The 142,555-nt window shown below is 37.1% G+C and overlaps 11 protein-coding genes, 3 long non-coding RNA genes, 1 other non-coding gene and 4 pseudogenes across 32 annotated transcripts in view; 12 read left to right on the top strand and 7 right to left on the bottom strand.

The window, feature by feature from the left end:
• The window catches only part of LOC148931071 (uncharacterized), a 1,209-nt gene extending 446 nt beyond the window's left edge, over positions 1-763 (top strand). Inside the window, exon 2 of the long non-coding RNA XR_016137428.1 lies at positions 424-763. This is a non-coding gene — a long non-coding RNA (uncharacterized LOC148931071). The remainder of the gene's footprint in view (positions 1-423) is intronic.
• Positions 764-10,373: 9,610 nt separating this feature from the next.
• LOC125220373 (protein FAR1-RELATED SEQUENCE 5-like) lies at positions 10,374-13,341 on the bottom strand. Its single transcript, XM_089066701.1, has 3 exons — positions 13,332-13,341; positions 11,917-12,682; positions 10,374-11,829 (listed from the first exon to the last, which is right to left on the bottom strand). Exons 1-3 carry the CDS (start codon positions 13,339-13,341, stop codon positions 10,374-10,376), a joined length of 2,232 nt encoding a protein of 743 aa, XP_088922827.1.
• A 13,580-nt stretch (positions 13,342-26,921) lies between these two features.
• LOC148931070 (zinc finger BED domain-containing protein RICESLEEPER 2-like) lies at positions 26,922-28,209 on the top strand (annotated as a pseudogene).
• Positions 28,210-36,724: 8,515 nt separating this feature from the next.
• LOC148931069 (protein FAR1-RELATED SEQUENCE 5-like) lies at positions 36,725-38,944 on the top strand (annotated as a pseudogene).
• Positions 38,945-48,816: 9,872 nt separating this feature from the next.
• Positions 48,817-52,712, bottom strand: LOC125215785 (inactive leucine-rich repeat receptor-like serine/threonine-protein kinase At1g60630). The gene is made up of 2 exons (XM_048117329.2): positions 50,317-52,712; positions 48,817-49,593 (listed from the first exon to the last, which is right to left on the bottom strand). Exons 1-2 carry the CDS (start codon positions 51,650-51,652, stop codon positions 48,935-48,937), a joined length of 1,995 nt encoding a protein of 664 aa, XP_047973286.1. The 5' UTR covers positions 51,653-52,712; the 3' UTR covers positions 48,817-48,934.
• Positions 52,713-54,159: 1,447 nt separating this feature from the next.
• On the bottom strand, positions 54,160-59,513 carry LOC125216675 (tobamovirus multiplication protein 3-like). The gene is made up of 11 exons (XM_048118433.2): positions 59,123-59,513; positions 58,660-58,750; positions 58,472-58,524; positions 58,306-58,398; positions 58,146-58,217; positions 57,164-57,236; positions 57,025-57,070; positions 56,088-56,151; positions 55,900-55,953; positions 55,221-55,298; positions 54,160-54,686 (listed from the first exon to the last, which is right to left on the bottom strand). The coding sequence occupies exons 1-11, from the start codon at positions 59,285-59,287 to the stop codon at positions 54,594-54,596; spliced, it is 882 nt and encodes a 293-aa protein (XP_047974390.1). The 5' UTR covers positions 59,288-59,513; the 3' UTR covers positions 54,160-54,593.
• A 123-nt stretch (positions 59,514-59,636) lies between these two features.
• LOC148931068 (uncharacterized) lies at positions 59,637-61,899 on the top strand (annotated as a pseudogene). The gene is made up of 5 exons (XR_016136388.1): positions 59,637-59,844; positions 59,943-59,995; positions 60,289-60,402; positions 61,290-61,542; positions 61,639-61,899. The product of XR_016136388.1 is annotated as an uncharacterized LOC148931068 (transcript).
• A 224-nt stretch (positions 61,900-62,123) lies between these two features.
• LOC125216674 (lipoyl synthase, chloroplastic-like) lies at positions 62,124-66,116 on the bottom strand. 2 transcript variants are annotated; one of them, XM_048118431.2, is made up of 7 exons: positions 65,913-66,116; positions 64,668-65,229; positions 64,159-64,249; positions 63,796-63,953; positions 62,927-63,098; positions 62,560-62,670; positions 62,124-62,348 (listed from the first exon to the last, which is right to left on the bottom strand). In XM_048118431.2, the coding sequence occupies exons 2-7, from the start codon at positions 65,102-65,104 to the stop codon at positions 62,271-62,273; spliced, it is 1,047 nt and encodes a 348-aa protein (XP_047974388.2). In that variant the 5' UTR covers positions 65,105-65,229; positions 65,913-66,116; the 3' UTR covers positions 62,124-62,270. The 2 variants fall into 2 exon arrangements, with proteins under 2 accessions (XP_047974388.2, XP_047974389.2); XM_048118432.2 differs by lacking the exon at positions 65,913-66,116 and having other exon boundaries at positions 64,159-64,244; positions 64,668-65,038.
• A 13,038-nt stretch (positions 66,117-79,154) lies between these two features.
• Positions 79,155-81,965, top strand: LOC125216023 (uncharacterized). Of its 2 annotated transcripts, none has more exons than XM_089067365.1 (12): positions 79,155-79,246; positions 79,376-79,426; positions 79,501-79,674; positions 79,768-79,899; positions 79,967-80,106; positions 80,384-80,470; positions 80,614-80,730; positions 80,950-81,102; positions 81,199-81,300; positions 81,480-81,569; positions 81,650-81,717; positions 81,803-81,965. In XM_089067365.1, exons 1-12 carry the CDS (start codon positions 79,225-79,227, stop codon positions 81,876-81,878), a joined length of 1,212 nt encoding a protein of 403 aa, XP_088923491.1. In that variant the 5' UTR covers positions 79,155-79,224; the 3' UTR covers positions 81,879-81,965. The 2 variants fall into 2 exon arrangements, with proteins under 2 accessions (XP_088923491.1, XP_047973581.2); XM_048117624.2 differs by having other exon boundaries at positions 79,160-79,246; positions 81,369-81,569.
• Positions 81,966-82,413: 448 nt separating this feature from the next.
• Positions 82,414-85,298, top strand: LOC125216024 (uncharacterized). Of its 2 annotated transcripts, none has more exons than XM_089067520.1 (12): positions 82,414-82,612; positions 82,710-82,760; positions 82,833-83,006; positions 83,099-83,230; positions 83,311-83,450; positions 83,660-83,746; positions 83,881-84,006; positions 84,222-84,374; positions 84,467-84,568; positions 84,639-84,818; positions 84,909-84,960; positions 85,053-85,298. In XM_089067520.1, the coding sequence occupies exons 1-12, from the start codon at positions 82,591-82,593 to the stop codon at positions 85,091-85,093; spliced, it is 1,260 nt and encodes a 419-aa protein (XP_088923646.1). In that variant the 5' UTR covers positions 82,414-82,590; the 3' UTR covers positions 85,094-85,298. The 2 variants fall into 2 exon arrangements, with proteins under 2 accessions (XP_088923646.1, XP_047973582.2); XM_048117625.2 differs by having other exon boundaries at positions 82,415-82,612; positions 84,893-84,960.
• Positions 85,299-85,875: 577 nt separating this feature from the next.
• Positions 85,876-88,920, top strand: LOC125211713 (uncharacterized). Of its 6 annotated transcripts, none has more exons than XM_089067130.1 (12): positions 85,878-86,070; positions 86,143-86,193; positions 86,285-86,458; positions 86,556-86,687; positions 86,920-87,059; positions 87,159-87,245; positions 87,542-87,667; positions 87,856-88,008; positions 88,099-88,200; positions 88,280-88,474; positions 88,558-88,609; positions 88,700-88,920. In XM_089067130.1, exons 1-12 carry the CDS (start codon positions 86,049-86,051, stop codon positions 88,897-88,899), a joined length of 1,434 nt encoding a protein of 477 aa, XP_088923256.1. In that variant the 5' UTR covers positions 85,878-86,048; the 3' UTR covers positions 88,900-88,920. The 6 variants fall into 6 exon arrangements, with proteins under 6 accessions (XP_088923254.1, XP_088923255.1, XP_088923253.1 ...); XM_048111617.2 differs by having other exon boundaries at positions 85,880-86,070; positions 88,542-88,609; positions 88,700-88,886; XM_089067128.1 differs by having other exon boundaries at positions 85,876-86,070; positions 86,149-86,193; positions 86,920-87,245.
• Positions 88,921-91,632: 2,712 nt separating this feature from the next.
• LOC125211428 (uncharacterized) lies at positions 91,633-94,730 on the top strand. Of its 5 annotated transcripts, XM_089067061.1 has the most exons (13): positions 91,633-91,730; positions 91,815-91,865; positions 91,957-92,130; positions 92,271-92,402; positions 92,482-92,621; positions 92,852-92,938; positions 93,059-93,184; positions 93,291-93,443; positions 93,512-93,613; positions 93,686-93,865; positions 93,937-94,004; positions 94,096-94,250; positions 94,352-94,730. In XM_089067061.1, exons 1-12 carry the CDS (start codon positions 91,709-91,711, stop codon positions 94,175-94,177), a joined length of 1,317 nt encoding a protein of 438 aa, XP_088923187.1. In that variant the 5' UTR covers positions 91,633-91,708; the 3' UTR covers positions 94,178-94,250; positions 94,352-94,730. The 5 variants fall into 5 exon arrangements, with proteins under 5 accessions (XP_088923187.1, XP_047967167.2, XP_047967166.2 ...); XM_048111210.2 differs by having other exon boundaries at positions 91,726-91,865; positions 94,356-94,730; XM_048111209.2 differs by having other exon boundaries at positions 91,726-91,865.
• Positions 94,731-95,188: 458 nt separating this feature from the next.
• LOC125210358 (katanin p80 WD40 repeat-containing subunit B1 homolog KTN80.4-like) lies at positions 95,189-98,103 on the bottom strand. 5 transcript variants are annotated; one of them, XM_089066310.1, is made up of 8 exons: positions 97,891-98,103; positions 97,699-97,796; positions 96,987-97,112; positions 96,371-96,445; positions 96,217-96,266; positions 96,013-96,105; positions 95,829-95,897; positions 95,189-95,750 (listed from the first exon to the last, which is right to left on the bottom strand). In XM_089066310.1, exons 1-8 carry the CDS (start codon positions 97,943-97,945, stop codon positions 95,690-95,692), a joined length of 627 nt encoding a protein of 208 aa, XP_088922436.1. In that variant the 5' UTR covers positions 97,946-98,103; the 3' UTR covers positions 95,189-95,689. The 5 variants fall into 5 exon arrangements, with proteins under 5 accessions (XP_088922436.1, XP_088922439.1, XP_088922437.1 ...); XM_089066313.1 differs by having other exon boundaries at positions 96,069-96,105; XM_089066311.1 differs by having other exon boundaries at positions 96,223-96,266.
• A 1,139-nt stretch (positions 98,104-99,242) lies between these two features.
• LOC125210356 (aluminum-activated malate transporter 2-like) lies at positions 99,243-100,197 on the top strand. The gene is made up of 3 exons (XM_048109915.2): positions 99,243-99,459; positions 99,535-99,635; positions 99,700-100,197. Exons 1-3 carry the CDS (start codon positions 99,258-99,260, stop codon positions 100,195-100,197), a joined length of 801 nt encoding a protein of 266 aa, XP_047965872.2. The 5' UTR covers positions 99,243-99,257.
• A 412-nt stretch (positions 100,198-100,609) lies between these two features.
• On the bottom strand, positions 100,610-102,866 carry LOC148931067 (uncharacterized). Its single transcript, XR_016136818.1, has 4 exons — positions 102,653-102,866; positions 102,438-102,558; positions 101,233-102,360; positions 100,610-100,815 (listed from the first exon to the last, which is right to left on the bottom strand). It is a non-coding gene; the product is annotated as an uncharacterized LOC148931067 (long non-coding RNA).
• Positions 102,867-102,938: 72 nt separating this feature from the next.
• LOC125210355 (subtilisin-like serine-protease S pseudogene) lies at positions 102,939-103,594 on the top strand (annotated as a pseudogene).
• Positions 103,595-106,892: 3,298 nt separating this feature from the next.
• Positions 106,893-108,974, top strand: LOC125210353 (uncharacterized). The gene has a single exon (XM_048109914.2). It carries the CDS (start codon positions 106,893-106,895, stop codon positions 108,972-108,974), a length of 2,082 nt encoding a protein of 693 aa, XP_047965871.2.
• A 13,002-nt stretch (positions 108,975-121,976) lies between these two features.
• LOC148931066 (small nucleolar RNA R71) lies at positions 121,977-122,083 on the bottom strand. Its single transcript, XR_016137463.1, has one exon. It is a non-coding gene; the product is annotated as a small nucleolar RNA R71 (small nucleolar RNA).
• Positions 122,084-138,429: 16,346 nt separating this feature from the next.
• LOC148931065 (uncharacterized) lies at positions 138,430-139,332 on the top strand. Its single transcript, XR_016136772.1, has 2 exons — positions 138,430-138,683; positions 138,774-139,332. It is a non-coding gene; the product is annotated as an uncharacterized LOC148931065 (long non-coding RNA).
• Positions 139,333-142,555: the final 3,223 nt, after the last annotated feature.

The raw sequence follows: 142,555 nt of genomic DNA, 5'->3' as shown, positions 1-142,555 counted from the left end.
TGCCAGTGTGCATGCCGGAAATCCGGGCAGCAGCTCCCCCACAAAAGAAGCCTCTAACCAAGTAGTTATTTAATTCCATAGGCCCTCGCTTATTACTCTCATGTTTTTAGGCGACTTAGAGTATATTTATTGAGTATTTGTTGAACAAATCATAAGTTTGGTGCACTTAATCTTGGTTTAGAAGTTGTATGTAAATTATGTATTAATTTAGGTTTTAGGCAGATTCTCTGTTTTCTTCATATGCTGCTATATGATGCATAATCATACAAAAAGAACTCTACCAATTATTTACTTAAACTTATGGAAATTCCTCCTCCCTGTTTCTCTCGGTGGTTATGATGTGTATAGTGGCTGAAAATTTGGAAGACTAAGGTTTTTATATCTCAAAGATAATTTGACAAGTGTCCCTATTTTCTTGACAAGTGTCAAGTATTCTGGCATGTGGCGTTTAGGAGAACTTATAAGCTCATGGTCTTACGGTAATCCCTTTTTAAATATTCACTCTATCAATTTCTTCATAAATCCATTCACTTGAAAAAATTCATTGACTAACTTATATATATACACTTATTTTTATTTCTTTTTGTGGGTGCAAAAATTGAAAGAAGATCTTGTAGTTACTCGAAGATGCATTGGGCGAACTTTTCATTTGCATCTCTCTTAATTTACTTGTAATAGATTAGTATCTAATTATTTAAAAAATTATTTTCTATCGGACTCTCATTTGTATGCACTTGGATATTTCAATTCTCGGATTGAGATTTATGATTTCTTATTATTTTACTTAGGTCAAAGTTTGGCACAACACTTTTATTTCTTATGAATCACACTAAAGAACTCCAAGAAAACTTATTATTTATCAACTCAATTTTTTTCTAACAACTAATATATGAAATTTCTTTATGTCGTTTTTCAAGAGTTATAAATAATAATAATAATAATAATAATAATAATAATAATAATAATAATAATAATAATAATTTTTTGTAACCTAAGATTCATAGTTTAAGGAGTCAGTGCAAAACCTTGGGTTATTACAACTTCTCCTTCCCCTGGATAAAAGAATTAAATTTATAAAAGCAACTTCTCCTAGATTTTAAGCATAATAATTCTAATATGGCCACGTATATGATATCATCATAGCCTATCCAATTTGGTTATTACAACTTCTCCTTCCCCTGGATAAAAGAATTAAATTTATAAAAGCAACTTTTCCTAGATTTTAAGCATAATAATTCTAATATGGCCACGTATATGATATCATCAAAGCCTATCCAATTTGTTTAACTATTATTATAAGTTGCATGACTCGTATAAGTGTTGTGCATGCAATCTTATAATTTGACACGTAGAAATTAAATTGATACAGCATTATCCTTCTCCTTATTTCTTTTATATTATTGAATAGTGTTTATTAGTGTGTGAGATACAATTATGAGATTAACTACATGTGTATACTTCTTCAAAAAATAAAAAAAAAACTACATATATGTATATATTTCATGCACATGTACTCTACACACACGTACACTTATATGTATGTACACAACTATATATATTACTTTCACAAAGTTTAATAACATATAATTTTGATACTTATTTATTATTTTTATAATTTAAATAATAATACTTCATACTAATATTTAATGATAATAAAAGCATGCTATTATGTAAAATAATATGTGATACGGGTCAGGAATGTCACAAAATTCGTGCCTTTTAAGCACCGCTTATTAACTACTACTACTCCATAATTCTTGTATTTAAATTCATTAGTAATTAAAATCAACATGTATAGGGTTTAGGGCGCTCCTTTATTCATGTATTTAAATTCCTCTCTTGGTTGGGCGCTCCTTTCCGCAAGTTTAACAGAAAGTTGTGGGTCTTCTTGTTCTACGTGATTCATGGTCGATTTGGTTTATTGGGAATAAAATGATTTTTCAAGGTTTTAAACCAAATTGGGACTTCGAGAAGAAATTGTTAATTATGCGTCTTCACTCATGGATTAAAAGTTGGTGCCCAAGGTTTGCACTCTCACTCGATTCATCAACAGAAGATTTGAGAAATATCAGAGGTTGGATAGGAGATTAAAGGTCGCAAGTATGTAGCTTGGTAAAGCTCGAGGTTGGACTTTTCTTTTGCTTCTCCTGTGGTTGGCTGCGTCTAGGGAATGTAGATGCTTGGTTGCTCGATGTTTCTTTGTGATTTGTAGGCTTTGTTAGTTGTTTTCTATTATTTTTGTTAGCTTTTATTTTCTCTTTTCTTATTGGACCTTTGATCACCTGCTATGGTTTGGGTATTTCTTAAATAAATAAAAAAAAAAAGAGTCAACATGTATGATAAAATACTCTTATATGCAAACGCCTTTGTAAGTTTTTTCGCTATTTAAAAGAATAAAAAATTGTTTAAAACAAACATGAAAAGAGTTGGCAGAAATGCTGCGTTTAGTTTGTAAACTAAGTGCTTCGTCCGTCCCACAAAAAATATCACATTGTGGGACGGCATGAGACTTTAGAATGTTTTGTTTTGTGTGTTAAATAAAGAGAGAAAATATAATTTTTATATTCATGTAAGAGAGAACTTTTTCCAAAAAAGGAAAATGTAGCATCTTTTGTGGGACAAATTAAAAAGAAAAATGTGACATATTATGTGGGACGGAGGGAGTACGTTTTAAGCATCGTACGCCCCGTTTTATTATTAACCATAGCAGGGGATCCTTCCCCCTTGAAATATTTATCCACTTTTCTATTTTTCTTACTTTTGATTCATTTTATTTATAACTTTTGATCAAATTGATTTATACTTATATAAAAATTAACATTTTATTAAAACAACAACAATTATATAATTAGATCCAAAAAAATGAGAAATGTGTGTCTTTACAAATAAAAAATGAGAATAATAATGTAATATAATTTTATTTTCATTATTTTTAATTATTACAAATTATATAACGAAATAAGTTATATATTAACATAGTTAAACCATGTTACTTCAAAATTAAAATTGAAAAATGAGTATTTATAGATGAAAAAACCAATAATTAAAAATTACTCCATCTGTCCTTGAGAAGTACGAACTATTTTCTTATTAGTTAATCATTGAAAAATATTATGAAATTTCTAAATTTTGAATAATTAAATAATACATTACTCATATACATAATTTTATTTACAACTTATACCAGTAAGCTACACTACTAATGATGTGGGGCTCACTCTATTTATACTACCATTTATCTCTCTCTTATTTTACCAAGTATATATTAAAACTCTTGTCGAATCAAATGTTCATATTTTTTTTTAGGAACGGTGGATATAATTTTTTTGGATTACTAAAAAAATTCAAATCAACGTCATCTAGTGCTTGTGGTTTGGTCCGAACCAGCATGATCAAAGCATGCACATGTGTATAACCTTCGCTTGATACTCACTTAATGTAACTGCAATTCGTGGACAGTAATCAAATGGTCTCTTATGTTAATTGTATTCTTGAGGTGTATTTGTGATCTTAACTACCAAAGTATAAGTGTGTTCTATAGTAACTTATGATTTGAGCAGTGATTTAGAGACGTAATGTCTCTATGTCAAAATACCTCTATGTCACTTTGCTATAAATATAATTTTAATATGGACTAATATACCCTTATTTTACATAAAACAAAAATTTAATAAATATAGAATAATGATAAATTAACAAAAATTGTATATACAATGGACATTTTAGGTATTTTACATTCACAATAACTTATACATTTCATATTTAATATTTAGGAAGATTGCACATTTAGGAAAGATATTCATTCAATCATAAAGCTAGGTAATTATAGCTAAATCAAAACTAACAACATGAATTTATCACATTCTTCGCCATACGTTTTTATAAATATTGGGTAAGTATTTGAAGAATATTAAATTTCTTTATTTTCTCAACACTCAAATACCTTATGCAATAAAATCTAAAGAATGCATTAACATATAAAATGTTACTAGTTACTAAAAAAAGTCTCATAATGTATTTAAAGTTTTAGTATTGTCATCCACCTAATTGAAAATTATTATTACAATTAATTAGTAGTAAAAAATAAACTAAAATAATAATTGTTATTCAAAACAAACTATTTCATGTGTAATAAAAATTACATAAATTATAAAAATAACTATTTGTAAATATACTTAATTACTTAGTATTATCATCCAACTAATTTTATATCATTACGTTGATTTCTTTGAGTATTGTATATCTTTACTCGAAAATTATGAAATGAATAGTAAAATAGTATTAAAAAGTAAATATTAAGTAATAAATAACAGTCATTCGTATCCAACTATTTTAATACTCTTATTAGTAAATTGTAAAATTGTAATTTATAAAACAACCACATGTATGTTTACCTAATTTCCTATTATTTCCATCAAACTAATTGATCATCATTAAATCGATTTTTCTGTATATTCAATATCTTGACTCAAAACTATATAAAAAAAAAACAATAAAAGTTACATTAAAATAATAACATAAATAATAATTGAAGTTACTGTTTTAAGATTTTACTGCGTGCTCGATATGGTAAAGCAAGCTTCCTGGTCCAGAGAATCCTCTAGATAACAAGATCTAGGAACTCGCGGAACGCTGAAAGACCTCGGTCGTTGGACACACAGTATATCTCTTCAAAAACCCTCAACCCGCATATACTAAAATTAGTATAGGGAAGTAGGGATCGATCCCACGAGGACAGATGCGAAATTATGCATTTAAAGGGCCTTTGGGTGGTATGACTGCTGCCACGCAAATTTGGGTCGAGGAACTTATACTAGACAGAGGAAAAGAAATATAACTACCGCTAGATCTAAGAACAGTGAAACAACCACATAACACAGATTACCTTCATAGTTTTACTAACTTCAAACAAACTCCCTAGATCTAGTAATGTCACTACCTAATTTAGCTAGACAGACTCGATGCATGCAGTGGGGACCATTTTCCCAGAAATAGAAACGTACGACCAAAAGCTGCAAAATAACCACTTCTAATTCTAACTACCTACAAAACGCAAAGCATCATCAGAATTTAACTGAAACATGATAAAAACAGAGCAATGCTATAAAATTGACGGTAGCCAACAGATCGGTCGTCAGAAAACGCCGAGAAACCAAACAGAAACTCAGATCTCTATTTCCTAGACGAAGTAGAACAAAAATGAAGACATAAATTTAAAATCCATGCACAAATCAATTTCCTCTGTTCAGATCCACACTTCGGATGCTAAATCCACTCCGGATCCAAACATCCGACACAAACTCCGGTCGAAATCATCTCCACAACTACAGATTCACCAAAATTCTCCACAAATCAACAACCACAAACTCAGATCAACTCATATTTCCCAGATCAAGTAAAGCAAGCATCCAATAAGAAAATAACGATCAAACTTCGGAACTCAACTCCTCAAAACATAGATTCAGCATAAATCAACACCATCATAACACGAAATAGAATTCATAGATAAACGATAAGTAGCAACGGACAAATCGACTTCGAAAACGATGAAGTTCGACGGAAATCAAAAATGAAAGCTAGAAAGTAACGATTGTATCTTCGTCCTCCTTTAGGACGGTGTTGCACCAATTTCTGACGATAAAACCACTAAACTACCCCAGAATTCCCATAACCCAAGTGTGTGTGTGTGTGTGAGCTGAGAGCTATTGTGTATTTCTCCGTGTCCGTAGTGTGTTGCATGCTCCTCTTATATAGGCGCGGAAGTGGGTCCAACAGGGCTTTTTGTGATGAATTGTCTTCTCTGCCCTTAGCTTCAGACTCCTCCGTTTAGCCATTTTCTTCCTTGATTCTGCTCACTTTTCGCCTTCTTCCCTCACTGGTCCTCTTCCTTCAATTCTTCCTGGACCTGGCGAATTTCCTTCACACACCTGGCTTAAAAAATGTGTTAGACCCAGTAAATGATGCCTTTTTTCTCTTATAACCGATGCATGAAATTAGCCTTATCAAACTGCTCACACTTAAACCATACTTGTCCTCAAGTATAAAGATAAGAAAAAAGAAATAAGGCGAATTTCAATGCATGGTTATCCCCTGACCGACTCTCTAGACTCTAACTTAACACAGACTCCTAGACCTAGACAAAAACTGACACAAAATAATAAAACACTTACAGAAAAACATATAAACACGTATGCATGAACTTGCTTCAACTTTTAGGCAACTGTCCCCACAAGATCAAGGTCAATCCAACAAGCTGCACTTCTCCAAATTGTCCCCTTCCCTTCTTCCACCTAATTAATCTATCAGTTCGTCAAGATAGCTATCACTTTCCCAGTTGTTGGATTCACTCGATCACTCGTTCCTCACAGGGATGTTAGGACCGAATCTCTCGTAAGTTATTGCCACACCACTGAAGCGTCGGGTTATGAGAGTTTTCTCCTTTCTACACTTCGTTCCCCCTTTTTCCTGGGTCAGGTTAATATTGTTTTCTGCCCTTAGACATATTTCCCCTGGACTTCGTCCAGCTTATATCTCCATAACCCAATTTCCCCTTATTTTTTCTCCTTCGAGACTCTTTTCCCTAAGCATTCAGTGGCGGCCCCATTTCACATGTGTTAGCTCAAGATTGTTTTAGGCTTATAACTCGTTCTTTTAGTGGGGCTTCACAACTAAGTCAGCTAAGGCATTCTCTATCGTTCTCACTTCATCCAGACTAACCTCGGCTTATTAAGGAAAAAGGCTTCAAAGTCGAAATACATCCTATCTTCAATTGCTCTCACTAAGGAAATCATGCCGTATTATATTCACCAGCTCATGCGACACAACAAAACCTAGACTTAAAGACTCTTAACAATCTAAACACATACAAGCACTGACTCCCCTCCCCCTCCCACTTCACTGAAGCTTGTCCCCAAGCCATCTTCGTGGAGGGGGGAAACAGGGTAGTCAATCTATCACATAACAAACAAAAACCAAATAAACTTCTCACACTTAGACCGAGCATCGGGCTAAGTGGGAGAAGACAACATTAAAATAGAAAAAAAAAAAAACTTCTCACACTTAGACCAAGTATTGGGCTACGTGAGAGAAGGTAGACACATATAGCAATAATAACAGAAACACAGATAAAAACAAAGACATAAAAAAAAACAAAAATTAAACTAAAACTGAAAAAATATAAGTTACTTGGTCATGAAGGCAATTCACTTTTGGGTCTGGCTCCCTCAAGAGCCAGACTGGGGTGGGATTCCTGGTCGGTTTATCTTCGCTTTCTTCTTCGCCGGCAGCTCCGGCTCTTCTTCCTCCTTCTCTTGCTGACTGGACACTGGTTTTCTTAACATCATTGATTTTGATTTGGACGAGATTAACACTGGCTTAGATGCATGAAATTAGCCTTATCAATAATCATTTGCATTAAACTATAATAATTATAATAATTGTAAATTATAAAAATGACTACATGTATATAGTTTGTTTTAGTACTGTCATCCAACTAATTGACGATCAATACGTCGATTTCTTTGCATACTCTACATCTTGACTAAAAATCATGAAATAGAGATAATTTTGATATGTAATAGTAACAAATAAATTAAAATGATAAAACAATTCAAATCAAAGGACTCTTAAATTGTAAATTATAAAAATAACTACAGTATATATACTTAATTTCTTAGTGCTATCGCCCAACCAATTAATGATAATAAAGTCAGTTTACTTATGTACTCTTCTTGACTAAAAAATCATGAAATAAAATTAATTTTTATATGTAAAATTTATAAAAATTAAATTGAAACAATAATAGTCAGCTACATTCAACTAATTTTTTATTGAATAATTCTAAAAAGTGACTACATGTATGTATATTTAATTTTTTATTGTCATCCATCTAACCGATAATCATTAAATTACATGTATATTTATTTTTTTTTATTGTCATCCATCTAACCGATAATCATTAAATCTATTTTCTCGTGACTCAACATTATTTAAAACCATAAGACATAAATAAATTCAATATGTACTACTAAAAAATACATTAAAGCTATATTAGACTTAGTCATTCGAATCGAAAATTTGTAAATTGTAAAATGACCACGATAAAATCAGTAAACTATAAAAATTATAGTATAAGAATATGTACCTAATTTATGAGTACCGTCATTCAACAAATTAATCAGCATTAAGTTGATTTCATTTTATTCTCTACATCCAGAATAAAAATCGTGCAATGAAATTAAAATTGATATGATATTAAAAAATAAGTTAAAAAAATTTATATGCATCAAACTATTTCATGATTGAATAATTCTAAAAATTATAAAATATAAATGCAACTACTTGTATATGTACTTAATTTCTACTATAAACACCTTCATGTTAATTAAGAAAGAAATAATAATTAATATTTCCTTAATATAAAAATACTCAAAACTAAAAGTAAATTAAAATAAAAAGTATTCATATATCTGCTTTTGGATATATAATGAAAAAAGGGAACAAGCTAAGGAAAAATAGTATTAAAGGCAAATAACACAAAAATTAAAAGATATTGCAAAAAATGTTAAATCAGTATCGGTATAATATTTTCTTATGTTGTCCACATATCAAATATGGAAATGCTTTCTTATTTTAATTTTTTTTTCGTATATTAAATTATTTTATTATCACAACATTGGTGATTTATATTGTACGATAATTTGAAATAAAAAAATTAACAAAAAATAATCAAACAAGTTATCAAAAAATAATACAAAAAATGACAATAATACCTAGATACTAAAGTATAAAATGATCAAATATATTTTAAAAAAAATAATATATCGTACTTTAATAAATTATATAGTACTAGTAATTATTTTACAATTAAATATAGTACTTTAATTATGTTGTGTGTTAATTAGTATTATCATAAATAATTCATAATCTAAATCAATGATACTTTACTAAATTGATAGAGTTAAAAATATCCAACATTAAATAAGGATAAATTAGTCATAAAATTATATCCTAAAAACTAGAACTAAATTAAAGGGTATTTTGTATGTACAATTATTGTTAATTTATCTTTTCTCATAAATATATATGTATCAATTTGTTATAAGAGGAAAGTCAACTCATAACAAATTACTACTCTTTTATCAATACATACATCAATCAAAATTACTAGTCCTCTTTAGCAAATTCATCTCGCAACATTAACATTTGAATTCAATCATCAAAGTATTCACATCTATTATTTTATACTTATTAAAACAATTCTTACATATTTTAATTTATAAAAACAACTGCATGCATGTTTACTTAGTTTTTTAATGTTATCATCCAAAAAAAAAATAATAGGTATTCGTATCAAAATATTTTATTAGTATTAAACAATTAATAAATTTATAATTATAATAACGACTACATGTATGAAAAATTTCTAAGTGTTATCATCGTTAAAGTTCTAAATTGATAAAAACTATAGTATATATAGGCACGTAAATATATATTTAATGTTTAATTGTTATCATCCAACGAAATAGTAATAGTCATTCACGTCAAATTATATTTGAATACTTATTAAAATCCCTAGTCAAATATTTGTATTAAATAATTATTAGAATTCCTAGTCATAAAAATTTATCCTCTAATGAAAGGATAATAGTCATCGCAAATTGTTTTATTCGTATTAAAATCTAAAGTCATAAAAACGACTACATGAAAGGATAATAGTTATCGCAAATTGTTTTTATGGAAGGATGTTTGGACTTTGTAGTAATATTATCCGACTGTTTTTGATGAACATATTTTTGTTCATGTCGTGAATTACGGATGTATGCTTTTCGCAGTTAAATATTGGGATTCATATTAATGTAGCAAAGGAATGAAATAATCTATAATGTACAAAATGCTTGTTATAATGCAATTTTGGTCATAATGTACATAACAGTAGCCAAAATGCGTGATATGTATAAGATTCAAATGATTTACAAAATTGATCAAACAATGCATCATTAAATGCAGCAAGTGTTTATTGGTGACGAATCCATTGGGAATGACATAATGCACGAAATGTCCAAGATGATGAGTAATATAAATTTGTATGATATAATGCTCGAAATGCTCAAAAAAATGAGTAATGTAAATAAGCATGACATAATGCACGAAGTGCTCAGGATAATAAGTAATGTAAATAAAACTCCAAGAAACTGTAAAATAAATGAGATTGAGAAACAATGTACAAAATACATAAAAAAATAAAACACCAACTAAAATATCTGAAAACAATGTACGAAATACATAAAATGATGCAACACTGTACTCCTAATTGAAATTTGTAAGCAAATGATTAAAACTCAAAGTCTGGACAAAAACAAATTGAACTATACTTAACACTTCCTCTTTCCTTTACGCTTCTCATTGTCTTTGGCGGCATCTATGCCTGTTGGACAGGTTCTTGTATCATGATGGCACAACTCATCGCATGCCCTACATCTTCGAAGTGGTCTGGTCGCCTCCTTGATAGCCTTTTCCCTTTGAGAAATCATTCGGCTAGGCTTGTCACTACACGACCCCTTAGTTCTCACCACATCTGGAGGATGAACATCAACAGATTCTGGTCTTTCAATTCCATAATATTCTTCACACAATCTAGTCTTTTCTGATGAAGTCGACATTGGTGCTCCGGATTTGAGAGATTCTCCAACTTCTTTCATCCCATCTATAAAAGAACTCAATACCCCTGAATCTTTCTCGAACCTCCGCAGAAAACCATAAAACAATCCAATCGCTTCATTAGAAAGAGTGACACGGTCATCCACAATGGACCTCGTAGGTAAGGTGTCATCGATCACCCCATGGACTGCCTTAGCTAATGGAGTTTTCATCCATTTGCCCTCACAATATTGCGCTGGTATACATTGCAGCCCATTGTTCTTGAAGACCATAAAAAGATGGCTGCATGGATATCCTAGCCTACCAAGCAACTTACATTCACATGTGTAAGAATCCTCTTCCTTGTCGTGCCTCACACGATATGTGTTGCTGTACCGGTCCCTAACTTTGTATGAATCAAGCATTTCTGTAGAAGACAAGGACGCAATCCGACAGTGGAAATGGCCATCAACAATCTCTTCCTGTACCACTCTGAACATACTGTCTGTGTACAATTTTGCCACATGTCTCTCTATTGGCAAATCAGCCGCCCATATTGGAGTGTTAGTTGAATCCTCGTAGTCCAGTTTAGCTCTACCATTGCATTGAAATTCCAACGCATTGTTGAAATTCAAATAGAATTCGGCAATATTGGCAGTCGGCTTCAAGAAGTTTTTGTAGAAACTGTTCTCTGATTCTGATATTGATGTCATTCGTATCATCGAGCCAAGAGGGAAATATCTGAAATATGCAGGTATCCAAAGCTGACGGTACTCAAACAGTGTAGAGAACCAATCCACCTCTTCCAAGCAATACTGGTCCATGATTGTATTCCGCTTTTCTTCGAATTCTTCGGGTTCCAGAAGGTCAGACCACACACAGGCATTGAAGTCTTTCTTGAAATTTTCATCCTTCAGCAGCCTATTAGGCACCTTTACAGCCAATTTGTACATGATGTGCCACATGCACCACCTATGTCTAGTGCCTACAAGGATCTCCTCAATGGCTGATCGCATGCCCAAATCCTGGTCTGTTACTATCATCTTCGGTGCGACCCCCATGCACTCAATAAACTTTTGGAACAACCACGCAAAAGCGCCCGTCTTCTCATTGCAAACCAATCCAGCTGCAAAAGTTACTGGTTTGCCGTGGTTATCCTTGCCAGTAAATGGTGTAAAAATCATCCGGTACCTGTTACAAATTAGTAGAGTACATTATTATGAAATCAGCCGTATACTACGAAAAAAAAATAGATTACAAAAAGTTAGGGATCAATACATGTTGGTATTGTAGGTTGAGTCGAACGCCACAATATCACCAAACATCTGGTAGTTCCTCTTTGACAAACCATCGCACCAAAATAAAGCGACCAATTGATTACTCTCGTTGACTTCGTAATGATATGTGAAAGAGTCAGATAATTCCTTCTTCCTAGCCATATCATTCAACACCATTTGCACATCAAACCCATGCGCGTAGGCTTTCAAGTCTCGAGATGCATTACGGATATCACCAACAGTGCATCTAACATGTCCAAATCCACCAAGAACTTCTTTCAAAACCTTGAATGTCATAGTCGGCCCAATATTAGCCCTAGAACAGTCAAGTATGAATTTATGATGAACCTCATCCAATTTCCAATTGATTGACATGAAATGCTGATGATGAACCTCGACCATTGAATGGTTATGAACCTCATGAAACTGGTGGACGACGTAACCTGGATTGCCTCCTTCGGAGAAATACTTGAAAGATACCCCAGCTTTACACCCACATCTCTTCGATAATTTTCTGCGTTTCAAAGAGAACCCACTTCGTGCGTTAAGCTGATCTGATAGGTCATCGCAGTTCTTAAACCCTGCCCTGCTGCATACTACGTAATGCCATGTAGCAACATTGTCCACCTTCTTCAATCCTTGCTTTCGGGTGTCAAAACCAACAGCACGAGCATACACATTATAAAAAGCAACAGCAAAATCAAGTGATTTAAACCTTTGTCCAGCAAATGGCTTCAACTCTTGAGAGCATTCGGGTACAACCACAACTGTTAATAAAAAAAAGGAATAGGTCAGTTAAAACACAACACATTATATATACACAAGCGTACAAAATTGCATAACCTACTGCACAGCCGCACTACATTATGAACTCACTGCTTTTACATAACAGTTACAAAATGATGCATTACTGTTGTACATGAACTGCTATATGAAGCAAAATAAATATTACTACACAATGCATACATTAACGACTTCGTGGCGTACATCATTACTCTGTATTAGAACATTAACGAAAAGCAGTTGACGAAAACATAGATTACGCATAAAGTTCTTATACTACAACCTAGCCCAATGGATTGGAAAACCCTAGGGGAATGGATTCATCTCTGTGGTGAAGTTAGATTTATTAAATAAGAGGTTACTTTACCCTAGCCCCATAGCAATCTAAACCCTAGGAGAATGGATTCATCTCCCTGACCGGGGTGAAAGTTTTCTGTAATTAGTTTCAAATTCTACATCAACGTGATGCAAAGATGAAACAAACACGAAAAAAAAACCAAATGTGATCAAACACAAACCAATTACCCCAATCTATGAATATGAAGTTACGTTTTATGAAACAAGGGAAAAAAACCAACCAAAATTTAAAAAAAAATCGCCATATAAGATATCATGCTTCCCAAAAAAAAATACCTTCTTCCATCTTAGATAAAACCAGATGCTACTAACGATGGAGACGAAGATTTTCCTTGTTCGAATCAGAAATAATAGAGTAGTTCTTCTAAGAGACGCATACAATATTTTTCACGGTAGGAGTTTGATAAACATTGGAAAAAAATCTCATCAGAATAAATTAACGTGAATCATGGAATGAAAATAACTGAACATTTTTGTGTGTTCCAACCATACCCTTTTCGATATTTTAATGAATAAAATTAATTCCAAGTGGCTCATGTATCATCCATCAGATTACACCAAATCAAAGGGTGTAATTAGTTTTAAATTTTAACAGCTTTATATACATTAATCTGAATACATCCCTATATAGGGATGTGATCAAATGAAAACTATATATAATGAAAACTCAAAACTATTATCCCAGCCGCTAATTTTATCAGATCTGTGGTTAATATATCGTTCAATTCCTATGTCAACAAGAGTATATATTTTATCAATAGAGGGTAATTTTGTAACTTAATTTGATCAGCGGTTTATGCTTTCCTAATTAATCTCCCAATTTACAAACCGCAATTATTCACATCGCTGCTAATCTCCCACTTTCTAATCTGCAAATATTTACATCTTCGTCTGTTCAACATCGGAGTAATAACCGGCTGAATCTCATATTGCATAATACTCCGATCTGGCAGAATCACATATTGCATACAATCATTTTGCAAAATCTGTGTCAAAATAGTTTTCTATTATATGGAGGGTTCTGACGTTGATAAAGGTAATTTTATTTAGCGTAATCTGTGTTCAATTGAATTTTGATTTTTCATTTCCGGATGTTTGCTTTTAGTAAGTCGTAGCTTGAATCATTCGTGATTCATAATTTCTGCTTGTTGAAGTGTTTTTCATGTGTTGAAGATTTTTCATTTCCAGAATTTTGGTTTTCATTCGTGTTTGCTATTATATTGATCATGCGTTGACATGATATTTGTTGATCATGTGTTGATATTCGTTGTCTGTTGAACCTGTGTTGAAATGTTATGTTATTTTAGTTGATATGCCGTTGCAAGAGGTTGATTCTACGTTGATCCTATGTTGATCATACGTTGACATTTTCGTTGATTCTATATTGATGTTCATTGAGTTCATTTTTTTTTAATCTCTGTTGACATTAGGCTGCTTTGTGTAACAGTCTCAATCATTCCAGAATGTAGATCTGACTTGAAGCCTTATGTCGGCAAGCTTTTTGAATCAGTAGAAGATGGCATTTCCTTTTATGAAGAATATGCTAATGTTTGTAGGTTTGATACCCGTAAATTTGGTTTCAAATTGTCAAATGGTGTCAAAACATGGCAGACCCTTGTATGTAGCAGACAAGGTGAATTATTATCTGACAACGAAAATGAGGTTACTGTGTTGAAATTTTGTTGAACATGTACTGATATTCGTTTGCTATTACGTTGATCATGCGTTGACATGAAATTTGTTGATCCTGTGTTGATATTCGTTTTCCGTTGAACCTGTGTTGAATTGTGCTTTTTTTGTTGATATGTTGTTGCACGTGGTTGATGCTACGTTGATCCTACGTTCACATTTTCGTTGATTCTATATTGATGTTCATTGAGTTGGTTTTCTCATATTTGTTCCACCTTCTTCAACAGATTTACCCTTTCCTGCAAAAAGAACCATTTTCACAAATTCAACACAAAATCAGCAGAACGGAAATAAGCAACATAAATAAGTTGTTTTAACAAAATCAGAACAAAATTCGGGAATCAACTAAAAATATGGGTAGACAATGGACACAAATAAAAAAAAAATAAACAAAGAATCTCTATAAAATCAACAACGATTTTAGAATCAGCATAGAATCAACACGATTTCAATACAACAACGATTTTAGAACCAGTATAGCATCAATAAGTTTTCAACACAAAATTCAACAGCTGCGGAACAAAATAGTCAACACAATTTCATGGAAAAAAAACAACAGCAGAACAAAAGAGTCGACCATTTAGCACGAAATTCAATATCCACAAAGCTTCAATGTCATTTCAACACAAAATTCGACATCAACAAAGTGTCAAGGATTCAGCTGAAATTCAATAGCCACAAAGATTCAACGCCATTTCAACACAAATTTCAACAGGATTCAACTGCGTTGTGTCAACACAAAATTCAAGAAATTTTCTGGGGAATCAGAAAATCTAGGGTTTTTGCCTCCAAGAACAGAAAATCGTGTTGAGAACGCAGGGGAAAAGAGAAAATCTAGGCTTTCAACACAAAATTTAACATCAACACAGATTCAACGAGGCAGAAAATCTCACTTTTCGAGGACTCCGCCGGATGCTGCACTGGTATTTGCCTCCGAGAACTCATTGCGATTGTCGCCGCTGCTTCGATGCTGCTTCACAAATCACGTGAATAGTGGAAGAGAAAGAGGGTTGGAATGAGGGAGAAGAATTGAAGTGGTTTTAATTACGTGAATAGTGGAAGGAGAGAGAACGACGAAAAATGGGATTACATATGATTCAACGTATCATGAAAATGTCTTTTATATCCTCTATTGACAAATTTATAGAATTTATTGATATTTTCAAGTGAAATCATTATAATCGTTGATTACCAATATTTAGCGGCTAGGATTAAAGTTTTGAGTTTTCATTATATATAGGGTTTTTATATACTGACGCAATGGTATGGACTGCAATATACAACTGTATAAACAGCAAAATGTAAAACATCAATTAATACATAGAAATAAGTAAAAGAAACATAGTATTGCCATAAAATCATAGCCTATATATTCTACATAATTCCTTAAATCTACCCAAAAACAGAAATGGAACAATATGCACCCAAAAACTTCTCGTCAATCAAAATCATAAACTACTCTTCAACCAAAAAAAAAACTCGACAACTAATCATAATCAATATTGTACATAATCAAAACTCGTTGCAATTTGACAAAATCGACAAACAATCTATCACTGAATCTGACAATAATCCATAGCGCTTGAATAGCTCGTTGCAGATTGAAATAGTTGGTTGCAGAGAATTGCAGAGAAATCGTTGATTGCTGATGAATTGAGCTGATCGTGTGATTGAATAGCTTTTGAATTGAGATGAATTTAATGTAAGGAATTTCATACCGACATTTGGCCGGAGTTCGTCGGGGCATGCTGTCACACATGCAATTGGATCAAATGAGAAAACATGAGCCAAATTAGTTCAGATACAATTGACCGCAATATACAATTAGGTGAATAGCAGCGTGCAATACATGAATCAACATTTATTGCATACAAAAGTACGAAATATTTAAACATAGCATTGCCATAAAATCATAGGTCAATATTCTGCATTAAGCCTTATGAAATAAAACACTACACAACCATTTAACAAAATACAAGCCGAATTAGTTCAGATAATATGGACTGCAATATACAATTCAATAAACAACAAGATTTAATAAGCAAAACAACAATTAGTACATAGAAAATACATAAAACAGAAACATTGTATTGCCATATAATCATAGCTTACATATTATGTATAATTCCTTAAATCTACAGAAACAGAACAATACTCAACCAAAAGCTTCTCATCAATCAAAATCATAAACTACACTTCAACAAAAAAAAAACCTCACCAACCAATCATAATCAAAACAATTTGAACCTAAATAGAAAAACTCGCTACAATTTGACAAAATCAGCAAACAATCCATCACTGAATCAGACAATAATCCATAGCACGACAACACATAAAAAATCGATTGAGAATTGATAATCTAACAAAGCTCACCTTCTGGAAAAAAATCCAAGTCAAAGTTGATTTTCGATTCATCCATATTCGACCGAATTTGTGGTGCGATTGTAGAGAAATCGTTGATTGAAGAGGAATAGCTCAATTCTGATTGCAGAGGAATTGACGATTGCAGAAAAAGCAGCAATTGAATAGCTCGAATTTGTGGTATGATTGCAGAGAAATCAACGATTTTGGAGGAATCAGCGATTGAATAGACCGAATAGCTCAATTCTGGAGGAATCAAACTGAAATAAATTGAATCGATCAAGTGAATGAATAGCTCGAATTGAGAAGAATATTGCAGAATCAAGATTGAGATAAATTGAACCGATCATGTATTGAGATTAATCAAATTGAGATCAATTGAGATTGAGATTATATTTGCAGAATCAGCGATGAATTGAGATTAGTGGAGTTGAAAATAGTAAGAAAAGGGGCGTGAATTTTGTGTTTCCATAGTTGATGAGAAAAAAGGTTTCCTAATTTACCCTTCTTCATTTTAATTTGATTAAATAAAAATAAAATGAGCTGTCATGTGGCATCTTATCAACCATCCGATTTCTAGATCCTAGGGCTGATATTGGTGGTATGGTGTCATATTAAAAGGTGTTGTCATTTTAACACATCCCTATATATATATATATATAGGGTCCTGTTAGGTTGAGATTTTTGGGCCTAATTGAGAATTGAGATGCAATCTCAGCCACCCATTCACAATCTTCGCGCGATGTCAATAGCGTCTGGTTTATGTCAACAGGGGGGTATTTTTGCCATTTCAGTTCTAAAATGTTTCAGCTGTATTCAAAACACACCGCAAAACTCTCGAACATTTCTCTGAGTTCTCTCCCAAATTTCTTCAACAATTCTGCATCTTCTCTTCCCTTCGTCGCAAATCATCTCCTAATCTTAGACTTCGTTCAGTTTTCTACATCAATTAATTTCCAAAAATGAGGATCGAAGAAGTAGTTGAAGTTGAAGCACCGATTGTAGCCAGAAAAAGGCATTCCAAATCGGCGGTCGTTGAAGCGAATTCTTCAGGTTAAGAAATTGATTCAAATTTTAAGTATATTGCTTCGATTTTAGTGTATTAAAACAGATCTGGATTTGTTTTCTTCTGAATTCGATTTCTGCTGGTTTTTTATTGTTGATTAGCGATGGTAGAATCGGAAGAGAGGGAAATCAACAAGGCTGCTGGAAAAAACGAAAGAGAACATGCATCTGCTTCCAGTTAAGGATTTGTTAAAATTTTTAAGATTATTGACATTTCATACAATAGCTATTGACATAGTTATGATAATAGACTTGTGTTTTCTATAAACAGCATATACTTGTCATTGAGATGATATTGTATACTGTTGACATAGTGTATGCTTGTTTGGATTGTTGTTGACATTATAAACTTTAACAATTGATATAAAAGCAATAAGATAATTATGTTTGCTTTAAACATGATATACTTGTTATTGACATAGTGTATACTTATTAGAATCGTTGTTGACATAATCAAATTGACATAATAGTAACCAAATAATTGTGTTTGCTATATATGAGATATACTTGTTATTGACATTGATTTATTATGTACTTTATCTATTGACATAATTTTAAGAATATACACGCACTTGCTGTCGATAGGGTATACTTGTTATTGACATAGATTTATTATGTACTTTATCTATTGACATAATCGTAATAACATGCATGCACTTGTTGTCAACAGGGTATACTTCTTATTGACATGATATCGTGTATAATTGATATTGATTTATTCTGTTTGATTTTAAAATTTTTAAGATTATTGACATTTTATATACTAGCTATTGACATAGCTATAATAATATATTGTTGACAGTAGTAGTGTATGCTTGTTTGAATAGGTGTTGATATAATTATATTGACATAGTGTATGCTTGTTTGAATGGCTGTTAGGATGGCTGTAGAAAACATACAAATGTTTCTAGGTCATGTTGTTGCTCATGGACCTTTTAGGGAGGAACGGCTCCCCTGTTTTGGTGTTGGTCTTGGATGGCTCTTGTAAGTTTATCTAGCAGTCATTGTCTACTTAATTATTTCAAAAATGCTTTTCTTAAGAGATAATGTATGCGGTACAGTTGTTAGTTTCATGATAGTTGAATGATTTACCATCTTGTTCAGTGAAATAGGAACTTCTCTGATTTTGCTGTTTTTTTGCTAGGTTTATTACTAGTTTCTTTCTGGGTGCAATCCCTTGGTATATAGGAGCTTTTCTACTGCTATGTGTCCGTATGGATGACAGGGAGAAGCCTGGACTCATTGCATGTGGCATAGCTGTAAGTCTTTTCAATCTCTACTAGAATCTCCTCAAGTGTCAATTCATGGATGTTCCCAACAGTTAGGGTCTTAGGGATGATGTGTAATCATATTTTGGTGTTTTATGCCGGTTTTTTATCCAGTGGATTTTGTAATTTTATTGTCTCTGAATAAGTATCTGAGGTTTCTCTTGTCAATCAATACCCCCTCCCACCAGTCATCATATGTGTTTTGCTTCTTGATGAAATTGCTTGAGTTGATTAGCACTTGGAATCCAAACGACTTCACTTGAATCTGTGGCCGACAAGTTTCTTCATTTGTCCAAGACGTTCCTTCAAGACAAGCCTGATACTTTTGATCACTGGAAAACAATATCTGAATCAATAGTTATTGCTGAAAAAGAAAAGGAAGTTCTTGAAGATTTGACTGAATTTCCAACTTTTAAATTTGGACATTTCTTTGATGAAGTAAGTACATCATTTTGTTTACATATGTTTCTCTGAGTCGACATTAGATTACTCCTACAGTTTATATACTAACATTGTAGAACTAATTTACAAGCAGTATGCAGAAGAAAGAAACAAAGAAAATATCCCTACATCGTCGGTTATGATCCTAAAGGGGTGAGCCAATGAATCAGCCTCTCCTATCTCACCACCAGCTGCAAGCCCAATGGATGACGCACAAGTTGAAACGAACAAAGAAAAGCAACAGGAGAAAAGGAAAGAGAAAGTAGAGAATATTGTTAAAATAAAATAACTAAAGCTAAGATTAAATAGTATATTGTTTTTATAAAATGACTGAATTGTTGTTGACATGGCTTGAAAGTGTAGTTGACATTTGGTTATAATTGTTGTTGACATGATTTGTACGTGTTGTTGACATGACTTATAATTGTTGTTGACATGGTTTCTATGTGTAGTTGACATGGCTTATAATTGTTGTTGACATGGTTTCTATGTGTAGTTGACATGGCTTATAATTGTTGTTGACATGGTTCTATGTGTAGTTGACATGGCTTATAATTGTTGTTAACATGACTTATAATTGTTGTTAACATGGTTCTATGTGTAGTTCACATAGTATGTAATATAGTTGACATGGCTTGTACGTGTAGTTGACACGATATGTACCGTAGTTGACATGACTTGTATGTGCCGTTGACACAATATACACCATAGTTGACATAATTATATTAGTTGTTGACATGACTAGTATATATAGTTGAAATGATTTTTAATTGTAACTAACCTTAAAAACATGAATTATAATTGAGCATAATTAAATTATATATTTAAGTAATCTTAAATTATATGGCTACATCTCCATGTGTAAGTAATCTTAAATTATATAGTTGGATGGGTTTTAAAACTATTATTATGGATTCTGAAGTTTGAACTTAGCAGTTATATCAAATGTTAATCAATTCAACAAATTGTATTGAAATGTCAACAACCTATAACCAAATGTCAACAGCTTGTATAAAGTGTCAACAACTCAGAAAATAAATATTATAATTAATAAAAAAAATTATAAGATAGATGTCAGTAGAGAGCAGAATCAAATATCAACAAATAATAAGATAATGTCAATAACTTTTAGTATATGTTAACAACTAAAAAACAACTCTGATTGTTGTTGACATGGCTTGTACGTGTAGATGACATGACTTATAATTGTTGTTGACATGGTTTCTATGTATAGTTGACATGACTTGTACGTGTAGTTGACATAGTATGTAACATAGTTGACATGGTTTGTACGTGTAGTAGACACGATATGTATCGTAGTTGACATGACTTGTATGTACCGTTGACACGATATGCACCATAGTTGACATAATTATATTAGTTGTTGACATGACTAGTATATATAGTTGACATGATTTTTAATTGTAATTAACATTAAAAACATGAATTGTAATTGTAATTACCCCTCCAGGCAAGACTGGGGCAGCCTGGACGCCCTCATCAGCGAGTAGCACGGAGGCAAGTCTGACTCCAACTTGTATTGAAATGTCAACAACTTATAACCAAATGTCAACAACTTGTATAAAGTGTGTACAACTCGATAAACAAATCTTAAAATTAAAAAAATCAAAATCATACAATTGATGTCAATAGAGAGCAAAATCAAATATCAACAACGGGTCTTGTTAGGTTGAGATTTTTTAGCTTGATAGAGAATTGAGATGCATTTTCAGCCACTCATTCACAATTTTCGCGCAATGTCTACTACTCAAACATTATGTCAACTAGGGGGCATAATTGTCATTTTCGCGATGTCAACTACGGAGACATTATGTCAACTACGATGTCAACAACAAATGTTATTTATGGGAACCAACGATGTCAACAACAAATGTTATTTATGTCAACTATTATGTCAACAACAACATTTTACAAATAATTAATGTCAACAACGAATATTTTCATGTCAACGACCTATATTATTTATGTCAACAACAACGTTTTACATATAATTCATGTCAACAACAATGTTTACATATAATTCATGTCGTTGAAGCCGGATTTGACTGCAGAACAATACGACAACGATCCAAGGGCTTTTGCTGCGAAGTCCACTATACGCTCCCTCACAGCTGCTTTAGACTTGTTAAATGTCACCTTCCCATAAAATAGCACCTGTTTTAATTTTCAATCAATCAATCAATCTCAAGTGCAGTTAGCATGTTATGCAGCATTGCAATCTTCAGCTAAGTTATTCGAGCTTTATACTACACAACCGCGCTTGAAAAAAAAGAACCACACACAAGATTTTATGAATTATAAGATCAAGAACTGATGTATGAGATTCACAATGTACCTGATGGTGGAAAAAGGCTTCCAATACATGGAATGTTGATGAATAGTTGATCTTATTAGCTATATACAGAGCCTTAGAAGTTGCAAATGAATTATCATGGTAACTGCAATCCAATCAGATTCATCTCTCAAATTATGCAAATTGCATAAGCAAACAATCATAAATTGGAATAACAAATCCTACAACATAATGGGAAAATATGTAAACAAACTGAAACAGATAATGTCAACTAGCATATCTTAATTGATCCACACCAGCACCAAAATCTCAGACATCATATCATGGACTCTCAACCCTATCCATAACACCTTCCTCCACCAACAAACACCACAGCAGAGGTTGTTCAGACAGGGGAGGTTGCATTTTGCATACAACTATTTTGTATATCAACAAAATGTCAACAAAGAGTATAGCTACATAGAATATTTAACAGGTAACATACATCAGACATCCTATCATGGACTCTCAACACTATCCATAACCCCTTCCTCCACCAACAAACACCACAGCATGGGTTGTTCAGACAGGGGAGGGTTCATTTTGCATAAAACTATTTTGTATATCAACAAAATGTCAACAGAGAGTATAGCTACATAGAACATTTAACAGATAACATACATCATGCCAACAGATTTGCATTTATGTCAACAGAACATCAATTTAAATATCAACAGTGCATTTATGTCAACAGAGTATAATTCACCAACATAACACAAAAAAATCATGTTAATGAAACAGAATATCAATAAAGAGTATAGCTATAGAGTATAATTCACCAACATAACACAAAATTTGGCAGGTAACATACATCATGTCAACAGATTTGCATTTATGTCAACCGAGTATAATTCACCAACACAACACAAAAAAATCATATTAATGAAAATCAAACCAACTTACCTCCGCCATTCGTCGACGTCGACTCGGAATAAGATGAAGAATCCATCAGATAACACTTAGGTGTTGATTATGAAGTGAAATCGAAGCTAAAGATGAAAAAGCAAAAAAATAAAAATTGATTAGGATGAAATTTGACTGGGCATCAACAAATAAAACATAAAAACAGAATCAAAGTAGATAAAATCGACCTAAAAACTTCAGATTCAACACCGAAATCCGTCGATTTGTCTTCTGATTTTCGAAAATTGATATCCTTAGTAATCGTCGAATCCGATATCGTTCAAATCGTTGAAATCGTCTGCGTTCTAATTTTTGAGTCAATTGAATCAGAAATCGTTTCAATCAATTGAATCAGAGATCTCACGAAATCGCAATTCTCACCAAAATCGCAATTGAAAGCTGAAGAACTTCAAAATCGGTAAAATCGACCGAAAAACTTCAAAATCAACACAGAAATCCGTCGAACTGGTCGTCTGTTTTTTGAAAATTGAATCGCAAATCAGATATCGTTGAAATCGTTGAAATCGTCTGAGTCTAATTTTTGAATCAATTGAATCATAAATCGTTAAAATAGATTCAATCTGTGATCCGATGGAAATCGCAAAATCTCACAAGAATCACCAATCTCACAGTAATATGCTGAAGAACCCTAGATTAAAACGTGAAAAGACAGTTTTACCCTTTCATGTTAAATTAATCTAAAAATATTTATTATGTGGCAAAATCTGGACCACTCATTTAATAAAAATGAGTGGCTGATATTGCATCTCATTTCTCAATTAGCCTAAATAATCTCAATTGATCACAATCTTATATATATATATATATATATATATATATATATATATATATATATATATATATAAAGGGATGTATTCAAATCCTTTTTCATATCTTTTGTCCTTTTTCCTTCTTAATCCCAGCCCCACGATTTTGTCATCTGACGGTTAGATTAATGCCACGTGTCATTTAATCATGCACATTTTCATTCTAATAATGCACAACGGCTAATAATGCAACATTATAGACTAATAATGCATTGATCACAACCATCCAATTCAAGGATCCAAGGGCTGAGATTAATAAGGAAATAGGACACTTAGGGTGCAAAGGAGCCTAACGCACCCCTATATATATATAGGGGTTGCGTTAGTGTGCTAACTAATTTACAGTAATAACTAATAACTTTCAATATTGTGTATTAAAATTATCAACACAAAGACATAATTATATCAATACAACATGTAAATTTAAAATGTCAAGACAAAGACATAAGTTAATCAACACAAGAAGATTGATAAATTTATGTCTTTGTGTTGATGTTTCTAACATACAAAATTGATATTAGTTATTTGTTATTACCATAACTTAGTTAGTATTTGATCACACACCTATATATATATATATATACACACACACACACACAATAAACTAATAGTAAAATCTATAAAGAAATGTGGGAAAATCAAACTAAGATCACAATGCATATACGAGTATCCGAGGAGAGTTATCTCCATATTAGATTTTCACCAAGTGAGGATTTTAGAGCATCTCCAACGCCGGACGTCCCGGCGAGCATCGGACCGGCATGCCGGACGTCCGTCGGCGACTTCCGCCATTAGGCGCAAGACACACGGTTGTGGACATCCGTTCCGGACACGGGAGATCCGCGGCATTCCTGGGACGTCCGCCATTGTGGCAGACCGGCGGACGTCCCGATGCGATGTTTTAATTTTTTTTAGAAATTCTATATATACGGCCCGTTGCAAACTCTAAATATACGGCTCGTTGCAAACTCTATATTTACGATTTTGCAAACTCTAAATATACGGCTCGTTGCAAACTCTATATATACGATTTTGCAAACTCTATATATACGATTTTTTAAAAAACTCTAACGCATGTATTATCGTTGAAAATGAATGCCCTAAACAAAAACATATCATACCGTCGGGCCGGGGGCAAACTATATAGATTCAACGCATATGTATGTTTTTTTTTAAATGAAATCGTTCCATTTTTTCGTATTTGTGTCGAAATTTTAATTCCGTAAATTGTTTAATTTGGTTAATTTGTGAATTTTTTTTATTAAAGAAAGTCCGCGCGGGAAGGGCGAGGGATGTCCGCCACTGTGCAGTGTGAAGTCCTTATGACGTGGCAGAAAATGTTTTTGGAAAGTCCGTCAAAAAGGCTAGGGACATCCGCCCCCATTGGAGATGCTCTTAGTGCAACCAAGAACAATTAACGTCTCAAATGGTACCTCAATTCTCAAAACTCATATTGGCCATAGGATCACCAAAAAGAACAAAATATCTCTGACATACATCCAAACCTCCTTGGTTACACCTTTCCCCCACTTGCATAGCAACTTGCAAGGAAAGATAAGTATATAAATCTCAAGCCTTTCCACTTTAGGAAAGGCATCACTATCCAACATGTCAAAATTCTCTTCACACCGCATCAACACATAGGATTTGCATTTAGTACGAGGAAGAAGAGTCGAAGATAATTGAAGGATCAAGTTGCAAGTAGAACCTGCCCAAAGTTAACAATCCACACCAAGATTTACATGTTTCACCATGATTATTCCTAGTTAGGGCTGGGGAAAAATATCGAAAAAATGATATATCGCTCGTATCGTATTGAAAAATATCGAAAAATTATCGAATTTTCGATATATCGTAATTTTCGATACGATACAATATCGTATCGTAAGTTTTTGATACGATAACGATTTGAATTTCCTTATATCGCGATATATCGTTTCATATCGAATATACGATATATATCGATATTTTCGATATATCATTTCATATCGAATATACGATATATATCGTATATATCGAAACATATTGAAATTCAATACATATAAAAATTTAAAATTATAAATATATATAAATCCATTTAATTAATTAATATATTTATAAAATATATACATGAAACCCTAAATCCCTAGGATTTGGAACCCTATCGCTCACCTCACGCTCACGCCGTCTTTCTCTCAAATCTCAATCTCACTCTCACGAATACGATTCTCTCACAATTCATCATCCACGCCTCCACGGTCCATCTCCGGCGATGTCCTCCAGCTTCTCTCACGCTCCCCACCGCATCTCTTATTTCCGGCGAGCGGCTGCAGGCTTGCAGCTCCTATATTCTACAACCCTTCAGCTTCAGTAGACTCAAATTAATTAAGTGAGTATTTTAATTTATGTTCTGTATAAGCAATTTCATGGTTTATAAACTTCCAAGATGATTCCATTCTTTAATTATCTTACCAAATTAAGTTGGTCACTTTTTATTTGAAGCCAAGTTGTTGTACAAATGTGGTATGCTATTTATTTGCAATGGATTTAATTAAGTAGTGATTAAATATGAATGCATCAGCATCAAAAACGAAAAGTATTCAGTATACTCCAAATCCAATCATTCTCAATATGTCTTTAATATGTGTGAATATTAAGGAGCAATAATCAACTGTTGTCTGTTCTAAAGCAACAATCAAATTATAAGTATGTATGTTTCTTGGTGTTGTTCAGATTCTATGGAAATTTTTTGAAGGATGATTACCTTCTCCAGAATCCAGATGCAGATACAAACAAATCCCCACTTGCATTTGATGGTCCCTGCATAAGATATTAAAACTCATTCATTAACTCTGAAAAGGTAAAGTTATACAAGTTACTGATTCTTATTTTATACCATAAGTTGTTTTAAGGAGATTATAAGCTCAAATGAGATAAGATAAGAGACATATGATATTCACTTTGTTGTTATTTTTTCAGAATGGAATCAGAAGCTTCTCATGCGCTTCCACTGCCACCTACTTCTGAACCATCAAAGCAACAAAGCACTTCAACAAATGATGAGGGTACTAGTAGAAAACGATCAGCAGAAGATTCCTCAGAAAAACCTCCTTTAGCTCCTACAAAGAGAGGTAGAAGTCAATATTGGACGCACTTCGAAAAAACAACGACGACAACGAGTAAAGGAGAAAGAAAAACAGGGATATGCAACTACTGCAAAGCTGAAGTACCAACTCCTACTGGGAGTACTACTGGACTGAAGTATCACTTGGAGAAGAAGTGTGAATTAAGTCCATTTTATGGTGCGAGTAGAAATGACAAGGGCCAAACTGTGTTGACAAAGGAGACTATGGGAAAAGGAAGTCAGATAGTGCCTCATTCTTTTAATCAAAAAAGGTGTGAGTTGAAGGTCACGGAATAATTAATTTCACGAAAATTACATAAGAGAATAATTAATTTCACGAAAATCACTAGTCATGTTGGGGAAGAAATAGGAAAGATGATTGAGTTTTGCTTGAGAGAATGGGGGATAGAAAGAATATTTTCCATTGTGGTTGATAATGCTTCTTCAAATGATACTGCGATTAATTATTTGAAGAAAAGATTGCATATTGAAAACACATTGCAATTTGATGGGAAGTATTTGCATTTGAGATGTGCTTGTCATATACTCAACTTGATTGTCAAAGATGGATTAAAGGAGCTTAATTGTGCAATTAAATCTATAAGAAATGTTGTTGTGTTTATTCATTCTTCCCCTTCTAGATTGAGTAAATTTAGAGAGTATGCAGTACTTGCCAAGTTTCCTTGTATGTCAACGGTGCCCATGGATGTGAAAACGAGATGGAATTCAACATATAAAATGCTTGATGTTGCATTGAAATACAGAAGGGTGTTTGAAAGAATGGCTGAAGAATGGATTCCTTTCATGAGATACTTTGAAGAAAAGGATGATAAGGGTAAACAAAGAATGGGACCTCCACTTAAAGAAGATTGGGATAATGCAAAAGCATTTGTTCATTTTCTCAAGAATTTTTATGATGTCACTTTAGAGTTAAGTGCATCAAAAACTCCTACATCCCAAATGATTTCTGTGTCTATGTTTGCTCTACAAATCGAGATTGAAAAAAAATGTGATGATTCAGATCAGATTATGTCAAAGGTTGCAAAAGCAATGAAGGTGAAATTTGACAAGTATTGGGGTGATTGGAATAAAATGAATCCAATTATTTTTATTGCCAATGTTTTGGACCTGAGGAACAAGCTGAAAATGCTTCAAGTTAGTGTGAAGAAATTGAAGAGATTTGGAGATTCTAACCAAGAGGTTCAAGAGTTGTGTGACCGATTTAAAAATGACTTGGTGACTTTGTGGGTCGAGTATAAGGGAGTGAGTGATACATTGGTTACTTAGATACCACTTCTAGAAAATAGTGGTGATGGAGATGATACCGGTCCAGGTGGTTCGGGTCTTTTTGATGAATTGTATAATGGAGTTCAAGAAGAAGTTTCTCAAGACCAACTAAATCAAATATCTAATGAAGTGGATAAGTACTTAGCCGATGAGATGGAGAAGCGATCTAATCCTTGTTTTGATCTTTTAGAATGGTGGAAAGTAAGTGGAACAAGGTATCCAATCCTTTCGCTCATTGCAAAAGATATCTTTGCAATTCCAAGCTCAACCGTAGCTAGTGAATCCGCCTTTAGCTTGGGCAAAAGAGTTGTAGATCCTTTTAGGACTAGTTTGAGTCCAAAAATGGTTGAGGCATTGGTGTGCACCAATGATTGGCTCAAAGCGGATGATTTTAGCTTATACAAGGATCCAACCGATGACGACCTTGCTTTTTATCAAGAAATTGAAGAAATTGAAAAAAGTAAGTGTTTCTTTAATTTATGAACTTTATTTGTCATATATTATTAATTCCACTTTATGTTTTTTAGGCTCAAGTCACTCAACCATTACTCAAGAGACTCGAGATGGTTCTCTAAATGTATCTTCTACTAGTTGATCCACCAAATGATGAGGTATTAGTCTTAAATTTGGTTGCTATCTGATATGTGGTGGCCATTAGGCTTCTTAATTGAGATTGAGTTCATAAGTAAATTATATGAGTTGATATGACTGGATTGGTCTATTATTATAGACTTTGATTTATAAATTGTGATTGAGTTCATAAGTGGTACTACATGAGAAGATATGGCAGGATTGGCCGATTGGTCTATTGTTCTAGACTTTGATTTTAGCTTGTGTTTGCAGAGCTCTCATTTTGCTAAAGCATATAGTTTAAATCATTAATTTGTTTGATAACATTGATATGAAGCTCACTGCATTAAACTGTCTGCTAACATTGAGTCATTAGTCTAAGTGACTAAGTTATCCATGACAAAATTATTATGTAACACTTCAAGCAATATATAGTCAGTGCTATTCTCTTATTTGTGTTTGTAATTTGTCAATTAAATGTCCACTTCTTTGTGGTGTATATCTAATTGTATATGCCCATTTTATTGTTCAATTCTAATCTCTCATCTCTCTTGATCTTGGATTATGTAGGTTAATATTTCTAGATGATTTCGACAAGATGAAGGGTTCGGTGTTCAAGAATCAAGATCAAGACAACTACTAGTTTTTTTTGGAATGTCATAGTGTTGTATTTTGATTATGGAGATAAGAACACTATTTATTTTATTGTGTTGAAGTTTTATTAATTTTGTGTCATTTTTCAGTTTTGAAATCATTTTTTTTTATATATTACAGGTTTTCGATACGATACGATACGATATTTCGATATATCGTACCGAAATTCGATATAGAACGATATATCGAATTTCGGTACGATATATCGAAATATCGATACGATAACGATACGAATATTATCCGTATCGAAATTTCGATATATCGAAACTTTCGATACGATAACGATATGAAATTCTTTCATATCGATATTTTCGATACGAAACACGATACAACATTTTCGATACGATATATCGTATCGACCCACCCCTATTCCTAGTAGCAACACGATTTTTCAAAGATCACCAAATTCATATAATAGACAAACCAAGTAAGCACAAATTAAAGAATCTTATCTCTTGAGTATGAATCTGCCTGATTCCAGCGAATGGACTTAGGCACCCCATCGACACGAGGACAGCCCCCACAACCCCGATATGTCACCTATTCAATGATTTCAAGACCCTTACAAATCTACAAGTTAAAAACACCAAACTTTGAAATCAAAGATTTAATCTTTAGGAATAAAACAAAAGGAGGGAAATGATAAAATTTGGGCATACCATACCTGTCGAAGATGACGAGGCGACGGCTGTAGTGGCACCGGAAATCTGCTCTGGCAACGCGAGGCTTGGGAGAGGGCTGAAGCCGCCGCCTGTGCATGCACAGTGGTGGTGGTGGCAGATTCGAGAGAGAGGGCAGCGGCTGAGGCGGTGCGTAGCAGCGGTTATTGGTGGTGGCGGCGGAGCTCAGGCGATAAGAGAGGGAGGTGCGACGGCGAGCCGCCGCACGTGCAGCAGCGCCGGCGGCATCGTGAACAGAGAGAGTTCGAGAGGTAGAGGGAGAAGGAGGCGCTGGTTTCTCATTTCTATGGTTTGGGCAAATGAAATTTGTGATTAAAGAGAGAGTGTGACGATGGTGGTGAATAAATGTGGGTTTCTCCATTTTAGCAATTTGTCTTATTAATTGGACCACCATTAAGAAACGAGAAAATGAGAGTTGGGCTGAAGTTGGGCCTCTATTATCTTGTGAAGTTTTGGGCTTATGAATTAATAGTGTTGGGCCGGATGCAATTAAATAAATTATGTAGTTGGATATAGCTTTGGTCTTGGTCCATTTAATAAGCCTTGGGTCTCTAAATTAAAAGAAGATAGGTTGTAAACTTTTTAAAAATAATAATAAAAAAATAAAATAAGATAAAACAGAAATAAGAAAAAAATGTTTTATTTAATTACTATAAAAGTTCTCGCAATTTCCTAGAAGTCAATGAATGGATAAAAGGCTTAATTAGGAGTTATGCATTCTTATTCAAGTTTAAGAATTTCTTGAGGTGTAATTAGTATATTATATTATATTTTTGAGTGAACTATAAAAATAGTCCCTGGACTATACGTTTATCTCACCAATGAACCCTGGACTATGTGTTTATCTCGAAAATGGTCCTTTTTTACTGTTTCGTGACGAAAATACCCTTTTAGGGGGTTTTGGAGGGTTTGGGCAATTTGGTCTTTTTACATTTTAAATTTGATATTATTTCAGTTATGTACTAAATCTGATATTATTTCAAAATTATCATTCTTCTTCCCTTTTGCCATCCTTCACTTTTTTTCTTTATTTCAATATTAGATTTAATTTTATAAAATTAAATTTTAAATTTCGATTTTTAAATATCAATAATATTTTTTAATTATTAAAATTACTATTAAATAACAAATTAATAGTTTAAATCAATATTTGATAGTGTCTAATATTTAATTAATAAGGTACGACGACACCTTAGATTTAATCAATATTTAATAGTTTTAATCATAAATAGATCATATAACACGATTTATTCCGAAAAAAATATGCATCTAATGTATAGAGAATTTGCCTAAAAATATTATGAAGTTGACTAAATCGTATTATATGATCTATTTATGATTAAAACTATTAAATATTGATTAAAACTAAGGCGTCGTCGTCCCTTATTGATTAAATATTAGACACTATCAAATATTGATTAAAACTACTAATTTGTTATTTAATAGTAATTTTAATAATTAAAAAAAATTATTGATATTTAAAAATCGAAATTTAAAATTTAATTTTATAAAATTAAATCTAATATTGAAATAAAGAAAAAAAGTGAAGGTTGCCAAAAGGGAAGAAGAATGATAATTTTGAAATAATATCAGATTTAGTATATAACTGAAATAATATCAGATTTAAAATGTAAAAAGACCAAATTGCCCAAATCCTCCTAAACCCCCTAAAAGGGTATTTTCGTCATGAAACAGTGATAAAGGACCATTTTCGAGATAAACGCTTAGTCCAGGGTTGTCTTGGGATATTTTTAAAGTCCAGGGTTTACTGGCGAGATAAACGCATAGTCCAGGTACTATTTTTGTAGTTCATTCTATATTTTTTATGTTCCACAAGGTTATCTTTGCAAGTTAAAAATGGAGTGAGAATTTCAAGTTAAGGAATTTAAACGAACGAAGTGAGCTTTCTTATACTAAAAATACAAATTATATTTTATGAAAACTCGAACACATGTTCATGATTTTAATGATGTTGTCTTGCCATAAATGTTTTGTGTATGATGCCTATCTGTTGGCTAAGGCCAAGTGAATTACGAATGATGATATATAAGTCGAATTCGGGTCCCAGTGAGGGTGGTGTACACGGGATATCTCTGACCGTAAACGGACGACAGAGAAGGTGACCGTTAGGGATGTCAATGTAGTCCGCAACCCATGGGCCGGCCCGAATAGCCCGCCAAATTTACAAGGTTAGGGTTGAAAATTTCTAGCCCGATAAAATTACAGCCCGATTAGCCCGCAACCCATTAGGGCCAGATCCGAAAACCCGATCAAATTTCTATCGTTCTATTTGTTTGACTCTAATTCGACACTTCATTGGTTATTTTATAATATAGATTACTAAAAACATAGCTTTCAATTTTATATATTACATATATAAATTATATATTAAAATTTTATTAACATAATAATAGATATATAAATTAGAAACTTCAAATTCACTAAAAAACTAGTATATTTAAATTTCTAAAACATGCTTTAAAATTTCTTGATGTTTATGTTTTATTTTGCATAAATCTCAATGTTAGTATTTAATCATGTTTATGTTTGAGTTTAAGCATATATCTCAAATTTATCATAATTAAATATTTTATATTTTATAAATATAACTAATTTTCACCATTATTTATTGGATTGAACGCATGTTAATTTTACCGGTAGCAACCCGATTAGCCCGCTGGGCTAGCCTGAAACCCGAGCTTTTAGGGTTAAGATTGAACTTTTATAACCCGAAAATATCACAGCCCGATTAGCCCGCACCTGATTGACCCGCAACTCGAATAAGGTTGGCCCGAAATCCGATGGGCTGGCTCGATTGACATCCCTAGTGACCGTGGAAGGTGGCCACCTTCCCGTCACAAGGATACCTCTGACATATTGGGCAAAGAAGTTGACCGTATTAGAACACTATCTCAGCGACACAAGATGATCAAATATGGCTAAGTACAGGAAAAGGGGCTGCAGCCCAATGTGAATATTTTTAGTAAGCCTCAGGTCTTTTCAATAAAACCCTAAGTGTTACTGTGATGATGGCTTGACAATATTTTCAAATTTATATATGTATCTTTTGGCGATGTGTTCATGGAGTAACTTTGTACTCAGCCCTGCATACATTTCTAAATATGCAGGTTAAACGGTGACGAAGAGGGGCGATGTTGAGCAGAAATGGCGAATGTGTTTCAGTTGATAAATGCTCGGATGCATCGTGTCTCCATACACGGTGTCATTCTCTCTTGACTCTTCCGCTGCAATGTAAATAATGAGTTTATATTCTTTTGTATTATGCACTCTGATATATTTTCCAAGCTATCTCAACTTGATTTCATTCCAATTTCAGTTTTGTCGAGATTCCTCTTTCTTCCCCGCTTCTTTAATCCCCCTAGGTGCGATAAACCGTGTTTGCTATCCTTAGCAAAGTACGATCGTGACAATTATATTTTTATAATAATAAAATTAAAATTGAGTATTAAATCTATTACATACGTACTGGTAGATAAGTTTAGTAGATAAGTTTAGAACTTAAAATAATTCAATAGTGTATTGTTTTAATATAGTTTATAGTATTCATTATATTAAATTAAATTTAGAGAAACTAATGTTACATACTTGAAGTTGGAAAGAGTAATTCAAAATTTAACATCATTGGAGTATTTAAAACTAGATAATCAATTTAGAAATTTATGTACACTTCTTTAACAAAAATTAAAAATAAAGCCAATACTTTTGGTAAGTATGAGAGATTGGCGACAGAGATTTGACTATATACATGCTTAATTCAAGCTTTCAAAATATATTCATAATTCTTTCCGAAGCAAGCAATTCTTAAATATAACTAAATATTTTTATATGTATAAGGGTAGTATGGTATATGTATAAAATACTATATATTTAAGTGAAAATATAAAATATTCTACAATTACTAATTTGACCTCATTATGGTATTGCCATTATGTCTCTAAAACATTTTTATTTAAATTTTACGAATTTTCTGTACATAAAAAAGAAAATGTCATTTACATATGCTCTTCATTAAATTTGAAATAGTTTCATCTGATTGGGTCTACGGGGTTAAAATATTATGTCACACTCTCACACAACTCTTTCTCTTTCGTATGGATCACTTCTCGTCGACAATTATTATGGGAGAATGAATGAGGAAATGCTTAACAGGAAAGACTAAATGGAAAGATCTGCTGCAAACTTATTTTAGGCGACTTATGAGCGCCTACTTTCAACATCATCCTTATTCTCGTTCTTTAATCCCTTAATTCCATGTCAGCACTAAATTTTTAATTTATTTTATTTTGTCTCTCTTTTTTATTTTTCTATCATAATTAAACCTTTTATGTATAATTTGTCCGCCGCTGTCTTTTTCTGCAACTTTTCTCACTTTTACTTTTGATTATTTGGCGTCTCTTTCGATCTCTTCGTTTAACAATAACTTATATTAGTTTATTTCTTTCATAACTTTGCTCCAGCTGACCCAGATAATATTTATTTCGTTAACTCCTTGCCATATACTTGTTACTTGTTCTTGATTAAATTAACTTGTTATTATAAATGCACTTTTATTTATAATCGTACAAGAATTTAGAATAACAGTTTTTATGTAACCTAATAACTTTTGTTGTTTGAATATAACTCCCACCGGCCACCACATCATGCGCAGTAACTTTTGTAGTGGTCAAGGCATACCACATGGCAATGTGATGTGGTATGTCACACTAATACTACTTTGACAAATGGATTTATAGAAGTTCAACTAAATACTTTCATCCTTTTCTAAAAATGGACATTATTATAAAATTTGGAAACTATCCAAAAATTAAGAGTACTGAATGCATTTATATAATTATATTTGACCAAAATACTTCTACTATGAACTAGTAAAAATTATTTGGTCCTTATATATTTCTAATTCTAAGAATAATTTAATAAACAAAATATATGTAATAATTATCTTATTATATTTTGATTTTTAGAGTTTTTTATGGTATGTCAATGATAATTTAATATACTAAAATTAACTTTTATGTCATTTTCTTATTATTAGCTACTTATATATTTTATATAATTATTCATAGTCTTTAACCATGGTAAAATAAGTATAAAAATGAAACTATATAATCAATCATAGTTACATACGTTTAATATAATGCTAACAAATTTTGTTTGTGATTTAGTTTAAGGTTATGGCAATTATTTGTAATTTTTTGCGTACATATAAAACAAGAAATAAAAGAAATAAAGTAAACAACAAATTTAAGTTATCATTACATTAACTGTGCGAAAAATCACAAATAAAAAATATAACTATAAATTAAATTATAAATAAAATTTAGTGGCATTACATTAACTATGCGAAATTAGGAATAATTATATAATTTCATTTTTATATTATTTTACCATTGCACATATATGAATAATTATACTATTAAACATAAAGGTGGCAAATGACCTTAATTTTGTTATACTCCCTCCGTACCTGAAAATTTGTTACCTATTCTTTTTTCGTCCGTCCCTAAAAATCTGTCACCTTTCACTTTTACCATTTTTGGTAGTGGACCCTAATATTCCACTAACTCATTCTCACTCACATTTTATTTTAAAACTAATATATAAAAGTAGGACCCACATGACACTAACTTTTTCAATCTACTTTCTATTACTCCATTCGTCCTTAAAAATTTATCACTTATTTTCATTTCCTTTCATCCCTAAAAATTTGTCACCTTTCACTTTTACCATTTTTGGTAGTGGTCCACACATTCCACTAACCCATTCTCACTCACATTTTATTATAAAACTAATATATAAAAGTAGGATCCACGTGCCATTAACTTTTTCAACTCATTTTCTATTACATTTCTTAAAATCCATGCCGGGTCAAATGATACCAAATTTTAAGGACGGAGGGAGTATTAAATACTCGTATGCATTCTTATTGACAACTAATTTGGTCACAAAATATATAAGTGTGTTATACATGTATTCATTATATAGGTAGTGTTAATTTTTGGACTTTCCAAATTTTATAATAATGTCCATTTTTAGAAGAGGATGAAAGTATTTAGTTGGACTTCTATAAATCCATTTGTCAAAGTATTATTAGTGGGACATACCACATCATATTGCCATGTGGTATGTCTTGACCACTAAATTTTTGCTCCTTTTGTAGTTCTATGAATAGGTTAATTTTAATAGACTATATATATGTTCTTTAATTTTCTTCTAGTCATCTAGCTTATGAGAACAAATAACAATTGCTGGACTTGATGTGATTCCATGCTAATATTTTATGGATGCAATACGAGAATCTATTTCATCAACAGTGATGATGTGTAAAATACTAAATTTTAAACTCCCAACTTTGAGAGGATTGTAATATTTTTGTTATTTATTATTACTACTACTCTGCGTACATATGTTACTATTTTGAATTGTTCTGTTAGTGTGTTTAGTGAAAATATGAGCGATCAACTGTATATTCCTCAAGTTGCAAATGATCGTAAGCCAGAAATCGGATTGAAGTTTGCATCAATAGATGATGCGTTTGCATTCTACAATCAGTTAGCACGTGAAGCAGGTTTTAGCGCAAGATACAGCAATAGCAAAAAGAACAAGGTGACAAATGAGGTTGTTTGTAAACAATTTGTTTGCTTTAAAGTGGGTCAGACTGATGAAGCTCGTTCAGTGAAAAGAGCATTGAGTGGTGGCCTGATTAAGACAAGAACTCGTGGTAAAGTTAGAACTGATTGTAAGGCAAAGATGTCTATCATCAAGCAACAAACTGGATCTGATTGGAGTGTTAGTGTTTTCGCATAAGGTCATAATCTTGGACTTTCTACACCTTCAAAGGTGCATTTGCTTCGGTCACACCGTAGTGTTTCTGCTGTGAAGAAAGTGTTGACTCAAAAATTTTCAGAAGCTAATACCTACTTGTCACCAAATGCAACTATTAGAGATAGAGTGCGGTGGGCCGAAAAATGTAGGTTGCACAGAAAGAGATATTAGAAACTTTCAGAGAGATTTAAGGGATGAACAAAAGGGTATTGATGCGGAAACTGTGATAGAATTCTTTACCTCCGAGAAAGAGAAGGATTCAACATTTTTCTTTAACTATGAGACAGATTCAGGTAACATGTTTAAACGATGTTTTTGGGCAGATTCTAGATCAAGGATGGCGTATAGTGTATTTGGTGATGTTGTTGTGTTTGATTCCACTTATAACACCAATAAGTATGGAATGATTTTTACACCTTTCGTAGGGGTTAATCATCATCATCAAACAATAATTTTTGGATGTGGATTTTTAAGTGATGAGAAGACCGCTTAACAAGTTTTTGGAAGATGCTCCAATAGCAATTATCATTGATCAAGATCCTGCTATGACGAAAGCAATTGCACAAGTTCTTCCAAAAACAGTGCATCACTATTGCTTGTGGCACATATTGAACAAGATTTCTCTAGTGGCTTTCAGAGATCATTATCAGAGCATAAAGAATGTTATAAAAAATTCTACATCTTCAGAGGAATTTGAGCAAAGTTGGGTTGAGGTTATTAAATATGGTAATTTGGAGCAAAATAGTTGGATATTGTTGATGTATGAACTACGAAATAAGTGGATTCCGGCATATTTTAGTCATGTATTTTTTGCTGGGATGCAAAGTAGCCAGAGATCTGAGAGTTCGCATTCATTTTTTAAAAAGTATGTCTCTAACAAGAACTCATTGATGGATTTTATCACACGATTTAATCGAGTATTAAGACGCCAAAGACACAATGAGTTAGTTGCGGACCATATTGACATGAATGAGCATCCCAAAATCAAAACAAATTGGCCGATTGAAACTCAAATGGTTAAAGTACACGAAAAAGAAATGGATGGAGTTTCAAGAAGAAATGAGTCGAAGCCATGGTTATTCTGTGCAACCTGCCTCGACAAGAGACGAATCAGATGATATTGTGATTTACAATGTGATGAACTTTAAAAGTTATTCGTCTTCGAAGCCGAGGCTACTTGTGCATGATATACGGAGAGATCATATATCATGTAACTGTGGAAAATTCGAGTTTGATGGTATTCCATGTAGACACATGCTAGCTTTTTTCCGATGGACACGAGAAGTAAATGTTGGTGTTGTATATACAATGGATGATGAAAACGCCAATGATGATCCAACAAACTTTTTGGTATCACGACGCTCGAAGTTATCTTACAAGGTTTCAATATTGATTGATGATGCATCTTTGACTAATGAGGAGACAAAGTTTTTGGATGAACAACTTGATTATCCACATGGTAACATCAGAGATGAGTAGTAGTCCAACTACTGTATATGGAAGTCAAAAAGGGGAAAGATCAAATAAATCAAGAAAGATTGGCGATTCTTCCGGAATAAGAACAAAAGGATGCGGTAAGCGAATGCTATCATCAAAAGAAAAGTCAAATTTGAAGCCTAGGGCTTGTCATGGATGTGGGCTTCGTGGAGTATCACATGACAAACGTAACTGCCTAGATTTGCATGACGGGTATGTGAATAGTTGAATATTATGTTTTTATGAGTTATACTATTTTTTTTGTAATCAATATATTTCACTTTATTATTTTTACTCGTATATTTAAATTTCAGATCAGTTGCAGATAATCGCCACGACAACAATGAATATGCACATGAAAAAGATTGATGTCCGTAGCTGGTGAAAATATTTTTTAAATCGTTTCTGTAGTGGACTTTTTTGGCATGATGTAGCTGAATTTCTACGTACCTTACCATCATATTAGATTTTTTAAGTACTATTTTTGTTGTATTTTGGTTTTTGCTGTGGTTAAATTTCTAGATACACGACATTATGACACCATAATATTAGTTTGTGGAGTAGTTTTTTTTTGTTTGCTATCTTTCTAGATACACGTCATTATGAACCATAATATTAGTTTGTGGAGTAGATTTTTTTGGTTTGCTATAGTGAATTAGATTAATTAGATACACTCATTTTAATTGATATTTGATCCTAAATTAAATATGGGATTTTAATTGCATTTTATATCCAATTGATCAATTGGGAATATTTTGATAATTGATTCAAATTATCTTATACTTAATGTGCTGAAAATAAATTCAATTGGGAATATTTTGATAATTAATTCAAATTATCTTATACTTAATGTGCTGAAAATAAATTCATTCTAATTGGGATTTATGGATTAAGCTAGTGCTAAATTATAAGCTTGAGCATTTGTTTTTCTTTAAATTATGCCCAAGAGTTCAATAATTTTTTTTGTTTGTTTGTTCGAAAGCATATATTCAGCTTTGAATCCAATATCCACGGAAGATGATACTACTATAAGATGGCTGCAAGGAGAAATGAAACAAAAAGAAAAAAAAATAATGAACTCATATAGACATTTACTAAAACACATATACATTCCCTGCTTCTTATCCTAAATCTATCCAATTTTTGTTTTTCCATAATCTAAAAATAAATGTAAAACACTTGATATTTTCACATAAACTTTTACGCAATCTATTTCAAATTTTTAGACAAAACAAAAAAATTTAAAAGTAAAAAAAGAAGAGTTGAGAGAGAAGGAATACGAGGGAGGGAATTGAAGGGAGGGAAGGGATGAGGGAGAATGAAAGGAATTGATGAGAGGGAGAGGACGAGAGAGAATGAAAATGTAAAAGAAGCGCCTCTATGTCAAAAGGCAGGTGGGAAAATAATATAGGGGTATAAAAGTAAAAGTAATTTGCATTGAACCGGAACTTATTAAAAAACCGGTTTTTTTGCAATTAAATCAGTTTATGGCTGGCCATAATGTGGCCACATAACATTTTCCTAATAAAATATATTTCCTCCGTTTCACCATAGTTGAGGCGAAATTTTTCGGCACAGAGTTTAAGAAAGAGATGTTGAATATGTTGAATAAATAGATAAAATAAGTAAGAGAGAGAAAAAAGTGGAGAGAATAAAGTAGAAAGTGAATAAAGTAGAGAGAAAAAAGTAAGAAAGAGAAAATAATTACTATATATGGAAATAACTCAACTATGAAGAAACTTCCCGAAATAGAAAAATGACTCAACTATGAAGAAACGAAAGGAATAGTAGTAGTAAAAGATACTCCATCCGTCCGTGAATAGGAGTCCCGTTTTTCCATTTTAGTTCGTCCATGAATAGGAGTCCCGGTTCACTTTTACCTTAAATGGTAATAGAGTCCCACCTTCACCTAACTCATTCCACCCACATTTCATTTAAAACTAATTTATATAAGTGGGACCCCTATTCCACTAACTTTTTTCCACCCACTTTTCTTAATATTTCTTAAAATCCATACGCCAAGGAATGAGACTCCTAATGGCGGACGGAGGGAGTATGGATTAAATAGACAAACGAAAGCGAACAGCTGTCAATGTGCAAGACAAAAATTGCTAGTAAAAAGGAATGTGGCTGATGTGGAAAAAGTGAACGATTTGTCTATTTATGTCATGTTTGGTAGGGGTGACAACTCATCTACAAAAATGATATTTTTGTTCATGAATTTTCATCTCTAGATGAATTATCACCCCTACCAAACATGGCGTTAGTATCGCCATAATCTTTTCAGTCGAGTAATTAGGAGAGATATATTATGAAATAAAATATTTGGGTCTACATATTTAATTTCTACGTATTTAATGTTTTTTTTCCAATGTATATGAAGTACAATTTTTGCCAACTGAGTGGAATAAAAGCTATGCATTGGCCATTGAGTTCATATTTTGGCATTTTATATATAGTCAAAATTTTGACTATTTTGCATGTAATTGCATTTAGGTCATTTTCGATTATTTCATGTATTTATACTTAATTTTGGCTATTTCCATTTCGGCTCAACGTTTTTAACTTTTAAGTTTTAAGAGATGCGTGCCTAAATTCAAGAAGTGACATCAACTTTTACCTAGCCAAAATTTTTACTACTCCTATGTTTAAAATTAATTTCATTTGATTTCCCTATTAAATTGGTGCGCAACAAGATAGATAAATGTCATGTAGTCATATCAAAGCCGTACAATAGAGTCAACGTTCGAAAAAATATTCACTAATTTCAACGACAAGACATAGTTTGTAAGCATTTGTTCACAAACGACAAAGAAAATGAGATGAGCAGATTATATCCAGCCAAATTTGGTGAAGGTCAACATTTAAGGTACATTAAAAAAAAAAGCTATAATCAAGCTGTAAATTGATATGGTAAATTATATTATGAATGTTATAAGATTAAGTATTATAATTAATATATATGGTTTGATATAAGAATGGAGTTTTAGATTTAGATCATCTCTCCAATCATATACCCAAACTCATTTTTGGTGTATAAAACTTCTCCAATCATACACTAAATTTAAACCCACTTTGGCATTTTACCTTATATGATTAATTTTTTTAGGTAAAATATCATCAAATATATATCAAGATTTAATTAGTAGTAATTTTGTTTATATTCAATTATAGTTAATTTGAAACTAATCGATTTCAATTTTAGTTAATTAGTTTACCTTATATATTTGAGAATTTATTTTTGTAAAGGAAATGAAAACTAAAATAAAAGCAATAATACGAAAGATTTTTTTTTCTCCAAGGGATAAATCATTTTGTTTCCATGTGATCAAAATTATTTTGCTAAATTTCATCTTATTCCCTATGAGATAACTATTTTGTTTCCATGTCAAGATTATTAAGCCAAATTTAATCTTTTTTTTCCGTGTAAAGATTTTATCTTTTTTATTATTATTTTGTTTACTTGTCAAAGCTAGGGTTTGAATTTTTTTTTAGTCTATAAGTAGAGCCGCATTTTTAATGTAGAAGTAGTTTCCGTGTTTCATAAAATAGCAAAGTGTAGGGTAGTTTTGAAAGAGTATTGATGAAGGAAGATTTGTTGAGTCATCTGCCGCAAGAGGTTATCGTAGAGATTCTGATAAGACTCCCGAGTAGAAGCATTGCGATCTGCAATTGTGTTTGTAAATTAGTGCGCAGTTTAATACAAGGGGATGTGTTTGCATACTTGTATGCACCGGGACGGGGGATGGTTTTCGGTCATGAAGTCGGGCTGTGTGCAATCTACGATGAGGCCTGCCAGCCACTTTACCGATTCAGTTTGCCTCCTCCTCATATTCAATATCCAACTCCCGACCATGTCCAAATTGTTATTGATTCAACTGATGGTTTGGTTTTGGTGTGGAACGAATTGAAAAATAATCACAATATTCTTTTTATATGCAATCCAACGACAGAGGAGTATATTGAGCTTCCTCCTTTGCCTGCTACAAAATATATATTTGGATTTGGAGTGAGCAAGTTAAGTCAACAATATAAGGTTTTATGTGTTGAAAGTAAATCTCTATCATGTCATATATATACTCTAGGAGGAGGAGACCTATGGAGAAGCATCCTGCAGCCGCCACAAGCTGCTCCCGTCACTAGATTGTATTCAAAAAGATCTCACCGCCCCGAGCTTCTTGATTTTGCTTTATTTTTTAATGGAAATCTCCACTGGTTAGTATCTGATTATGATAAACAATTTTCAATTTATTGTTTTGATCTTGAAACAGAGCTTTTTATGAGTTTATCTATTCCTCCGGCACCTAGTGAAGAAGGATTTACGACATTGTTTCATGGAACATATCGGATATATATTTTGAAGGATCGGCTATGTTTATGTGATAATACAGATGATTTGGTTCTTGTGATTTGGATGATGAAAGACTATGGAGATACAAATTCTTGGATAAAGGAATATGAATTTAGCTTCCAGTTATCTCCGAGTATCCTCTTTGTTGTTTATCCGATTAAAATTTTGGCAAATGGTGACCTATTGTTTCACAGTGCACATCAACTCTTCATCTATTCCAAAATCAGGAGAACGTATGTGTTATATAGTCCTTTTCAACTAGCATTATATCATAATTTGCCCAATGTTGCTAGTTATACTTCAAGCTTTGTTTCGCTCAAAAATATGAGGATTTCCAATGTTCAGTCCTTAAGGTTTTATTAGGTTAGATTCCTCTACTTTCATATATTTTTGTAAAGTTGATTTATTTATATATTTTAATAAATTGTTATTCATTTTAATTTTTTTTTCTATTGGATCATTATCAAAGTTTATTTATTTATATATTTTAATAAATTGTTATTCATTTAAAATTTTTATTCTATTGGATCATTATCTCCGCAGAATGATTAATTTATGTCATTATTTGCTATTTTAACAATTTCTGCGTCATATTCTATATTTGAAATTATCACACGGGAGTGGATCCCCGGTTGTGGTTGGAACACAGCTGGGGGTGTTGTGATGTGGAACGGTGCTTTTAATTCAATTAGAACATATCCTGCCTTTTCTATTAAGCTAACACTTGCCGTGAAACGATAACGTTTCTGCCTCACTTTTACAAACTTTGCTCTATCTAACTTTAACACCCGACGCACGAACTACACATACATATTGAGGCTACTGATAATGATTTTATTTAAATGGCGATTAATTAGGAGCTTAAGATAAATTTTATAATTTCATATTCAGTTGCATCAGATTCATTTAAATATTACTCTCTCCGTCTCCAAGAATATGCATTTTGAGTTTGACATGAATTTTAATACAAAATTGATAAAATAATAGGGACGGAGAAAAAAAGTAATTAATGAAGTATTGTTAGTATTTGAAGAGTAATCAATTCTAGTTATAATTCATAAAAACTAAACAATTATTAAATTCGGAAAGTTACTTTATATTTAAATATATATTAATCTCAATTATAATATACTAATATTACACTAAATAATTTTAAAAAATACTCCGTAACTGAAAGTCCCTTTGTACTACTGATTATTCTTAAAATTATTTTAGTATTATTAGTATAATATAATTGAGATTTAATAATTTAAAGAATAATTGTCATTTATATTAGTATAATTTGTAATTTGTTGACTTCTTCTTGTTGATCTCATAACTTTTAAAGTTAAATATAAAATTATAGTAATTTTTAAAAATTTAAAATTATGATAAGACAATATTACGTAGTGTTTTGATAAAATGATGTCATTTTATTTAAAGTGTTAATTAAAGATGTTGATATATAAAAAAATATGTGAATTTATTGCTATATCATATTTTTGGTTTTGTCGTACTAGTTTTAATTTTGACCATCATGGGACAATTGAAAGTTATAAAATGTTATATTCGAGTTTCAAAGTTATGGAAATGGCTAAAATTAAATGAAAAATAATTAATAACAATAAAATTTGAATATAAAATGACTTTTAAAAATTTGATAGATTTTTACTCAAAAACAAATTAGACATGAAATTGATAACTCCCTGTTGCAAACTGCAATCAATAGCCGCTAATTATAATTTTAAGTAATACTCTATTGATATTAGATTAACATAATTTAAATGATAAAATTTTTATTACCAAAAATTAATATTCAACCAATTATTACTATTATTTATATAAATAAATTCACTATTCAACTAAAATTGGAGAATTAAATAATTCTAATTGGACGGTAGTGAACACTTAAATCAATTATCAAATAAAACATTGATAGTGCACATACTACATCAGCAATAATTTTAAAAGGCATGAGATGTTCAGCACAGCACCCAATCACACACGTTCTTAATGATAGCAGTACGGAAACAGATTAGGAGAGAGAAAGATACGGAAACAAAACAAAACAACAGAAAGATTTAGAGAAACAAACGGAAGGAGAGAGAAACAATGCAACATATTCATATTCAGTAAGTAAACAATAAATCTGAGAATGGGAAACAATACAATATTATTCAGTAAACCTATTCAGTAAACGACTCTAAACACAATACCTAGAATACCAGTTATTTTTACGACTCGAAACACAATAGCAGTGGAATTTAACAGACTCTCAGAATGTGTGCATGTTACCAGGATTAATCAGAGGTTCTGCAAAAAGAAATTTTCAAAAATAAATTAGGAGATAAGGAGAAGCAGGATGCTCGAACTAAATTAGGAGATAAGGAGATTAAATAGAGACTTACTGCAATTTCCAGATTACGGCGAACGCGAATCCGCGGAAGTCTGAGCCAGATGCGTCGATTCCGAGGCAGATTGTGTTAAAATTCTAATATCTTGTCCCACATCGGCTTGGTGATGATCCTAGCTTCTCTATATAAGTGTGGATAACCCTCCCGCTTATGAGGCTTTTAAGGGGTGAGTGGCCCATTTCTAATAGATTGAGCCGGACATATTGGTATCGGATTCTCGGCGGCCGTCGGTAGTTGAGGTTGCGAGGCGGAAGAACAGCAATCTGCGCCAGCCGTCGGTAGTTGAGGTTGCGGATTCTCGGCGGCCGTCGGTAGTTGAGGTTGCGAGGCGGAAGAACAGCAATCTGCGCCAGATCCGCAGGTTGAACATCAATCGCCGGAGGACGAACAGGAATCGCCAGCGGATGAACATCAATCGCCGGCGGTTGAAGAGGTACCGCAGGCGGAATTGGCGGACGAACCGGAACCACCGGCGGAATCTGCAGTGGATCAGCAATCGGAGCAGGAACACGTAGGCGAATTAGCTGATCACCGGCGGCGCTAAAATAAACTAGCTCGCCAACAAAATTGACGTGATCCGCCATGAAAGCCTCCTCGTCGATCCATTCTAGTCTGCAACCAAGAGTTCTGACACCTCCTGCAGAATTACTGCAGCAGCGGTCAAATTGTGCATCGTAAAAATTGAGTCGATCCATTCTAGTCTGCAACCAAGAGTTCTGACACCTCCTGCAGAATTACTGCAGCAGTGGTCAAATTGTGCATCGTAAAAATTGAGAGTATGAGTGCTCTGCACTCGAAATGGCTGATTGATATCGATCTGAAGCTGGAGAGAGCGGTCAAATTGTGCATCGTAAATGAGAGTATGAGTGCTCTGCACTCGAAATGGCTGATTGATATCGATCTGAAGCTGGAGAGAGCGGTTAAATTGTGCATCGTAAAAATTGAGAGTATGAGTGCTCTGCACTCAAAATGGCTGATTGATATCGATCTGAAGCTGGAGAGAGCGGTCAAATTGTGCATCGTAAATGAGAGTTCGAGTGCAGATATCGATCTGAAGCTGGAGAGAGCGGTCAAATTGTGCATCGTAAAAATTGAGAGTATGAGTGCTCTGCACTCGAAATGGCTGATTGATATCGATCTGAAGCTGGAGAGAGCGGTCAAATTGTGCATCGTAAATGAGAGTATGAGTGCTCTGCACTCGAAATGGCTGATTGATATCGATCTGAAGCTGGAGAGAGCGGTCAAATTGTGCATCGTAAAAATTGAGAGTATGAGTGCTCTGCACTCGAAATGGCTGATTGATATCGATCTGAAGCTGGAGAGCTTCAGGAAGCACAAAAAATATGATATCTTCTAACGTCTTAGCAAATTCCATTGATATTCAATCGTAAAAAAAATGATAGAAATATCTTTTCTGTTAGTCAGTGTGTATATATAGTAGACGGAATCGTAAAATAGCGCCAAAATTTGTATATACGAAAATATAAACAAAATTGTTTGGGCCAAATTTAATGGGCCGGATGGAAATATTGAAGAGGCCTTTTCAGATATTAAAGGATTTTTAAAGGAGGCAACATTAAAAAATTGAAAAACGAAAAATTTGGAAAAAAAATCGTATCACTCTAATATTTAGAAGAACAAAGATTCTTCAGAGTCAAATCATCATTAGAGTTAATGATTCTTCAGAGTTAAATCATCATTAGAGGCAACAGTATAGAAAAATTGAAAAACAAAAAGATTTTGGAAAATACGATTTTTTTTCGAAATTTGAAATAAAATACGATTTTTTTTCGAAATAAATTACGATTTTTATATATACGGCTCGTTGCACTTCATTACTGGGTGCGGCGAACACAACAAATGAAAGGGGGAGGACGAGCGGTCGGGTGTCGGCCTTGGCAGTTCGCCGATCGCTCGCCCACTATTGTGGGTCCACGATCGGTCCTCGATCGGCGAGCGCTATTTTTTATTTTTTTTATTTCAACTTTATATATACGGCTCGTTGCACTTCATTTCATTCGCACTACTTGTTTTAACGAGTATCTCTTTGTCCACTCTCATTTCTCTTGAAGATAATGGATTGCGACAATGAGTCTCCGACACTAGCAAATCACCAACAACAACGTTCCCTAGTGCAAGTGGGGGAAACGTCGTTGGGATGGCGGGGATGGGTGGAATGCCCGGGATGCTGCCCGGTATGGGAATGGGTGTGGGTAGATTTCACGGGATCTACGGGATGTTCCCATGGGTGGGAGGGATGCTGGGGATGACTGGCGTGATGGCCAGGATGAGGAGCGGGATGCCCGCCGCTGCCAAACCGGGGGTTACCCAATCTCCGGTTGGGGACAATGTTTATCGGCCCAGTTTAGATCATTTGACATGTGGTTCGGTGACTCACTCCACCGGAGACTAAGTACACTGGCGTGGAAACTTTCTCACTTGAGGAGTTGGGTCTTTCTTCGATGAGGGAACTGACTCATTAGCCCGCTGAGAGAGAACCGGTGGCAAGCCGGCAGGGGCAAGAGAGTGGTTCGGTGGGAAGGTCGAAGAAGGAGGGCAAGGGCAAGGGGGTTGCTGCTGAGTCGTCGCCAGTTGGGGGGAAGATGTTGAGACCCGGAGGTCGGTTTGGACTTCATAGGAGTGCACTGCTCTGGAAAAGGCCATGATCTCGGTCGTGGATGATCCCATTCGGTCGAACAATGTGGGCTCGCATTATACAAGCTACGAAGTATTTAAGCCGACGAATGCAAAGTATCATATGCCAGAGGAGGTCCGGAACAATGGGATCGGATAAGGCCGCACGATGATCAGCGGCATGGGCATGGAGGATGTGAAAGAGTTGTCGATGTGGCAGTTCCCTGAGGCGAGAAAGTTCTATTTGTTTAAATACTGGGATGCCTATATAGAGCTGATGCTATCCCCTATGGAGGCTGGCTGGCCGAAGCGGATGAGGCTCAATATCTCCAGCGATTACAGCAGTAGTACCGGTTCCCACGACCTCTCCGACAATGCCGAAGAGGCCCCTCCACCAGTTCCTTGCCGTCGTCGCCCGGTTGGGAAAAAAACGGCAATGCGGATGTCTAAAGGAGCAGCCTCAAGCAGGCAATCTGAGGTCCAATCTGTAGCTCCCAGTCTCGCTCTTGGTTTCACCGACGACGTCATGCGTATGCAGTAGTTCGGCTAGCCGACCGGCAAGCGCCGCGAAACGGCTAGCCAGTGGGCTAGCCTCTATTGGAGATGCTCTAATCTTTTAGATAACTGTTCTTCTTAAGCAACAAACATTTCCTTGAACTTTCTCTTGATATATTGAAGTGAATGGCATAGTTCATCAATTACATGTACATCACTGCTAAGAATGTCATCAATTACATGTACATCACTGCTAAGAATGTCATCAACATATACAAAGAGAATGACTATTTTTAGAAGTTTGATGTCACACAATTTTTATTTTCATTATTAGTTGGCCAATCAAATTCCATATTTGAGAAATACACTACTGCCAAAAAGCACAATAAAATGCTCAATTTCAATTGAATTAGGTCTGAAAATTCCGAGGAAATGAAACATCACCCATTCAACAAATGAAGTAGAAAAGAATTCACATAAACAATGCTACATAGTTAACTGATCTTCCCTTGGCAAACTGTGGATAGTATCCGACCATCTCCCCGGGGAGTGGCTGCTGCTGTTCGACGACAAGTGAGCGTCCACTCTCACCTCTCGAATCATCCTCACCACGTCCCTGGTCGCGGGCCGGTTCTCGGGCACGGCCGCGACGCTCGCCACGGCAATCTCCAGGAGAGCACCGATCTTCTCCTCGGACCCCTCGTTGCTCGACGCAGGGTCGTCGCCCGACTCGGTCTCTGCGTCCCGTATAGACCGTACCCATCCGGATATGTCCGGGCCGTGTTCTTGCATGAAGTCGTGGAAAGGGGTCTTGCCGGTTAGAAGCTCGAGCAGGAGGATCCCATAGCTATATACATCGGCCTTCTGTGTTAGGGGTCTGTGGGGATCGCGACACTCGGGAGCCCGGTAGAAGAGGGACGAAGCACTGGATTCCTCGTACGACTCGGGGTTTCTGAAGGGTGTCAGTCCGTAGTCCGTGAGGCATGACTCGAAGTCGGACCCGAGTAGTACATTGGTGGATTTCAAGTTACCATGAGTTAGGCCAGGGTTCTGGTGGATGTAGAGCAGCCCGGTCGCGACGTCTTCGGCTATTTTAAGGCAAGATGTCCAGTGAAGAGGCTTTGAACCACCTGCAGTTCTTGATCCTACAAAAAATTGATTGAAGGATAAAAAGTAGAAATTAGAAATCAAAAGAATTTTGGAATATTACATTTTTGGGAGTTAATTTTTAGTTCCTAAACATTGAACTAATATCACCCGCAGTCCCTATTTTCTACACTTTTTCTGGAGCAAAATACCCCTAGGCTATAAGAGCTCTGGACTTGGCAAATAATTGCTCGTCTCGACACATACTTGAATGGAAATGAATGAACATGGTTCTCTCCCTCAAGAAAAAAACATAAATAACTCTTATAGTCTAGAGGGTATTTTGGTCTAAAAAAATGCAAATAATCTTCCAGCGATATTATATCAATATGCAGACGTTTGTGATATTTTTAAAGAATAGGGTCTACGGATGATGTTAGTGCAATGTCCATGGACTAAAAATGTACTAGTTCTCTCTACACTTTTTGTTGAAATTTCATCAGTTTGTTTTATGGTTAGATTCCATTAAGGCATTAACTAGATTCTGGTGGCCATATTTGTGGGAAGTTATCAAGCAGAAAACACAGGAGCCAAAATTGAGCTATTCTAGCAAAATATGCTATGCTTCTATAGGTTTAGTGAAAGTCATATGCCAAATTCTGTTAAAAGGCATGATGAATTGAAATCCAAGAACCATGAACAAATATTTGCTAAACACCACTATATAAACACATACTACATGGTAAAATGTAAACTGGTGAAACAAGTATAGGCATACGAACCATGTACGAGAGAGAAGAGGCTGCCGTTGGGGAAGTAATCATACACGAGTAGACGTTCCTCCTTAGCCTGAAAATAAGCCCTGAGAGGAACCAGATTGGGATGTCTTAACCTGCCAAGAATCTCAATGTGTCTTCTGAACTCCTCCATTGTCGGGTACATCGCATCTTTCAGCCTCTTGACTGTCAGAATGTAGCCCGTCTCCATCACTGCTTTGTACGTGCTCCCCAACATCCCCCTCCCCAACGTCTCAGCTGAAGCCTTCAAAAGATCCTCCAAGCTGTAATTCATCTTCTCATCACCAACAAATGTCAAACTCCCTAGCCCTTCACCCCCTTGATCCCAAGGAAACACCTCGTGTTTGCCCTCAGCGTTCTCGTCTGCTGTCCCACTAGGTGCCCCCTCCTCCACGCCTCGTGCAGCCACCTTACCACCCGCCTCCTTCTCATTGCCTCTGTTCCTCAAACACGCGATAAGAACCACTGCAATGATGCATAGAAGGACAAATCCAATGACACTGAGAACAGGAATCAAAATATGCTTCTTATTCCACTTATGATGATGTCCTGTTTCACCGGGCTCTACTGAAAATGATGGACTGGCAGATGGACCAAAACGACATGGCTTCTGAATCTGTTCACCACACAGATCAGCATTGGCAATGAAAGAGAGCCCATCGAACTTAGCCAATGCTGCAGTTATAGGTATTCTCCCGGATAGCAAGTTATTAGAAACATTAAAGAATGTAAGATTGGTTTGGTTGAATGGGGGAATAGAACCAGTCAATCTATTATCCTGCACAAAAAGCACATACAATCGGCTCAATCCAACGAACGCCTGAGGAATCTGACCCGATAGCCTGTTCTCCGACAGCACAACCACCTTGAGGCGATGCATCCGAGCAAGACTAACTGGGATTCCACCCTCAAACTTGTTGTTGTTGAGGTAAAGAGACTTGAGATTTACAAGGCCAGGAAGCTCTGGGATTTGGCCAGAAATCGAGTTCTCTTTAAAGCTCAGCACCCTAAGCTGATCCAACAGATTAAGGTTTTTGCCATCCAATGAGCCACTTAAGTTAAACCTCTCCACCACAAGCTTGGTCACCCTCCCATTCAAGCACTCTTTAACACCTTGCCACTGGCAAACATCAGCCCCTCCCCGACCCCACGGGAGCACCCCCACCGAGTCCATCGAAGCTCTCAGAGCCAAGAGAGCCTCGGCATCGCCTGATCTAACTAGTGGTGGCAGTGTGATGAGCATCAACAACAATGGTGACAGCAAGAAGAGTGAGCAAATGGGGTTGTGCTTAAGCACCAATACTTGCAATGGACCATCCATGGATAAAACTCAACAGACTTTCAAGACCACAACAACCACCCAGCTGGGGAAACTAATAAATGAGAAGTACAGCTAAAAATGAATTCTTGAATTCGTACCCATCAGTAAAAAACACATGTAGTTCACCCTAAGTTAACTAAAGCCACTTGATTAGCACTAAGCACCTGCAAAATCTCGGAGTGTACAAGTTAACAATGGCTACACCTTTGGCTTCAACAGAGCCTAAATTACAGATCTAGAACAATCATGAAAAGGGGGGGAAGGGTGTGAGAAAAGATTAGTTTTTGAAATTACTGGGGCCAAAATGAAGTGCAAAATAAGGCGCCAGTTATTGTCACTATCAACCCCTTAGGGTTGACTGACGCTCTCTCACATTTGCTTTACTGAGACGGCTTCATCAAGGTAAAGGGGAAAAAAGCAAACTGACAAAAACCCAAGAAAATGGATATCAATTAATGAAATGAAACCCCATCTACCCACTGAGCTTTTCACTAATGGTTTCTTCTTTATGCACTCAACTGTACTGCACACCTTCTCTCTCTCACTGAGCTTAGAAGAAGAAGTGAGCAATTAGGCATTCTTACACATGGCTGAAGCTCAGCTAATCAGCAAAGAATCCCACTCCCACAAAAGAAAAACTATAAAAATTGAATCTTGATTTTAATTTCCTTCTCAAGACTAGTGAAAGAACATGCATGCCCACATCCCCGAAATGCAGACGAATCTTTTCCTCTTCAACATTGAAAACCGATTGGCATAATTGCTACCAACCCGCCAATCAACTTAATTTCATGCTCTAGTGCTCTCGAAAGGTGTGAGCATTCAAGAACGCAGCATAATTGAAGCCTAAGTAGAAACAGTTGATGAGAGAGAGAGGCAAGTAATCTTTCTACTGGCCATAAATGGGAAAATGGTGGAGGTATTGAAAGCAGACAGCAGAAACAGAGGAGGCAATAAATGAGCTTAGGTGGGGAGACACGGATTCAGGTGGCATAGTTACAAGAATTTTGTGGCTATCGGCAAAAGCTCATAAAATAGTGCTTTTGTTTTGAACGTGCAAAATTATGAAAGCTAAACCACACTGATTATGTCTCTTTGTCTCTCTACTTGTCTTAATTTCTCAATTATGCTGACGTTTTGCATGATTCTTTTCTTCTTTATTCTCTCTTGATTTGTTCTTTAATTAATGCGGGTGTATTATATTGTTCTTTGATTGAGTGTAAAATTTGAAATGATTGAATGCGACAGATAAGGGAAGGGATTTTAACATAACAAATTTCATAATTTCATACACCTTTTGAAATGTAAAAACTAAAACCCTAAGTAGAAATATCTCTGTTATATCTATATACAATTTCAATATCTTCTAGTTCTGCCTAATTTTGCAATTGTTAATTAAATTTATTTCACCCAATTAGAGTATATAATTATATTTTGCCTAAAATATTGAATGCCTCATGTCTCCTGCAACAATCATATTACACGTGGACTGATTCTAATTTTTGGATGATTTTACCCTTCGAATTGGAATGATGTTACAGTAAAGCTACAATTAAGATCAATCTACATAATACACATCCTACCATTTCAGCATCCAATAATTGATCGATAGTGATTATTGTATTTTTTTTCACTCTAAAATGGCATTGTAGATGCTTCTTGTATTACAATAGTTGTTGCGGGTTAACTTGTAAAATCAGGTAGTACTAGTTTGTACTAGTTAATTAATTAATTATTGATTGATTTTTTTTTTGAAATAGTGATGGCATTGGGCTGAAGAAAATATGTTCTCTCAAGGAGAAGTCCTCAATCATTTCATAAATAAATACCTAAGTTAATTACTATTCTTTTCTTATAAGTGAGGGCTTTTTGATGAGTTTAACAATTGATTATAAATGAAAATGATAACACAACCATTTTCTAAAGCTAATTGCCACCAAAATCAATCATTATTCTCACTTATAATCACAACACACGTATCAAATTGTTTAAATTAATATGCCATCATTTCAACTTTTAGAAACACCCTAGTTCAATTTTGTCAGCGGTAGAACGACATAAATTTCAGTTGTACACATCACGCCCCAATAATGTTGCCATTTTTACTTTTATTTTTGTGAAAATTGAACTAGTATTTACTTTCATCTTTGAAGTCGAAATGCAATCATCATCTCGTACAATAGTAGAAGAATTCATATCATTCAAATACTTGTATTCGGATGGTTTAACAATGAATTTGATATAGGTGAGTGGAGTCTTCTTCTTTCAAATCTGATTCAATAATTCACTTGATATTATTGCTGTGCTAGGAAATTACCTCAGTACAAAAACTACCATCAAGATTCTAATGTGTATATATTTCACAAACTACACAAATCGACTATGTATCTAATAAAACAGTACAAATTTTTAAAAAAACCTTTAGCTTTAATCAACTCCAAAAGATTTTTGAAACATATCTCCACAACATATCTGCCTACAAAAAAATATGAATAAAGATTGGCTCCTAAGAGAATATGCTGACTTCAACAAGTAGTAGTATTATATACACTACTAATAATAGTTGTATTCAGGTAAAAAAAAAAGCTCGATGCTCACCTCGATAATAAACGAACCAAGCTTGACTAAATGGCAGGTATTCAACCCAAACCCCGGTGGCACTTGTTGTATAATTTTATACTGTCACCACCACACCCACTTTACACACATACACACGATGGCTAAATGCTATGCAAACAGAGATGACAGATTATGCACTTCTAATTTCAAAACTACATTTCCACATTAATGATTCGAAGTCAAAGAGTGAAAATTGTCAACTGCATGTGAGAGAAACAAAGAGGGTTGGAGATGGACATAAGTTGAAATGATTGATCTGATCATCACATTTCTGCTCCAAATTCAATGGTATCCCAACCCCTCCATTCAGCAGTTGGTTTCATCACCTGATAGGATGATACTGTGTAATCCCTCGTTTCGGAGGCAGTTTTCTCAATATGAAGAGCACAAGTGCTGACGGCAATATCTCCACCAGCTGCAAAACCAGTTCTTAACCGTGTCACACCTTCTACGACAAAATTGCAAGCCAAGATAAAATGCCAAGAAAAATTCTATCATTTCTCGTCTCTTTCAAGTAATCCTTGCAGAACAAAGTAGCATATGAGCTAATAAACAAGAGAGCACATCCACACACTAAAGATAAACTTTACATTTCCGGAACACTGGATTTACGTAGAGTATTGCTTAGTACAATAAGCTTCACTACTTCAAAGAATATTAACGTTTCATTCTACTTATAGTCTCGTCTACCAAAATACAAGGGTATTGTTACTTTAAAGTAGTGTGCGGAAAGAAATATTCAAGCAACCCTTCATCGGCTAGCAGACAAAAAGATTCTCAGCACCAACTATTCTCACTACAAAACACCCTAGATTTAAAAAACCACAAACACGGAACTGCTATGCAAAAAATTAATCATGCAAATTTCACTTATTTGGTTTCAGTCAGTCCTAGGATCAATATCAAATCAGTCGTAAATTCTCAAAATAAAGAGCAACCGGAATCCTACCAGATAGTAGATAAAATTCAAGATCGGATGATCCAGAAGATCTAGATCAGCAGCTGGGTCAAATGCATCAAAGCACATCTGTAGGATGTGTCACAATGGAGAACAAGGTCAGGAAGCAAAAACTGGAAGATTTAAGTCATATCCGAGACTACAAAAATGGTATAGATATAACACGCATGAAATGCTACATACTATAATAATACATTTTACATGCATGAACTCACCCAAAAAAGTAGTACACTGCTATAACAATGTGTGTACAGAGCAGATATAGGGAACAATGAAGGGTTTTCTACTAAGCATCCAAGCACACAAGAATACCGCAACCCTCTCGTCCAGAGACATCAACTCCCCATTTTAAGACAACAACACATAGTTAGAATTTCTCAATTAGGGAAGATTTTAATGTGGGGAATGGCATTTAGCTATTTCCAAATACATTACATTGTAATTGAGATATTAATATTACCAAATCAAATTTCTTTGGAACTCCGTTATTATCCATTACAGAAGTCTAGACAAGGGTTATCTTCATGACCAATCAAGTCAAAAGTAATGCCAATTCACCAATTGAACAACAAGGACCTTAAAAATCAACGATGGGTACAACACAAGCCAAATGATGATTCACAAGTTGAACTGAACTGATAACAAGCAATCTGAATCATAAGTGACTTACCATAATGCATCTAACCAGAAAACATATAAAGCAAATCGTGGTTACATAGCCAACCTGAGTGAGCAAGAGAGAGTAAGGGAGAATTAGAACATGGACAACCAAAGAAAGTAAAAAACCCCACAAGGAAAAAGAAAAAGAAAAATCTCCTAAAAGAAATCAACCACCACAAGCCCAGACTCCAACTGTACCTCCTGTAGTTTTTTGCGACGTCCTTTCGACTCCACAGGGAATCTCTGTAGCATTAAGAATAACCTTCACAAAGAAGACATTAAGTTCAGGATCAACATGAATCCATACAATGCTGCTTCATGTAGAAGAAATTTTATGAAAGATTTTCATATACCAAAATCGTCCAGGGATGAATACAGCAGAAAGGGGCAAAAATTTATTTGTATACTGCGTCCCAGGACAAAAGATACAGGCACATATGAGGATGTGATAAACCAACACTTCACTGCAATGATAGTCTTGTAATGTACGCACTATGAGTCACTCGCACAAATTATGTTTGCCTCAAGAAGAACTTTAATTTCTAAATAACCTTCATATTAGAGAAAACATGATTTTTATAGGTTGATTGGTCTCTCCATGTTGTACTCCAATTTAGGTTTCCCTTATTTAGCTGCTACTATTATTTAGCCCTAGCATTCTACTCCCTATATACGAGAGACTCTCTTGGTGTGATTCCTATGAATAATAGTACAATTTATTCTTTTCTCCTATAAGTATCTATACTTTACTGCTTTACAGTCCTAAGCAATGCAAAAATCTTGGACGAAGAACCAGGCAGTCAAATAATCCAAAGTCTGGATATGCCAAAGAAAAATTATTTCATAGGCTCTTCACGTTGTCATGTGACCACAAAGACATGGGTTCTAAATTTCTAATCCTAGCTGGTGCAAGTGACTCTGAAGGAGGGAGGGGGTTGACAAGCAGCAGCAACAGGTACACCCGGTAACCCAAGACCGCCATCCCATCATCCGTCCCCTAAGTTAACCCCCTTCCCCCCCCCCCCCCCCAAAAAAAAAAGTAAGAATTGAAATGAAAAATAAGACTCACAATAAAATTATGGGACAAATCTTACTATAGAACAAATCAATTGCCCAAAGGAGGAAATCTATATACCTTCCACCATAGAGAAGAAACCCAAGGGCAGCAAATAAAGAAATAACTGCAAAATGAAGGTTCCTTAAACAAAATGAATAAACCAAAAAAAATAAAATAATACAAACTGATGCATGTAGACAAGATTAACACAATGAACCTGCAAAGAACATCTTGGTTAAGACCACCACCACATGAACAGGTTTCCACCATAGAGCTAACCACAGAATCATCTGCAACAAATTACAAAAAACTGAGACTATATGTTCTTTATGAAATGTTTCAAGTAACCAGCATCCTACAACATACGAAGATAGCATATACTGTAGGTGTTGCGGACAAGAAATAACTTTGAAAAAAAATCCAATGTCATAGGTAGATAAAGCAAGAATCACTTTCACTCTGGAATTTTCCAATCGTTTGCCATATAATGGTAATATCAATACGAAATCAGACAAATCAATTCGTCCCAAAACATGATATCTTCATCAATTGAAAACTAGTATGAAATGTGTTGAAGAAATCTGATTATAGATAGGTAGAACATAAACAAGAGCAGCTTCAACACACTCACTACAACAATTCAACAATAAAAAATGTAGAATGTTTACACATTAACATTTTAGGTTTTGTCATTTCTCTTTTCAAGCAAGCCACAAGAAATCAAATACTCATGCACATCATTATAACTCAAGAACAGTCCCCCTCCTTTGTTCTATTAGTAAACACCAGAACGTATATTGTACTCCTGAATTACCTGAACCCTTAGTAAGCAATCTGGCTACTAACAATGCATAACGTCTTAGCTAAGTGGATTCTGAAATACTTTGATGTTAAAGCCCCAGACAAGAACACAGCAAAAACATCCCAAATACAACACCGCCTTTGCCCATGAATCCACCTCTACAATAACACACACACACACATACATCCATAAAAGGAACCTTCAACAATTTCTTGAGTGGTGAGTACTCTAGTAAAAATTAAATCAATGAGCTTCAGCTGATTAAAGTGTTTATTTCTAATGCAGCCTTTTCTCAACACATGACAATACATCTTTGTACAGAACAATGATTTAAACATGCAATCAAATGACCCTATCATCGACCGCACAAGGGATAAAAATAGGTAAGATTTTTCACCTGAATGAAATAAACAACACCATTTACTGTGTAAAAGGTAGGCCTCAGACCATCCGTAGATACAGCACGAGCCTGCCATATATCTTAAAGTGAATATTTTTTCCAAATCGAATAATTGAAACCAAAGCAAGGAAAGCTAATGAAAGGATCTAGATTGAACCTGATAGTAAATTTCTGCCCAGAACAGTACAAGCAATGCATACGTCGTGAAGAACGCAAGACTCGGCAAATCAAGCAAAATATGATGCGTAATCTTCCCAACCAAAAATATCAAATCAGACAATTATAACATTTAAGAGAAAAAGATAATGAATTGCAATAAATACCTCAGGGTCCAACTTCTGAATGTCCCGACGAAATGCAAACACAAGGCAACGAACTAACAAACATCAAAACATAATAAATGTTTACATGAGGAGGAACTAAGAAACTATAAAAAACTTACCACCAGGCAAAATTGCATCTGAAATAAGAAGCTCAAAAGCAAAGGTTATTAAATGCACATGATACATACCTCCATTGACTAAGAAATTTAGAAAATGGAATACTTTCTGAGTCGTCCAACCATACTCGGGTACTCTCAATTGTATCCTAACCAGTTGTACCTAGTACATGTGAATGCAAATAATAAAAATTACTCCCATATCAATAAGACATTCACCATAAGCAGACCTTGAAGATTCAGAACTGCCGAGAAGCTAAAAAATAATTAAAAAAACAATGCCAATCAACTGCATGGGATGTATGCCCACAATGCCAAAATCAATTAGTATAATCAAAATGTACCTCAGATTTCAAAAAATTAATATGACTTCCAAAATCTTCGACAATTTATAGCAAGTCATAAATATGAGATTGGATTTATGTGTGAAAAATCATTCAGCTCTATTTATTTCATTCTATCCTTGAAAAGCTAATCATGTCTGGATAGACAAAGATCCAGAGTAAAATCAAATCAAAATGGCATGAATAATTACAAGGGCAACAGCGGCGACGATCCCATAAAGCGCCGCGAGCGCATGGAAAATACGGTCCTGCCAAGCGGCAGAGTGATTGACTATGTCCCACCAATTCGTGGCGGCCTTGAGGTGGAGTGCCACCACGGCCTCCTCCGCGGAAAGGCCAAACAGCCCCGCCACCATATCAGCAGGCCGGCCAATCAGAGATTTAGGATTAGGGGTGGGAATGGATTGCGAAAATTTTCTCCAAGAAAAAAACAGAAAAGAAAACTGAGGGTTAGTTGTATTTTTTGAAAGGGCGGTGAGAGACGAAGGAAAGGTGGAGAAGGAAGCGCAAACACGTGGGTCGACGTGGATGCGTGTTCGATTCCAGCCTTTTCTGAATGGATTGTGTTTTTGAATCAGAAAACAAAACAATACAACTCCAGACTTTGAATTTGAACTTGGATCAACCCTTACCTCATTCCCAATTTTTTTTTTAAAAAAAAAACTAAACTTTAAATACTTCAAAATTCCGCGCATGTTGGATATATAAAAGGGACACTTGTGTAAATTTTCAAACTTTGCCTACAAATTGGGAATTTCCTTCTCTCTCTATTCGTCAATACTTTCGTGTAACAATTGGATTTTTCTACGCAACGGTGATGGCGGTTGATTATGATTCTTCAGCTGGTTTGGGTACGACGCATCTAGGCACTTCTGCTTCCACACCTATAGATTCGTCGAATATTGGTTTTCAGGTTTGATATTAGCTCTCTTTCCTCTTCTTCCTTTCCAATTCGTCCAATTTGTTCTATTTGTTATGCCGTTCCTTACATGAATTGCTCGGTGATTTCAGTTATTAAAGAAGCAAGATGGAAAGAAGGAACTGGCCTTGGTGTTTCCAAACAGGTATGTCCTGTGTTTTTCCCCCTTTTGGGTTTAGGGTTTTATGCCATTATTATATGGTCCACAAAATCGATGTTTTGTTAGCTCGTTGGATTTGTACTCACAAAATATATGATGCAAAGGAAAAATTACTCTCTTTAAGAGTTCCTGATGTTTATGTGGCATATATTGTACTCTTGTAATGCAGTAATACTAATGTGCTTGTTGTTAGAAATCATTTTGCATCGCACATGAGTTTTTGGTGTTTTCTTTAGAGTAGTTGAACTTAATCTTTGATAGGTGTCTTTAATCAACAGGGTAGGCTGGAGCCAATAGCAACTACCATCAAGAAAAACAAAAGGGGTCTTGGAGCAGAAATGCCAAAGAAGCCAATCAAGCAATCAAAAGACAAGGATAAGGATTGTCCAGAAGTAAGCAATTAATCTCCATTTGGAAGATCATTTTTTTTGGTGTACTTTAAGTCTTTTAAACTATTTGTTTGACTGTTGTAACTTCAATCGTGAACGTGCGGAACTGATATGGTTTTTGTGTGAAATACTATCCAAATCGGAGCTGGTATCTGAAATGGATTTGTGAAATGGTAGAAACTTTCAAGTAATTATGAATAACTTGTTCGATTGAATTGCAAACCCATCTAGATTTGTTTTTGAAAAGTCGTAAGAATTGTTGAGGAGACCTTACTTCAGTGTCTCAGTTGTCAGAGTATATGAATGTTAAGAAATGACTGAGGTCTCGTCTGAAACGTAAATGATAATGACATTAGAATAAAACCTTTTATCAACAACTAAATGATTTTGATAAAACAGGATCACAACCATAAAGATGGAATGATGAAAAATTGTAAATGAGATGAAGAATTTTATGAACTTGTAGATGTTGAAGACGTTAGAATGTACCAAACAATCTTTAGAAAAAGTTTTCTCGAGCATGTCTCTGTTGGTAGTATAGAAATTATAGAAAATTGTCTCCTTCAGTCCTTTGAATGATTAAACTTGTGAAAACACTTCTTTCTTTGGATTCTTTATTGCATCAGGGCAACTAGAGGTAGAGAGAATTGAATAAGGATGTATATTGTGATTGTAGAATTGTCATATAACAAGGATTTTTGCATGTACTTGTGTCCAGTTTTCACATAATTGGATGGCATCAGCATCATGTAATACTAATAGATAGAGTGTGTGGTCTTTGAACGTGTCCACTTATCACATGTTAACAATATGGTAAGTAGTTGTGATCATTGCTTGCATTTACTAGGATTGGTAAATACCATGTTTTCTAATTGCTTTGTCGTTTTCAGTTGCCAAAGATTAAAGCACGAGGTGTCTCGAAGAAGAGGAGGAAGATTCAAGAGTTTGAAAAGAAAATGCAAGAAAAGGAATTTGATCAGGATTTCTTCAGGATGTTCTGGCCAGATAACGTCTGAAGTTTTGTTTCGAATGACTTATTAGGTGCTGGACATCATTGTTATCTGAAGCTTTCCTTGCAATGGGGAGTTATTTCATTTAGCATGTTACTGGCTCTCACCGCAGTTCTCACAATATGTCAAATGGGTGAGTTTTTCTTTTGATAAACCTGTAGATTTCATTATATTTTCCAAGTTCCTTTAGCTTGCTGTTTGAGAGTTGAAAATTTGGTTCATTTTCCAGGTTATATTCTGAAAATATATACTCCTTATGTTGCTGAGCGATTGGTTGGCACAGCCTAAGTGCAGCATGCCATCTGCAGTTCAAAGTTGGCTCTCTCCGTCTCTCCTCTCCTTACAATTTTATGTTTACAGTGGCTTTTGTGGACAGATTCTCATGGAAAATATGTGTATATGATGGTAGATTGGAGTTATGTCGAAATTGATCATGAATACGACTAATCCATTTTAATTTCAAATTTTGTTGTTACACTAAATTAATATCTATCTGGTGGTATTGTAAAATTATTGGTTTTCTGTAATTGATCAAATCTGTCATGGGAACATAAATTATGACTAAATCTTGTTCTGACTAAAATAAATGATGTGTTCCAATTTTACAGGCTTTAAAACTTGTTCCGACTAATATAAATAATCCCCGGTCCCAATTAAATAAAGTTATTAAGCCTTTTACAATAATTAAGAAAGTTGATTGGGAAAGATGATAAATGCAACCAAAATATGCCTGTTTATTTTGAAAATAAATATTTATACGAACTAGTATTCCCTGCGAGTACAATGCTAGTTCTAGAAAGCTTATCTACCAATGCATTGGGTATTATTGGTAGCTAAAGAATCCAGGTCCTCTAAAATGTGTCAAACAGATTCAATTTTGTTTTTCTCCTTCACCATAGTCTTGATAAACAGCTCTCCCGCCCTATATGATGATCGAACCTAGAAACCAACAAGAATGTTAACAACATGCTAGTAGATCGTACTTGCTTCGAAATTTGTTCCAGCTCCAGTACGAAGAAAACAACAATTGATAGTACTTGCTAATTAATTTGATACAACAGTCAAGTATCTTGATAGAAAGTTTCGGCATGAACAGAAATAGGAAATGAAATTCTCCAATGAAAATGAGGATCAAAATGCAAGAGTTTACCAAGGGTCCACTGGCAACATAACGGAAACCTATTGATTCTCCGTATTCTTTCCAGAAAGCAAATTTTTCGGGGGTAACATACTCCTTGACTGTTAGATGTAATGGAGTAGGCTGCATGAGACAGATAACAGTGATTTAGCATTAGTTGCTTGCATATGCTTCAGGTAGAAGAAACGCTATTTAAAAGATCAATGACGCTAAACAAGCATCATCAAATGAAGAGTCATGGAGTTAGCCAACTTAAGAGAAGTGTGCAGCTTGAATAAAAAAAATGAATTACACCACCAACTATAGATAAAAGGAATGGTAATGTTATTAATTTATCAAGTCCCAGAAGTATCGTGGAAAGGTCTTTAGCATAGCTCACCTGTAAATACTGTCCTAGAGTCAAAATGTCAACACCAATTGCCCTTAAATCAGCCATGGCTTCCTTCAACTCATCATCACTTTCACCAAGTCCTAGCATAATAGATGATTTTGTTATCATCCCTTCCTTGTCGCGCTTTGCGTGTTTCAAAACTGATAAACTTTGCTCATATCTGTAACATCCAAATATAAAAAAACAAGTGTCAATATACTTCTTTACCAAATTTACTAAAAGTAACTACTTGGATTTTGTCAATGATGATGAAGTTAGATACTTTAAAAGGAGTTGAAAGATGACAGATAAGGTTATTCCATTCACCAGGTCAATAAATGGTACAACTGTGAGATAGACTTGTTATCACAAAAGATGATTAGGCTTCTACAAAGGGTACTGGTATTTTTGAGAAAAACAAGCTGAAATGATATACTCCATGCAATAGCAACTATGGTAGCAAACTGTGTTTTCAATATGACATTTGCTGTAGGAAAAATATGAGATATTTGCTTTGCTTCACGAGTTACTTAAAGGACACGACAATACTCAAACAATTCCAAAGCAATGATAGGCAGAAGAGAAGAAAGAGAAATAAGAGAACAAAGGAAAATAAATGACACGAGAAGTTATGGAAAATGCACCAAAAGACTCTAAATCTCACTTTTATACTATATGCAAGTATGCAACTGAAATAAAGATATGCCTAGTGCATACAGGTACTTCCTATTAGCATGAGAACTTCAAATGCTGGTTCCTACCACAGATTTAGAAGCTTTAACAAATAAGTGTTCGAAATCAATAGGGTTACTCTCAATCATGACCAGGCGAGGATTCTCTAAAACTGATACCATAATACCAAAGGCAAAGTTACGTACCCAGCCCTAGGATCTCTGACTATCCGCTGCAGTCGTTTCACAGTTTCAACATTGTGGGCGAACACATCCAACCCTGAGTGAACAAGCGTGGATACAGCCTCTAGATCCCCTCGAAAATCTGATGTTAAACACTCGACCATAATTTCAGGGTTGAGGGTCTGCCAAAAAAAAGTTATATTGCATGTTAGATTTACTTATGAGTGGCCATCTTCACATAAACTGAATATAATGATTCATGCAACATCAGTACCAACGTAGTACTAGACTTGTACATGCGTGTGATTGAATATGCGCATATGCATGTATGCAGCAAGCACTTTCTCTTCCTAAGAGATTTAATTCTATTAAAGACTCAGAACAAACCTTCATGGCTTTCACTGTTTCTGCAAAATGGCCACTTCCACCGTCAGGTATATCATCTCGGTCCACGCTGGTTAAAACAATATAATCTACACTGAAAAATAAAGCACTGTCAGACTGTGATATATGCAAAGTTTCTTCGAGATGGTAACATTCATTGTGCTATGCAGTCATACTGATAAAGCAACAAAATAAGAAAAAGATACTTCCTTTTCAACTAATAAGAGGAACTAACAAATACTACCATTACTATATCGAGGAATTATACATTCTTCTCCCTTCTTCAAAACTAATAATGTGCTATGCCGCCAAAATCTCCTCCAACCCATACACACTCACATCACCAAAGAGATTCTCATCCAATTTCACTTTTCAGAACTCATTAATGTAATCGCATTTGTAACCAAATTTGTAAAACAATCAAATTAAACGATCGATAATCATAAATCAAGTAGCAGAGATGGATTCCACACAATGAATTAAAAAAAATGAAAGCGAAGAACATGAATTACCCCCAAGTTGCAACAGCTTTGGCAGTATTGTAGGGCTCCATGGGATCTGGGGGCGGCGGGTTCCTACTGGTCTTGACCGCACAAAAACGGCAGCCCCTGGTGCAGGTGTCGCCAAGCAACATGATGGTGGCGGTGGAAATGCCATCGCTGCCGCCATTCCAGCACTCCCCAATGTTGGGGCACTGCGCCTCCTCACAGACGGTGTTGAGCTTGAGCCTGGAGAGCGATTCCTTGACCTCATCGAACTTTTCCCCCTGCGGCGCCTTCTGCCTAAGCCACCCAGGCTTCTTCACATTGGGGTCCCGCCCCGTGTAGGGTCCCAACCCTCCCAGCGGCGCCTTTTGGTCTAATTGAGAGCGGACGGTGAGGGTTTTGGGTGTGTAGGTCGGTGAGGGAGGTAGAGGCGCCTTGGGATTGGGAATGCAGTGGTGAATCATTGTGATTTGAAATTGAGAAGGAATGCGTGGAGATGGAAGTGATTAATTTGGAAATGCGGCGGAGGAATCGAAGAAGGAGATGTGTGTCTCCGGCATCGGAATCTCCGCGCGTGGTTGAGCTGCCGCTGTAGTTAGTTGGGATTAGTTGGGATGAATTTCACACTTGTAAAATTTTTAAAGGGTTTTATGTGGAAAAAAAAAAATTAAAAACATGATGATTTAAAGAGAGGGAAATTGCACCATGCATAAAATATGTTTCATTAATATTTAAATCATACAAAAAGTTTTATCATTGCTTTAAATTAATACATTTCGTTAAGTTTCTTTAACACCATTTAAAAAATTGCTATTAAGGTTTGTTTTTATCTTTAAAAACTAAATTCGATGCCCTATTTTAAAAACAAAAAGTATGAAAACACTGTTTAGATGTTTGCTATAGCAAAGAAACTGTTTAAAAGTTCCACATTGCATATAATGATATAGTAGTAGAGTGAAGATTTGCTGTTTAAAAATTCTCCAAATGATACAGAGAGTAAATACTATAGCAAAACACCTTTAAAAATTAAAACAAATAACAAAAAAAGAGTTAAACTTTTAGTTATTTAAAGGCCTAACTAAAAAAATTCTAAGTGGCCATTCATCTTTTTAATTTTCCATATAAATAAAATAATTTGATTGAAAATACATTCAAAACACTTTAGCAGAAGTGTGAAAGACGAGAATTTTAATAAAAAAATCCTAAGCTTCAATAGAGGTTCTGGACCATTTTCTCTAAGCTTATAAAAATTGGATAAATCTCTAAGTTTACCTTGTTGGGTATCAGTGGTACTTCAGGATCGATGCACAAACAAAATTTTATTAAACACTCGACAACAGTGTACGAAACACCAATACACAACACAGTGGTGTACACAACACCAACACAACACTACGATTCTTGGAGGACACACCTCACAAGAACTCGAGGACATACCTCGCACTCACAAACACACACGTACACTCTCACTTAGCTCTCTAATTGTGTACACCTAATACATTATGGCTATTACCTATTTATAGCCAATTATGTCGGTTATACTTGCCGGCATTCACTAACTAGAATATTCTAGCTAGTACTTAATTAATTTACTCATTTAAGTTGCCATGCAACTCTTGATCTTCTCGAATCCTCCAACACACTACCATATTTAATTACTGATTAACATAATCTCAATTCCTCTAGATTGTTCTCTAAAGTCGGTGGAGTCTCTTTCTCAACACTCTCCCTCGACACCGGCTCCGTATGTTTAGCTGCTCTTGTAGCTTCTGTAGCTCCGTAATGCTGACCTCTTCAGGATGCATACTTTGACACAATTCTTCTTTTGAGTCATAATCTTTAAAATTTTTCTTCTCCAGCAACTTCTGTGTTTTGCTTGATCTCCGAGCTTATGGTTTCTCTGACTCTTCTTCGGACTCCAAGACCTTTTCTGGCTGCTTCAGCTTTCTTGCTGCTTAATCCGCTTCAATCCCTGATATTTTTATTCCTTCACCTTCATCATTATCTCCTTGAGTTTCTGGAAGCTCAACATGTTGCTCGTCAATTTCCTCCTCAACTTCTAGCAGCTCCAGCTTTCCATTTGCTTCTCCCCAAGTCTCTCTCATCACGGAAATATCCCACTCATCTTCAGTTGTCATCAGCATGGAATCTTCAAAATTCCAATCTTCTTTTTCTACAACGGATGACGCATTGGACTCCAACTCTCCATCACTCAAAATAGCTAATGCTTCCATGTCTCATTCTTCTTCATCCGGTGATGCTCCACTAGTTATCACTGCATGACTTTCTACTAGCTTTTTCTCTGACCGACAGTACCTGGCTACGTGGCCCTTCTTCCACAATTATAGCATATTCCATCAAACCTTCTTGGTTGATGAGATTCGTTGCTTTGACCATCTCTGCGTGTTGCTCCCCCTAGCTGAGAGCGTCTCTCCTCTCGATCATCTTCTTCTCGTTCACGCCATTGATCTCGATCACTTTCATCCCTTCTACGTCGATATTCTCGATCACCTTCTGTTCTCCTGCGCCAGTGATCATTTCTGGCAAAGCGGCCCTTGTTTCCGGCGAACAAGGCTTCTTCCTCATAATCCTTCACTACTACTTTAGACATCTTTTCATCCAAAGTCTCTTCATTGGACAAGATATTCTCTAACTCGTCCAAAGTTGGCTGTGTAACCCAACCGCGCGTGGCAGTCACAAGACCCTTGAACTCGGGTCTTCGACCGTGGATGATGATCCTCCTCATACTCGTCTCGTTAATCACATTATCGGGATCTAATTTTGAAATCTCCTCACACAATGATTTAACTTTAGAAAAGTACAGTGAGCTCCCATTGCGAGATGAAGAATAGCTCATTCTCAAAGCGCTGCAGCTTTGCCTCGTTCTTCTTGGCGAAAGCGGTCTTCAGAATCTCTCACGCCTCCTTCGGTGTCTTAGCTGACCTGATACGTTGCATCTGCTCGTCTTCTACCGCAGCCATCAATACGAACATCGCCTTTCCACTTTTCATCTCCCACTCTTTTCGCGCCTTCGCATTGCCAGTCGGTGGTGCGGTGTTATCCCCTCCAACAATATCCCATAAGTCCTGACCTATGAGATAATAACGCATACAGATACTCCAATTTTCATAATTATTGCTATTTAGCTTCTCGATGCTATTGGCAACTCCAGAAAAATCCGCCATCTGGTCCTGGTGTTCTCCAGCTGTCAACTCCGGCAGAGTAACGATGCCAACAACAGTCCTCGACTGTTAATTCTGGCAGAGTAACAGTATACTCTCAATCTGCAAACGAACACTTCAAAATATCACGGCTACAACAACGATCACCACAACGTGACGTGGCTCTGATACCACTTGTTGGGTATCAGCGGAACTCCAGGATCGACACAAGTGGACTAAGTTCTTCGCTAGCACCAGCGCACATGACCTCCAAGCTACTTGGCCACACGGCTCCATATCGCCTTCCTAGTGTTCGTATTCTCTTTTCTAATCTACTTTCACCATGCCGAGCCGATCGAGCCCGCGGCTTCTCCGAGCCAGGATAGGGCTTCTTATTATGATCAATGCAAAATTATTAGCAAAATTGAGCAGTAAACTAAAAATAATCACATTTTGCATTATATAGAAGACACGTGGCACAGTTCCCTCTCTCTTTATTTCTCGCGCTTAAATCAAACTCTATAAATTAGTTAGCTGGTAGTTAGGATATCCACTATAGTTAGCCGGGCCAAGCCACGACGTGTGGCCAGGCCACAAAATCGTGGCCGAGCCACCAACACCCATATTTTCCACTATAGTGGACATGCCCAAGCCACACAATAATTTATTTTTTAGGGAACATCTTTTTTGGTCCACGAACTTTGCCAAAGTATCATTTTAGGTCCGTGAACTTTGAAAATAGCATTTGAGGTCCATCAACTATGAGTTAATATCATTTGAAGTACTTTTTTACTATTTCCAAGTTTTTCTGGACGAAAATACCCTCAATACCTTAAAGAGTATAGATTTTTAATAAAGTTATCATATACTCATATTTTTTATAAATATCTTTATAATATATTTTGTCGAATTTTCTAAATATAATTTGACCTTCAATATTATCATTTAATTTTGTGACATGCAAGTCAAATTGCTTCTTCAATTTTTTATATTAAAGAATTTTAAAATTGAATAAAGAAATTTTCTTTAATAATAAAAAAATTAAATAAGGATCTTTTCTTGTATGTCACAAAATTAAGTGATAATATTGAAGGTCAAATTATATTTAGAAAATTTATCAAAAATATATAGTAAAGATATTTATAAAAAATATAAGTATATGATAAGTTTATCACTTAATTTTGTGACATGCAAGTCAAATTGCTTCTTCAATTTTTTATATTAGAGAATTTTAAAATTGAATAAAGAATTTTTCTTTAAAAATAAAAAAATTGAATAAGGATCTTTTCTTGTATGTCACAAAATTAAGTGATAATATTGAAGGTCAAATTATATTTAGAAAATTTATCAAAAATATATAGTAAAGATATTTATAAAATATATGAGTATATGATAACTTGAAAATATTTTCAAAGTTCACGGACCTAAAATGATACTTTGGCAAAGTTCATGGACCAAAAAAGATGTTCCCTCTTTATTTTTTCCATTTTGTTTATATTTTAATTTTACTACAATAAAAATTATTAGACTATAATAATTAAATAAAATGCATAATTTAATGAAAACTAAATCGAAAACCAAATCTTCGTTGTATTATAGAACATGGTAAAATTATACAACGAAAATTGTTTTAAAACACTAAAACAAAAACTAAAAATAAGAGTTGAATTTTAGGTATATATAAAAATATTTTCGAAAACTAAAAATTAGCCGGGATCGTCTCCGCCTTGCATTTCACGAAAATAAAAATTGAAGGGAATGGGGTTGCAATAGGCAGAACAGGGGACAGAGCAATGGGCCTTAGAGCATCCGCAGCGGTGCTCGTCCGTGCGTCCGTCCGTCCGTGCCGCTGGACAGAGCTCGTCCGTCCGCCGATGGAGCTCGTCCGTCCGTGCCAGCGGCACGGCGCTGCTCTTAGCTAAGAGCACGTCCGTGCCGCTGAGCAGCCATACGTGGCGTCTTCTTATTGGCCAACGGCATTAACGTTGGCAAATTCGATTTTTATTTTTTATTTTTTAAAAAATTCATAAATAATTCAAAATAATACCAAAAAATAAAAAAAAAATATTTTTGGATTCCCAAAAAAATAGAGCCGTTTATAGACGTTTTTTTTTATTTTTGTGAATTTTTTTTAATCCCAAAATCATCTATAAATACACACATTAATCATCCATTTATAACATCAAATTATCTCTCATTCATACTTTTTCATACTTTTTAATTTTATGGATTTTAATTACGTAATTTTTAATTTTTAGGATTTTAGTTATGTATTTTTTAATTTTTAGGATTTGAATTATGTAATTTTTAATTATTTTATAATTTGTAATAGTACTCCGGGTATTTTTAATGCATTTTAATATTGTGAAAATGTTTTTATATAAATTGAATAATAGAATGGTGGGACCCTTGAGCTTGTCCTTAGCTAAGAGCACGGATGTGGGTGTTGTGCTCTTAGCTAAGGACAAGCAGTAAAAGTAGGTCCGGGCCCACTTCCGTGCTCTTAGCTAAGAGCACGGATGGGGATGCTCTTAGAGCATCCACAATAGGGTGGACACTTTTACGTTTTTTGTCCATAGCTACTTTTTATTTGTCCACGGCCACAAAAAAAAGTTTCCGCAGCAATAGTGGACACTTTTTTTAGCCACATTTCACTTTATTTTATTTGTTGTATATTTTAATTCAATTACAATTAAAATTATCGGACTAAAAATAATTAGATAAAAACGGCTAATAAAACAAATTAAAATTGAAAACTAAATTTTCGTCGGATTAAAGTAAGGGGAAAATTACAACGAAAATTTGATCTACGGAAAATCACGCATGTTCTTCACGCTACGCCGCCTCCCCTACGTGCCCAGAACTCTTCAATCAAATCGACCTGGAGTTGGTCATGTGCTGTGCTCCTGCGTATATCAGCGAAACGTTGGATCAGATATTCATTACTACGTGGTACACCCATCTGTATCGGCGCTGAGGCAACGCCGTGACTTGTACTTGCACCATCTTCCGGTGCCCAACGTTCTGCAGCAAATCCTTCATCTTCTATTATCATATTGTGCAATATGATACATGCTAACATAATATTCGCAACATCATCTTCGTGCCAAACTCGTGCCGGGCAGCGTATAATTAGACGTCACCAAACCGAACCGGCCCGGAACCGTTAACCGGAACCGCGGTGGCGGTTCGGAACCGGATAGGAGTCGGCGGTTTAGGCGGACCGGTTCAGGTTCGAGGAAAATCAAGAACCGTAACCGCCGGTTCGCCGGAAACCGGCGGTTCCGGCAGCTTTTTCAGGCGGCAGGTGGTGGCAGCGTAGGGTTGCAGGTGTAGGGTGGCAGAACGGGCAGGAAACCGGCGGTTTGGTCGGGAACCGGCTAGAAACCGCCGGTTCCGGCAGCTTTTCAGGCGGTCTAGGCGTAGGGTTGCAGCGTAGGGTGGCAGAACGGGCAGAAACCGGCGGTTTCGTGTCAGAAACCGGCGGTTTCGTGTCAGAAAACCGGCCAGAAACCGGCGGTTCAGGCGGTAAACCGGCCGATTTCAAATTTTCGAAATTCAATTTTTTTTTTATTTTTATTAAATCTGATTTTTTCTCCTATAAATACCCCTTCTCCCCTTCATTTCTACTCACCCCATTCTTGTGTTAACAAGGATTTCTCTTCTCAATCTCACAATTTCTCTCATCTCTATCTCCATTCTCTCTAATTGCTCAAGTTGTTTACTATATTTGTGCAAATTGGTCTTATAATTTACTTCAATTATCTATCATAATCATCCGGTCATCCCTCACTACTCTTGTTATACTCTCTCTTTATTTTTCAATTTGCAAAAAATGTCTTCATCTCGTCGTGGTGGTGATCGGGGCAAGGGAATTTCCCAAGACCAAGATCAAAGTGGTCGTCGGAAATCAAGGCGCCCTAGTTGTCGTGAGGTTATGGATGAGGTTTCCCGACAAACCGCTATGCGTTTGCAAGTAAGTTGTTCGAATATTAATTTTACAAATTCTTGTTTTTGGTATTATACATTATTTATACCGTTTATAACTTTATATATAATATTTGTAGGCCGAAGAAGATCATAGGGCTGCCATGGTACTTAGCAACATGAGCGGCGGCGAAGGTTACGAGTCTTATCACTCTTATGGTAACGTGAATTTATCATCCGACGACGACGGTGGTAATGGTGGAGGATCTGCACAATATCCTCCGACGAGCGCCGGACAAGTTGGTGAAAATGATGAAGCGGTTCCTCCTCCTGAAACTCAAACCGAGCGGGGTAAAGCTAATAAGAAGGCCTTGAAATCGGATATTTTTGTTAAACATTATAAAAAAGTCCCGGTATTAGATGCAACCACTCAAAAAGAGACCAATGAATATGTCGCATATTGTAACTATTGCGATAAATCCTACCCCTTTTTTGCTGGTGGGGGCTATGGTACTCTCCATCGTCATTTAAAGGCAAAGCATCCGATCGAATATGGGACCGCCAAATCCCAAACCCAACTAAACTTCTCGTCCGGTGCGTCTGAAACAACAGGTACGCCTCTTTTTAAATATGATCATAAAGTCGCTCAAGATGCTATGGTTAGATGGGCTGCAATGAAGCATTTGCCTTTCAATTTTTTTGATGACAAAAAATATGACGTTACTATGCAAACCGCTTTTAATGTCGGTGCTAAAGGAATACCCGCAACTTCACATCAAAGATCTAACAACAGACAATTTTTTGAGAAGCAAAAAGAAGTAACACGTTTTTTGTCCACCTTGGGTCACAAAGTAAACATTTGCTCTGATGTGTGGACTGATACTTTTCAAAGAAATTCTTATATGGGCATTACATGTCATTTTTGGGACAATAGTTGGACGTTGCACAAGCGTTTGATTGGTTTTAGACAATTTCCTACGCCACACACCGCACCCGCAATTGCTGCTTTAATTATTCAAGTTTTGAATGAATATAGATTGTGCAATAAGGTCTTTTCTGTTGGTTTTGATAATGCAACCGCTAACACTGCAAGTATTGCCGACTTAATTGCGGCTTGTGCCCCGGTTATAAATGGTAAGTACTTTCATCAAAGATGCATTTGTCATATTTTAAATTTATGTGTACAAGATGTTCTTTCTTTGTGGCAAAAACATGTTGTTCCTATTAGAACTGCCGTAAATTTGATCCATTGGAAGTCTCACATTGGTAAGGCTTGGAAGAAATATTGTCATCAAAAGAAGATCTGGTACACAAATTTTACAATTGATGTGTCTACTAGATGGAACTCCACATATGATTGTTTGAACTCTACTTTGGAGCATATAGATTATTTGATTGATTTTTTTAGGACTTATCCCGTTCCTGATTTATATTTATCGCATGCATGTTGGGAGCAAAGCATGAGTTTGTTTAAATTTTTCAAAGGTTTCAAAAATGCGACTGTTGAGTTATTGGGTGTTTATTATTGCACATATGTTCGTGTTTTAGAGCATTGCATGTATATATCACTTGGTTTTAAGACGGCTATGAAAAATTCCGTTACAAATCATGAGTTGATGTGTGTTTTATATTATATGATTGACAAATGGCTTAAGTATTTCAGTGAGATTCCAACGGTGTTTTTGATTGCAAAGGTTTTGGATCCGAAATGGAAAATTAGTTGGTACCTTGAAGATTTTAGAATTTTATTACAACAATTTGAGTTCTATTGATCTTCAACCACTTCGGGATTTGCAATCTGAAGTCAATGAGGACAACAACATACGTTTGTCCGAAACATTCCAAATAAACCTCCCCAATCTCTCCGTCATCAAACATGCATTTGAGTTTGAGTTGCGAACTCTCTTTGCCGAATACGAAGCCAAGTACAACAGTACCCACCAAGTGAGACAACGACCCACCCCTCATCAACAACATAGTTTTGGGTTCTTTCAAGTTGATACCCCGACGCACAATCCCAATTGGCCGACCTATACGGTTACACCACCAGCGGCAGTTCGTCGGCAAGGAGTACGGTAAGTGAGTTAGATTTATATTTTGACTTACGCTTTTCTTTAAATGAAGATGAAGGTCCCGTTCCCAACCAAATCGACGTCCTCGATTGGTGGGAAACACATGAGAAAGATTTTCCCATCCTTGCATCAATGGCCAAGGAGATTTTTTCAATTCCGGCTTCCACTGTCGCCGTCGAGTCCGCTTTTAGTGTTGGAGGCAACGTCTTGGACGATAGAAGAAGTAGACTATCCGGCCAAAATATGGAAGCCACCATGTTACTTGACGATTGGTGTTCGGCTGACATTAGAGACCAAGAGCTAGATTGGAACACCCAAGTACAAACCGACCAAGACTACTACCCCGACGAAGAAGAACAACAACAATGAGGTGGAGTGGGAGGTCTACCGCCGATTGCCAAATAGGTAAGTAAGGTAAGAGAACTACGTGGACTTTGATTCCTTAATGTATTTGAGCATTAAGGATACGTAGGCAACCCAACTTAAATTTTAAATTTAAGTTGGGCTCAAGTTCTTTTCCTTTATTTCTTTTTTTTTCAATTGTTTCATCTTTAAAATATACAAATACAATTATATAATTGTATTTGTATATACTCTAATCGATGAAGAAGACTTCTCTATAAGACTAAATCCGTGAGACTTTTGACAATTTTACCATGATTGTTGATGGTTAAATTAAACTCAACAATTAAGGTTGAATTGCTAAAGGTATCCTCAATTTAGTTATGTAGAAACATCTCCTTCGCCGACTAAGAGTATATATATAATATATTATACTATCTATTTGCATTTATAATTTATTGTTTTTTACTTCAAGATTTTTTATTTAAATTGTTATACAAGCTAACAAGCATGTATTATGTTATGTATTAAGTCTTTTGACTTTTTTGTAATTACAATTTTCAACATTTGTATTTGTAATATCAACATATCGTTCAAATTTGTATAATTGTATGATTGTAATTTGTAATCATTGTATCAATAAAATTCCAATTGTCCAACTCCAATGTCGACTTCTACTCTATTTGTCAATTGTCATTTTCGTTATATTTATTTATTCGATAGTAATTCGTAAGTAGAACACTACAACTACAAGATGTAATTTGTAATTAGCACTATAAATGAATAAATTTAAAAAAAAAAAAAAGCGAACTTGAACCGGCGAACCGGCCCGGAACCGTCTGAAAACTGCCGGTCTTGAACCGGCTACGAACCGTGAATGAACCGGTTCATGAACCGGAACCGCCGGAAGCTAGGCGGGCCGGTTCAGGTTCGGGATTTTTTTGAACCGGAACCGGCGGTTCGGAACCGGGAACCGGCGGTTCATGAACCGTGGTGCCGTCTACGTATAATGGCCCATCGCGCTTGGAGCACACCAAAAGCTCGCTCAACATCTTTCCTAGCGGCCTCTTGTTTTCGCGCGAAATATTGTCTCCTCGCTCCAGCCGGTTGGCGAAGTGTCTTGACGAATACGGGCCAACGAGGGTATATTCCATCTGCCAAATAGTATCCCCTGCGATACTGCTGCCGTTTGCTACGAAACTGATCTCTGGACCCTCTCCCCGGCACTCATCATTGAAGAGAGGCGACGACTGCAGAACGTTGATGTCGTTGTTCGAACCTGCAACACCGAAATATACATGCCAGATCCGCAAACAGTAGTCAGCAACGGCTTCCAGGATCATCGTAGGATGTTTGCATTTGAAACCAGTAGTGAACTGACCTTTCCACGCCAACGGGCAGTTTTTCCACTCCCAATGCATGCAATCAATGCTGTCCATCATCCCTGGGAAACTGTGCACCGCACCGTGCATATCTAGCAGTCTCTGGCACTCATCAGAGGTTGGCTTTCGTAGGAACTCCGGACCAAAGACTTCTCGCATGCCCTTACAAAACTGCCGGAGCACCTCTAGACTAGTCGTCTCACCCATCTGTAGGTATTCGTCGAACATATCAGCCGGTTCGGCATAGGCAAGCTGCCTTATTGCAGAGGTGCATTTCTGAAAAGTAGACAGTCCGATCCGGCCAGCGCAATCACTCCGGAGGTTGAAGCAACCGTACCGGTCCGCCAATGTCGTCGCTATATGGGTGAAGAGCGGTCGCGACATTCTGAAACGCCGACGGAAAATCTCAGCTGGGTAACGGGGGTTAGCGCTAAAGTAGTCTGCCATAAGCCGCTCAGCCGCTCCGACATGGTCTCGTGGGATTGTCCGACGATGACGAATCTCACGAGGGATCGTCGCCGCCTCCAATTCCGCCGCCGCCGCCTCATCCTCCTCGTCGGCTTCCCTCTGCACCTCTTGAATCAAAGAATCCCATGCTTCATTCCACAAATCATCCATAAATAGCAATGGAAATCCACAAATTTTTAGAGATAGAAAAATTGGATAGAAAGTGAAATGGGTGTGAAGATGTGTGTGGAGAGAAGATTAAAATGGGAGGAATATTTATAATAAAAATAATTAAAAATCTGAAATTAAAAAAAAAATGTAAATCGGCGACCGCCGCGGCGGTTTCGCTGTGCAATAGATAGTTGCGGCGGCCGCCGCGTTTCTCTCTCCTCCGGCTCGTCCTCGGCGCATTCGGGGCGAAAGCCCTTTCGCCCCACAAAACCGTCCGCCTCCGGGGCGGCCTCTTCCGCCACAGTAGACAGGCGCGACTTAGCCGCGATCGGGGCGCCCGCCGCGGCGCCCCTACTGTGGATGCTCTTAAGAGATACTCCCTCCGTTCCATAGTAATAGGAGCGTTTTTTCATTTCCGTCCGTTCCATAGTAATAGAGTCATTTCCCTTTTTAGTTAAAGTCAATACATTTTTCCACACCTACTTTACTCTCTCTTACTTTTTTTCTCTCTTCATCTCTCTACCTTTTTCATTTTCCACTTTATTCTCTCTTTACTTAACTCACCTAACACAATTTTTCTTAATCTCCGTGCCAAAAAGTTTTGCCTCCATTACTATGAAACAGAGGGAGTACAACATTGCAGCCCTACATTTTAAAATAATTATGGCCAAAAGTTTCTAGAACTTTCCAAGAATTGATTGTGTGATGTGCATAAGTTGGATTCTACTCTTGCAAATATTGTGTGTGACTGTTAAATAAATCAACTGTGGTTGTGGATTGAGCCATTTATTGTTCTTCACATTTACGAAAGTTTGGTTTTTTTCCTTATTACTTTATTTTCACTTTTATACTTGGGAATATTTTATGGGAATATCTACATATGTGATACTCCACTAATCAAATTTCATACTAGTAAAATTATTATTATGACTAACCAGTTTCTTATTATACATGATTTAATATAATATAATAATCTTAAATTCTTATCCATAAAGGCAACATCAAGGAGGGACAGAGATTTTTGAGGGGTAAATTATGGTGCAACTTTTTAAAGAAAATTATAAATTATACTCTCATCGTTTGCTGTATTCTTGAGTCTTGACACACTTAGGAAATGTAGCTTATGCCGCTATAAAATAGTGAAAATGTAGTTTTAAATTTTAATATCACATAAATCATAAATGGCGGTTCGATATGATCCTCGGCAATGACGGAACCAAGGAAATCTAATTCGTGGGGACAAAAACTAATTAATAAATATAATATAATATAATATTTAAATAATTATTATATATATTAGTAAAATTTGAATATTGCATTATTTTTCATTTGGCAAGGTATTTAACACTCCATCCGTCATTAAATATCTCCTTTTTCTTTTTCATCTATCCGCGAATAAATGTTCTATTCACTTTTACTATATTTGGTAAGTAGACTTTACATTTCCTAACTAATTCAACTTACATTTTACTATAAAACTAATATATAAAAGTAGGCTTCATATTATAATAATTTTTCTACCCACTTTACCACATAAAATTAAATAATTTCTTAAAATCCGTATTGATCAAATATGGGACATTTATTCATAGACGGGGAGATTAAATGTGAGTAAAATAATTTTTTAAAATAGAAAAAACACATAAAAAACTTTATAAAATTTAGTTTTTTAGACTGTTACTATAAATTTTTTTAATGTTCCATGTATCATTTATATTATCTAAAATATGTCTTAGCTAACGTCTAAGTTTACTATTTAGTTTTATTTGTAATTTTACAAATATTATTGTTATTTGCAACTACAAATAAAAATTTAACTCAAAATCAATCATACTTATTTAGTTGCAATTGACTATTTTTAAAATATTTTAGACCAAATTACTTAAGACTCTAATGATAAAATAGAATTTAAACTAATAAGCACATCTTATCTTATTAATTAAATTTACACTTAAACAAAGAAATAAAATAACGACGCATTAATCAATATTATAAACTATTTCAACTACCTAGGTTTACTAAAAGAAAATTAGAGCACTGCGCCGCCGCTCTTCTTTCTCCATTATCGTCACGTCTCGTCTTTTTCAAACTTTTCAAGAAGCTTATTCTTCTAATTCTCTTCCTCTTCTCTCTTCCATATCGATGAAGCAGCCATAGCATGGGGTCGGAGCCGAAGCAGCCCTGGGTTGACAGCCTATTCTGAGAGGTTCTAGGAGGTATTCACGGACCGGCAATGGGGTCGGCCGACCCCACCCGACCCCACCTGGGTCCGTCAGTGATCCTCGGGATAGGTTTAATTAAAATCATAATGATACTTGATCAAAACGATGATTAAAGTGCATGATTTCGACTTGTTGACAATTTGTTATACTATTATGAACATCAAATCGAAAATAAAATTTTAATTGGCAATTTATTTCTCCCTCCGTTTCATAGTAATAGAGTTATTTTGTTATTTTGGTATATTCCATAGTTATAGAATCATTTTTCTTTTTAGCAAAAGTCAAACACATTTTTCCACACATACTTTACTCTCTCTTACATTTTTCTCTCTTCATCTCTCTACCTTTTTCATTTTTTATTTTATTCTCCTTTATTGAACTCATCTAATATAATTTTTCTTAATTTCGATGTGGAAAATAAATGTCTTCACTGCTATGGAAGCGAGGGAGTATATTTATAAAATCTAAAATAAAAGTTCAATTGATATTATATTAATACTTGTAACCGCAATGGCATCATCTCCATTCTCTCTCCCTCTCACTTCTCCTCTTCCGTCACAGCTCGGGAGCTATCAGCTAACGGTGGTGCTAACGCGTGTGTGGCTTGTCCTCTTACGTCGGAGCCAGGTTTTGAAAATTAGGGCTCCCGATTTTGTTTTGTTTTTGTTTTTTTTAATGAGGGAGAAATTTTAATTTTTTTTAGAAATGAATTTTGCTCTCAGCTAGGTTGTTCTCAACTTCTCATAATGCAAAAAATTAAATATCGAAAGGTGAGAATTCCTTGCACAATTTTATGATACTCTATAAATAAGGTGGAAAGGTTAAAATAACAATCATGTTTCTCTAAGAAGTTGAACGCCATGGGTTCTATTTCTGAAATTGGTAAGCTGATTAGAAAACAGTTTTTGTTTCAATTTCTTGGGCCATAACTCTTCGGTTATACTTGTTGATTGCATGCATGTGTGTGTGGTGGGGCTTCAAGTACTCATTTTACAGTTGTAAAAATGGCAGGTGCATCGATTATTGAGGCTGGTGCAAGTGGAGACCTTGAACAACTTAAGGGTGAATTGAAGTCTTTTTTCTTGTTATTTCTTCACCTTTTTCTTGGTTTTTATATCTCTGATTCTGATACGCAGCAATTAGAAACAAGGTTGACGATATCAGAGAATTCCGGAAAATATGTGATGAATACAGTGACTTCACTACTGGCTGGAATGTCTTGCATCACGTGGTTGAAATTGGAAATTTTGAGATTTGCAAATTCTTGATAAGGACCGTCAAAGTTTATATTGATGCCTTGAATTACAATGGTTTTCTCCCTCGCTCGTTTCTTCTTATGATATGTTGTTTTGAACAAATTGGGATTGCGATATGTTATTCTTCAAGTGTTTGATCTGATTCAGGGGATACTCCTCTGGCAGAAGCTGTCACAGGGGAGCATGTCAAAATTGTCAAGTTTCTCGTCAAACATGGTGCTCAAATTAGTCTTCCAAATATTGAGGGATTCACTCCGTTGCACTTTGCACTTCTAAAAGGTCAGTGGTTTTGTAGGTTGTAATACTGTGAAAGACTCTGGTAATAGTGTCATTGGTTTTGTTTCAGATAATATGGAGCTTGTGGAATTGTTGCTGAGAAAAGATGCTCTTGTAAACGTAGATTCTGTAGATGGAACACCTTTGCAAATTGCTGTTTCTCGTGGAAATGTTCAGGCTGTCAAGTATATCTTGTCTCGTGGAGCATGGGCAAGCACAACCTTCAGCTGCACTGTTTGCCAATGATAGTCTTGTTTTGTCATTTTTTGTTTTGATTAACTTTCTTGGTCATTTATAAACTTTCTAATCATTAAACTTTTGAATGTGGATTAGAGTTTGATTTGTTTAACACATCAAATTTGATACTTTAGCCAATCATACTGATATGATCTTTTGACTTACTGTGTTAGCATATGCAATATATTTCTTGAATTAACTAATGATATAATCCTGTGAGATTAATCCTTTGCTGCTTTCCATTTTGCAGCCAAGTCTTTTTTGTGCATTTGCAAACACCCCTCTTGTATGTGCAGTCAAGTCTCACTCATTTGAATGCCTGGAATTGTTGCTTGAGGTATGTTTAGTGAAATGGGAATAGTTTTCTCGTCTATTTTTCTGTTAGAGATGGATAACTATTTGCTAGATATATGACTATGTTTGCTAATGACTAATTGCTAGATATATTTTCAAGTGTTATCAAGTACTTTCTCTTTACAGGCTGGTGCAGACCCAAATTTGTTTTTCAGTGGGATAAGTCCTTTGGGAGTTGCTGCAATAGAAGGAGACACAAAATTTCTTAAGCGTTTGCTTAAAGCTAAAGCAGATCCAGATGCAGTTAATTTCTATATTTCCCTTTTTTTACTGTCCTATAATTCATCTTCTAATTGTGATTTCTTCAGCCTGTCTCTTGTTGCAGGCATCCTTCTTTAAAACAAATTAATTGTCGTTATCTTTTTGCCACTCGAAGAATATAAATTGGTGTATTGTTTCCTTATATTTTTATCCTGATGTTATCAACTGGACACTTATGGTATTGATAATGCCGACTTTCAGGATCTCTATAAACCTATTGAGGAAGCTGCCATGGTGGATAATCGTGCAGCTGTGGAGATTTTGTTTCCAGTGACTAAACGGCTTGCAGTTTATCCAAATTGGACTGTCGATGGCATAATCGAGTACATTCATTCTGGAGAATTTGAAACATTGGTCTGAAACTACTTTTTCATTGTGTACAACTGAGCAGCACTTTGATCTTCAATTGTATTTACAACCTTCCTTTCTCTCTCATAACATATCTTTCAGAGAGAGCAAACACTGATAAATCGCTTGGCTGAACTAGAGTATGGAGGGATGCGTGACGCGAGCAATAAGCAATACACCAGTGCTATCTTACAATATAGAATGGTAAACTTTTCTTCTTCCTAGTGAGTTGATAATCTCGTGTGGTTAGTAATATACGTGATGTGTCATAGGCTAGTCTTCTTGAGCCATCTAACCCCACATGGATATCAAAGCGAAGCCTGTGGGAAGCACGTGAACTAAACAATACAGGCACATGCATGATTGCTCTGTTCGATGCTCAGGAATGTATTGGGCTCAAACCAGACTTCCCCGTCCCTCACTCTCACCACGGAGGTGACATAGCTGCTGCTGCTGCTAATGAGTTATTCAAGGTATTAACGATCAGCAAACGCCATATCTACATCAGTGGTATCAATTCATAATATAACGTTTAATACTTGTGTTTGTGTAGAAATACCTCATGGCAGGCCTTGTATTCTCGATCGATCCCTACAACGAGGAAATACTTCGTGCATTTAGGTAACTACACATTCTAAAATTTTTCATTTTTTTGTTGTCAAAATATACAATGTGTAATTAATAGTGTTTTGATTTCTGATTGCAGACTTACTTTGTTTAATTACTTTGCTTGGTTAAGTCAGATGAGCAGCGCGGAAGTGATTTTGAGTTTTAGCCTATGATTAACATTGGATCATGATTCTATTGTCACAGTTGTATACATTGATTTGATTCATATTCTATTGCAACTGTGTTTCCAACTGGTTCAATAGTTACATCTTTTTTCTTTGTTCCTACTAAAAGTTTATGAATTATCAAACCAATTAATAGAGTTTTACAACATTATTCATGAGTTATTGAGCATTTTTTTTACTGACAAATGAACAAAAAATTTAAAGATTTTAATCACGGTTTGACTCAAATATAAAATCTTTACATTCAAACATTAACCATTCACCACTAGAATAACACTTTATCAAGTGTTTCTCTGTTGACAGGCAGTAGATTTTGTTGTACTATTCCAATGCATATTGATGTAATTGACACTTTATTAATCCAACTTATCGTTGGATTAATTGTTATTGGGATTTTCAATAAGGAGTAATTGATAGAAAATTGAAATTTTTGATAAAAATATTAATATTTAAAACAATTAAGTAACTAAAGATAAAAAGATAATACATGAAAAAACGAAAAGAATGACAACTTAAGAAAAAATGATCAACTTCTTTTCAAATGATCAACTAGAGAAGTGAAGAAGCGAAATTTTTGGAAGATACAAATGCAAAAAAGCAAAATCTCAAATGGTAAGAAATCCTTGAACATTTTTGGTGGCAATCGATAAACAAGGTGGAGTTAAGAGAGTAATCACGTTTCTCGAAGAAGTTGATCGCCATGAATTCCAATTCTGAAATTGGTAAGTTGATTGCGAAACCCTTTCTATTTCAATTCATTGGGTTGCATCTATGCGTATGTGATTCGAGAACTCATTTTACAATTGGTAAAAATGGCAGGTGCAGCGATCATCGAGGCTGCTGCTAAAGGAGACCTTAAAAAACTCAAGGGTGAAGTCTTTTTTCTTGATTTATTATTGGTTATTTCAATGTCTGATTCTGATACTTTTTTTAATTTCGCAGCAATTAGAAAAAAGGTTAATGATGTGTGGGAGTTCCGGAAAATATGCGATGAATATAGTGATTTCTCCACTGGCCGGACTGTATTGCATCTCGCGGCTGGAATTGGTCATTTTGAAATGTGCAAATTCTTGATAAACAGCGTCGGAGTTGATATTGATGCCTTTACTTACAAGAGTTCTCTCTCTTTCTTGCTTCTTCTTTGGATATTTATGCTATTCTTGAATTGAACAAAAGGGATTGTATACTAACACCATAAACTGATTCAGGGCATACTCCTATATCAGAAGCTGTGATAGGGGGGCATAACAAAATTGTGGAGTTTCTCATCAAACAGGGTGCCGATGATGGTATTCCAAATACTGTGGGATCGACTCCGTTGCATTATGCACTTCTAAAAGGCTAGTGGTTTTGTAGCTGTAATGCTGTCAAAGTCTTTGCTAATAGTGTTATAAGCTCTAATGGAGTGGTTTTGTTTCAGATAATAGTAAGCTTGTGGAATTGTTGGTGGCAGAAGGTGCTTTGTTAGATGAAGATTCTTTAGATGGAACACCTTTACAAATTGCTGCCTCTCGTGGAAATCTTAAGGCTGTCAAGTCTCTCTTGTATTGGGATGCAGATGTGGGCAAGCACAACCTTCAGTCTTTGCCAATGATAGTGTTGTTTAAGTCATTGTTTGTTTTGTCATGGCATTATTAGGACTGCATTTTTTAGTTTCTTGTAATAACTTATTTCACTTGGGTTTTGATTTGCTGTATTAACAATATATTTTTTGAATTAACTTATGATAATCTTGTCATTAGTCCCTTTGCTGCCTTCCATTTTTGCAGCCAAATTTTTATGCTGCAGTTGATGACGGCCCTCTTGTATGTGCAGTCAAGTCTCGCTCATTAGAATCCCTGGCATTTCTGCTTGCGGTATGTTTGGTCTAAATTGATGCCTATTGTTTTGATAAATTACTCCCTGTTTTCATTTTAGACAATTTACTCATATGGAAATCTCTCATACTTCTGTGTATTCATATGGGTTAAGAAGTACTTTCTCTTTGCAGGCTAAAGCGAACCCAAATATGAATGACAATGGGTTAAGTCCTTTGGGATTTGCTGCAAAAGAAGCCGACACAAGATTTCTCAAGTGTTTGCTTCGATCTAAAGCAGATCCAAATTTTGTTCAAACAGTTAATTTCCATGTTTCCCTTTCTTTGCTAGTGATATCTTCAGCGCATCTCGTCTCTTGTTGCAAACATCCTTCTTTAAACCAAAATAATTGTCGTACATAATCTTTTGCCACTCGAAGAATATGAACTTGGTGCATTTGTTTCCTTATATTTCGGCTGTTGCATCCTGATGATATTAACTGGACACTTGTTGAATTGATAATGACGACTTTCAGGATATCTATAAACCAATTGAGGAGGCTGCTATGGTGCATAATCGTGCAGCTGTGGAGATTTTGTTTCCAGTGACTGTGCGGCTTCCACATTATCCAAATTGGACTGTTGATGGCATAATCGAGTACACTCATTCTGAAGAATTTAAAACAATGGTCTTAAAACTACTCTTTCATTGTTTACAACTCATCAACACTTGGATCTTCAGTATTTAATTTACAACCTTCGATTTTCATATATATTGCAGAATGAGGAGAAATTGACTGAGTGCTTGACTGAACTAGAGCTCGCAGGGATGCGTGACGCAAGCCATAAGGATTACTACAATGCAATCATTAAATATAAAAGGGTAAGCTTTTTTTCTTCTTAGGCTAGTCTTCTTGATCCATGTGTTGTGTGTAAATATGTTTAATGCGTAGGCTAGTGTTCTTGATCCATCTAATCCGAGATGGGTTTCAAAGCGATGCTTGTGGTCAGCACACTTTGGTTCAGGCGGTTATGCTATGATGGATGCACTGAGATGGATTAGACTGAAGCCAGACCTCCCCGTCCCTCACCACGGAGGAGAAAATGCTGTTGCAGCTAATGTGATATTCAAGGTATTAATGTGATCATCAAACCCCATACCAATTCATCATCTATGATCTAACAACTAATGATTGTGTTTGGGAAGAAATTCCTCATGGCAGGCCTTGCCTTCTTGTTGGATCCTAGCAACGAAGATAAATGTAGTGCATTTGGGTATCTATACAAATTCTGATATTTTTCATACTCATTTTGTTTCTAAAATATGCCATTTTTGTAACTGATAGTGTTTTGGTTTTTGGTGGCAGATTTGGTTTGTTTAATTACTTTGCCTTGCTGTGTGAGATGAGCAGCCCCCTCGAGATTTTGGAGTTGTAGAATTCGTGGTGTAGATAACAATGGATCATAAATCTATTGTCACACTCATATAGGAGTACATTTTGATTCATGTTTTCCTTCAAATAAACAATTAGAAATCCAGATACTATCACTACCTCAATTTGGTTGTTGACATTGAATGAATAATGATTCAATGGTGCTGCATCTTTTAGTTACTGTCCACTCTTATTATGTTGCCTCCGCAATTTAAAATTTAAAGTTCCTCGAGTATCTTAAGCCCCGTGGTCGTTGGCAGTATCTCCGACATTTTTCTTTCGTCTGTGGATGTGAGGTGGTTGAGGATTCCGGGGGTGGTGTTTCCCCGGGGGTGAATGAATGAGAGGTTATCAAATCTAACTTGGAGTTACTTGGTCTTGTTTGTCTAAACAAGAATAAGGTAAGAGCTCAATCAAGATACATAAGCAGAGGCATAGAGCTTTAAGATATTATCTAGTTATAAAATATTTTTATTATCAATAAATGAATACAAATTTAAAGACTACATTATGATGACTTCAATGATAAATCCAAAATGTTTGATATCGAACATCAACTATTTATCATTAGGTCAACACTCAAAATATAAACAATTAGATTTTGTGTTATTCCAAATTGGTATTGATGTAATTGTCACTTTTTTATTGTTGAATTAATTGGTACATATAGCCATAGGTGTATAAAAATAAGAATTTTGATATGAAAAAATTGACTTAAATAATGAAAAAAGAAAATAAATGAAAAAACGAAAAGAACAAAGAAAAACGATAGATACAAACAGAAAATGATCAACTAGAACTGAAGAAGATAAATTTTTGGAGAATAAAAATGCAAAAAACAAAATCTCAAATGGAAATTCCTTGAACATTTTGGTGGCAATCGATAAACAAGGTGGAGCAGAGTAATCACATTTCTGGAAGTTGATCGCCATGAGTTCTACCTCTGAAATTGGTAAGTTGATAAAAAAACCCCTTTCTGTTTCAATTTCTTGGGTTGCATCAATTACAATTAGTAAAATGGTAGGTGCAGCGATCATCGAGGCTGGTGCTAATGGAGACCTTAACCAACTTTGGGGTGATCTTTTTTTCTTTTTATCTCTTGATTTCTGAGTTTTTGTAGTCTTGATATGTTTAAATGTCTGATTCTGATACTTACAATTTTGCAGCAATTAAAAAAAAGGTTGCTGATGAGTTAGAATTCCGGAAAATATGCGATGAATATAGTGACTTCTCCACTGGCCGGAATGTCTTGCATTACGCGGCTGAAATTGGTCATTTAGAGATTTGCAAATTCTTGATAAAGACCGTCAAAGTTTATATTGATGCCTTGACTTACAAGAGTTCTCTCTCTCGCTTCTTCTTTGGATAGTTATGCTATTTTGATATGATTCTTGAATTGAAAAAGGGAATGTATTCTAACAACATAAACTGATTCAGGGGATACTCCTCTGGCAGAAGCTGTGAAAGGGGGACATATCAAAGTTGTGGAGTTTCTCATCAAACAGGGTGCCAATGATAATCTTCCGAATACTGAGGGATTGACAGCGATGCACTATGCACTTCTTAAAGGTCAGCGGTTTTGTAGTGGTGATGCTGTGAAAGTCTTTGGTAAAAGAGTTATAAGCTCCAATTGATTAGTTTTGTTTCAGATGATAGGAAGGTTGTGGACAAATTGTTGTAATGCTGTGAAAGTCTTTGCTGATAGTAGTTTATGTTTTGTTTCAGATGATAGGAAGATTGTGGACAAATTGTTGTAATGCTGTGAAAGTCTTTGCTGATAGTAGTTTATGTTTTGTTTCAGATGATAGGAAGGTTGTGGACAAATTGCTGCTGCATGGAACTTTTATAGATAATGATTCTGCAGAGGGATCCCCTTTACAAATTGCTGCTTCTCGTGGAAATGTTCAGGCTGTCAGGGCTCTCTTGGCTCTTGGCGCAGATGTGGGCAAGCACAACCTTCAGTTGCACTGTTTGTCGATCATAGTCTTGTTTAAATCATTGTTTGTTAGATTAATCCCTTTGTTGCTTTCTATTTTGCAGCCATCTTTTTATTATGAATTTGCAGATACCCCTCTAGTATGTGCAGTCAAGTCTCGCTCATTTGAATGCCTGCATTTGCTGCTTAAGGTATGTTTTGTGTTAACGACATAGATTATGCTTTGTTTTCGTATGAGACGATATACTCGAATGGAAATCTCTCAGGCTTCTTTAGCTCTGATCCTCGTTTACATGTATCTTGAATTGCTTTTCCCATGTCTTGTCCATGTTTCTGTTAGAGATTGATGTCTTGATTTTGAGATCATGACAATGACTATTTGCTAGATAAATAATTCCTTGTTTTCGTGATAGATCATTTACTTAAATGAAAATCTCTCATGCTTCTTTAGCTCTGTTCCTCGTTTACAAGTACTTTCTCGTTGCAGGCTGGTGCAGACCCAAATTTGTATTTCAGTGGGATAAATCCTTTGGGATTTGCTGCAAAAGAAGAAGGCACGAGATTTCTTAAGCGTTTGCTTATAGCTAAAGCAGATCCAAATTCATCTGAAACAGTTAATTTTTATGTGTCCATCTCTTTGCTAAGTTATTATTCATCTTCTAGATATCTTCAACCCCAGTCTCTTGTTGCAGACCAATCACTTTTCGTTTAATCTTTTTTGCCACTTGAAGAATTTAACTCATCCTGATGCTATCAACTGAACACTTATTGTATTGCTAATGAATCAATGATGAATTTCAGGATATCTATAAACCGATTGAGGAAGCTGCTATGGTGTATAATCGTGCAGCTATGGAGATTTTGTTTCCAGTGACCGAACGACTTGCACATTATCCAAAATGGACTGTTGATGGCATAATCGAGTACACTCATTCTGAAGAATTTAAAACAAAGGTCTGAAACTACGTTCTCACTGTGTACAACTCAACAACACTTTGATCTTCAATTAAAGTTACAACGTTCTTCTCACCACATATCTTGCAGAGTGAGGAGAAACTGAGTATGCGCTTGACTAAACTAGAGCTCAAAGGGATGCAGCACGCGAGCAATAAGGAGTACTACCGTGGAATCTTAAAATATAGAAAGGTAAATTTTTCTTCTTCTAAGTGAGTTGATCATCTCATCCCTGGCCATACGTTGTAAGTAATTATGTTCTGATGCGTAGGCTAGTCATCTTGATCCATCGAACCCCAAATGGATATCGAAGCGAAGCCTGTGGGAAGCACATATGGGTGTAGGCAATTATGCACTGTCAGATGTTCTGAAATGGATCAAACTCAAGCCAGACGTCCCCGGCCCCATCCCAGTCCCTAACCCCGAAGGAGAAATTGCTGCAGCTGCAGCTGATGTGATATTCAAGGTATTAATGTGATCATCAAACTCCATAACAATTCATCATCTAACAATTAATGGTTGTGTTTGTGAAGAAATTCATCATTGCAGGCCTTACCTTCTCATTGGAACCTTACAAGAAGAAAACATGTCGCCTATTTGGGTAACTATACAAATTCTAATATTTTCATTTTTTTATTTGCTTCTAAAATATACTACAGTTTTGTAATACTGTTTTGGTTTTTGGTGGCAGAGCTGCTTTGTATGATTACTTTGCCTTGTTGTCTCAGATTAGCAGCCCCCAAGAGATTTTGGAGTTATAGAATTTTCCCCAATTTTTTCGAGTATATAACATTGAACCATAACTCTATTGTCACATGGAATCAATCGAGCTGCATCTTTCTTCTTTCTTCTAGCTCAATAAAAGCTTTATTAATGCATATAGTATATTAATTTGAGTGGATTTTAAAAATATCCGCTTTGAGATACTAAATTTAAAATATATTCACTCATAAAAATTTTAAAAATTTGTCCACACTTTTTATTATGTTACCTCCACAATTCACAACTAAAAATCAATTGGAATAATACTCATTATTATATTTATTTTTTAAAAATAGCTCTTAAATAAATAAATATCAAATTAATTGGAATAATATCATTTAAATTTTAAGTAGTACTAGTATACAACAATTTTAAAATACATCTATTTATTTCTTCAGTTATTAAAATCCAAATCTTATTAGAATTTTCGGCATAAAATAATTGTGTCCCTAGTGGGTTCATTGGAGAATAAAAAGATATTATGTTCATAATGGATTATGGTCAAAATAGGAAAAAAAGATGTGTGGTGATATTACTCAAATTTTTTAAAATTATAAAAAAAAATGCAAACTTCATTTTATTAAGGATAAATTTGAAGCTCACTCTAAATATTACAGTTGAAATATGCGTTAAATACATTGTATAAGAATATAGTCAAATAGACATTTTCATGTTTATCTTAAAAGATTTAAACTTTAGATACAATCATACAATATATATAAAAGTGATATGTGCACCGATTCTGAACTCGATATACCACCAATAAGTTGAGAATTTATTACAACTTTAATTGATCGAAGTTTTCATGTACTCCTACTCCTACAATGTTTATTTACAAGTAGTATAAATTTACCAATAAAACCAAGTGAAACAATAATAAGAATACCATAAGTTTGATTATAAACAAGACCGCAAAGAGCATTACCTACCAAGTCTCTCTAATTACATACATTCATTCATGCTATATAGAATTTGAAGAATAACTTAACCACCATTCCCTTTGATAGAAGAATAGAAAGAGAGAGTCTATTTTGCGATTCCCTTTTGACTTGATTTGGGGAAAGTAGAGAGATGCGTGATGAATGTTTTGATTTTTAATTTAATTTGTTCAGAATAATAATTTTATTTTTAAAATAATTTAAAATTTTAAAAAATGCTTAATTCGATCGAAATCGGCTAAACAGCCGTTGACCGTTAACTTTAGACAGAGCCGTCCAAAATGGATTGATTTCGACTCAAGTTTTTAGAGTATTGATAAACAACCAAATTTTGCACAACTAAAATAAGATTATATTAGTAATTTTGATGTGTTAATTAAATATTAAAATAATAAATATAGTTAGTTAACAAATTAAAACACGGCATATGATTTTAATGTTAAAATCTTAATATATTCCCATCTTAATTTACCAAGAAGTATATTTATGTAAAATATAAATAATTAAAGTGAACTAACTCCTTTATTTTCGGCTATCCTCGATGTCCTTTATTTTCGGCTATCCTTGATGTTAATTATCCTTGAAAATAGATACTAGTATAATTGGGATATACTAGGGAAAATTTTAATAGTTAGAGATATAGATAAATCAATTTGTGATTTTTTAATTTTAATATCTACCGGGTTATGCAAAATCAATATAAGTATATAACAAACAGGCAAACTCCTATTTTATGTTGCGAAATTCAATTTTTATTGAAACTGGAGGTCCAATATGATGATAATTAATCTTAGCGTGGGAATGAGTATAGAAAAACAATTCCAGGCGATTGATTTCCTCATCTCAACATCTACTTCTGCACTGACGATTCCAATCATCTTATAAAGGCCTATTCCGGAGCCGGGCCACGGCTTCTTCCTTCCCTTTCAATGGCACGCAACACTAAAGCTGACGCCCACGTCAACTTCCGAGAATCCTTATCGCAGGATGAGGTACAAGAGGCAGTTGGAAAAGCCATCCGCGACCATCTAAAGGAGACAAGCGTATCCGCGCGACACATGGCACTGGTCTCCCAAACAACGAGCGCATGTGTAGCAACGCGAACCTTCTTATGTGGACGAACGTGGCCGCAGCAATTGGAACGAACAAAACGCTACCTAAGTACGTCCAGCTGAATGTGGATTTGAAGATGCACATGAATTACACTTGCGTGTATGTTGTTGGAGAAAGAGGCATGGGCGTAGCCACCTTATACCCACATGGGGCAATTGCCCCTCCTCATCCACTCAATTTCTTATATATTTATATATAAATTTTAAATTATATGCTTCAATCATACTAAATGCCCCTCCTCAAATATATAAAATTTCCCATGTATTATATTTGTGCCCCTTCTCCGATAAAATCCTGGCTCCGCCCCTGGAAAGAGGCATCATTAACTGCATGGGTATCTCGGGGATACCGCTTCTGAAGATTAGCATCGGGGAAGGGGGAGACTTGAACAAGTGTTGCTCCATCTGCTTAATGGATCAAAGTTTTCATGTACTCCTTCAATGTTTATTTACAAGCACTTTTACTAGTATAAATATACCAATAAAACCAAGTGAAACAATATTAAGAACACAATAAGTTTGATTATAAACAAGACCGCAAAGACCATTACTTACCAAGTCTATCTAATTACACACATAACACATTCATTCATGCTGGATAGAAATAGAAGAACAACATAACCTTAGAAAGAAAAGCTAATTATCCTCAACACGCGAGCAAATCCAAATTTTTATGGCCAATATGCTTTTATTTAAGATTTACTAAGACAGAAATAACTTCACCACCATTCTCATAATTGCATCTTATGACCCATGCCATGCATGAGAACTTAATTTTTTAATAGTATTATACTTTAATATAATTACTTTTTACAATAATAAATTAAAACTTAATTTTCTAGTTGCGGTTAAAATAGGAAAGCACAGATTTCTAAGGAATTGAGCGCCATGGATTCTTCTTCTGAAATTGGTAACCTAATTTGAAAACCCTTTTCGTGTATACTTCATGATCCATGTGTGTGTATGTGTGGGGCTTCAAGAACGCATTTTGCAGGTGCATCGATTATCGAAGCTGGTGAAAGTGGAGACCTTTACCAACTTAAGGGTTAAGCCTTTTTTTTTTTTTGTCAATTCTAGACCTTTTTCTCGATTTATGTATTCTTGATTTTTTGAATGTCTGATTCTTGATTTCGCAGCAATTAGAAACAAGTTTGCTGATGAGTGGGAGTTCCGCAAGATATGCGATCAATATAGCGATTTCTCCACTGGCCGGAGTGTCTTGCATCACGCGGTTGGAATCGGACATTTTGATGTTTGCAAATTCTTGATAAACACCGTCAGAGTTGATATTGATGTCTTGACTTACAAGAGTTCTCTCTCTCTTTGCTCTCTCGCTTCTTCTTTGGATGTTTATGCTATTTTGATAAAACAGGCAGTGCTTTAATACTCTTATTAATTTTGAATAGAACAAAAGGGATTGTATACTAACACCATAAACTGAATCATTCAGGGGATACTCCTCTGACAGAAGCTGCCAAAAGGGGACATGTCAAAATTGTGGAGTTTCTCGTCAAACATGGTGCTGAAATTAGTCTTCCAAATATTGAGGGATTCACTGCGTTGCACTATGCAGCTCTAAACAGTCAGTAGTTTTGTGGTAGTTGTAAATTTGTAATGCTAGTAGTAGTGTTTTAAGCTCTAATTGATTGGTTTTGTTTCAGATAATAGGGAGCTTGTGGAATTGTTGCGGATAAAAGGTGCTCATATAGAGACAGATTCTGTAGACAGAACACCTTTACAAGTTGCTGCTTCTCGTGGAAATGTTGAGGCTGTCAAGTCTCTCTTGTCTCATGGCGCAAATGTGGGCAAGCAAAACTTTCGGTTGCACTTTTTGCTGATAATAATCTTGTTTAAATCATTGTTTGTTTTGTTTCTTGTACTAACTTTAACTGGTTCCACTTGGGGTTTGAGAAATATAGATAAGGGATTGATTTATTTAGCCAAACACACTGATATGATCTTTTGACTTACTGTACTAACTTATGATATAATCTTGCGAGATCAATCCCTTTGCTGCTTTCCATTTTGCAGCCAAATTTTTCTTGTGCAGTTGTGGACACCCCTCTTGTATGTGCTGTCAAGTCTCGTTCATTTGAATGCCTGAAATTGCTGCTTGAGGTATGTTTGGTGGAATGGAAATGCCTGTCTTGTCTAATTCTGTTAGAGATTGAAGTATGTTGTTTTGTGATAAATCATTCCATGTTTAGTGGATTTAATCAAATGGAAATCTCTTTGCAGGGTAAAGCAGACCCAAATTTTTATGTTGCGGGATTAAGTCCTATGCAATGTGCTGCAAAAGAAGGCGACACAAAATTTCTTGAGTATTTGCTTAAAGCTAAAGGAGATCCAAATTCATCTGACAAAGTCAATTTCTATGTTTCCCTTTGTTTATTACCTTCTTTGGATCTTGTTGTTTCATCCTGATGTTATCAACAGGACACTTATTTGTATAGCTAATGACGACTTTCAGGATATACATAGACCGATTGAGGAAGCTGCTTTGGTGCATAATCGTGCAGCTGTGGAGGTTTTGTTTCCAGTGACTGAACGGCTTGCACATTATCCGAATTGGACTGTTGATGGCATAATCGAGTACACTCATTCTGAAGAATATAAAAAAATGGTCTGAAACTACTTTTTCATTGTGTCACAACTCATCAACACTTTGATCTCTCATCACATATCTTGCAGAGTCAGGAGAAATTGACAAAGCGCTTGAGTGTAATAGACTTTGGAGGGTTGCTTGATGCGGGCAATAAGAATTACTACCGAGCAATCTTTCATTATAGAATGGTAAACTTGTCTTCTTCCTAGTGAGTTGGTTGTCTCCTCCTTTGCCATGTTAATGCTATATGTGATGCGTAGGCTTCTCATCTTGATCCATCTAACGCCACATGGGTATCAACGCGAAGCATGTGGGAAGCGCGCACGCATAAAAGCATTAATGCTCTGTTAGATGCTCAGCAATGCTTTAGGCTCAAGCCACACTGCCCCGTCCCTTACCACAGAGGAGACAATGCTGCTGCAGCGAATGAGATATTCAAGGTGATCGTCAAACTCCATATCTGCTTCAGTGCTATGCAGTAATCTAACGTTTAATGATTGTGTTTGTGAAGAAATTCCTCAAGGCAGGCCTAGCCTTCTTGTTGGATCCTTATGAAAGGAAAAAGTGTCATGCATTTAGGTAAATACTTATATTTTTTATTATTTTTTTTACCAAAATATACAGGTACAATATGTGTAACTAATAGTAATGTTTTGGTTTTTGGTTGCAGAATTACTATGTTCGATTACTTTGCTTGGTTGAGTCAGATGAGCAGCGCCGAAGAGATTTTGAGTTTTAGCTGTGATGATTAACACTGTTGAATTTCCCTAATTTTTTGAGTAGATAATATTGCATCATATTCCATTGCCACTCATATGCTAAATGGTACTCCACTTATCACCTCATGCTTTGTCCTCGGTAAATAATATGCACCATTTTCACCTCAATTTTCAATGAGGTAATATCAATCTCTTTCTTTGTTTTAGGAAGATGTGTGTATGTCATGACATATCACTTACTATGTCTTATCAATTCATTTGCAACTTTTCAAGATAAGTTGGACAATGGTAGAGGGTGAGAGTCAAACTTTGGACAATAAGTCTAAGAACTTATTCTCCTCTCAGAGTAGCATTGGTGTTGCTTAACCATCGGCATCCCTCCGAGTAGCACTGTGGTGGCAAGAGACTTGTGGCAGCACAAGACATTGAAGCAAAGATTTGTGGATATATTGACGGGAACAGTGGATTCTCATTCATGCAAGATGTACATACTCAAGCCTATATCTTGAGGGATATCTTGAATAATAGCTGCTTTGAATAAGGGCTTCCCACAAACATTTGTATGGAACAAATTATTGCTAATTAATTTCGTGTGTTTTTGGGATTGAGGGATCACTATCATTGCTTAAATAGATGCCAAGAACATTCCAAATCAATCACAAGTTAATTATGATTTCTACAAAACTATAAAATGAGATTATTGTATCCACTTTATGCTGCAAAGTTTTTTCAACTGAATTTATGATACATTTTCCTTTATTTAGTCCTGCATTACAGATATATATTATTTTAAATTGGTACAGGAATGCAAATAAAAAAGGGGTCTCACACAATAAATATCAATAACACATCAATCAAGCAAAGAAGAATCAATTTGTAAGAACTTTCAAACTACATTCAAATCTATGCCAAGGTCACATTGATCGGACAAAAGTAAGGAAAAAAAATAACATGAATTTCACAAAATATATCCATGTTACAAGGCAATGTTACACACCTAAGCTAATGAGGCAAAACAAAACAAAACAAAATATAGGCCAATAAAGCACTCTATATATATTTAGGAGATTGGTAAGGTTATTGCTCTAGGATACAGCATATATTTCTTAGTCAAAAACACTTGCATATCAAAACACTCTTACATCATACAAAGCAAACTTGCTCTATGCCCTTCAACTGGAGCGCAGCTCATCAGTACAAAGAGCTATGCTACCTTAGATAGGACCCATGTCTGCACAAATCTCTCTAAACTACAACCAATTCATCTTCACTCGAGAATACCAAGTTGACGTTTGGGTTAAGACAACAAAACAGTAAGAATGGATCTGCGTCCACTGATGAAGCTTCAGCCACTAGCTGTTTTCAGTGGCAGCCACCAGGTCGTCCATTACCTAACTTTAAGTTAAGATAAAGAATCAGGTCAATAATCCCTCTGAGCACGAATTTACAAGCACTATCATCTTTCAATTCAGAATCTGCAGTCCCCTGGAAGCAATTCCGTCTGCCCCGTCTGTATAGTGCTGATATAGTGTGAACATTAGACACTCAAACTTCCTGAAGCGCCAGATTCAGTTCCAGTGCTGATTTGGCGATATTACCACCTCTTCTGCAAAACAAAACAGCAGACAGAAGTTGGGATTTTGTATCAACCTGAAGCAGTATTTTCATGAGAAAAACATAGTACGTTGAAAGAGCTGGAAGGGAGCATTTTAATTTCTCAAGTTCCACATAGCAGAGATTGCAACGCTCCAGCCTTGAGCCAAAGAAAGCAATGGTAAGATAGTTTTAAGATGACAATCATACATTATAATAGTAGCAATGGAACAGCAATTTGCAAGAATAAGCTAAAGAGAGTTATGAAGAAGAACCAGCCAGATGCAGGTGCTGACAGTGAAGAGTAAATCACAGAGCCAAATACTCTCACCAATTTTATGAGCATATCCAATGCAATATCTTGATGCCTACAGGATTACAAGTTGTCAGTTTTAAAAAGACCACCAGAATCTGTCCGTGCTCTTATTCACAAGACACGACACCAACTGCAAGAAGATAAAGTTTCCAAGAAACATCACCATAACCTTGTAGGCATAGAGTGAAAAGCCGTTGAAACATCCGCAAGCACCTGCATCATGAGGAGGATTAGAAAGAGAAGAATGAGTAATCTGTTCGATGCATAACAGTTCTCATTATTCATCCATTAATCATAGATATCAGTATAATACTCACACTTTGGTCACCCATTTTGCTGATTGCACCAAGAGCCCCTCTTATATCATGCCTCTGCCAGTAGTTAAGGACTATCTGGCCATGAAGAAAACCAAGCACAATCAACAATTGTATAGAATTTAGTCACTCTAACCTACAACAATCTCAAAGAAAATAGATAGGCATTACTATCCAGAATCTATCGGAGGATATCTCAAGCATTTAATTCAAAAGGGTAGAAACCTTGAATTGAAATAGTGCATAATGAGTGAGCTAAGTTGCTAGAAGCCATGAAAGGCAGTGTTTGGCAGGAAAATAAGGAAGTAATCATGATGTGCAGCATGTGCTAAATCCAGTTAGCAGTAAAGCACTGAGATATCACTAGCACTTCTAAATAACTGAAACTACCATTGGTCTATCTATGGTAACATGAGGTTTAATATAATGCAATGTGAGAACTTAACATCCCCACAGAATGCTTCTGAGTTCTGATCAAATATTATGAACAAGCAATTCTATTCCATGGTATGATAACTCTAATAGCATAAAATGGCAACTCTCTACTTGAATCTATTGAGAAATGCAGCGCCATTATAAGGAATAAAATCGATATTAAGATAACACAACAACAAAATACCTGCAGTTTGCCTAATCGAGACCTCATTGAGCCAACAAATTGATCATGTTGCTGTACCAAATCAGCAATAGTATCTTCATCAGTAGCAGAGACTGACTCGTTTTCATCAGTTGAAGGATAACTTCTCTGTCACGGAAGATGTGAATGAACATCACAGTCAATCATACAAAATTTTGACCAGTAAGCATTCAAGCTGCTTATAGAATATACTAGCAGCTAATTAGACAAGTCAGAACAGATAACAGAACCCTCAAGAGCTGAACATAGATAGACTAGGGAAGTTCTTTGAAAAGTTATTATGGTTTGAAAATGTTTCGCATAGCCATAGACTGCACATGTCAAGCATAAAAATTGAGCCTTTAGATCATTGCCTCTGCAAAAGCCAAGTATTATAAAATAGATGGTGATCAGAATTTCAGGAGGATTACCAGTAAAAAAATAGATAATGACAAGAACATGGCAACATTAGCATTTGTGGGAACAAAACTAATTTAAATTAGCAGAATATCTATATATTTCGGTAATTGGAAACCTAAGCAACAAAAAAGTGTGAAGGTCAATTAGCTCCCAATGGCCAATTCCTTATAAGCAACAAAACAAAATACACCTCCTATCAAGATCAGGGTCATATAAAGAGAATAAGTGTGTTTGTGGTCAAACAGTGGTTGGAAATCAAGGCATATGTGCCCAAGACAAAATTGAGTGTGCTTACAGCATTTAATCTCCCAGAGATATTGCTTGAAGCAAGACCTGGACGGTAAGAACTTCTTCCTTTCTGTTCCCAGTTGGGGAGAATCAGCTGTGTTCTACCTAGTGTTATTAAGAGTAATGAGGAAGTGTTCATAACGCTGCAGAACCCTTACATACAAGTAGTTTCAAGTAGTAAAGCACAGTAGCGCATTACATTCTGTAGTTATACCTCCTCTTTGACCTTCTACATGAGATGCCTCCACATTCATACTATTTCCTCGAAATTCATCTGTGATATAAAAAAGCTATCAGTTTCAATCATATGTAACCTAGAACACTAGGATGGTACAGAATACTAAACCCTAAACCTAGAACACTAGGATGGTACAGAATAAAGAAGGTTCTGCAACTTTTACAATAAAGTAAAACCAGATTTGTCTCTTATTTTCAACCACTACTGCACTCAAATTTGACATAAAAACACTGGTTTAAATTCAAAAAACGTGTGCCCACTTTAAAAAGTCGGTCTCTTTTTTTAAAAAATACAAATCAAAAAAATATAATGTGCCACTGACTCTTCTTCTTCTTCCTTACACTTTCCGCCATTGTTATAGCAGATTCTTAGTTTTCCTTTTCTTTAATTTTCAGCCCCGTACAATTATTCATCCCTGATATTTTGTTCTCCAGTAGCATTATTTGGTAAGGGATTCAGCCCTACCCTCTGTGTACGTGTGTCCGCCCCTGCCGACGTACATTCCCCCTGTGCTTCCATCTCTCACCCAAGTAAACATCCAAGCTTCAAAAATGGAGGGTGATCAAGCAAAAGGGTTCTGGAGAATCGGAGAAGAAGCCTACAAACTGGGCAAGGAAGATCCGAGGAGAGTAGCACACGCATTCAAAGTCGGGTTAGCCCTAGGCGCTCTCGGTCTCCTCCACTACCACGGCGTCTTCTTCCAGGCATCCGGCGTCGATGGATTGTTGAGCATCACGACCGTCCTGTCCCTATTCGAGTACACCGTGGGTAAGTGATTTCTCATTTCAATCTTGCGTGACCCATGCATGCAGTTGGTCTTACTTAGTACTCCGTGTTTAACAATTTTTGCAGGAGCCACGCTAGCGAAAGGGCTGAACCGGTTGTTCGCGACATGTTTGGGAGTTGCACTGGGATTTGGGATGCACCATTCGGCCGCTTTGACGGAGAAATACTCGGTCGTGATTGCGCTGTCGGTCACCTTCATAGGTACGTACATTTATTACTCCATATATAGTGGCTCTTAAATTTAATTTCTATATATGGTAAATGGCGTCCAATTTAGCAACTTAGCCACGTCACCATTTTTTTATTTTCCCTTTTGCCTTTTCTTATCTTTTTTCCTCACTGTTAACAAAAATAAAAGTTAGAAATAGACATATGCAATATAGTGGGCCAACAAGTTAATAATAGGTGTCCACTAATGCTAGTTCAAATAAATTCGCTAGGCACTAATACAAAACTCTAATTAATTTGCAGTTACAATCGCGACGTATTGCCGGTTCTTTCCAAAAGTCAAGGATATGTTCGATGAGTGCTTTTCAGCATTCATGGCCAGTTTCACGGTGATAATGGTGTCATGGAATCCAGATGACACCACACTCAAAGGGGAGTGCCTGCGCGTCATCGCTATTTGGGTCGCCGGCATCGTGGCCATTCTGATCTGCATCTTCGTCTTCCCCACTTGGGCAGGCGAAGATCTCCATGTAGGCACCGCCGACAACATTGACCGACTTGCCCGTTATCTAGAAGGTAATAGATTTTTTTAATAACATTTAATGTTTTATTAATCTAATAGTACTAATTATTTGTTTCTCTTTGTATTAGCTTTCGGCGATGTGTATTTCCAAGAATCACACGACGATGATATAGAGGCACTCAAAGATTACAAGAGTGTACTCGAATATAAAGGCAAGGAGAACTCATTGGTGAGTAGTACATTTAGATATAGTGCTTGAAATTCATTTTTTACTAAATTAATTGCTCGTGCAGGTCAATTACGCGCAGTGGGAGCCGAGGCACAAGAAGTTCCGGTGCTGTCACCCATGGGACCAGTACCTCGTGATCGGGTCGGCTACCCGGGAATGCGCCTACAAGATTAAAGATCTCAACAGCTACCTCGTCGCGGATGTGCAGACGCCAATGGAGCTCCGGATGAAGATTCGAGACTTATGCACGAGTATCAGCTCCGAGTGTGGCTTAGCCCTAAAGGAGGTCGCGGGCGAGCTTCGGACGATGAAGTCGTCTGTGTACAGCGAGATACACATCGCGGACGCGAAGGCCGCAGCCGAGACGCTCAAGGACGTGATGGACACTGAGTTTTGGCCCCACGGGGAGTTCCGGGACGCATCCCCAGCTGTGATGGTGGCAACACATCTGATCGAGATCGTGGCGTGCACGACGAAGATCCTAGACTCTGTGGAGGTGCTGTCAACACAGGCCAAGTTCGAGAAACCCGACCCGGCGTTGACTGCAGTGGTTGATTTGTAGACCACCATGAAGCTGTTGCCACTTAAGCTGACTCAATGTACTAAATTTTTGTGTATCAAACCTGCACATATCTATTTGGACTTAGTTTGTTGATTTTTTACACTTGCATTTTTTGCCAAAGATTAGTCTCCAATGCTTTGAATGTGGTTGTGGTGATGAATAAGTTCACACAATTTTGAAATTTTGATCTTGTGTAATACCTGCTCTTTTTAAAGCCCTTTTCCCTTATGTTTTGTCAAAACTAGAGAAATGTCACTTTCTTGTTCGTTGAAATGAATGGAGCTCGTTACCCTCTTTTATTATTGCACAATGTGTTAGTTCGCAAAGAAAATAAAAGTTAAAAAGTAAAAAATTGAACGAACAAAAACGACTTTGATAAAATGTATATAAAAAAGGGGAAACAAGAGGTTTATTTTGGACTAAAGAAGTTCGAATATCTTTCTACACACAACAAACTATCGAACTAATTCCAAACAAAATACACGAAGCAAAGAAACAGAATGTAAGAGTTCAAATGAGCACTTCGGGCCTCTGTTTTAGGCCCAAATCACGGCCCATTCCCGACTGCCCGTCGGCCCGAGACAACAAGGTGGCAGCCGAGACCTTTGCAGCTCCCTCCTGCAAGTAAAACAAACATTAGTCACTAAGGGACAAGAAGAATTAAGAGGACCTTTGATTCTTTCGAATTTTTCGCCAGCCTGCAATAACTTAAACAATTACAGGACTCCACATTGGTATTATGTTGTCAAAATTGAAGCGCAAGCTTGAGTGATTTTACTTTTGGGCTTCCCCATAAAAAGCTTCACACCAGTCAGCATTTATAATCTCTCATTGGTTTATCTGAACAATCCGCCCCTTAAAAGAAGGTACCACTGACCACACCCCCCAATTGGCAATCAACCTATTTTTCAAAGATTAAAACTTTCGAATTTCTACTGACTTATATAGTTGTGACTGGTGAGGGACATGGAGCCAAAAATAAAAAGAAGATGATGAGAATAATAATTATATAAGAATGGTAAAGTGCATTCTTACCTTAAGATGAAGACTAAAGTATTAGCAATATAGGCAACCATTTCCCTGAAAAATATTTTACACAAATAAATAAGCAATCCCGGAAATAAATGGAAGCATTCAAAAAATGTGCACGCCATGCCCCGGAAATAAATGGAGAGAGATGGATACGCAAAATCCAAGACGATGCTAGAATTTCGTAAATGCTTTTGACTGAATAGATAATCACATCACCAACTGGAGTTCCAGTAATGAATAGGTAGGTGGAACTATATTAGATCAGCAAGTCCTAACCATACCACCTTTACACGTTTCTATATATGTGATCCGTGTTTTGCTACAGAAAATGCCTCTTTCAGGCCACTTTTCAGTGGTTCCCAACGTCAGCTTGTACAGAATAGGGAAAGGCACTGCAAGAGGAGGTGCGACAAGAGCTCGTCTGGCAATCTACAAGGTTTGGTGGTTTGGCTTCTGTAGTGATGCAGACATCCTCTCCACGATGGATGATGCAGTCAGTGATGGCATGGATGTTATATCAATGTCGCTCAGACCAGATTCGCCACAGTCTTTCTACTTCGGAGATGCAAATTCCATTGGAAACTTTCACGCGTTCCAGAAAGGAGTGGTTGTTTCTGCATCAGCTGGTAACAGCTTTCTCCCTGGAACTGCTACCAATGTCGCTCCTTGGATACTCACTGTTGCAGCGAGCACCATGGATCGCGAGATACAGAGTAATACATATCTAGGAAATTCACAAGTTATAAAGGTAATCAATCATATAAACATTATATTGATTAAATAATATTTGTCATTCTTCAAGCTTCTGATATCAAGTCTTGCTTGTTTGAAGGGTTTTAGCATAAACCCTTTCCAGATGAACAGCTTCTACGGTTTGGTGGCCGGGAAGCAGCCGCAGCCTGGATTCCCTGTGCAAATGCGAGATACTTTCCTTGTTCTCGTTCTTGAATCTTCGAGTGCCAGATTCTGTTTTATCTTCCAGCTTTTGTAAGAGCATACAACCTAGATCCGGCTCTGGTTAAGGGGAAGATTGTTGTCTGCACGCTCGAAGAAATACTTGATTCGCGAAACGAAAAGGCTGCTAATGTGAAACAAGCGGGTGGTATGGGATAATACTGGTTGATCCACTAGCTGCAGACATATCATTTCAGTTTGAAATCCCAGGCACAATAATCAGCATTCAAGAAACAGGAAAGTTTGAAGAATACATGGTTTCGAACCATAAGTTCGAGCTTCGTGCATCTAAACATCATAAATCAGTGGCTAGAGTATCCCAGACAGTGACAGTTCAGCCGACTAAACCAGCTCCCGAGATAGCAATGTTCACATCTGCAGGGCCTAATGTCATCAATCAAAGCACGTGTTTGCAAGTAGTTTTAAGAAACAAGCAAGTGGAGAAGCAACAAAAACTCATTTCTTTCACCTTTTGATTTTCAGCTGGATATAACAGCGCCAGGCATGAACGTCCTGGCAGCATCGTCTCCATTGGCTACTCTAACATGGCTGGAAGATCAATCGACAACATAATAATCTCGCTCACTTCAATGTCCTGCCCTCATGTCTCTGCTCTTGCTGCTATCGTCAAATCCGTCCATCCTTCATGGAGCCCTGCAGCGATTAAGTATGCGATAATGACAACAGGTAACATTTAAACAAAGCCTACGACTCGCTTCATGTTCTAACTCTGTCCACTTTGCTGTTATTTTGAAATAGCAACAGCTCACGACAATGTTAGGAGCTCGATTAGAAGACATCCAAATGGCACTGAAGCCTCACCTTTCGACTATGGATCCGGGCATGTCAATCCGGCTGTAGTAGTCGACCCCGGATTGATTTATGATTTTGACAGCAGCGACGTCATTGATTTCCTGTGCAGCACCAGTGCAAACCCTGGTCAGCTGAAGAACCTCACTGGTGAGACCACATACTGCAGGAACACCACAACATCCTCCTATGACTTCAACTGGAGTCTAGGACCTGAAAGGGAATATATCAGTGCGTAGAACGGTTACATATTATGGGGAAGGGCTAGCTGTTACAAGGCAGAAGTAGACTTTCAAGGTGGTGCATACATTTCAGTCACTCCGAATGAACTCAGCTTCAAACAGACAGGGGAAAAAGATGTCTTTCGTGATAAATTTCACGCCCTATAAAGCCAGCAACGAGGACTTTGTGTTTGGAGCTTAAACATGGACTGATGGAACGTCCGTCGTCAGGAGTCCAATGGGTCTCAACATCTCTCTCTAAGAAGTGTGTGAGTGAGGCAACACATTCAAACAGCTTGTCACTGAATTCCACCTCATCAAAATGTAACCAAGTTTGTAACAGAAAATAGTGTGCCATTCATATCTCTATGATTTCCTGTATTATTCAGCATAGAAATACACAGTCAAGAGAGCATAGATAGATCAAAAGGTCTGCCCAAAATCTAATCATGCTCCACCAATATCCTAAATTCATAAATGCTTGTAATTTGTAAGAGAATTACCAGTAAATCCCCACAATCACAGTCACAGTTTCCAAACACAACTAACCAAAGCGTTTTCCCACTTCCCTAGTCGAATCAAACACGTTCTTGACAGCCAAGCTGTGCACAAACCTGCAGCTTCACCTGCCAAAGATCCAAAAAAGCAGCAAACTTTTAATTCTAAGTTTTTGTTCAGATTCCAAAATTTGCTCGACTTTAAACATTATTGGGCAGAGAGATTAGTTTTGAAGAGTTGAGATTGAAAAGATTACGATTTTAATCTTAAAAAAGTGAATGTGAGGGTTTCAATTTCTTCCCATACTCATGATGAAACTACCGTGAATGAATAGATTTCATAAATACTATAGAGGATATATATAAGGTTTGTGTTAAAATGACAACCACCCTTAAAATGACAACGTGACAACGCTTATACAGCAATATTATAAACGCTACACAGCAATATCCAACACGTTAGACAGCAATCTATAGATTGCTGTCTAACGTGTTGGATATTGCTGTTCAAGAAAAATTGCTGTTTAAAGGCCAGCATATTGCTGCCCGTCTTTTTTGGTTTTTTTTTTTTTTTTTTTTTGCCACGTGGCAGCTTATTATTCGCCCACGTGTACAAATGATTGGCTAGAAATGGTGGTATGGTGTTATTTTAAGGGGTGGTGGCACCCTAACATGCCCCTATATATATATAAACCTTTGATTGGTAGGAAGAACTAAAATCTCGGATTTTTCCTCTAAATCTCGGATTTCATAAAATCACTCTTGAAACTCACGGTTTTCTCTACTATGCTGTATGTTTGATACTTTTCAATGGTAAAATGTTTCTCAAGAAAAGATTTTAGAATATATTCTTAATTCTTCGAAAAAGCTTTTCTTTTCTCTGCGTTTGATAAGTTCAATTTGGCACCATGATAAATAGTGAACTTTCACTTTTATCCCTCACCAGATGTTTGTTTTACATCAGTTCACTACTACTTTAAATTATCAAAATCACTACTAATTATTATCTAATTAATTAATAATTATCCAGAAAACATGAGTGAAGTATTGAAGGATATTTAAACAAGAACAAAATTCGACCAATAAAAAACAACAAGATGCCAACATCTAATCTTTTTTTCATCGGTGCCTTAATTAAAATCCTAAGCACAAGACTCCAAAAAGTAAATAAAAAAAATTGAAGAACAAGGAGGGCAACAATTCTAGAAACTGCGTTGAATAGTGTCAAAATTGGTCATCCCCTTTCTTCAGTTGCCTCAAGTCACAAAAATTTGCCCAAGCACTCTAACACCCACAACAATTCGGCGATGAATGGAGCATGACAACAATTAAACAAGAGGCTCATAGTAGGCAGTTGCCCACACCAAATTACTCACCAAATTGTGAAAATTGCCAAAAAAAAAAAAAAAAAGGACGGAGAAGGAAGAGGCCATGGTTCGCCGGGAAACCAAGGGGATCAGTTCGGAGTACGAAGAGGACGACGAGACTCAGATCTGTTGCGCAATAAAATGACCGCTACATCCGCTCACTGTCGCTGGAAGACCACGCCCCACCGCCTGAAATCGAGCATTGCAGGTATATGGGGAGAGAGGGAGAGAGAGATGGGACGGTTGTGGTCTAAGGTTATCGACCACCGATGCCGGAGTAGAGAAACGAAGGAGAGAATGGGTCAGAGGGCAGACGACTGTGATTAAACGAGAGAGAAAATGAGATTAGGGTGAAGGATGTGAAGGGCATACTTGGGTATCTTGCCCAAAGAGTTTAGTTTCCGCCCAAAATGGGAGGAAAGTAAACAAGGTGCCTAACAAATTTCCTCGTGCCTCAAGAATTCTTTCCATGTTATCAAACAAAAGAAAAAACCTTGTAAAAAGCCCTTTTCTTGGCTTTTCTTGCCTTCTCTATGGCATCAAACATCCGCGTTGAAGGAAACCGTGTAAAGGGATACGGAGATATAAATCCCTCCCTCCATTTTATCATTTTGGTTTCTCCATGGTTTATAAATCATATACTCCATCCGTCCCAAGGAAGATAGCCCTTTCTTGGGCAGCACAGGATTTTATGCAACTTTATTTTGTGTGAGAGAGTAAAGTAAGAGAGAGAGGATAAAGTAGAGATAAAGGGGTTTACATTTTAAGTAATGGGTCATCTTGGTTGGGACAAACCAAAAAGGAAAGTGGGTCATCTTTAATGGGACAAAGAGAGTACTTTATTTAACTTTTAATATGCAGATCTCATATTTAATCAATTTTTACATTCACAATTTAATATAAAACTAATACTCCTACTATTTTAATAGGTCCTACAGTTCAATCTTCCCCCTTTACTTTCTTCACAAAATTAAATATTTTCTTAAAAACAAATGCCGAGTCAAAAAAGCTCTTAAAATGGCGGACGAATGGAGTATTATTTTTAAAGTCATGTGGTTGACCAGAAATTGACTAATTTGATAGTAGTACTATAACTTTTTTCTTTTTTTCCTTAAGTAGTTCTCTTAATAATGGTGTTGCCTATTTTGAGGTTCGCATTTGGAACACCAAGTCTGTTGGCATAGAGATGCAAAAAGATGATTCAGCATCGAAGTTAGGTGGGCGATATCTTGCATCGGAAGCCTGGCTCGGGAACCACGGAGTTTGGCAGTGGAGGGGTGATAGGGACTCGGCCCAACAACACACCGACACTACCATGCAGGCCGATCAAGTTAAACAAACTAACCCACAAGTCGGCCCAGCTGAAAAAGATTACCCAAAAAGGATAAGATCACGCCCTGCACGATTCAAGGATTACACATTCCAGTAGTTAATTGATTGTAATCTTTTTGTTATCTTTTAATTTTTGCGGATATTTTGTTTTAAGAGTCAATCTTCTCGGGTTTTCTTCTTGATTCTTTCCCGAGTCGTAAGTCCGAATCAAGTAGGGGGAATTCTATAAATTGTGGAATTCTCATAGATCGAGTCATTGAGGAATAAAGATCATCTTTTTTCTCACCCTCGTTACAAACCCCAGCACCTCAACTAGGGTAAATCTTTCTTCTCATACAACAATCACGTTTCAAACAAACTTGCCGTCTCACGCTTAATCAGCCGCCCTCGCCGGCGATAGGGTGGAACTCTCACCGTATCAACTGGTGCTTTATATTGAGTCCTCTTCCCCCGCCCCTACAAAAGCCAAAAAAAAAAACACCATGCCAACCGATACTGATGACGCCCTTGTCGACACCGAGCCTTGGTCCTACTTCACACAACAGGAAATTGACGAGATGTTGTACAACCAACAGCAGCGTGCTGCTAAAACAGAGAAGACGGTGATGACGCACAATTTCGACCAGGAGAACTTTGCCCGACAACAAACGGCTCTCAACAAGTCCTTGGACAAAACCTTAACGGATTTAACAGCCGCGATCAAACAACAGATTCCGATCCAAATTGGGCAGCCACCCTCCCCGTCCCCATCTCGCGGTTGGAAGTTCCCTCCGTCAATAACCGTCAAACCATTTGGTTTTGATCCCGAGTCACATCCAAAACTCAAGTCGGATGCCCCTCGTTTCAACGGAGACCATGTTACGAGTTGGATTCGCAAGATTAAGAAGTTTTATAACCATAACTTCACACCTTTGGCGGATCGTCTTTATTTGACGTCGTTTCTGTTTGATGACCCGGCTGCCGATTGGATGAGTTACTGGGAGGACAACGTCGATGACAAGAATTGGGATGAATTTTTGTTGGCAGTTAAACAAAGATTCGACTTGGATCTTTATGAAGATTATGTGGGCCGCCTCGCAACGCTGCAACAGACCTCCACCGTCGAGGCGTATCAAACCACCTTTGAGTCCTATCTGCAGAAGGTCTCTCACGTCGGCGACGCGACACTTACCTCACTATTCATCGCAGGGCTCAACGCTCCTATCAAACAGGAACTACTCACGCATCGCCCGAATACTCTGCAGGAAGCCTTTGCATTGGCACAACAACTAGCAGCCTGCCACACGATGACCACCGCGGGTTCTTCACCCGCACAACAGCGATCTACATGGTCCGGCCGCAGTGGTCGCTCAAGTCACAATACCGCCCCTGCTGGAAAGCATGTCCAACCATCTCCGAGACCAAACAAAGAAGGTCAACCACCTACTGACTTGCCGATTGTCAAGATCTCTGCCGCTGAACGCGAGGACCGAACCAAGCGAGGGCTGTGCTGGTATTGCCCCGAGAAATACTCTCGTTCTCACGTGTGCAACACACGTTTCTATGCCCTCATGGGTGTAGACGACGATGAAGATACAACTGGCACCGGTTCTGCCGCAGATTCTGATGACGATGCTGAGAATATGGTGATTACAGGGGACGTTTCTAGTGTGCACGTTATCAGTCCTAAGATCAGACCGCGGTCCATCCGGCTCAAGGGATTGATCAACGACGCAACAGTGATAGTGCTGATCGATGGTGGCAGCTCGCATAATTTTATAAAGCCCACCATCGCTGAAAAGTTAAGTCTTCCCTTGCACTCCATTAAACCCTTTCGCGTATTCGTTGGAAATGGAGAATCTTTGCGATGCTCTTATGTGTGTTTGGGTACACCTATTATTTTGCAGGGCCACAAGTTCACTATTGATCTATTCGTACTGCCAGTGGAAGGACCCGACATCATTTTGGGTGTCCAATGGCTTCAGGATCTGGGAGATGTCACTAAAAATTATCGCAGCCTAACTATGAAGTTTGAGCTTGACAACAAATCTATAGAGCTGCAAGGCGATGGGGCTGATTTGCGACCAATATCATACCACCACTTGTTCTCTCTTATCATTCATGCCCATGACTTGGAGCTCTTTGAGGTGTTCCCTATCACCTCCCCAACAGCTCCATCCGCTTCTCAACCAGAGCCTACCGACCCTGTACTCTGCCACACCCTCAACCAGTTTGCATCGGTGTTTGAGATGCCCTCAACACTCCCTCCAGCGCGCCGATGGGACCACAGAATACACCTCAATCCCTCCGCCAAGCCAGTGAATGTAAGGCCGTATCGGTACCCTTACTTTCAAAAAAATGAGATCGAGAGACAAGAGTTAGAAATGTTAAAGCAAAGAGTGATACAACACAGTACCAACCCGTTTTCATCCCCGGTCCTATTAGTCCGCAAAAAGGATGGCACTTTTCAGTTTTGTGTGGATTACAGGGCTCTAAATGTGGCAACAACGCCGGATCATTTTCCGATCCCGACAGCAGATGAGTTATTTGACGAGCTGCATGCTGCCCGACGTTCTCCAAGCTAGACCTTCGATCTGGCTATCATCAGATACGGATGCATGTTGATGATATCCACAAAACGGCCTTTAGAACGCACGACGACCACTTCGAGTTCTTGGTGATGCCGTTTGGTTTCACGAACGCCCCCTCTACATTCCAAGCTGCTATGAATTATATATTTCAACCGTTCCTGCACCATTTTGTCATCGTCTTTTTCGATGACATCTTGGTGTATAGTGCAAATGACGAGCAACACCGTGCCCACCTACAGCAGGTCTTGGAAACGCTGCATGACGCCCAATTCTACGTCAAGCGATCTAAATGTTCTTTCGGGGTACACACCATAGACTATCTCGGCAATGTTATAGCCGTAGGAGAGCTCTGAGCAGACCTAACAAAGATCGAGGCGATGTATGCCTGGCCTCTCCCCATGAACATCAAACAGCTCCGGGGTTTTTTGGCCATCACCGGTTACTACAGGCGATTCGTCAAAAACTACTCCATCACTGCAGCACCACTAACGGAACTCCTTAAGAAAGACGCCTTTCATTGGTCAGACACGGCGTCGCAAAGTTTTGAAGCTCTAAAAACCGCAATGTGTGAAGCTCTGGTACTACGCTTACCGAATTTCGATCTACCCTTTGTGGTCGAAACGGACGCATCCGATCTGGGCATCGGTGCTGTTCTACTCCAGGAGGGTCACCCATTGGCCTACTTTAGTAAGAAGCTTGGACAGAGATGCAAGCTTGCTTCAACGTATCACAAGGAACTATACGCAATCGTAGAAGCTGTTCATAAATGGCGGCAATACTTGCTTGGTCGGGAATTCACCATACGCAGCGACCAGCGGAGTCTAAAGGACTTGCTCTCCCAGGTGGTGCAAACACCAGACCAGCAGTTCTACTTGAGGAAATTGATGGGCTTCAAGTTCAAAATTGAGTACAAATCAGGGGCTTCGAACAAGGTCGCAGATGCCCTTTCACGCCAAGAGGACGACACGTCTGTTGCCGACCCACACCTTCTGGCGCTGTTCGCACAACCGTCGCTGGACATCATGGCGACAATTCGCACGGAGAACTCGTCACTCCCAAATCTTTTGGCGCTACACAGCGCGGTTTCGCAGGGTCACACACCTGCACATGTCTCAGTCCAGGCAGGCCTCCTTCATTTCAAGCGCCGCCTGCTACTGAGCCGGGACTCGTCCACCTTGTTGGACATTTTGACGGAGTGCCATGCTTCACCGACTGCAGGGAACCGGGGGAGAAACGCACTTTCTCGCGGGTGGCAAGCTCCTTTTATTGGCCGGGTATGCGTCAAGATGTACGACGTTTTGTAGCTGCCTGCGCTACCTGTCAGATGACAAAATATGTTCGGCAGAAGCCCAATGGCCTGATACAACCTTTACCGATTCCGGATGCAGTTTGGGAGGCTGCCTCAATGGATTTTATTGTGGGTCTTCCTCCGTCACAAGGCCACACGGCTATCTTGGTTGTCGTGGATCGACTCTCCAAGTATGCACATTTTGGTGCATTGAAAGCAAGATTCGATGCTCCGAGAGTGGCTAAACTATTCATTGAGACGTTGGTGAAATTACATGGTTTTCCAAAGAAGTTGCTATCCGATAGAGATACCATTTTTATGAGTGAGTTTTGGAAAGAGTTGATCACGTCTTGTGGCACCAAATTGCAGTTCACGACTGCTTACCACCCGCAGACGGACGGCCAATCAGAGGTAACAAACCGTGCGCTGGAGCAATATTTGCGTGCTTACACTTATGATTGCCCTGATCGTTGGTCCCAAATGCTCCCTTGGGCCGAATTAGCCATGAATTGCACCGTCAACGTGAACATCAGCATGTCCCCATACCAAGCCCTCTATGGTCGGGAGCCACCAAACTTATTCGATACATATCCCAGACCCGTCAACAACGCTTCGGTGGCCGAGATGCTGCAAGAGCGTGAAGAGCTGCTTCGAGGCCTCAAGTCCCGCCTCCTCAAATCTCAGGCAGCAATGGCATCCTTCGCCAACCGCCATCCCCGCGACGTTGAGTTCAAGGTAGGTGATAAAGTCTTACTTAAATTGCAGCCTCATCGGCAACACTCCGTCGGACGCCCTATTTATGCCAAGCTCAGCCGCAGGTTTTATGGGCCATTCTTGGTGACAGAGCGCATAGGTAAGGTTGCTTACCGCCTCCAGCTACCCACGGATAGTCGGATCCATGACGTCTTCCATGTCTCTCTGTTGAAGCCCTACGTCGAGCCTTTTGCCTCTTCAGCTATGGGAGCGTTACTAGGTACTCTAAAGAGAGGCCGACCACTAGATACACCAATCACTGCTACTGAGGAACGCACTGTGCTGGTTCAAGGACTTCCCCAGGTACAATGGCTCGTTCATTGGTCGAATGATCCTTCAGCTCAACCGTCATGGGAGCCAAAAGAAATACTTGCTCGAGGCTACCCCGATCTTCACCTTGCGGACAAGGTGGTTGTTTTGGGAGGGGGAATTGATAGGGACTCGGCCCAACAACACACCGACACTACCATGCAGGCCGATCAAGTCAAACAAACTAACCCACAAGTCGGCCCAGCTGAAAGAGATTACCCAAAAAGGATAAGATCACGCCCTGCACGATTCAAGGATTACACCTTCCAGTAGTTAATTGATTGTAATCTTTTTGTTATCTTTTAATTTTTTCGGATATTTTGTTGTAAGAGTCAATCTTCTCAGGTTTTCTTCTTGATTCTTTCCCGAGTCGTAAGTCCGAATCAAGTAGGGGGAATTCTATAAATTGTAGAATTCTCATAGATTGAGTCATTGAGGAATAAAGATCATCTTTTTTCTCACTCTCGTTACAAACTCTAGCACCTCAACTAGGGTAAAGCTTTCTTCTCATACAACAATCACGTTTCAAACAAACTTGCCGCCTCACGCTTAATCAGCCGCCCTCGCCGGCGATAGGGTGGAACTCTCACCCTATCAAGAGGAGGGCCACCTGATGTTGAGACTTTGAGAGCTGATGCAGTAATACAAGTGCTATTTTCCTTGTGTTTTGAGCTTAGTTTGTTATGCACACATTTTTTTTCTCTACTTCTATCTATTGATTGCAAACATTCGATGTGATGATCTTTTTGATTGTGACAAATTCTGGAAGTTGTTAGTTGTCACAAAAGAGTGTGTGTATATGTGAGAGTCGCAGATGATTGTTTTCCTACTTTGAATTTCGTATTTGATCTCAGGTTTAATTTTTTTTTTATTGTTGTGTTGTTTTTTTTGCTGTTTGATTGTAATTTGCAGTTGTTATATGCAATTCTAATCGTTTTTTATTTTAATGATTGTATTTTGTAGTTTGCAGTTGATATGGCGCAAGGTGTTACGTTGCTAGCAAATTTAACGAGGGCAAGTGTCACACAGACTATTAAAGTTTGATGTGTCTATAAATATAATACTTATTGGTCTGGGAGAGGAGATGTTATTTCATCTCTTGAGTGTATAATGCGTGATGAGGAGTATTATTATAATGTATATTTGTTTGTATATACTTGCGTAGCATTTATGGTCAAGATTATATTATATATATATTGACAAATGTCTTTAATTACAGGGAGTTAAAATACATGTGTCGTTTCCTAAGGCTATGATCGAGAGAAAGGGCCGTGTCATCAAAGAAGGAGATATCTATTGTATCAAGAATTTTTTCGTTAAAGATAGTCCGAAAAAATACAAAACTACTGCGCATGAATTCAAAATTCAGATTTATGAAAAGTCTTCTATCATAAAAGTTGAAGTCCCTGGATTTTGTGTTTATATGTATAATACTATGAAAATTAATGAGATTCTCAGTATTGATGATGTTGGTGAATGTGGTTTGTTTGGTATGTTTTAATTTTTTTTTTTTTGAGTTTTCAGTCATATATTATGTTATTTTATATATATATATATATATATATAGGGATGTATTCAAATCCTTTTCATATCTTTTGTCCTTTTTCCTTCTTAATCCTAGCCCCACGATTTTGTCATCTGACGGTTAGATTAATGGCACGTGTCATTTAATAATGCACATTTTCATTCTAATAATGCACAGCGGCTAATAATTCAACATTATAGACTAATAATGCACATTTTTATTCTAATAATGCATAACGGCTAATAATGCAACATTATAGACTAATAATGCATTGATCACAACCATCCAATTCAAGGATCCAAGGGCTGAGATTAAGAAGGAAATAGGACACTTAGGGTGCAAAGGAGCCTAACGCACCCCTATATATATATATATTTAGGTTTGTGTTAAAATGACAACCCCTCTTAAAATGACAACGTGACAACGCTTATACAGCAATATTATAAACGCTACACAGCAATATTCAATACGGTAGACAACAATCTATAGATTGCTGTATAGTGTGTCGGATATTGCTGTTTAAGAAAAATTGCTGTTTAAAGAACAGCAGATTGCTGCCCGTCTTTTTCCAGAATTTTTTTTTGCCACGTGGCAGCTTATTATTCGTCCACGTGTACAGATGATTGGCTAAAAATGGTGGTATGGTGTTATTTTAAGGGGTGGTGGCACCCTAACATGCCCCTATATATCATTTGTACCACCCCTTAAAATAATACCATACCACCAAAAAAAAAAAAAACCCCAAAAAAGACGGGCAACAATCTGCTGGCCTTTAAACAACAATTTCTTGAACAGCAATATCCAACACGTTAGACAGCAATATATAGATTGCTGTGTAGTGTTTGTAATATTGCTGTGTAGCATTTTTAATATTGCTGTATAAGCGTTGTCACGTTGTCATTTTAAAAGGGGTTGTCATTTTAACACAAACCTATATATATATATATATATATAGGGCATGTTAGGGTGCCACCACCCCTTAAAATAACACCATACCACCATTCCTAGCCAATCATTTGTACACGTGGACGAATAATAAGCTGTCACGTGGCAAAAAAAAAATCTGGAAAAAGACGGTCAGCAATTTGCTGGTCTTTATCCAGCAATATTTCTTATCCAGCAATATCCGACACACTATACAACAATCTATAGATTGTTGTGTAGTGTTTGTAATATTGTTGTGTAGCATTTATAATATTTCTGTATAAGCGGTGTCATGGTCTTCTTCCTTGCTTCCCACCAGAAGTCAGCAGGTCCAATCAGTTGAAAGGTCACGCAAGATAGACGCTCTTGGTCTGTGCAGTGCAGAAAGTTGAATATGCGCTCCATTGCGCGTATCCAAGTTTCAGCAACAGTTGGGTCTTGAAAGGTTCTCTGGTCTACGCGTGTTCAAATAGGAGATAATAGGTTCCCTAGATCCAGCAAGTCCACCAGATCACTCGGTCTAGGAACTCGTGGGTGGCGAGGAATCCCGGTTGTCGGACACACAGAGCACTTTTTCTTTCAAAAACCCTCAACCACTTTACTAAACCTAGTATAGGGAAGTAGGGATCGATCCCACAGAGAAGGATGCGTAATACTCATGTTCAAGGATTTGGGAGTGTTTTTGGTGTTGGCTGTTGCCACGCATTTTCTTGGGTTGAGGAAAATCAAAATTAACTTGACTTGGGAACTTTTAAAAAATTCTTACACTAACAGCTAGACCTAGGAAATAAACCTACTGTGGGGACCATGTCTGAAAAAGCAAGGTACGACTGAAAAGTTGGCAGAATAACTAACTCTCGTACCGACTGACAGTGACATCGTCTTCTACAACCAAAATTGCGTAAAACTTCTTAAGAAAAGCAGCATGAGCAAAATAAAAACAGAGCTACTGACTTGAAATCAAATTTATGCATAATAAACGAAGAACTTAACAGATCTGCATACCCTAGACGAAGTAAAATAGAAACCAAGAAGAAAAAAAACAAGATCTATCGAACTACTATCTTTCCACACGTCGAATCCAACCTCAGACGCTAAATCCACTCCGGATCCAAGCGTCCGACATGAACTCCAAACAGCAGAAACTCTCCATCACGTCAGATTTAAAAAAAAAAGAACTCCGAATACTCAAACAACCACAGATCTGTCACCAAATTCCACATCAAACACCTCAACATCAAAATAAACAGAGATCGACATAACAATTGAAGAAATAAGCGAACAGCAGAGAGATCTATGCAAAATGACTTGAAATTTTACCGCTAAACGCAGATCCACGAACGGTAAAACAATTAAGCATCATCAACATCAAGGTAGACTCCCAAAAGTGAAGTTCGACGGTGAAAATAAGCAAAACAACTGAAATTAAAGGTAATTTTATTTTCGCCCTCACTCGGACGGTGTTGCCAAACACGAGATTTTCTAGAAAGTACCCTTCCGATCACGACTACCCCAGATCCATTCCCAAGTGTGTGCAAAGTGTGTGAGCTAAGAAGAGTGAAAAAAAAACTATCGCCTCTTGCATTGCATGTTCTTCTATATATATATGCGTTTGAGTGGGCCCAGCGAGGTATAGATAAGACTTTGTTGCCCTCAGCTGTAGACTCCTCTGTCACACCAATTTTCCTTGTAAATCCTGCTCACTTCGTTCCTTTCCTTCGCTAGACCATCTCCTTCAGTACTTCCTTGATCTAGCGATTTTCTTCACACACCTGGCTTAGGAAACGTGTTAGACCCAGCAAATTATAACATTTTTCGCACATTACCGATGCATGAAATTAGCCTTATCAAACTGCTCACACTTAAACCATACTTGTCCTCAAGTATAAAGACAAGAAAAGAAAAAGAATAAGGCAAATTTCAAGCAAGGTTATCTCTTGACCGACTCCTAGACCTAGACACAAAAAAAACTAAGAAAATATATGAAAATCATACAAACACGTAAAACACATATACATGAGCTAGTTTCAATTTTAGGCATCTTTCCCCACAAGATTAAGGTCAATCCAATAGTTTGCACTCCTCCAAATAGGCCCTTTCCCTTCCTTTACCTAGCCAATCTGTCAGCTTGTCAAGATAGCCTTCTACTTACCCAATTGTTGGGTTCACTCGATCACTCATTCCTCACCAGGGATGTTAGGATCGATTCTCTCTTAAGTTAATGCTACACCACTGAAGCGTTGGGTTATGAGAGTTTCTCCTTCCTGGGTCAGGCTATTATCATTCCTGTTTTTAGACCATTTCCCCCCCCGGACTTCGTCCAGCTTATTCCTCCTCTTTTCTATTATTTTTTTTCTCCTTCTTCTCTCTTCTCTCTTTATTTAAAAAAAATAAAATAAATTTCATCTCTTTTTATTTATTTTATATATTTTTTTAAAAAAATAAAAAGAAAAAAAATGGACTTTGTCCAGCTTATTCCTCCATTTCTCCTTTCTTCTGGACTTCGTCCAGCTTATAACGCCTTTCCCTGGACTTCGTCCAGCTTATACCTTCATAACCCAATTCCCAATTTTTCTCCTTCATAGCTCTTCTCCCTAAGCATTCAGTGGTGGCCCTTAAACATGTGTTAGCTCAAAGTTATCTGAGGTTTATAACTCACTATATAGTAGGGCTTCACAACTAAGTAAGTAGAGGCATTCTCCGTCGTTCTTGCTTCACTCAAATTAACTAGGCTTATTTAAGGAAAAAGCTTCTAAGTTGAAATGCCTCCTATCTTCAATTACTTTCACTAAGGGGATCATGCCGTATTATATCCACTGGCTCATGTGACAACACTTAAGACTAACAGACTCTTAATATGCAACACGGGTAATGCATTGACTCCTCTCCCCCTCCCACTTCACTCAAGCCATCGTCGTGAAGGGGGGAACAGAGAGATCAATGCAAAATAATAAAACAAAATAATAAAACTTCTCACACTTAGACCAAGCAATGGGCTAAGTGGGAGAAGAAACACAGAAAACATAGGAAAACAAACACAACAACAGAAAACACAAACTTCTCACACTTAGACCACGCAGTGGGCTAAGTGGGAGAAGATATAACAAATATTAAACACATATATAACAGGTAAATGAAAAAAAAACGAAAAGAACGGCAAATAAAAGTTACTTGGTCAAGAGATGATTGGTCACTTCTGGGGCTGGCTCCCTCGAGAGCCAGACTGGGGTGGGATTCCGAGTCTGGTCACTTTCACTTTCTTCTTGGATGGCTGCTCCAGCTCTTCTTCCTCCTGTGTTGTTTGTTTAGGTACTGGCTTTCTCACGGTAGACTTTGATTTTGGTGGGGCTGGAACTTGCACGGGAATGGTCGGGGAGATCAACTGGAGCGACTGCTGTGGTCGCTTGACGGAGGGACTGCTCTGAGTGGGCTGCCTGACTTCACTGCTGGACCCAGGAGTTGTCCTCGACTGGATCAAGGGGAGCGTCTGCTGCATCCACTTCAACATTTTCATTGAAAGCTCCACCGCTTCCGTCATCCTATCATTCTGTTTGGCACACTTCTCCGCCAAATCAGCAATATTTCCCCTCAGGGTCTGTACTTCCTCCCGATTTCCCATCAATTCCTTCCTTATCCCACCGAGCTCCTTTATCATTTCTCTCCTCATCATCTGCATCTCCTTTTTCACGTCCTGGACTTCCTTGCGCAGCTCTTCAACCTCTTCACTCGGCATGGCTTCCTCGGCTTCCTCCGGCTCTGCCTTCACCTTGTCTCCCAACGAATAGAAGAGAGTCCTGGTGCCTTGAGTCTGCAGCAACCCCTTGTTGAAGAAATAATCAACACTAAACACCTCTGGGGGTTCGCACATGACTACTAGCGGAGCGGCCTTGGCAATTCTCATGTCTATATTTCTCTGGAGGTAAGCGCCGATGAGGTGGCAGGTGTACATATGACGCCCTGGGTTGCTCGTCATTTGGTGGCACGCCTGCACCAACCAGTATCCGAGGTGTACCTTAACACCCTTCGCCATGCACCATGTGAAGTAGAGGTCGGTAGTGGTGAGAGCTGAGTTTGCACTGCCCATCAAATTATAGCTGACAAATGTTTGAGAAAAACGGAGGACCCGGTTGTCGATGTGGGAAGCTTTGGAGTAGCTGGATTTAAACGCCCCTGACTTAGGGTGCGTAACCAGTTCCCATGCTGTTTGGACCTTGAATCCAGGTGTGTTCTTTGGCATCCCGACCATCCTGTCGTTCCATGCCCCCTCTTCATCTTCTTCCTGGGTAAACAACCCCATCCGTAGGGACCACTCCCTAATGCTCAATTCGTACTCCTGATTGAAAAGCCTGAATGTGATAGAATCCGCGTCCAGGTCAGTGGTATTCTTCAAACGAAAAGTGGAGAAAAACTCCCTTGCTAAATCCACTGGTACCCTCTCTTGGCTGTGCTGCAACAGCCACTCAAATCCTATTGCTCGGATATAGGCGCGGAATTCTTTACCACATGCAATCGTCTTGAGCTCCCTCTTGCTGTACTGTTTTCCTGACTTGGCCATCTTCCCGGTGCTACATCGTTCCTTATACACTGCGATCCTCTTCTGGTCGTCAAACTGCCTCATCTCCTCCAACAAGTCTTTAGTTAGCCAAACTACCGGACATCCGGGAACAGGGTCTTCTTCCATTTCCTCAGACTCACTATCGGGGTCAGGGGTGGGCTCGTCATGTTCCTCGACAGAGGGTTCCTCGGGTACAGGGGAAAGGGTCTCCTCGACCTCCTGGACGGAGGGAGCTTTCCTGGACCGGGTGGATGAAGTCGCCGCCGCCTTTCCCTTCCTAGCCCTCTCCTTGGCCAAGCGGCGCTCCTCTGCCTTTGTTGCGTCAGGCACTAAGTCATCGACCTCATCAAGGAGGGTCCTCCTGGTGCGCCTCCGTTCTGCCCTCTCATCAACCTTGGGCTCACTTTCTTCCTGGTCTTCAACCAGGTCCACGATCAGTTTCAGCCCTTCCTCGGGCTCCGGTACTTCCGTTGAATGTAGATCTGACTCTGCAGAAAGCTTCTCTGGGGTTTCCCCTCACTAGCCAACATAGGGGTTGCCCCCTCGATATAAATGGGGTTCTCCCCCCTGACATCTTCTAAAGTAGGGGTTTCCCCCTCAGTAGTCTTCTCAAACACAGGGGTTTCCCCCTCAGCCACTCTCTCCACCATAGGGGTTACCCCCTCCGCAACTTCATCTAACACAGGGATTTCCCCCTCACGAACTTCAACAGAAATAGGGGTTTCCCCCTCACGAACTTCAAAAGAAATAGGGGTTTCCCCCTCACACATTTCCCTACCCTCAAGATTAGGGCTCTCAGTTTCTTTCCCTTCTGTCTCCACCAAGGTCTCGTCATGAGTCGGTTCACCATCCTCCGACTGTTTGTGTAATGCCTCCTCTTCCTCCGCCTCTTGCGAAGCGGTTTCTGCATGCGGTGGTGTAGCGACTCACGATCCTTCTTCAGAGAGATTCGCCGATTTTGCAGCCGAATCTGCCGGAATTGTCAGTGACGGTGCAGTCGGCGCAGACGGCATTAGACTGGCGGCGAATAGGACATACACCTCCTTTGCTTTCTCTATACTTCCCACCTTCTGCGTCAACTCGGTCAACAAGGTTGGGTCATACTCAGTGCCCTTGGTAGAGTCCATCGGTGTAGATCTGAAAAAAAATGAAAAGAACTGGGCAATTTTTGGTTAGGGTTTCGTCCGTTTTTAGAGAGAGAAAATGAATTAAGAGAGAAGGAAGAGTAAACAAAAATTTCTTCTAATTAGGAATGACTGGAGAGAGAAGGACGACGGTTGCTTTTCTGGTGAAAAGATGGTACGGTTGCAGGCGTGATGTAAGCAACCGTACGTCTCCCATAATTATCGGCCAGAATTTGAAATTCGAAATATCTTTTCCCACCTTGACTCCTTCCTTCAGATTCTCCTCCTGGCTAATTCCCTCGATCATGCCCTACAAAATAAAGAAAATGAAGGTTCCAGACCCCTAGGTCGAGGTTAGGGCATAAAATATCGGTTCCCCTTGGAGTCTGGTGCTTCGAATTTTTTTTTTTTTTGATTTTTTAAAAGAAAACAATTAAACTATTTACATCCGTGTTGTATTTCCGAGATTCCCTGGTTCAGTTTTGAATTTTCAAAATTATTAACTTACTCCTTGACCCAGGAATTCACCGGAAATTACCCCCGTCCTTTTAGGCAATAATAGGGAGTGTGTGTAGTGGAATCACGTCCACAACACACAACTCGGAATTATCCCTATAGACTTTCACTCTATGACCGTTGATACGCCCGGATTTTGCATTGTTTTAAGGCCATTATTTGGTCCGTTTTTGTTATCAAAATCACTCTACATGTCCATTATTTGCATATTCTATACATTTTGGTATGTTGACGTGTTTTGTGAGAAATGTGCATATTTGAGCCGAAAAGGGGAGTAAAAACGCATAGTCTAGAAATCTGGAGTCAGACGGCGACCAGCGACCGCCGCGAAGTTGTACGGCGACCGCCGGCGCCCGGCGGTCAGAGCTATGTGGCGGCCCGCCTCGGAAATTTACGCTAGGAGAAGAGTCTCGCCCGGCGACTGCCGGAGGACATGTGGCGGTCCGCCACCGAAGGGTCAGAATCTCTGGACTCCAACGCGGCGACCGCCGGCCAAGGTGCGGCGGCCCGCCGGAGAAAGGCGGCGAATCCGACCAGCCCTAGATTTGCTCCAAGATTTACCAAATTTTGAAGATCTTTTCCTTCTATGATGAGGAATAATCTTCCCCTATAAATAGGACCTCAAGCTTCATCAAAAGAGGAGTTTTTTTTGGACACACAACAAGAACACATTCATAGAGATCAAAAGCTAGAGTACTTCAATTGTGCAAGGAGTTGAAGAAGGATTTCAAGAACATCAAGAACGACAAGGATTCAACCTACGGGTTTTATTTGCTTTAGTTTTATGTTCAAATTGCTTTCCCTTCAATCTATGTTTTTAGTTTATTCAGTCATGTGTAACTAAACTCATAGGATTCTAGGGATGTGTTAGTAGCAACTTTGGTTATACAATTCCGTTTTCTATTTAATATCCGTTTTGTTTTTACTTTGTTTCTTCCCTAAGTTAATCATGATGCTTCATAATTGAGTGACACAATTATGTATGATTCAATACAACTTGCTTCATAACTGTGACAGAGTTCTAGCGAGTTAGATCCACTTAGTAGACACTACAGTTAGCTTCCTTTAAAACGGCACTGTTAATTGAGAGTGAGGACTTTTCAAGGGTCTTAGGAGCTTTTTGGAGTTACGTGTTAGGATTGACAACCCTAATGTTAGTAATCAACGTTTGTATCGCATGAGCATAAGCTAGGTGACTCGTCCTTTCAAAGTATTAACTGTGCTAGGGTATTGTCGTTTGGAATTTGTATAACCATAAAAGTGAAAGCACATCCCTGGAATTCCCCTTATCTCTATACTTTTCTCTCCGTGATTTGCTTGCATTTAGTTGTTTACTGTTTTTAATATTTACTGTTTTCAAAAGTTTCCAAAAATTCTTGTTTCTCCAGATAGTAATTGAGTTCTAGTAGAAGATAGACACTTTGTGTACATCTTCCCCGTGTTCGATACCCGGTACTAACCTTTTGCTATACTATACCTACTCTGTATACTTGCAGGTATTTATAGTGCAAATAAATAGTGCAGGAGAATAATGGGTGACCGAACAGATATTGAGAAGCTGCAGGAGATGGTGAAGTTGCTGATGGATGAGAGAGATGCGGAGAGAGCAGCCCGAGAAGCCATGGAAAAGAAGAACAGAGAAACATTACCTGTGATGAACATGTTCAATCATGGGAATATGATCACTTTTCCTAACGGCCCTCGTATTGATGCTAACAATTTTGAGTTACGCATGCCCCTTATCCAAAGGGTCGAGCAAACTCCTTTTGCAGGTAGGGCGACTGAAGATGCTAACCGCCATCTCTCCAAATTCGTGGAAATCGCAAACACTCTGAAATTAAATGGTGTCGACGACGATGCCATACGGGTAAGACTTTTTCCATTCTCATTGATTGATTCTGCTAAGGAGTGGTTTGAGTGTATGCCACCAGAAAAGGTCTCCACATGGAAGGACATCGTAGTTACCTTCCTCGACAAATACTACCCGCCAGGCACTATTTTGAAGCTCAAAAGTGAGATCTTTCAGTTCACACAAGGCCATGACGAGCCCCTCTATGAGGCATTTGCTCGTTTCAAAGCTCTTCTTCGAAAATGCCCAAACCATGGTTTTTCCATAGACCATCAGGTAGGAATCCTCTATAATGGATTTAATGAAAAAATATGTGCTATGCTTGATTCAGGGGCAAATGGAGGATTTCTAAGAAAGACAGGAGAGGATGCCATGGCGGTGATCGAGGAGTTCGCCACCAACAGTCGGGGGTGGTCTAAGGAAAGGCATGCCACGAGAAGAGTAGCAGCCATAGAAGAGGCCGAAGAAAGTTCTTTTGCTAAGGAGTTAGCAGAACTTAGAGTCAGGATTGATCAAATGGACATCTCGAGGAAGGAAGATCCAATTCCGGCAACTTCCATAGTGGCGGTCAATGCACCCGAAACTGCCATATCAACTGTGGAAGAAATCAACTACGTGCAAGGAGGCGGTCCCAGAAACTACAATAACAATTATCGCCCTAATCAGGGGGGCGGTAATTTCAATAATTATAATGGGAACCGTCCGCACCCAAATCTTTCTTATTCTAACAATAATTACTTGCAACCCCCTGCAGGATTTAATGTTAGCAAAGGAGGAGTGGTTGAGCCGATGAAGAAGGAAGACAAGTATGAACAAGGAATCACGAAGATTTTGGAGGTAATTACGCAAGATAGGAAGATTAATGACACCAAGATCGGAGTGGTCGAAGCAAGGATAAAGCAGGTAATGTTTCTCTGTTTTGCTCAAACGACTCCAGCCCTTCCTCCAACTCTTGCAATTGTAACTTTCTCTCTTCTTAGCAAGCTATCGGCTTCATGTTCATTTCTTTCACTGCCCAGTACGCCTTGTGTTCAATACCCACAGGTAAGTGACACATCTTACCAAACACAAGTCTGTAAGGTGACATTCCAATAGGTGTTTTAAAAGCAGTTTTGTAGGCCCACAATGCGTCCCCGAGTCTTTTGCTCCAGTCCTTCCTTGACGGATTAACTGTTTTCTCTAATATCGCCTTGATCTCGCGATTAGAAATCTCTGCCTGGCCATTAGACTGAGGATGGTAAGGAGTTGACACTCGATGGTGTACATCATATTTCTTCATCAAAGCCTCGATGGTGCGATTACAGAAATGTGTTCCTTGGTCTGAGATGATGGCTCTAGGAACTCCGTATCTATTGAAAATATTATCCTTGAGAAATTTCGCCACCTCCTTCGACTCGCAAGTTGTGGTGGCCTTAGCTTCTATCCACTTAGATACATAATCCACTGCAACCAATATGTAAGTATTCCCACAGGATGACGGAAACGGTCCCATAAGGTCCATTCCCCACACATCAAAAATTTCGCACACGATCACTGGGATCAGAGGCATCTCATCTCTCCTTGAAATCCCCCCCGTCTGCTGGCATCTCTCACAACACTGGCAGAACTCAAAAGCATCCTTATTCAATGTTGGCCAATAAAATCCGCTGTCTAGAACCTTCCTCGCTGTTTTCCTTGGCCCAAAGTGGCCTCCACATGCTAACGTGTGGCAATGATTTAACACATCTCTTTGTTCCCATTCGGGAATGCAGCGCCTAATCACTTGATCTGAGCACATTTTCCACAGGTAAGGATCATCCCAAAAGTAAAATTTGGATTCGCTTCTAATCTTCATCCTCTGGGCCCGGGAAATTTCTTCTGAAATTGGCATCTCTCCCGTGACCAAGTAGTTGGCTAGATCAGCAAACCACGGTTCTGCATTCAGCGTGCACTTCCCCTTATCCGATTCCCCTAGACCGGTCAAGGCCAAAACTGCTTCCCAGTCAGGTGGTCTAGGAAATTTCTCCAAAAGGTACAAATGTTCCTCGGGAAAGGCATCGAGTATGGCCTCTTCTGTTTCTCCTTGGAAGATTCTGCTCAAATGATCTGCTACCCTATTCTCCGTTCCTCTTTTATCTCGTACTTCCCAGTCAAACTCCTGTAAAAGTAACACCCAACGGATTAACCTTGGCTTCGACTCCTTCTTAGCCAGTAAGTACTTTATCGCTGCGTGATCTGTGAAGACTATAACCCTTGACCCAAGAAGGTAGGGTCGGAATTTTTCAAAGGAATACACGATGGCTAACATTTCCTTCTCCGTGGTGTCATAATTCTTCTGAGCTTGATTTAGTGTTTTGGAAGCATAGAAAATCACATAGCTTTTTCCATCAATATTTTGTCCTAAGACGGATCCCACAGCGAAATCGCTTGCATCACACATTATCTCGAAAGGATGGTTCCAGTCTGGTGCCCTGATTATTGGTGCTGATACTAACCTGTCCTTAAGCAGCTGGAACGCCCTCTCGCATCCTTCGTCAAAGACGAATTCCACATCATTTTGTAACAACCGAGTGAGTGGTTGAGTGATTTTTGCAAAATCCTTTATGAACCTCCTATAGAACCCTGCATGGCCTAGGAATCCTCTTACCTCTTTTTGGTTCGTGGGGTATGGTAATTTTGATATCACATCCACCTTTGCCTTGTCTACCTGGATACCCCTCTCAAAAACCACGTGATCCAGGACAATGCCTTCAGTCACCATGAAGTGGCACTTCTCGAAATTCAACACTAAATGCTTTTCCTGGCATCTCTGCAACACTAGATCAAGGCTGGCTAAACAAGTATCAAATGAGTTCCCATAAACGGTAAAATCGTCCATGAATATCTCAATGCATACTTCCAACAGATCCGAAAAAATGCTCATCATACATCGTTGAAAAGTCCCCGGTGCATTACACAATCCAAATGGCATTCTTCGGTATGCATATGTACCAAAAGGGCACGTGAATGTGGTCTTCTCTTGATCCTCTGGATTAACGTAGATTTGGAAATAGCCGCTGTATCCATCAAGGAAACAAAAATACTGTTTGCCTGCCAATCTCTCCAGAATCTGATCAATGAAAGGTAAAGGAAAATGATCTTTCTTTGTGGCTTCGTTCAACTTCCTGTAGTCGATGCACATCCTCCATCCTGTCACTAATCTGGTGGGTACCAATTCATTCTTCTCATTTTTGACAACTTGTATCCCAGACTTCTTTGGCACCATATGGACAGGGCTGACCCACTCACTGTCAGGAATGGAGTAAATGATTCCTAAAGCAAGCAACTTCAATACCTCCTTTAGGACATCCTCTCGCATGTTCGGGTTCAGCTTCCGTTGTGCATCTCGATGAGCCTTTGCACTTTCATCTAAACGGATGTGGTGCATGCAAAGATCCGGACTTATTCCCACCAAATCTGAGAGAGTCCATCCTATTGCCTTTTTGTTCCTTTTGATGACCTCCAACAACTCCTTCTCTTGTTCCTTGGTCAAGTTGCTGTTGACTATTACTGGAAATGTCTCGTCCTCCTCCAAGTAAGCGTACTTAAGGCCTGGTGGAAGTGTTTTCAGCTCTTTTTTCGTTCCATTCGTCTCCTGGGGCAAGAGATTTTTGTCTGAAATTTCCGGTAAAGTCTCTTTCCCCGACCCAGGAGATTTTTCCAAGCTGGCCACATAAGCTGATCCCTTGGACCTAGCTGATTCCGGGCTTCTGCAGAATTCCATAATGGCCTCTGTGAGCTCTTCATCTGTCAATTCTTTTGTGTTAACTGCTGCACACCATCCCACAACTTCTTTGTCAATCGAATGGCTCAACTCCGAGTTGTCGATTTGTTCCTGTATCAATTTTGTCTCAAGATATTCTTGGACTAAAGGGTTAATAACATCAATAGCGTAGAGATTCTCAACATCTAAAGGTCATTTCATCCCCTCATCTATGCTAAAGGTATATTTTTCCCCATTATAGTCCAAGCAAATTGTTCCATCAAACACATCGATAATGGTCTTAGCCGTACGCAAAAATGGCCTCCCTAAAAGTACCCCACTAGACTCAGCAGACTCATTATCATTCATCTTGATCACGTAAAAATCAGCAGGATATAGAAATTCATGCACTTTGACTATAATATTTTCCAACACTCCTTCAGGGCAAATGCAAGTTCTATCTGCTAGCTGGATCACTACCTTGGTAGCAACCATTCTTACCCCAGTTAACTTCTTATAGATCGAAAGTGGCAAAACATTTATTGATGCCCCTAGATCACACATGACATGCTCAACTTTGATATCCCCTAAAGAGATGGGTAATGTGAACATACCTGGGTCGGTGCATTTCGAGGGCATCCTTCTTTTCTGTATCACAGCAGACACAGTTTCTCCAATCACAATCTTCCCATCTAGCTTGGTTTTCCCTGCAATAAACTCCTTGATGAACTTACTGAAGGCGGGCATTTTCAAGGCTTGCAAGAATGGCAAGTTGATTTCCAACTTGCTGAAAATCTCCATGAGATCCTCTGTATCATCTTTTTTCTTCTTCGCCTCCCCTCGATATGGAAATGGTTTTGCTCGTTTTACTGCATTTGTGGAAGTCCCAGCCTGGGTTTCATCAACTACTTTGTTTCCTTCCTTACTTACTTCCTCAGGTTCGGGGTCTAGGAAGAACGGGTCCCTTGATCGAGGTAGGGATCCCCCTAAGTCTCCCTTCTGGAGGTCGTCCTGAATAAGGATCTCTCTTGGTCTAGTGCCTTCCTCTTCAGTTTCCAACGTCGACCCTTCATAACTCCGCCCAGATCTCAAGGTGATTGGACTAATGTTTGCTCGGTCTGGCGGTTTGACGGTAGCAGGAAGTTTGCCTTCATTCCCTCGCATCTCATTCAAGGAAACTGCGATCTGGGAAAGTTGTTTCGCCATCATGTCCATGGCGGCTTTTTGTTCAGACTGAGCATCTTGCAACTTGTGCACCATGTCATTGTTGGAATGTAGGTTACCTTGCATGAACTGCTGTGAATTTACCAGATCATGGACCATGTCATCCAAACTCTGTTGTAGTCTGAAGTTGAATTGACCAAAATTTTGTCCTTGACCTTGGTTCTGTCGATAATTGCCTTGATGATTGTTGTATTGGTTATTCGACCCTTGATTACTGTACTGGCCACCAGACCCTTGATTTCCTTGGTGGTTCTGTTGGGAATTCTGAAAGTTGCCTTGGTTATTCCTTTGGTGAGGTGGCACATAGGAGTTTCCCGAATTGTTTTGGTTATTCTGATTCCTATTCCCCCAATTTGTGTTGTCTTGATTCCTATATCCCGCTTGCAGCTGGCCTTCTTGATTCCTTCCTGACCAGTTATGTTGCCTCTCTGGGGGGGTGTGTAATTCATGATTTACAGCGAGGGCGATTGATTCTGGTCATTTTCACTCCATCGAAAATTGGGATGAGTCCTCCATGGTGCGTCCTTCTGTCTTCCTTGGTTCCAACTTCCATCTGGATTCCAACTTCCCATCGAATTCGCCTGGGCATGGCACTCCTCTTTGCTAGGTTGACCATAATAAGGCTGAATCTGTCTTTCCTCCGGACCCGGGGATTTCTCACTCCTTGATGGAGCGTGGGGGTTGTATTTTTCAATCGCATTCAACAGTGCTTTCTCCAATTGGTCTATCCTATCTTCCACCTTCTTATCAGTTTGCTCCGTTGCTGCGTTGACCGATCCCCTTCTCAAGATGCTCCTCGGGTTATCATAAGCCTTCTTTGCCTCAATTAATCTCCCCAGCGTTTCCCTGGCTTCACTTGCTTTGTTCTTAGTAAAATTCCCCCCGCTCGAAGAATTCATCAGGTCCTTTGATTCGGGGTTTGCACCTTCATAAAACAGATAATAAGTTTCCGCCTCGATCATCCGATGATTAGGACAAGCATCCAGCAATCCCTTGAACCGAGACCAGTAAGAACTAAGGGACTCATCATACTCCTGCTTGCACTCCTGGATCTCTTTTTTCAGAGCGTTCGTCTTGTTGGATGGGAAAAAATAGTCCAGAAATTCTAGTTTGAAATCCTTCCACGTATTGATCGAGTTCGGCGGAAGCCTTAGTAGCCAAGTGTTCGCCTCCCCTTTGAGGGCAAACGGTATTGCACGCAGACGGTAGTCCTCCTCCGTCGCCTCATTAGGTCGCTTCTGAATGCTACACAATTTGCTGAATTCATTTAAAAACACATAAGGGCATTCGTTCCTCCGTCCAGAGAACGTGGGCAGAACTCCGAGCACATTTGTTTTGATGTCGATTGACCTCCGGCGTGGGTTCGAGACTATAGCGTGAGCGGGTTCACCGTCAAGATGAGTGGTGAGCGACCCTATCTCCGGATCGGGATCTACTAGATGGGCCATATTCGGGTCTTCCTCCTCCTCGGTCTCGGAATGCTCTGGTTCTGCTGACAATCCTGGGTTCTCCTCGGTTGACGAATTCCACTCCTTTTCACTCTCTGACTCGAACGGGAATGGATCCTCCATTCTCAATCCTGATCTAGTGGTGATGGTAGATGTAGATTCCTTGACTCGCCACTCGTACTGGCCACTCCCTGATCCAGATGAGCTTGCCCAACTTCCAGATTGGAAGCCTGCTCTCATAAACTATCAAGGGAAAAGGAAATAACAGAAATTAAAATATTTACACCAAATCCTTAAATGAAATAACAACAAACGCCATCCATCCCCGACAACGGCGCCACTTGAAAGGTTCTCTGGTCTACGCGTGTTCAAATAGGAGATAGCAGGTTCCCTAGATCCAGCAAGTCCACCAGATCACTCGGTCTAGGAACTCGTGGGTCGCGAGGAATCCCGGTCGTCGGACACACAGAGCACTTTTTCTTTCAAAAACCCTCAACCACTTTACTAAACCTAGTATAGGGAAGTAGGGATCGATCCCACAGAGAAGGATGCGTAATACTCATGTTCAAGGATTTGGGAGTGTTTTTGGTGTTGGCTGTTGCCACGCATTTTCTTGGGTTGAGGAAAATCAAAATTAACTTGACTTGGGAACTTTTAAAAAATTCTTACACTAACAGCTAGACCTAGGAAATAAACCTACTGTGGGGACCATGTCTGAAAAAGCAAGGTACGACTGAAAAGTTGGCAGAATAACTAACTCTCGTACCGACTGACAGTGACATCGTCTTCTACAACCAAAATTGCGTAAAACTTCTTAAGAAAAGCAGCATGAGCAAAATAAAAATAGAGCTACTGACTTGAAATCAAATTTATGCATAATAAACGAAGAACTTAACAGATCTGCATACCCTAGACGAAGTAAAATAGAAACCAAGAAGAAAAAAAACAAGATCTATCGAACTACTATCTCTTTCCACACGTCGAATCCAACCTCAGACGCTAAATCCACTCCGGATCCAAGCGTCCGACATGAACTCCAAACAACAGAAACTCTCCCTCACGTCAGATTTTAAAAAAATAAGAACTCCGAATACTCAAACAACCACAGATCTGTCACCAAATTCCACATCAAACACCTCAACATCAAAATAAACAGAGATCGACATAACAATTGAAGAAATAAGCGAACAGCAGAGAGATCTATGCAAAATGACTTGAAATTTAACCGCTAAACGCAGATCCACGAACGGTAAAACAATTAAACATCATCAACATCAAGGTCGACTCCCAAAAGTGAAGTTCGACGGTGAAAACAAGCAAAACAACTGAAATTAAAGGTAATTGTATCTTCGCCCTCACTCGGACGGTGTTGCCAAACACGAGATTTTCTAGAAAGTACCCTTCCGATCACGACTACCCCAGATCCATTCCCAAGTGTGTGCAAAGTGTGTGAGCTAAGAAGAGTGAAAAAAAAACTATCGCCTCTTGCGTTGCATGCTCTTCTATATATATAGGCGTTTGAGTGGGCCCAGCGAGGTATAGATAAGACTTTGTTGCCCTCAGCTGTAGACTCCTCTGTCACGCTAATTTTCCTTGTAAATCCTGCTCACTTCGTTCCTTTCCTTCGCTAGACCATCTCCTTCAGTACTTCCTTGATCTAGCGATTTTCTTCACACACCTGGCTTAGGAAACGTGTTAGACCCAGCAAATTATAACATTTTTCGCACATTACCGATGCATGAAATTAGCCTTATCAGGTCTCTTAACCCATTGAACACTGTTGGATTCTGTCTCGTTAACATCTCCTCGACCCTACGGTCCTGTGGCTGGGGTGGTGGTGGGGGTGGTGAAGGCGGTGGAACAGGTGATGGGGGTGGTGTTACTTCATACCAATCTCCTTGTACTTCCTCCTCCAAGATAGGGAGTTCCCTTCGGCCTCGACCTCGGCCTCTCCCACGTCCTCGGCCTCGTGGCCCATCAGCTCTCCTTGGAGGCATCCTAATAGTTCGTGCAATTACTAGTTAAGTACTATCAAAATTTTGAGGGCAAAACATAACAACTGAATCATAGAAGCGAACACAACTTTTCCAAGATAACGAATTTTCCATAAAAACCATCAGATCAGTACATCGTCAAAGGGATAAAAGAATCTGCCTAGAAAGGACTTTTTACAAAAGATGAATCCTAGAACGTACACCCAAGTACGTATTGTGAAGCCCCGATACTGCGGAACATCACTAAAGTACTTAGCCACAGCCCTCCTAACATCCTGGGTCTTATGTGCTAACAAAACGTGATCTACTGAAAATCCTAGAAAGAAAAGAACAACTACATCAGAACGCCATCATACTAGGACGTTTCTGATGGTACAACCTCTCTACTTCTCACCGTCCGATCCCTTGGAGCTCACTCCCGAGCTCCCCTCAAAGTCATCATCACTGTCCTCGACCAAGATGGGATCATCCGCTACTGCTCCTGGTAGATCCTCGTGTGCGGGCTGGGGCACCTCATCGACTGGGAACAGAGCATCCTCTAGATCCATCTCATCTCGGATGGTCCGCAACCAAGCTATCCTCTCCTCTGGCCAATGGCGCATGGCGACGGGAAAGTCCTTCATCCCAGACGTGGGCCCGTAGTGGCACGTGCACCTCTAGCATCTGCCCCTCCCTCTCGGGGGCTCTCTCCTGTGCTACCACCGCACGGTCCATCCATGGCTCCCCTAGGTCCTCCTCCTCATCCATAGCAACCATCGGGGCCTTGCCCCGCCCCTCGGGGTCGTACCCTGCGCCATCTAGCCGACGCATCTCTGGCTCTCGGCTGGTACCTGGGGGTAGATCTGTAACAGGCTGTCGGGACGACCCTGCCTCGTGGTCATGAACTCCCCGTGTGCCATCCTCGGGATGGATTGACGAGCGCCGCTGAAGTGGGGGTGGCGGAACCTCTGGGTAGTGTACGGAATGTAGGAAAACGAAAGACACGAAGCCACGAAAATCCCCCACCTCCTCCTGGGTGTCGATCCTCCTATAGATATAGCTGCTGGACAGCCACTCGGCCCATGCCCCCACTCCTCGGGGAGTACGGAGATCAGCTGGTGGATGCCATCGAGCTCAGTAGCGCCGCCGTACTGGTGGGTCCTCTCCCACAGCTGGTAAAACCTGCTCACGATCGGTACTATGCTCTCCCCTACGTACGGTCGATAAGCTCTGAACTCGCGGAGTGCATACTCTGCGCAACTCTCATAAATACTCAACGGGGGTCTAGTGGGATCACGTCCCTCCAGCTACATAAAGGGTACGTCACAGGTCAGAAGGAGGTACTCAAAGGAAAACGTAGTGTAAAAGCGATGCATGAGAGTCTAAGTCAAAGGAATCCTCAACTAGAGCCACTATACTGTGTGATCTAAAGTCAACAAACTAAGTTCACACCTCAATTCTAACGTTTCTAAAGGGTCTCGGGAAACGTGATGGAATCGATATTCTCTTTCGGATCTAATCGAGTGGCATAGCCACAGTGAGGATCTATCTTGTGCTATTCCCTTATAGCATCGTTCCTCATTTTCCTTTTCAACATTTGCCCCTCTTGTGCTCTCGTGCACTGGGCGTCGGTTCTTCTCGCGCAAAAAGTCATGTCACCGCGGATCACGCTTTCGTGCTTAACTCTGTCTAGCATCGTCTCAAAATTGTTGCTTAGGAAAGCAATTATAGGATTTATAGTTCATCCTTTGTAGTCTCATTTTGAGCTACATTCTTCTAGGAAACTCTTTTTCACCCTAGGTTCTTTCATTCTCGACTGGGATATATCTTTTGTCACACTTGCATCGGTTATCTCAAAATTTCACTTCTTTACTTCCAACTTGGTTGAACGTCATGGAGATGATCGAGTCGATTACTTGGAATGATCTAGTGAACAAGTCTAGATCTTGACTGAAGAAAGTTTGGATCTCAGAGCAGGAAAGAAACTGAGGCTCTGATACCACTCTGTCACGACCGCACTTTGCTAAGGATAGCGAAAGCGGGTAAATCGCGACTAATGGGAGGGATTAAAGAAACGGGGAAAGAACTTGTGAATATGCCCGAAGGCCAAGTCGATCATATCATAGAATAGAAGTCAAATGTACCATTACATGGTCTTAGAACTAGAATAAACATTACATCAATAATTCAGAGTTCGAAGGTGAGATTCTAAGATGTCTCACTTCACTAAAGAGCAGCGGAATAAGTCCATACTAGACGACTTCGTGTATGAAGACACGAATCGTGAAAAGATCCACTGGATTATTTAGTAGCATCGACTCCGATCATTTCTCCATTCTCTTGACGTTCAACCTGCACATTTATAAATACATGCATGGCTGAGTACAGGAGTACTCAGTGGACACATGCCGAAAACAAAACATACAATATATAGTTGTCATCCATCTATAGTATCGCACGGGGGTTTTTCTTAAAAGGCCCGAGCATACTAAATTCTCTGTGATCTTAAAAGTCCGACTGCAGTCTAAGTTCTTTTGGATCCTCACCTTATCTGAGAATTGTGTACCGTGAAGGTGGCCACCTTCAGCGGACACATCGCCGGCCAACCGCTGATGGCTCACGGCTCTCGTGCACGTTATTCCGAACAGGATTTGCGGTCCTATTGGGAACCGAATTCGTTAAACTTGGGCGGGCATCGCCAAAACCCGCGGGCTACAACCCCAACAGATAGGCCTCAAAACAAACATTTTATGGCATGACAACAACTTTAAAATAATCACTGCTTCATTTTGAGAAAAGATGATTTTTCATAATTTCACAAGTATTTGCTTTATATCCACACTATAGTGCTGGATATTAAAAGAAAGCCCACCTGATATGCTTATGTCTCAACTCAATTACTCGCTTTGGCCTCACTTGCCCTCGAGCAGTTTATCCCTTGAAAATAAATAGCGTAGCACGCTAATTAATACTTGAATTATTTCTCTTTAGAAAGAATGCATGCATCCTATTGGATAGCACCTATATCTCAGTCTCGGCTTATAGGATTTTTCTTAATCCTACCTCGGCTTCACTACTCTGCAGAGTTTATTTATTCTCTTTATTAACTTGGAGAAATTATATTTTCTCTAAACAAATATTCGGCCCATATTTACAAGAATAGGAATTCTTGGAAAGTCTCTTCTAAAATTCTTTTCTTCGGATTTTTCTTAAGGCCGCCCATGGCGTCGCGGGGCGACGCCGGTCGGCTTTCGCGTCTCCCACTTTACTACTTTATTCTCCCAGAATCTAAATAAATTATTTGGAAATTTATTCCTCGACCTTCGAGCTCTATCTCAATATCCTTAATTTAATTCCAACTTCTCATAATTAAATCCTTGGCCCAATTTACTAATTAAATGCTAGAGCCCAACACTCCCTACTAGCTTAGGATGGCCCAATTGCTTGATTTAATTATTAGGGCCCAATCCTCTTATTATTCAAAGGTCCAACAAGTAAAACTAAAGTGGCCCATATATACTCCTATCGGTCAAACTCTCTCTCTCTCTCTTTCTCTCTCCTACATTTCTCAAAATTAAATCCCTAAATTGAAGAGTAGAGACGCAGCGGCTTCTTCTTCTTCCTCACGACTATCCGCCGTTAAATTGGCTCGCCGGCGGTTGCTGGATTCGTCTCCTTCATCTCGACTCTCGGTCACCGCACTGATCTCTTCTCCTTGGCGGTGGAGTCACAGCGGAGTGGATTCGCTATTGAGCTGAGGCATCGCCTCGGAGTTCATCGACTCACCGCCAGCATCAGCGATTTCTCGCCCCTGCCAGGTCGGCTTCGCCGTCGTCTCATCCCTCCGACCAACGCCGTCCGTCGCTCACGCCTCCGTCGCCTCCCACTCGCAACGGCAGGCACGTCATCGCGGCTGCCGAAGTCCGCCACGCACGCCGCCCTCTTCCCTTTCGGCGTCCAGCGATGCCGACCTCGTCCCGGCTGCTCAACGAGCAGAGCCGCCGCTCCTCTCGGTTCTCCGGAGTTTCCGTCGCCGCTCGACCATCGCCGGGCAGCTCTGTCGAGTACTCCTCACTCCAAAGCTAAGTCCCCAATCCCTTAGCCCCTTTTTAGTTTAGAATTACTAAAGCTTTGATCTTGGGCAGACTGTTATTGTTGATTCATCACTTGATATGGGGAGTCTATTTGCATTTGAGGGGGATTTGAGAAAGAATGTAGCTACTGGAATAACTCTTACTGTTATGAGTTCTGTTTCTAAGTTTCATTTAGAGCTGCTATGATTCTAAGTTCTTGGTCACCTACTATGTTAGCTCTATATGATGCAAGGTTATTGGGTGTTTGAGGTTGTTCCCTCACTTTGATGATTCCTCTTGGAAGGGACTGATGTCCTGCCTCAAACTCTCCTCCTTGCTCCTCCTCCCTTCCTTGCTATTCTCTTGAATATTTGGTGAAATTATAGTGTTGAGAATGAGGGGATGAGAAGGAGATTGAGGTTGTTTATATAGTGCTATATTCTTGGCTTTTTGTGCTTGAGACTTGGAGGCAAAGGCTCCTATTTTGGGGTTGCTAGCTCTTTCTCTTTCGAGCTTGATGATTGTGAGATTCTTGCCATTTTGGTGATTGTGGCTGATCTTCTTGGCTGATTTCTCGGCCTTGATCGACGGGGAAATGAGAGTTTGACTCATCTTCTACTTTGGGCTTGTGTAGGAGCTCTTTCTCCTATGTCTTCTTTGTCTTGAATCTCTTTTGATGTTAGATGAAGTGGTGACAAAAATTGGCTTACCTCATGCTCTATCTTGTAGCTCTTCTAGCTGCACTATTCTCCTACTTGCTCCATCTCTTATTTAGCTTGTGCTTCCCTCCCTCTTTACTTGTGTGTAACTTTCTAACCCCCAATTTGGTGTAAACTTTGTAGGTACATGGAGGCATTCTTGGAGCTTGTGGAGGGGAGCAAAATCGAGAATAAGAATGGGAGGGAAAGAAAGAAGATGCTCCTCTTGAGCTCATTTGGTTCTATCCCCAATTTAGTTTGCTTCCAAACTTGAGAATTAAAGAAGTAGGATAGATAGTGTAGAATAGATGTGTGTGTTGACACTCTCACATATGTAACATGTGCTAGATATATCTCCAACATTATTGTGTAATTTGTTCCTCAATTATTTATCAAATAAAAGCATAGCTTTACTTTTATCCTTGAACACATAATTTCCTTGCACTTTATTTCTCCCAACGAAAATACTTACATTACTCCAAATTCGAAAATACAACGAGGGATGCACGATTACGCATCTTCTAAACGAAATTAAATAAGCTACTAAATCCGATTTATCTCGAAAGAAGGGAACGAAATTCCGGGGCGTCACATAATAACTTTCAATATTGTGTATTAAAATTATCAACACAAAGACATAATTATATCAATAAAACATGTAAATTTAAAATGTCAAGACAAAGACATAAGTTTATCAACACAAGAAGATTGATGAATTTATGTCTTTGTGTTGAAGTTTCTAACATACAAAATTGATATTAGTTTTTAGTTATTACCGTAACTTAGTTAGTATTTGATCACACACCTATATATATATATATATATATATATATATATATATATATATATATATATATATATATATATATATATATATATATATATATATATATATATATATATATGAGTCCCATTATCCACAAACCCACTCTTAAAGACCGAACCACCGAACCATACCAAATTAGGGCTTTTAGATCTAGTTTTTTATAGATGAGATTCACAAATTTATAAATTATTTTCTCCTTCATTACCAGTCTATTTTTATTCATCCGAAGGTAAATAAGTCATACTAACACGTTACGAATATTTAACTTCATTCCAGAATATATTACTTCATTCCGGTAGGTTTTTACTTCATTCTAATAGGATTATTACTTCATTCTAGTACGTAAATGCAGTTTCGCCGTCGCGTGCCGTTCTTTCTCTCTACAATATCTATCACCACCGCTACGACGCTGATATGGTGTAATAAACACATGGAATAATATAATAAATTATATGAATGAAGTATGTGTAGAAGCATTTGAAGTCCTACTGGAATGAAGTAAAAACCTTATCCAATGAAGTAATAACGTTTCTGAATGAAGTAATAAATTCACTTGAATAAATTGCATTTTTTAATGTGAATAAAGTAAAAACTCATGTCAATGAATTCGAATGAAGCATATGTTGAATCATTTCAAAACCTACTTGAAGCAAGTAAAAACATATTGTAGTTTCAATGTATTACGTACAGAATGAAATAATAAACCTATACAATGAAGTAAAATTGGCTTGTAATGAAGAGCGAAAAAAATTTACACAACATCATATCTCATAAAAAAACTAGATCTTATGGCCCAGATTTGTTCTCTAGTTCGGTCTCTAAGAAAGGGTTCGACATTGATTACAACTCTCTCTCTCTCTCTCTCTCTCTATATATATATATATATATATATATATATATATGATAGGAGTAGTTCGAGATTGTGTGAGGGTGGTTGATGATAGGTCCTCTAAATTACTGGAATTGGTTCTGAAGGATGAGCAGTAAAATTTTATTTTTTAAATTTATTATATAAATTATTGTTTTGTTGCTCATTATTAAGTATATACAAATTTTATGAGATTTATATTTTTTTTGCGGCCATGTATCTATACACTGCACTTTATGAGGGCAGTATATATTATTTTAAATTTATATTTGCAGCCATGAGGGCAGTATATACATTGCACTTTATATTTGCAGCCATGAAATTTGAATTTATTATATATATTATTTTAATTTTAAATTGTAGATGTGATAGGAGTAGTTCGAGATTGTGTGAGGGTGGTTGATGAAAGGTCCTCTAAATTACTGGAATTGGTTCTAAAGGATGAGCAGTAAAATTTTATTTTTTAAATTTATTATATAAATTATTGTTTTGTTGCTCATTATTAAGTATATACAAATTTTATGAAATTTATATTTTTTTTGCAGCCATGTATCTATACATTGCACTTTATGAGGGCAGTATGTTGATTCCTTCTTGAGTCAACGTAAGTTTGACATCAAAATTGTACCAATTGTTTTGTACAATTTTGTAAGGCTACTATTTTCAATGGTATTTTTTTTATGATTATTAGTTTATTATATGTTTGCGTTATGAATGTTATAATTTTTATTGTTCTTTTAAGTCAAATTAGTTGCGGGACCATTTATAATGCATCGAAAGTGTCTTTGAATAAGGATATTGATGAGATCAGTCGACTTAGAGAAAGGTGTTCTTTTGTGAAATTGTTTTTTCTATTTTATAAATTATTTTTATTGAATGATTAACAGATTTTGATTATTTTATAGAGTAAAGGATGATGAATCTTTTTGTGTTGATTTACCCTTGTGCTTATTAAAGTCTGTCAAGCCTTATGTGGTTGATGATATTGAAGGAAATTTGAAGTCCATCGAGAGTTTATTTTGCCAAGAAGTATGTAACATTTTAAATATTTGTGCACCTTTTGTTATGTTTAATTTGTGTTCATTAAAATATTATGTAGTTATTGAATGAACATGATGGAAATTACTGGATTTGTGCAAGAGTGGAGGTTGTGAGTTGTTACGGTGACTGGTATTATATATCTTGCAAGAAATGTGGTAAAAAAGTTGTTAAGGATGGTAACCATTTTTTGTGCTCTGGTTGTGGATTATTCAATGGTTCTGGCTTTATGAGGTAAAATTTAATATATTGTTTTAATTTTTACATCTTGGTGTATTTTTTCATATTTTAATTTTTTATTATTATTAATTTATAATTTTATTATAGATATATGTTAAAATTCGAAGACTTTGATGGGACAAGTACTGCTCAATTAGTTCTTTGGGAAAGAGAGTGTGTTCACATTATGAACAAGAATGTTGTTGAAGTTAATGCCGAGAGGTATGTTGAGAAAAATTATTTTTTTCGTACATAATTTTTTTATTTTAGTTTAATTAGTTTTGAAAGTTTTTTTTTTTTTTTATTTATATCAGGTTGTTTCTTTGATGGGACAAGTATTGCTCAATTAGTTCTTTGGGACAGAGAGTGTTCACATTATGAACAAGAATGCCGCTGAAGTTAATGCTTGAGAGGTATGTTGATTAGTACAGAATTTTTTTATTTTAGTTTAATCAGTTTTAAAAGCTTTTTTTTTTATTTATATCAGGTTGTTTCTTTGAATTGTGTGCCGAGGGAAATTGAAAATTTTATTACTGGCAAAGTGTACCTCTTTAAGATAAGTGTTAGGAAAGAGGAGGATTTCCTGAGGTTGAAACCCTACAATGTCAAAAAAGTTGTTTCTGATCATGCTGTGATTCGCAAATATCCTGCCAATATTCTTTCTAATTTGGACAAAGGCAATCCTTCACAGTCGTTAGATGATCACTTCTTGGAAGAATGTGATACGCTTTCTCTAATTGTAAACTTGGGACAGGATAATGATTCTCTCCAGGTATTTTTCATTAGTTGTTATTTATTCTTTATAGTAATTAATGATTATTTTTATATTTCATTATCTTTAATTAATGTTGCATATTATTAGGTGTGTGGTGATAAGCTGTTGTTCTCTTCTGGTTCGAGTGATGTGAAAAATTTTGTGGATCTATAGTTGGTTGATGATGTTGTTAGTGTTGATGGTATTTGTAAAGTCCCTGAACTGCTGCTGAAGGATGATTTTGTTATCGACGTAGATGCTGAAGTTGATGTTTTTCCATCAGTTGAGCGCAAGAAGAGTGGTGTTCTGAAAAATGAAGGTGATGATGTTACACATGGTTTGAAGAGGAAGTTCGCTGACGACTTTGATGGTTCTGTTAAGTACTGTTAAGATTGAACCGAAAGATTGAAACTGTTTGTGTTTTGATGATTTTGTTGATTATGTCAGGGACTCATTATGATGTCTTTTGTCGTTTATGTAATTATTATTAATAGTAGTTGGTTTGTGGGTTTGCTCATCTTTTTAGTTTTATTTTGTTGTCGACTTTGTTTGTATTCAGAGTCAAGAAAGATGAGCAAGTGTGTAGTTAGTTCTGCTGGTGTAATATGTAATATTGGCAGTTGATGTATTATTATCAGTGGTTTATTTAAATTTAATATTTTACATATATATTAGCAAGTATGTGTATATTAATAGAATTCACTTTCAATGTTATTTTTTATTTAAGAATGATTAGTAAGTGTGTATTAGTAATACGTAGCTATTTGTAGATGTTGTTTTCTTTGACTTTTTATTTTTTATTATGGTATTATTTTTTATCTTTAGTACTTAGAATAACTTTAAAATTATAGAATGTAGTGTATAGTGGTTTTTAAGTTTTGGATATTGTTTTACGTAATTATTTATTTGGATAATTTTTATATTATCATTTTTTGACTTAAACTTCAAAAAAATGTACATTTATTTTGTTAAAAGAATTATCTTATTTAATACATAAAAATTATGTTTATTTTTGTTAATAAAATATGTTGTTAAAGTATAGTCAAGATTACCTTTCTTTATAGTTGTTTTAATGAATTTGGTTGTTGTGATCGTAGTTGTTTTCTGTAAAAGAAAAGTTTAAAAGTGAATGGAAATACGACCGTTTTTGTAACGATTGGAAGGGAAGGGAATGAGAATAGTCTTATTTTTCAAGTGATGTGATTGAGATAGCGTGATGTTTATGATTTTTTGTTTCCAATTTTATTTAATGTAGTATTAGAGTATAATTATATTTTTTAAATTGATTCATGTATTATCGGTAAATATCTTATATTTTTTTAAAGATTATTTTTTTGTGATATATATATATATATATATATATATATATATATATATGGATGTATTCAAATACTTTTCATATCTTTTGTCATTTTTCCTTCTTAATCCTAGCCCCACGATTTTGTCATCTGACGGTTAGATTAATGCCACGTGTCATTTAATAATGCACATTTTCATTCTAATAATGCACAGCGGCTAATAATGCAACATTATAAACTAATAATGCACATTTTCATTCTAATAATGCACAACGGCTAATAATGCAACATTATAGACTAATAATGCATTGATCACAACCATCCAATTCAAGGATCCAAGAACTGAGATTAAGAAGGAAATAGGACACTTAGGGTGCAAAGGAGCCTAATGCACCCCATATTTGTGTTTATGTAAGATACATTTGCAATAACTAAAGCTTAATTTGTGTTCACAATACTTTATGTTTAGATTATTTTTTTTAGGATATATACATAGTAGTATATATTTTTTTATACAGGGGAGATTGATTTTATAGTTAACTATATATGTATATAGTTGTTATGTTGACATATTGAATTAGTTTGTTGCTATAATTATTGCTTTTTTGTTTTAATTTGAAAGAAATGAATTGATATTTATATTTAATTAATTAATATGTTTATTTCTAATTTGTCAAATAATTTTGTAAATTTTAAATAGAAATTCATGTATATATTCGAAATTATGTGCAAAATATCTATTTAGTATTCTCTTTGTCCATTGAACATGTCCACTTTTCTTTGTTTGTTTATCCCAATCAAGATGATCACTTTCTAATTTTGGAAATAATCACCTCTCTCTCTTCTCTCTCTCAATAAAATATTGAACTTCCTTTTTTTCTCTCTATTTTATTCCCCATAACAACTTCTCCTAAAATTCTGTGCCACTCAAGAATGTGGCTGAGTATATTATATACTCCCTCCGTCTCATAAAGTTTGTCTCATTTCACTTTTACCAATTTTGGTAGTGGACCCCATATTCCACCAACTCATTCATACTCACATTTTATTATAAAACTAATACTTTAAAAGTAGGATCCACATCCCACCAACTTTTTCAACTCACTTTTCATTACATTTCTTAAAACCTGTGTCGGGTCAAAGTGGGACTATCTTTGTGGGACAGAGGGAGTAATTTGTATTTTTTTTATTTGAAAATTTAAGTTTATATTTTGTCATGGTTTTGATGTACAAAAGATGCTATACTTATCTTATTTTATGCTCTTTGTTGTATCTAGGTTGAGTAGGAGTATTTCTTTTGTCTCATAATAGATGGCATAGTTTTCCTTTTTAATTTGTTCCGCAGAAGATGTCATATTTTTTTTTTAAATAAGTTGTGTCTCACATTAATTAAAGCTTTAAATTTTCCTTTATTTACACACAATAAAATTTCATAAAATTTTGTGCTGTCCTACAAGTAACAAACAATTTATGTGGTGTTCAGACATTTTTGAGTTATTTCCAAAATAACAAAACATGCAATCATTTTATTTTAGTTTCATTATTTAATTTGAGTCATTACTTATTTTGTTTCGTAGATTTATTGTTTCTGATGAATTTCCAAAATAACAAAACATGCAATCAATTTATGTGCTGTCATTACTTATTTTATTATCAATTTATTGTTTCTGATGAATTTCTGAAATTAGATATTGCATGTGTTTGGGAAGTTGTATTTTTATTGATATTGGAGTACCATGTTAGCAGTTAGCACCGAGGAGGTATGAATTATATTTGGATTTTGTCAGTATTTATGTACTGTATGTTTGTCTGCTGCAGAGTTTTTATAAAAAAAAAAATGGCTACATAGTAATGATTTATTTGCAATGAATAGTAGTTGTCAATAATTTTTGTGGATTCGGTTTAGATATGTTGAGTTTTCAATGTTTGGTCGCAGGGATAGTATTTATAAGTTTTAATTGAATTTGTTGTAAACTAATATTTAATGTTTATATTATATTTTATTTTCAGTTTTTTCATTTTGTTTCTTTGTTTTCATATTTCGTTGAATAGATCATATTGTATTACTAATATAATTAACAAAATAGTCAGTGCAACTACTTAGATATAAATCCATAATTTTAGTTACAATCATTTGATGCAAGTTGAAAGAGTGAATATTACACTACTATTCATACGTAATCTGCAAGATATTTGGGATGAGAAGTTTTTCGACGCATTCTTGATTTTGTGGATGTAGCAACATTCTTCTTTTTGTCTGTTGTGGTGGCATTGCTGGATCTACCAAATTTTTTAGTTGTTTTCTTGGATGGCAATGTACAATATGCAGCAAAAAGTCAAGTCATATTGTATATTATTATAGTTAATTTTTGTAATTAATTTGATAAGGAAATACAAAGATTTTAACCTTCTTCCTAATACCATTGTCATCAGAGAAATGAACTATGAATGTGTCCTTGCCGCATATATTAATGTCAATAAAGTATGAATTTCAATGTTGTTGTCAGTCAAGAATTTCTCCCATCCAGTTGATAGATAAGTTTTGATATGGTGGCGTTTTTTTAGTTTTTCCGAGTGAACTTTCCATTCCGA

The sequence above is a fragment of the Salvia hispanica genome, chromosome 3 (genome assembly GCF_029641045.1).
Source record: "Salvia hispanica isolate PSC_SH4W2 chromosome 3, Shi_PSC_v1, whole genome shotgun sequence".
Taxonomy (NCBI): Eukaryota; Viridiplantae; Streptophyta; class Magnoliopsida; order Lamiales; family Lamiaceae; genus Salvia; species Salvia hispanica.
The sequence above is the reverse complement of the archived record's forward strand: the minus strand, read 5'-3'. Positions and strand labels throughout refer to the sequence as shown.

Excerpts from the sequence above, each read along its gene's own strand:
- LOC125220373 (XM_089066701.1), bottom strand. Across the intron at positions 11,830-11,916 it reads TCAACCTACAATACCAACAT|GTACCGGATGATTTTTACAC; the intron begins GTATTGATCCCT and ends AATTTGTAACAG.
- LOC125215785 (XM_048117329.2), bottom strand. The coding sequence starts at position 51,652 with ATGGATGGTCCATTGCAAGTATTGGTGCTTAAGCACAACCCCATTTGC. Across the intron at positions 49,594-50,316 it reads CCTCTTCTCTCTCGTACATG|GATCAAGAACTGCAGGTGGT; the intron begins GTTCGTATGCCT and ends AATTTTTTGTAG.
- LOC125216675 (XM_048118433.2), bottom strand. The coding sequence starts at position 59,287 with ATGGTGGCGGGGCTGTTTGGCCTTTCCGCGGAGGAGGCCGTGGTGGCA. Across the intron at positions 58,751-59,122 it reads TCGTCGCCGCTGTTGCCCTT|GTACAACTGGTTAGGATACA; the intron begins GTAATTATTCAT and ends CACATGTACTAG. Across the intron at positions 58,399-58,471 it reads TTCAGAAGTTGGACCCTGAG|ATTACGCATCATATTTTGCT; the intron begins GTATTTATTGCA and ends TTGGTTGGGAAG.
- LOC125216674 (XM_048118431.2), bottom strand. The coding sequence starts at position 65,104 with ATGATTCACCACTGCATTCCCAATCCCAAGGCGCCTCTACCTCCCTCA. Across the intron at positions 64,250-64,667 it reads AAAGCTGTTGCAACTTGGGG|TGTAGATTATATTGTTTTAA; the intron begins GTAATTCATGTT and ends TTTATTTTTCAG. Across the intron at positions 62,671-62,926 it reads CTCTAGGACAGTATTTACAG|CCTACTCCATTACATCTAAC; the intron begins GTGAGCTATGCT and ends TGTCTCATGCAG.
- LOC125216023 (XM_048117624.2), top strand. The coding sequence starts at position 79,225 with ATGGGTTCTATTTCTGAAATTG. Across the intron at positions 81,103-81,198 it reads CTGGAGAATTTGAAACATTG|AGAGAGCAAACACTGATAAA; the intron begins GTCTGAAACTAC and ends CATATCTTTCAG. Across the intron at positions 81,301-81,368 it reads CTATCTTACAATATAGAATG|GCTAGTCTTCTTGAGCCATC; the intron begins GTAAACTTTTCT and ends GATGTGTCATAG.
- LOC125216024 (XM_048117625.2), top strand. The coding sequence starts at position 82,591 with ATGAATTCCAATTCTGAAATTG. Across the intron at positions 83,451-83,659 it reads TCTTGTATTGGGATGCAGAT|CCAAATTTTTATGCTGCAGT; the intron begins GTGGGCAAGCAC and ends CCATTTTTGCAG. Across the intron at positions 84,569-84,638 it reads CAATCATTAAATATAAAAGG|GCTAGTGTTCTTGATCCATC; the intron begins GTAAGCTTTTTT and ends TTTAATGCGTAG.
- LOC125211713 (XM_089067127.1), top strand. The coding sequence starts at position 86,049 with ATGAGTTCTACCTCTGAAATTG. Across the intron at positions 86,459-86,555 it reads TGATGCCTTGACTTACAAGA|GGGATACTCCTCTGGCAGAA; the intron begins GTTCTCTCTCTC and ends AAACTGATTCAG. Across the intron at positions 86,688-86,919 it reads GCACTATGCACTTCTTAAAG|ATGATAGGAAGGTTGTGGAC; the intron begins GTCAGCGGTTTT and ends GTTTTGTTTCAG.
- LOC125211428 (XM_048111210.2), top strand. The coding sequence starts at position 91,784 with ATGTGTGGGGCTTCAAGAACGCATTTTGCAGGTGCATCGATTATCGAA. Across the intron at positions 92,403-92,481 it reads GCACTATGCAGCTCTAAACA|ATAATAGGGAGCTTGTGGAA; the intron begins GTCAGTAGTTTT and ends GTTTTGTTTCAG. Across the intron at positions 94,005-94,095 it reads AAAAAGTGTCATGCATTTAG|AATTACTATGTTCGATTACT; the intron begins GTAAATACTTAT and ends TTTTGGTTGCAG.
- LOC125210358 (XM_089066310.1), bottom strand. The coding sequence starts at position 97,945 with ATGAATGTGGAGGCATCTCATGTAGAAGGTCAAAGAGGAGGTATAACT. Across the intron at positions 96,446-96,986 it reads CTCGATTAGGCAAACTGCAG|ATAGTCCTTAACTACTGGCA; the intron begins GTATTTTGTTGT and ends CTTCATGGCCAG. Across the intron at positions 95,898-96,012 it reads TCAGCACCTGCATCTGGCTG|GCTGGAGCGTTGCAATCTCT; the intron begins GTTCTTCTTCAT and ends CTTTGGCTCAAG.
- LOC125210356 (XM_048109915.2), top strand. The coding sequence starts at position 99,258 with ATGGCCAGTTTCACGGTGATAATGGTGTCATGGAATCCAGATGACACC. Across the intron at positions 99,460-99,534 it reads ACTTGCCCGTTATCTAGAAG|CTTTCGGCGATGTGTATTTC; the intron begins GTAATAGATTTT and ends TCTTTGTATTAG. Across the intron at positions 99,636-99,699 it reads AAGGCAAGGAGAACTCATTG|GTCAATTACGCGCAGTGGGA; the intron begins GTGAGTAGTACA and ends TTGCTCGTGCAG.
- LOC125210353 (XM_048109914.2), top strand. The coding sequence starts at position 106,893 with ATGCCAACCGATACTGATGACGCCCTTGTCGACACCGAGCCTTGGTCC.